Source organism: Pseudophryne corroboree, chromosome 5 (genome assembly GCF_028390025.1).
Source record: "Pseudophryne corroboree isolate aPseCor3 chromosome 5, aPseCor3.hap2, whole genome shotgun sequence".
NCBI lineage: Eukaryota > Metazoa > Chordata > Amphibia > Anura > Myobatrachidae > Pseudophryne > Pseudophryne corroboree.
In genome coordinates, this window is record NC_086448.1 from 588,602,757 (window position 1) to 588,746,935 (window position 144,179).

General features: G+C 46.4%; 1 protein-coding gene across 2 annotated transcripts; it reads right to left on the reverse strand.

Annotated features, from left to right (window-relative positions):
• Positions 1-27,763: 27,763 nt before the first annotated feature.
• SOCS6 (suppressor of cytokine signaling 6) lies at positions 27,764-114,231 on the reverse strand. Of its 2 annotated transcripts, none has more exons than XM_063923383.1 (2): positions 114,029-114,231; positions 27,764-30,364 (listed from the first exon to the last, which is right to left on the reverse strand). In XM_063923383.1, the coding sequence occupies exon 2, from the start codon at positions 30,238-30,240 to the stop codon at positions 28,636-28,638; it is 1,605 nt and encodes a 534-aa protein (XP_063779453.1). In that variant the 5' UTR covers positions 30,241-30,364; positions 114,029-114,231; the 3' UTR covers positions 27,764-28,635. The 2 variants fall into 2 exon arrangements, with proteins under 2 accessions (XP_063779453.1, XP_063779454.1); XM_063923384.1 differs by lacking the exon at positions 114,029-114,231 and adding an exon at positions 113,150-113,239.
• Between the last annotated feature and the right edge of the window lie 29,948 nt (positions 114,232-144,179).

The window sequence follows — 144,179 nt, forward strand, 5'->3', positions numbered from 1 at the left end:
GATGTGGCTGCAGCACCAACTGTACCAAAGCTTGAATTACATGGAACTTGTCCAGGGGAAGGAAAACTCATTGAGATACAGTGTCGAGTATCATTCCAAGGAACCGTAGCCTTTCTGTGGGTTCCTGCTGAGACTTTTGAAAATTGAGAATATACCCATGTTGGATGAGCAGATTCTGAGTGAGTGTGATGCTTGCTAAGCCTGGCATGCTGAAACTGCCACAGCAGATATTCTGTAAAGTCAGCAGACCTATCTCTCTGAAAGCCTCACACAGATACACCACAAATTCCTGGATGTACTGTGATAAAGTGATTAATTCCTCCTGGGGCATATATCCCTGAATGCCAGATGCAATCTATTGTGCCCAGGCTTTTATGGCCCTATTAACCCAGCAGCCTACTATTGTCAGACATAGAGAAACCCCAGCTGCTGTATATATATATTTAAGGCTGTGTTCCAACTTACAGTCTGATGGATCATTAAGTGAGGTAGCTCCTGGGACCAGAAACACAATGGGGCAGAGATATTAACCTGGAGAAGGCATAAGGAAGTGATAAACTAGTAATAAGTGCAAGATGATAAACACAGCAGCCTATCAGCTCCAATATGTAAATTGACAGTTAGGAGCTGACAGGCTGGTGCGTTTATCACCTTGCACTTATCACTGGTTAATCACTTCTTTATGCCTTCTCCAGGTTAATACATCTGCCCCTATCATCTTTGATAACCTGGATACTGACGGATTCACGGGAGGAGGCTTTTCCCAACACTTTCTGGTTTCTGTTGGAAGGGAAAAGAAGTAAGAATATGTTTAGGTACCTGAAACTTCTTGTCCTGGTGTACCCAGGCCTCCTGAAATTGGCTAAATCCTCTAATACAGGAAAAGTTGCCAAGGATTACTGTTTTTTAACGTAAAAAAAGAAGGCTGTACAGGTTAAACTTCTTTATCGGAGAGATGCAAGACATCCCTCACAGCCTGTATTACCATTAATACCCCCTGAGAGGAAGCATCTGAGTCTTCAACCTGTGTTTCTAACTCAGTCTCCTTGTATTCACCTTCCTCCAGGGCCGGCATATCATCATTTGACGCATCAGATTGCAATTCCGTAGGGAGTAAGTGCTTTTTTGATACAGGCTAAGCAGGGTAAGGTGAATTATGTTGTGCTGTGCAAATTGTAGAGGTTAAAGTGTCCACAGACTTTTTAAGTGCCAGAGCCCATCCAGAATCAGGGGCTTGTATGGGCTGAGCCTGAAGGGCCTGTCTGTCACATCTGAAGAGAGATGCATGCTGAGCGACCTATTAGAGACCGCTAAGCACACATCCCTCCCCCGCTCAGCACAGTGCGATGCGCGCTGAGCAAGGGTGGTGGTCGGAGGGGTTGGGGGCTGCACTCATTTCACCCAGCGGTGAAATGAGCGACCTGCTAGACTGTGCCTGCATGCAGGCCAATCTAGCACCCGCGATAGCAACACGCGGGACAGTGCATCACTATCACTGTGGGGCATACACACGGAGAGATCCGTGCTTAAGTTCTAAGCAATCTATTCAGATTGCTTAGAATTTAAGCACTGATCTCTCTGTGTGTACCCATCTTAACTCAGAGGACAGATCAGACATAACACCAGTAAGTGTTGACAGCCAGGCCGGTGCAGAGTCCTGAGCCATGCGGGCTGTTTGTGAATCTCACTGCTCTGTACATTTTTCACAGAATAAGGAAATGTCAGCAGATGTTTGAGTAAACTTGGCTGAACATCCCTTACAAGTGAACAGTTTATGTGATCCCTTTGATGCAGTACCTTTCCCTGTCATTCTCACAGTAATCAGGCACACAGAATGAAACACAAAAAGGTATCAGACACAGGGGCTAATTCAGACCTGACCACTAGCAGGCGATTTTTGCACTGCTGCGAACAGATAGTCGCTGCCTATAGGGGGAGTGTATTTTAGCTGTGCAAGTGTGCGAATGCATGTGTAGCAGAACTGTACAGATTTTGTGCAGTGTCTGCACAGCCCAAGACTTACTCAACTGCTGCGATCGCTTCAGCATGTTCAGGACAGGAATTGACATCAGACACCCACCCTGCAAATGCTTGGACACACCTGCGTTTTTCAAAACACCGGGCTACTCAGAAACTGCAAAAGATCTTTTTGTACTGCTCGGCTGCACATGCGATCGCACACTTGCCAAGCTAAAATACACTCCCATGTAGGCAGCGACTATCTGATTGCAGCGCTGCAAAAAACTGTTAACGAACGATCAAGTCTGAATTATGCCCTAAGATGTCAAGTATCGGGAAGAAAACAATTTTAATAGTGTGAGCTGGGAGCTGTGTTATTTCCCCTGATATATCATGGGGGGTAATTCAGATCTGATTGCTGCTGTGCGTTTTCGTACAGTGGGCGATCAGATCTGAACTGCGCATGCACCACCACAATGCGCCGGCGTGTCGCACAACAGCGTCTATCGTCGGGATGGTGTGAAAAATCTAAACGCACGGGCGTTCACAAGGAGATTGACGGGCAGAGGCCATTTGTGGGTGGCAACTGACCGTTATCCAGGAGTGTCCGGAAAAATGCAGGCGTTTTCAGGGAAGGTGTCTGACGTCAGCTCCGGCCCCACTCAGCAGGATTCAATCGCACTGGATAAGTAAGTCCTGGGCTGTGCAGAGACTGAACAAGCTGATTTTTGTGCAGCTCTGCAACACATAGGAACACACACTTGCACAGAGCTTTCCCCCTTCCCCCTGTAAGCGGCGACTATCTGATCGCAGGTCAGCAAAAAATAGGAATTTAATACCTACCGGTAATTGCTTTTCTCGTAGTCCGTAGTGGATACTGGGGATCTGTACTTTAGTACCATGGGGAAGTCCCAAAGCTCCCAAACGGGCGGGAGAGTGCTGAGACCCCTGCAAAACCGCCTGATCAAACTGAAGGTCATCCTTGGCCAGAGGCGTAACTAGGGTTTTCGGAGCCCAGGGAAAGAGGAAGAGTGCCCCCCCCCCCCCCCGCCGCAAAAAAACCCACAACAAAACCACAAAATCAAGTATGTCTGCGCGCCGCAGAAAAAATGCCCGTGGCCATGCACCATAAGGGGCGTGATCACATACCATAAGGGGCATGGTCACTGAAAATGGGGCATGTCAAAATGACTATTTTCGTCTCTCAGCACACTATCACCTCCCCCTTGTGTCGTCTCTCCGCACACTATCACCTCCCCCTTGTGTCGTCTCTCTGCACCCTATCACCTCCCCTTGTGTCTTCTCTCCGCACACTATCACCTCCCCTGCCAGCCGCGGGTATCTTGGAGCCGGTTCGTTAGCCAATCAGAGCTCGTGGACCGGCAGCCAATCAGGAGCCGGTCTGCAAGCTCTGACTGGCTAACAAACCAAATCAAGGAGGCTCGCCCCGCCACCGCCAGACCAGACACTGAGCCAGAGCAGCGGGAGCGAGTGCCCTGGCCGCTGCTGACGCCACTCTCTGCTGGCATGCCAAGGCACCCAGGGCACGTGCCCTGCTCGACCCCCTTTAGTTACACCTCTGTCCTTGGCCAAGGTGTCGAACCAACAGAACTTAACAAAAGTGTTCGAACCAGACCAAGTAGCAGTTCGGCACAACTGTAAGGCCGAGACACCCCGGACAGCCGCCCAGGAAGAGCCCAGAGATCTCGTTGAGTGGGCTTGAATAGACGTCGGCAAAGGTAGAGCCGCTGAAGTATAAGCTTGTTGTTGTCAACCTGAGCCAACGAGCAATTCATTGCTTAGAAGCCGGACGATCAATCTTGGTGGCATCATAAAGGACTAACAGCGAGTCAGATTTCCGATGACAAGCAGTCCGTTTGACATAAATCTTCAGAGCCCTCCCCACATCCAAGGACACTGGACCAACGGAAGCGTCAGACAATACTGGAACCACAATGGGTTCATTCACATGTAAAGCTGACACCACTTTTGCAAAAACTGAGGTCGGGTCCTGAGTTCCGCCCTGTCTTCCTGAAAAATCAAATAAGAGCTCTTACAGGATAAGGCCCCTAAATAAGAGACACGTCTGGCAGATGCCAATGTTAATAACATCACCGTCTTCCACGTGAGAAATTTCAACTCCGCCCTATGTAAGGGTTCAAACCAATAAGATTGAAGAAAGGACAGAACCACACTGTGATCCCACGGAGCTGTGGGAGGAACGAAGGGTGGTTGCATATGAAGAACTCCTTTAAGGAAAGTTTGTACTTCCGGCAACATGGCAAGTTGTTTCTGGAAGGAAATAGCGCCCATATCTAGACTTTGATGGAGCCTAAACGTAGGCCCATATCCACTCCCACTTGCAGGAGAAGTAGAAAATTACCCATTCTAAATTCCATGGGAGAAACCTTTCTACTTTCACACCAGGATACATACTTTTTCCAGATATGATGATAATGTTTTGACGTAACCATCTTCCTGGCCTGGACCATGGTGGAAATAACCGGGGAGGGAAGAACTTTTCTAGCAAGAATCTCCCTCTCAAGTCTCTAGTCCTTGGGATTAGCGAGAGAGGAGTAAACAGGTACACAAACTGGTACGTCCATGGTGTCGTCAGCGTGTCCACTGCTACAGCCTGCGGATCCCTCATTCTGGAAATGTAATGGCCTAGCTTCTTGTTGAGATGAGACGCCATCAGATCTATCTGCGGATGGTCCCACCGGTGAATTAACTGTTGAAACACCTGGGAATGCAGTCCCCATTCCCCTGGATGGAAGTTGCGTCTGCTGAGGAAGTCCGCTTCCCAGTTGTCCACTCCTGGAATGAATATGGCTGATATGGCCCTTGCTTTGGCCTCCGCCCAGACGAGTATTCTTGACACTTTTCGCATCGCCGCTCTGCATTTTGTTTCCCCTTGACGGTTTATGTACGCCACCGCCATGGCGTTGTCCGATTGAACCTGGATTGCCTGATCCTTCAGGAGATGGGAAGCTTGCAGAAGAGCATTTAAATTGCCCTGAGTTCAAGGATGTTTATCGGCAGAGCAGATTCCTGAACTGACCATATCCCCTGGAACTGGGGCCCTTGGGTTACAGCTCCCCAACCCCAGAGGCTGGGATCCATTGCCAGTAGAATCCATGAGTGGAAATAAAATTCCTGCCTTCTACCAGGTGAGGAACTTGTAGCCACCATAACAGAGAAATCCGGGCTTTTGGAGATAAGGTCACTTCCTGATGCATGTGTAGGTGAGACCCCCGACCAGAAATGGCTGGGCATGAAATCTGCCATATTGGATTGCCTCGTAAGCAGCAACCATCCTGCCAGGCAAGCATATGCAAATATGTATGGATTCCTTGTGAGGACGGAACACTGAGCGGACCATAGCCTGGATAGCCAGGGCCTTGTCCATCGGAAGAAACACTGTTTGAGACACCGTATGAAGTATCATTCCCAGGACCTGAAGACGTTAGGTCGGTTCCAGGTGAGATTTCTGGAAATTTAGAATCCACCCATGATCCGTAAGAAGGCAAGTCGTCATATCGATGCTGTGCAAGAGACGCTCCCTGGACATAGCCTTTATCAGGAGATCATCCAAGTAGGGGACTATGTTGACTCCAATCATGCGCAGTTGAAGCATCATCTCCGCCATGACCTTGGTGAAGATCCCCGTAGCTGTGGACAGGCCAAAGGGCAAGGCCTGAAACTGGAAATGGTCATCCAAGATGGCGAACCTGAGGTAAGCCTGATGAGGGGGCCACATTGGAATATGTAGGTAAGCATCCTTGACATCTAGGGATACCAGGAATTCCGCCTCCTCCAGACCGGACACCACTGCCCGCAGGGATTCCATCTTGAATTTGAACACCCGCAGATACGGGTTTAGAGACTTCAGATTTAAGATGGGTCGCACCGAACCATCTGGTTTTGGAATGACAAAAAGACTGGAGTAAAAACCCCTGTTGTGTAACGGAGGAGGTACCGGAACCACCACCCCGTTCACAAAAGTTTTTGAATAGCATCTTACAAGGTAACTTTTGCTGCGGGCAAATCTGGTAAGACCGATTTGGAAAATCTATGAGGAGAAAGTGCTTGAAATTCCAGCTGGTATCCCTGGAAAATGAGGTCCCTCACTCAAGGATCCCGGCAGGACTTCGCCCACACTTCAGCAAAGTGTTGAAGGCAAGCACCCACCTGAAAGTCGCCTTGCTGCTGGGGCCAACCATCATGCGGAAGGCTTAGCGGCAGGGGATCCGGTGGTCTGGTCCAGAGTGGCAGCAGCTGCAGGTTTACGGAACTTGCCACGAGATCCTCTGGGAGTGGTGGAGACCCCTCGGCACCTGCCTCTGAACCTTGCCACACAAAAGGACTGCAAGGAGGGTCCTGTATAAGAATTTCTAGCAGGTGGCGCAGCCGACGGCAGATAGGTAGACATACCCGCCGTAGCCTAGGAGATCCATTTATTTAATTTATCACAAAACAAGGCATCACCTGTAAAGGGAAGATTTTATACACCCTTTTCGGAATCAGCGTCCGCTGACCATTGACGCAACCACAGAGCTCTCCATGGCAAAACAGCCTTAGCAGTAGGGCAGCCATTTATCTTACACAATTCTTTTATAGCCTCGCTCATAAAATTTGCAGCATCCTCTATATGTTGCAGCAGAGTAATTACCTCATCCCGGGGAAGAGAGTCTAAACCATCAATAACAGTGTCAGACCACTTGACTACCACCCTGAAAATCCACCCACAAACAATTATGTGGCGCTGTGCTATGCCTGCTGCCATATATATTGCTTTGAGAGTGGTCTCAATTTTTACGGTGAGACAGCTCTTTTAGGGATATAGCCCCTGGCACCGGCAGTACCAATTTCTTAGACAGTCTCGATACAGACGGATCGACTGACGGGGGGTTTTCCCATACCTTCTTGTCCACTGTTGGGAGGGGAAAAGTAGCTAAAAACCTCTGAGAAATTTTACATTTCTTATCAGGGTTTAACCATGTCTCCCTGGCCAGCGAAATTAATTCTTTAGACACAGGAAAGGTGACTGAGGTCTTTGGTCTAACATTAAGGTACAGCTCCTCATCAAATTCTGCGTCCTGATCCAGTATGCGAAGACCTCTCTTACAGTATAAATGAGGGCATCCACCCCAGGGGACAGAGAGCTGTCCTCATCCATATCATCATCATCATCCACATCAGGCTGATCAGAATCAGACTGGAGCACCTGTAGCAGTAAGCGTTTAAAGGGGGGTACACGCGGAGAGATCCTTATTTAAATTCTAAGCAATCTGACTAGATTGCTTAGATTTTAAGCACGGATCTGTCGTGTGTATGTCCCCCAGCGATAGCGATGCGTGGCCATAGGCGTACGCATAGTGATTATTGTCGCGGCCCGCTACCGAGCACCACTTGCTGAACATTCCTGACTATGTGAATCTCCCCTCTGCTGCGCCGGCCGCTGCCAGATGTATGCTGAGCACTCCCGCACTCAGAGGCGTAAGGAGACTGGGGTGAGCAGGGTAATGCAGTGGGGGGAGGGAACCGTTATGAAAATGCTCGCCTGGTACCTTGTGGACGCAAACTAGCCCGGGGTCAGGAGGAGGAGCATTGGGGGCTTCCTCTCTCATCTCTCTCCGACCCTGGCTCCTCCTCTCTGCCTCTGAGTGACAGCGGTGCCTGGCTGACAGGGGCGATCTGTGCTGCTGGCTGAAAGAGACACAGGATGGAGTCAGAATTTCAGGAAGGCCAGCCCATCACCGTTACACCCCTGCGTGCAGCCGCCTGCAGGGCCAACATCCCACCGCATGCAAAGGAAAGGCTGGAAAGGGGAACAGCGTCTGCAGGCATGTATGTCAGTATTTGAGGAGGGCAATATTCAGAGTAGACATTGATGTTAGTATGGGGGAATGTTGTGTGTAGTCATGGATGTCAGTATTTCAGGGCAGGGGGGATGGATGCAGACATGATGTCAGTATGGGGGGGGTCATGCACACACCTCTACTGTATATGTATTTGTCTCATACCATGTGTGGCTCATACTGTGTGGCATAATGTGGATTTTGGCTCATACTGTGTGCCCTAATGTGAATTTGGCTCACACTGTGTGGCATAATGTGGATTTTTGGCTCATTCCGTGTGGCATAATGTGGATTTCGTCTCATACCGTGTGGCATAATGTGAATTTGGCTCATACTGTGTGGCATAATGTGGATTTTGGCTCATTCCATGTGGTGTAATGTGAATTTGGTTCATACTGTGTGGCATAATGTGACTTTTGGCTCATACTGTGTGGCATAATGTGGATTTCGTCTCATACCGGATGGAGTAATGTGAATTTTGGATCATGCTGTGTGGCATAATTTGGCTCATACTGTTTGGCATAATGTGGATTTTGGTTCATTCCATGTGGCATAATGTAAATTTCATCTCATACCGTGTGGCATAATGTGGATTTCGTCTCATACCGTGTGGCGTAATGTGAATTTTGGATCATACTGTGTGGCATAATGTGAATGTCGGCTCATACTCTGTGGCATAATGTGGATTTTGTCTCATACCATGTGGCGGAATGTGAATTTTGGATCATAATGTGTGGCATAATGTGAATTTTGTCTCATACCGTGTGGCATAATGTGGATTTCGGCTCATTCCGTGTGGCATAATGTGGATTTTGTCTCATACCATGTGGCATAATGTGAATTTGGTTCATACCGTGTAACTTAATGTGAATTTGGCTCACGCTGTGTGGCATAATGTGAATTTTGTCTCATACCGTGTGGCATAATGTGGATTTCGGCTCATTCCGTGTGGCATAATGTGGATTTTGTCTCATACCATGTGGCATAATGTGAATTTGGTTCATACCGTGTAACTTAATGTGAATTTGGCTCACGCTGTGTGGCATAATGTGAATTTGGCTCATGCTGTGTGGGGTAATGTGAATAAGGGGCACCACTGTCATTAGTTGGTGAGCATGGGAACATATGTGACAGATGCTGGTGTCTTACAGAGAAGGAGTCTAATGGCATAGAAAGAGGCAAATGTGTTTGTGATGGCATATGTGTACATTTTAAACTGTACTTGTGTTATATTAAAACTCAAATGTTCGATCCCCTAAATCTCCCTTACTTTACAGAATGTCCCACTCAAAATTACTTGTGTAAGGGGTGGGGTGTGGGGGGTACATGTGCATTTAGGGCCACCACTCTCTACTTCTGCTGCTGGATCAGGGATAGGTTGGGGAAGTGTAAGCAGCAATAGGGTGCAGTGGCATCAAGGACCAAGGGTTATGCCACAGCAGACAGTTTCGGACGGTGGTCGCACAATTATGTTTTATTTTATTTCTCTGGGGTGTATTATATCTACGTTATTATTAGGAACTAGGGAGACATTAGATTAAGCCACGTGATTTTACTGAAAGAATGTAAAATAGTGCTAGACACGCCCCTCCTGAGGTGCACCCTCTAATAAAATTAGCTGCGCACGCCTATGTGCGTGGCCCCGTGTGTCGCTATCGCTGGTGCTAGATTAGCATGCATGCAGGCTCAATCTAGCGGGTCGCTCACTTCAGCACTGTGTGAAGTGAGCGGCCCCCCGTCATCCCCCCCTTGCTCAGCTGTGCTGAGCGGGAGGAGAGATGTGTGCTGAGCGGTCTGTGTTAAGATTGCTCAGCACACATCTCTCCCATCAGTACTGGCCTTTAGTGAAACCAACAGATGGGGCTGAGAAGCCTTTCTGGTATCTGCTGCTTTAGCCATACAATCAATAGACTGTTTCAACACCTGTCTCTCCTTTTTAGCTGCAGCTAATTCTGAACTTACATTCTTAATCGTGCTTTTAAAATTATCTAACCAGTCAAGTGCCTGTGAACTGTGTCCCTGTGGAGATAAGCATTGTTCACACATGAGGGACCCCGCTGATGAGTATAGTTACAAGCAGCACACATAACCATGTGTATAGACATATTTACACAACACTAATACAGCACAGCTCACTGAAACACCTCCACACAGACCCTAGAGAGACCCTGGAGTGACACTGAGGAACGGAGACCAGCACACAAACACAGCAGCACAGTGTATTTAATTATATGTACAATGATAGAAGTACAGCGGTGCTACCGCAGCAGCAGGAAATGGTGTGCCTTCCTGTCTGTGGTCCCGCTCCGGAAAGCCCCGCCCCTTGCAATGGCACAGGGCCCCTGTAGTTTTATACTGGCCATGTTAACAAACATCAAATATACATAACAGTACACACAAAGCCTTGATTGACAGTCAGCACTGCGGGGCATGAGCACTGAGCCGCGTGACATGCCACCAAAATCGCACCAGGGACCCGCTAACTATGACCTGGTGTTAACACTCACCACACCTATCGATCTTCGGCATCTGTTAGAGGGTGGCTGCTAGCTGCTGGCATGGGCACATACACTAATGGTGTGTGAACAGCACCTCAGGAGCTCAGTGTACTGTCAGCTGGGATTAACCCTGAGAAGTCCCACGAAGCAGGTAGACTGGTTGCCAAACAGTACTACCTGAAAATAATAAACTAAAATAAAAAATAAAGGAAACTCTCTGGAGCTCCAGAGAAATGCACCCGGCTCCTTGGGCACATTTTTCTAATCGGAGTCTGGTAGGAAGGGCATAGAGAGGAAGAGCCAGCACACACATACACACACTAAAGATGTTTAAAGTGCCAGGCTCAAATGGACCCGATCTATAACCCATGGTATTAAAGTACAGATACCCAGTATCCACTAGGACGTAAGAGAAAAACGCAGCACAGCGATCACATCTGAATTACCCCCATGGGGCGGACCCCTCTCCTGTATAAAACATCAGTGTGTTAGTAAAAGCTGTCACTTCCAGGTCCCCTCTGTCCCTCCAGTTCAGCCACATGCTCTCTGGTATCCCCTATATTTCCTTGTGTCCCCTCCAGCCACAAGCCCTCTGTGCCTCCTGTGCTATTCCCCTCCAATTTACCTTCTTCAGTGAGAGATGTTTTTCTATCCAGATTCCAGAAGAATACTCCTGCAATTAAGGCAGCTGGGTACACAGGGCAGTCAGGCGCGCGCACGCACGCACGCACACACACACACACACACACGGCCTGACGGCTTCAGTACTAATGGCGCTGAACAGGCGGATGTGGCAGGAGCAGAGGTTTGCAAAGCTGGCACAGCAGTTCCCCCCATGGACATTTCCCCATCTCTATAACTATCTTCTCGCACATGTGCAGAATGGTGAATGCTGCCCGATTGGAGCTACGCTTCCAATCATGACAGACGTGCCAACAGTAACTTGTCCGGTGGTGGCAGGCCGCATTCCATTGTTTTTCAAAAAGTAAAATTGGGGCGAAAAAGTATGCACTGTGGGCCGCATGCGGCCTGCGAGTTTGACACGTCTGAGGTAGTGTATGTATGTTTTGTCTAACCAGCACTGTTCCGCTATGCTAGCCCCCTCTGTGTGTCTACACCTGGAGACATCTGGGAGAGTCCGCGCAGGCTTTCCTCCAGTCTGTGTCCTGAGTGAAGATGGTTCCTACTTCTCTGGGATGCCTGCTTTAAGCTCCTCCCCCCCACGCCATTTTAGTCAACAGTTGTGCCTCTGAGCGGGCTGTGTCCTCAACACGCCCCTTTCCTAGCCATGCTGAGGCTACGGAGCGGTGTTACCAGCACTACAGGGAGGTAGCACCTGTCGCTATGCTGCCGCTAACCCCAGAAATCCCGCTAACTTGTCTCCGGGTGCTACTCACCACTCAGCCTGCAAATGTAATGCGCCAGGTTGCAGGGGGCTCCAGCGCTCGCACTCTCATGGCTGTGTGTGTGACTGACCCCGGGACCAGCAACCGTGGACCCGGCCCCAACCACTGAAGGTGAGACCCACCCCCCAAAGCTCCCACGCTGCAGGTAGACAGCTGCCATATGTCTACCTGTGAAGAAAAAAAATAAAATTAAAATAAAAGGAAAAATCTGTGAAGTCATCTTTCTAAAACTGGGTCTGATGGGAGGAGCATAAAGGGAAGAGCAAACACACACACCCACTTTAAAGTGCACTGGCTCTCGGACCACATCCATACACCACTGTAAACGGCAACTCCAGGAACCCCTTATGGATGACTGAGAAAGCTTAATTATTACAAATAAAGCATGTGTCAGCACCTGCTCTGGGATGGTAGAGGTAGTGGACAGAGAACTGCAGGTGATAAGGGAGCCCAGCCACTATGCTTGGACTCACCAACACTAGCAAGGGAGATACGGGGGGTCGTCCAGGCACAGACCAGCGAGTGACTGCTGTGCCACAGTAGCCAAAGTGGAGCTCAGGTGAGTGGCAGCTGAGAATGTAGATGTAAGAAGCAGGAAGCCATCAATGCCTGTTCTGGCCTGGCTGGGCGCAAAGGAGATTGCAGCTGTGTCCGGCGCAGGAGGCAGGCGTCCAGGTTCTCACCGCTTCTTCAGAGGCCGCAGAAGGACCAACGGACACGGGCAGACCGGATGGCGTGGTCCCACTTGCGAAAGGTGCAGGCTCTGGCCCGGTCCCAGATATCGAGGACCTGAATCCAGAGGGAGATGGCCGCAGCCCGCCGAGGTATAAAGGACACCTCCCAACTCCACGAACCTTACTCTGCAGTTGGATGTCCCTGAGATTTTTGCATTTTATTTTATACTTAATTTTTTAGGAATATCAATTATGTCCTATTTTTAAAAAGATTTAAAAACAAATTTAAAACAGCATGTTTTATTACTATTGTCTGCGCTAGAGAAAATGTGTTATTTGCTTATCTAGTACAGTCGTTTGTTTTATGATGCCATTAATAAATTATTATTTTTTTTTACATTTTAACTTCATCACTGTCATTTGGTCATTCTTACTTTATAACTTCGCGCACTGTGAGTAAAAAGTTGATCATAATATTGGTTGAAGTTGAGACAATTATCAACAGTCACAGAACACTGTATAAAGCTTTTCTTTTAGGAGAGTAAGGGGCAGACCTATAACATACCGTACATGGATTCAGTATGATATTCCAGCGGCTGGGATGCCGGGCAGCAGTATACCGGCAGCACTGCTTGTCGGGATTCCAGCGTCTGTATTGCGATCACTGGGATCCGGTCTGGCGGTACGTTAACAGCTTCTCCTGTACATGACTCTGCACAATATTTTTTCCCCCCCAGATTATTTGGTGTAGATTACAAAATCCATTTTTGTGTGCAAAAGCAATTCACTTTGGCTTAGCTCAAAAAGTAAATAATCAAAAAATTATTTTATTTAGTATCAGAATTTATAATGGTCACATAAGCAACATTGTGGTTAGGTGTGTGTTACAAGAAAGTCATGTATGTGACACTGATATTATTTTGTATATTTTTTTCCTGGTGAACAAATTTTGTATTATTATTATTTAAAATTCTTATATGAGGTAATTTTTTACAATTCTAGCTAGTCTGCCTGATGTTTTCATGTGTCAATAATTTAAAAGACAAAGCCAATCAAATTTCAAACTATTGCTACTTTAAAACATTGGGCCAACTTGCCAGAGTCGCACAGATGTCGGCATCTCACAGGCTATTACAGTACATCCCCCCCCAAGGTGTTTAGAAGTTTAAAGGTGAGTAATTGTTTTCAAACTAGAACATACATGATTATTCTACAATCTAACATCAAATATGGACAGTGAACAGAAAGAAAAAAAGGCTGATAATCACAAGAAAGTACCCGGGAAAAAAAGCAAGGGAAAAAAAAAGAAAATGACAAGGAAAATTACAGAAAAGGTTAAGTCAGACACAGGGTGTAACTATAACAAGAAGATAAAGACTCTTTGTAATGGGCCCTGCACACTGGCCGACATGACTGCACGACATGAACGATCTCGTTCATTAATGAACGAGATAACGTTCATATCGTGCAGTGTGGAGGCTCCAGCGATGAACGATGCGCGGCCCCGCGCTCGATCATCGCTGGTGTCCCGTCGGCTGTGCATGCAGGCCAATATGGACAATCTCGTCCATATTTGCCTGCAGTTCTATGGAGCCGTGTGACGGGGGTAGTGAAGTAACTTCACTCCCCCCATCACTGCCCCCCCGCCGCCGGGTCGCCCGTATCTGCCGTCGGGTAGCTCGGTGGCGGATCGGCCAGTGTGTAGGGCCTATAAGGCAGTACAATAATCGTTGAAAGCCTTGCTAATACCAACATGTAAACAATTAATAGCCGTACTGGTTTAACACTAAATAAAGATAAGGAAAATTAACTCTGTGGTACAAACAATGGGGCAAATGTATTAACCTGAAGAAGGCATAAGGAAATGATAAACCAGTGATAAGTGCAAGGTGATAAACGCACCAGCCAATCGGCTCCTAACTCTTAATTTACATATTGGAGCTGATTGTCTGGTGCGTTTATCACCTTGCTCTTATCACTGGTTTACCACTTCCTTATTCCCCATTAGGCCTAATGAAGAGATAAATGGTGGTAACATTAACATAACATTTATTGAATATATACTCCAGGTATGCATGATGAAATCAGTATATGGGAAAATAGTATTAGAAAGCATGTTCACAAATACTATCTTACAGCGCACATGAAAGAGGTACATGCTTTGAACCAATTGGAAATTAAAAGTTTTGTAGTCTAATTCCCCTTTCAGATATACGCTAAAATACCGTGTTTTTGTGCGTGAATGCGCATCAACCCAGGATTTCTGTATTGCTTGTACCCAGTTCGGCGGCCCTGCTACTCCAAGGTTGCACTAAGATTGTTTGGGGCTTGTAGAATGCCAGGGCAGATAAGGTTTATGTTTGAAAGGGGACAACCTAAGAATTTCCCTGGTCTCAGGTGTATTGTGAAAGGGGTTCTCGAGTAAAAACTAAGTTTAGACTAATAGACAGCAGACTGGGCAGATGCAGTACTTACAGGAAGTTCACACAAGAAGGGCAGATCTGAAACGGAGGAATGGAAATACTGGCTGATAGCTGGATGTAGGAAGGGGGATGTGAGTAGGAGCACCATATACCCCTTTCACACCGTACAAATAACCCAGTATCGACCCGGTATATTGCCGGGTCGACACGGGTCAATGTGCGGTGCAAAGCACCATGTCGGATTTCCCGAGTCGGCTGATCCGGTTTTTCAATCCGGGTTATAAACAGTGTTATTCCTGGGTTGAATACCTGGTCAGTGGCTCTGTAAACGGATTCCCAGGTCGAGACAATCCGGGACCAGTTTACAAGATAGGGAGAGGTGGCACTGAGATGAGCTCATCTCCCAGATCCGCCTCCTGCCGCTATGGCAATATTCAGAGTCTGGAAGCCAGCAGAAAAAGTAGGAGAGTCTCCGATGCCAGATCCCACCCGGGAGGGACCCATTTCTAATTCCCAGGTGGGAACCGGCATTGGAGATGTGAAAGGGGTATTAGTAAGAAAAAAAAAAAATAATTACCTGCTACGTAGCACAGATTTAAAGCAAAATGTAGGAAACAAAACCACATTTGCCATTAACAAATAGCAAAGGCTTAATAATATACATGATAGCGTCACCCTTTAAAGGCACCAAATTCCAGGGCAGACCCAGGTTCAGTATGAAAGCATCTAACCTGGGAATTTCCCGGGTTATTGATGTAGTGTGAATGGGGATCTCAGACTGAGACCCAGGACTCTGGTTGATAGACCTGGGGTATCTGGAGCCTATTCATGATGCTTAAAGGGCTCTTTACACACGCTCTTTTAAGTAACAAGTAGTTTCAATATTAGGGGCCTGATGGAGCGCCCAGTATTCAGCAAACTTTCAGTTTTCGGAGTTACCTTGATGGAAACAACATCATCTTTAGAACTCGGGGCCGAATTCAGATCTTATCGCTGGGCTGCGTTTTTTGCTGACCTGCGATCAGATAGTCACCGCCTACAGGGGGAGCGTATTTTAGCTGTGCAAGTGTGCAATCACATGTGTAGCTGAGCTGCTTGTGCAGTCTTTGCGCAGCCCAGGACTTATTCTTCCAGTGCGATTGAATACTGCTGATCGGGGCCGGAGCGGACGTCAGCCACCCTCCCTGAAAACGGTCAGTTGCCACCTATAAACGGCCTCTTCCTGTCAATCACCTTGCGAACGCCCGTGCAAATGACCGTCAATGCCCACTGTAACCGTCCGATGCACCTGCGCATTGTGGTTCAGACGCATGCGTAGTTAGGATTTGAGTTGATATGAAATGCCGACACAACCTTTCGGAAGAAACTGCTGACGTGTCCGGAGCTCAGCTCTATCTTCGTGGATGATCAAGTATGGACTTTTACAGGACAAAGCCCCCAACTCTGACACACGTCTAGCAGAAGCTAAGGACAACAACTTGACAGCCTTCCATGTAAGAAATTTGACCTCAACCTCCTGTAGAGGCTCGAACCAGTCTGATTGGAGGAACTGCAACACTATGTTAAGGTCCCAAGGCGCTGCAGACGGTACAAAGGGAGGTTGGATGTGCAGAACTCCCTTCGAAAAGGTCTGAACCTCAGGGAGGACAGCCAATTGTTTCTGGAAGAAAATGGATAGGGACGAAATCTGGACCTTCACAGATCCCAACCTCAGGCCCATAACTACACTGGCTTGTAGGAAGAGGAGAAACTGTTCCAGTTGAAACTCCACCGCAGGAAATTTCTTGGACTCACACCAAGACACACATTTTTTCCAAATTAGATGGTAATGTTTAGACGTTACTCCTTTCCTAGCCTGTATCAGGGTAGGAATAACCTTATTCGGAATGCCCTTTCGAGCTAGTATCAGGCGTTCAACCTCCATGCCGTCAAACGTAGCCGCGTTGTCTTGATAGGCGAACGGCCCCTGCTGCAGCAGGTCCTTCTGAAGAGGAAGAGGCCTCGGCTCTTCTTGCAGTAGATCCAGAAGATCCGCGTACCAAGCCCTTCTTGGCCAGTCCGGAGCAATGAGGATCGCTTGAACCCTTGTTCTCCTTCTGAGCTTTAGAATTCTTGGGATAAGTGGAAGTGGAGGAAACACGTACACAGACTGGAACACTCACGGAGTCACTAGGGCGTCCATCGCCACTGCTTGTGGGTCCCTCGACCTGGAACAATACCGCCGAAGCTTCTTGTTGAGACAAGAGGCCATCATGTCGATCTGGGGTACGCCCCAAAGATCTGTTACCTCCTTGAACACCTCCGGATGGAGACCCCACTCCCCTGGATGGAGATCATGTCTGCTGAGGAAGTCCGCTTCCCAGTTGTCTACTCCCGGAATGAAGATTGCCGAGAGCGCCAACGCGTGCTTTTCTGCCCAGAGGATGATTCTTGTTACTTCTGACATTGCAGCTCTGCTCCTCGTTCCACCCTGTCGGCTTATTTAAGCCACTGTTGTCACATTGTCCGACTGCACTTGAACGACCCGATTTCTCAGAAGGTGGGCCGCTTGAAGAAGACCCTTGTAGACGGCTCTTAGTTCCAGAATGTTTATCAGCAGGCCAACTTCCAGACTCGACCACCTTCCTTGGAAGGTTTCCCCTTGAGTGACTGCGTCCCAGCCCCGGAGACTTGCATCTGTGGTTAGAAGGATCCAGTCCTGAATCCCGAACCTGCGGCCCTCCAGAAGGTGAGGTAATTGTAGGCACCAGAGGAGTGAAATCCTGGCCTTTGGTGAGACGTATTCTCTGGTGCACGTGTAGATGGGATCCCGACCACTTGTCCAGGAGATCCAGTTGGAAGGACCGAGCGTGAAACCTTCCGTACTGCAGGGCCTCGTAAGAGGCCACCAGCTTTCCCAGAAGGTGAATGCACTGATGAACAGACACCCGGGTTGGCTTCAGGACATTCCGGACCATTGTTTGTATCACCAACGCTTTTTCCTCCTGAAGAAACACCCTCTGCACTTCCGTGTCAAGGATCATTCCCAGAAAGGACAACCTCCTGGTTGGTTCCAAATGTGATTTTGGAAGATTCAAGATCCAGCCATATTCCCCGAGAAGCTGGGTCGTGAGAGCTATGGACCGTAACAGCTTCTCCTTGGATGATGCTTTTATCAGCAGATCGTCCAGATATGGAATTATGTTCAACCCCTGTCTGCGGAGAATCATCATTTCCGCTATCACCTTAGTGAATACCCTCGGTGCGATGGAGAGGCCAAATGGCAGGGCCTGGAACTGAAAATGACAGTCCCAACAGTGCGAATCGAAAATAAGCTTGTTGCGGCAGCCATATCGGAAGGTGGAGGTACGCATCCTTGATATCCAGGGATACCAGGAATTCCCCCTCCTCCAGACCTGATATCACTGCCCTCAGTTACTCCATTTTGAACTTGAACTCCCTCAGAAAGGGGCTTACTGATTTTAAGTTCAGAATGGGCCTGACCGAACCATCCGGTTTCGGTACCACGAAAAGGTTTGAATAATAATCTTTGTTTTGCATATGAGGTGGTACTGGCACAATGACCTGTGCCTCCACCAACTTCTGGACGGCTTCTTGCAGAACAGTGCTGGCAAGCCTGATTTGAAAATTTGAAAAATCGGTGAGGAGGGAGATTTTTAAATTCCAGCCTGTACCCCTGAGACACAATATCTTGCACCCAGGGGTCCAGGCCGGAAGACACCCAGACGTGACTGAAATGCCTGAGTCTCGCTCCCAGCAGCCCCACCTCCGGGGCATGTAGTCCACCGTCATATGGACTTTGGTGTACCTGAAGCAGGTTTCTGTTCCTGGGAACCTGTAGCCGCAGGTTTCTTGGACTTAGGTCTACCTCCCCGAAAGAAGGTGTTGGACGGCTTGGCCTTTCTGGGCTTGGGAAACCGAAAGGGCTGTGATGTAGCTGAAGAAAAGGGTTTCTTCAGAGCAGGTGTAGCTGAGGCAAGAAAAGGTGACAAACCAGCCGTAGCCATGGAGATCCACGCATCTAACGCTTCCCCAAAGAGAGCCTGACCTGTGTAGGGTAGGGTCTCCACACTTCTCCTGGATTCCTTGTCGGCAGACCACTGGCACAACCGCAGTCCTCGACGAGCTGATACAGACATGGAAGAAATTCCCGCAGCCATGGAACCCAGGTCTTTCATGGATTCTACCAGAAATCCTGCCGAATCCTGAATGTTACGTAAAAACAATTCAACATCACATTTCTCCATAGTATCCCAAGTCTTCAAGTAACGTGCCTGACCACTTTACTATAGTTTTGGCAATCCAATCACTGGCAATAGTGGGACGTAGTATTGCCCCAGAAGCCGTGTACATGGATTTGAGCATATTATCAATTTTACAATCAGCCGGCTCTTTCAAGGCGTTAGATCCTGAAACCGGTAAAACCACCTTTTTTGAGAGTCTGGATACTGACGCGTCAACAATAGGCGGGTTTTCCCATTTTTTCCTATCCTCTACCAGGAAAGGAAACGCTACCAGAACCCTTTTAGGTATCTGGAATTTTTTATCCGGGTTTTCCCAAGCCTTTTCAAAAATAGCATTTAATTTCTTTGACGCAGGGAAGGTTAGCGAGGCTTTATTATTTTCAGTGAAGTAAGCCTCCTCAACCTGCTTGGGTGTTGTATCAGCAATATCCAACACATCCCTAATAGCCTCTATCAACTGCACCCCTTTTGCAAGAGATGCTGCCCCCTGCAACACATCCCCATCACCGTCTGTAGTACCAGAATCAGTATCGGCATTATCCTGCATGATCTGTGCAAGAGCACATTTATGTGAATTTACAGCAGGGAGCCCTGATGTACCAGAACTGGGCCAGAATGCCAGAGTTCTGTAAAGCCTGAGTTGCAGATTCATTTTGTGCAACCCTATTTGAAATCTGAGAACTCATAGATTTGATAGAGAATAACCACTCAGGCTCCCTTGCTGGAATCTGTGCTAAAGCAGTGCAAACCTGATTACATGGAATGGGATCATCCTGAAAGCACATATCCTCTGCAGCATATGACAGAGTCCCTTGACATTGCTTAATGGAGACCAGACACTCCACACACACACAGGGGAGGACAGAGTTTCACCCCCAAGAATGGCAAGAGAGAGACACAGATTGGAGCCAACCCACACACAGTGCTTTTAATATAAAGGGAGACCCCCTATCAGTGCTGACTGTGCACCTTAGCAGGTTACACAGTCGTTTTGCAGCCCCCCCCCCCCCCTTCTACAACCCCCTGGTACAGTGAGAGATACCTGGAGTTGCTTCGGAGGGACTTGCTCTTCCTGGACAGTGCTGTGCAGGCAGGAAAATGGCGCTGAACGCTGCTGGGTCTGCTCTGAGAAGCTCCGCCCCCAAAATGGAGCTGTCTTCCCGCTCTTCCTAGGATTATATTGGCCTGAGGATTTATGCTGGCTGAGATCCTGGGACCCCGACAGACTGTGTGACCAGTGCAGGCGCTAGCTCAGGGTGCCCCTCACAGTGCCACACTATGTACAGCTGAGCCTCCGGTGCGCAGTTAATACTGCGCTCCTACCCTGATGCCGCCATCTTCACATTGGCCCCCCGCTTGCTAGGGGGGGGGGGGGGGGGGGGGGCGGTGACTAACTCGCCACTGATCTGCAGCTCTGTAAGGGGGTGGTGGCATGCTGCTGGGGTGAGCAATCCCCTGTAGTGGGGAACGATCTATCCCCTCAGGAGCTCAGTGTCCTGTCAGCGGAGACAGTGGCTCAGACCCCGCAGGGCGGAAACTACTCCCTCCCCTTACTCCCACGGAGCAGGGAGGCTGTTGCCAGCAGCCTCCGTGTAAAATAATAAACTCTAAAATAAACTTTGCTAGAGAAACTCTGGAGAGCTCCCCTAGCTCCCCTAGCTGTGACCGGCTCCTCCGGGCACATTTTCTAAACCGAGTCTGGTAGGAGGGGCATAGAGGGAGGAGCCAGCCCACACTCTCAAACTCTTGCAGTGCCAATGGCTCCTGGTGTACCAGTCTATACCGCCATGGTACTAATGTGGACCCCAGCATCCTCTAGGACGTAAGAGAAACCATGTGCACTGCAGGTGGGTCAGATATAACATGTGCAGAGAGTTAGATTTGGGTGGGTAATTTTGTTTCTGTGCAGGGTAAATACTGGCTGCTTTATTTTTACACTGCAATTAGATTTCAGTTTGAACACACCCCACCCAAATCTAACTCTCTCTGCACGTTATCTCTGCCGCCCCTGCAGGGCACATGGTTTTGGCCAACTGCTAACAAATTTGCTGCTGCAATCAACTCTGAATGAGGCACTTAATCATATAGGCCCACAATGGTGAACAGGACCATAAAGATGTGCCCAGTAATGAATGCAGCATTGATACGGATGTTGAAGGGTCTAGGATTTCCATATAACAATGCTATTTGGATAAATATTTTGTGTAACTTAAAATCAGACTGGATACTGACACTAAAGGTGTGTATGCACGGTGAGATAAATCTGTAAGATTTTGACTATATAGTCAAAATTATATGAAAAGTTAGTACATATCTCAATATGTTAGGTAGCTTGCGACACAAATTCGATCCCGATGCGCGCTCCCATGGGGTTGGTATTGTACAGCTAGACATACTGTGCAGGTAAGTCAGTCAATCTTGACTATCTAGTACAAAGTATAGTAAAAATTGACAATAATTTAAAATCGTACATAAGACAAAACCTCAAGCACAGATAGTGAAAATCTACGCTCTGGGGGAGTTCAAAGTAAATCGTATAGTCAAAATCGGGCATAGCAAGGATCTCACCGTGTGTACACACCTAAAGATCACCTAAGCTACTCAAATATCCATAGATTATCACACGATGTCACATACATGACTGGAATAATCTGATAACATTAACATATTATGACACCACATTAGTAAAAAAGGATTTTAATACCTACAGGTAAATCCTTTTCTCTTAGTCCGTAGAGTATGCTGGGGATGCTTCAAGAACCATGGGGTATAGCCCGGATCCGCAGGAGACATGGGCACTTTAAGACTTTAAAAGGGGTGTGAACTGGCTCCTCCCTCTATGCCCCTCTTCCAGACTCCAGTTATATGAACTGTGCCCAGGGAGACGGACATTTCGAGGAAAAGGATTTATTTAATTTTTAAAACTAAGGTGAGATACATACCAGCTCACACGTCAAACACGCCGTACAACATGGCATTCAACATCAACGCATGCAACGGCATGACTAACATCAGCCACAGACTGACTGAACTCAACACAACATGTGTGTAATCATAACCAATAACTGCAGATACAGCCCGCACTGGGACGGGCGCTCAGCATACTCTACGAATTAAGAGAAAAGTATTTACCGGTAGGTATTAAAATCCTATTTTCTCATACGTCCTAGAGGATGCTTCAAGAACCATTAGGTTTATACCAAAGCTATAGAACGGGCAGGAGAGTGCGGATGACTCTGCAGCACCGATTGACCAAACAAGTGGTCCTCCTCAGCCAGGGTATCAAACTTGTAAAACTTTGCAAAGGTGTTTGATCCTGACCAAGTAGCAGCTCGGCAAAGCTGTAATGCCGAGACACCTTGGGCAGCCACACAGGATGAGCCCACCTTTCTGGTAGAATGGGCCTTCACTGATTTCGGTAACGGCAATCCTGCCATAGAATGAGCTTGTTGAATCGTATTACAGATCCAGGGTGCAATAGTCTGCTTGGAAGCAGGAGCCCCAATCTTGTTGGGAGCACACAGGACAAACAGAGCCTCTGTTTTCCTAATTTTAGCCATTCTGGCGACATAGATTGTCAAAGCTCTGACCACATCGAGAGACTTCGATTCCGCCAAGGCGTCAGTAGCCACTGGCACCACAATAGGTTGGTTTACGTGAAACAATGAAACCACCTTAGGCAGAAATTGCTGATGAGTTCTTAACTCCGCCCTATCAGCATGGAAGATTAAATAGGGGCTTTTGTGAGACAAAGCCGTCAATTCAGATACCCGCCTTGCTGATGCCAAGGCTAACAACATGAGTACTTTCCAAGTAAGGAATTTCAACTTAACCCTATGCAAAGGTTCAAACCATTGAGATTGCAGGAACTGCAACACCACATTAAGATCCCATGGTGCCACTGGAGTCACAAAGTGAGGTTGGATGTGTAGCACGCCTTTCACGAAGGTCTGAACTTATGGAAGGGAGGCCAATTCTTTCTGAAAGAAAATTGATAAAGCCGAAACTTGTACTTTAATGAAGCCTAACTTTAGGCCCGCATCCACACCTGCTTGCAAAAAATGGAGCAAACGCCCCGGCTGAAATTCTTCCATGGGAGCCTTCTTGGATTCACACCAAGACACACATTTTCTCCAAAATACGGTGGTAATTCTTCGCCGTTACTGCTTTTCTAGCCTGAAGTAGTGTGGGAATGACTTCAATGGGAATACCCTTTCGGGCTAGGATTTGGCGTTCAACCGCCATGCCGTCAAACGCAGCCGCGGTAAGTCTTGATACACGCACGGTCCCTGCTGTAACAAGTCCTCTCGTAGTGGAAGAGGCCAGGGATCTTCTATGAGTAATTCTTGAAGATCGGGATACCAGGCCCTCCTTGCCCAGTCTGGAACAATGAGTATCGCCTTAACCCTTGTTCTTCTTATGATCCTTATCACCTTTGGAATGAGTGGAAGTGGAGGGAACACATAGACCGACTTGAAACACCCACGGTGTCACCAGGGCGTTTAAAGTCGGTTTATGTGTTCCCTCCACTTCCACTCATTGCTTGAGGGTCCCTCGACCTGGAACAATATCTCTGAAGTTTCTTGTTGAGGCGAGACGCCATCATGTCTATTTGAGGATTTCCCCAACAACTTGTCACTTCTGCAAAGACCTCTTGCTGAAGACCCCACTCTCCTGGATGGAGATCGTGTCTGCTGAGGAAGTTTGCTTCCCAGTTGTCCACTCCTGGAATGAAGACTGCTGACAGAGCGCTTGCATGTTTTTCCGCCCAGCGAAGAACTTTTGTGGCCTACGTCATCGCCGCTCTGCTCCTTGTTCCGCCCTGGCAGTTTATGTACGCCACTGTTGGCAGACCGCGAAGATGATGTTCCGCTTGCAGAAGGCCGTTGTAAATGGCCCTTAATTCCAGAATGTTTATGTGCAGACAAGCTTCCTGGCTTGACCATTTTCCCTGGAAATATTTCCCCTGTGTGACTGCTCCCCAGCCTCGGAGACTTGCATCTGTGGTCACCAGGATCCAATCCTGAATCCCGAACCTGCATCCCTCTAGGAGGTGAGAACTGTGCAGCCACCACAGGAGAGAGATTCTGGTCCTGGAAGATAGGATTATTTTCCGGTGCATGTGCAGGTGAGACCCAGACCACTTGTCCAACAGGTCCCACTGAAAAACTCTGGCATGGAATCTGCCAAACTGAATGGCCTTGTAGGCCGCCACCATCTTCCCCAGCAACCGAGTGCATTGAAGAATCGACACTCTTGCCGATTTCAGAATCTGTTTTACCATGTTCTGTATTTCCAGAGCCTTTTCCACTGGAAGAAAAACGCTCTGTAATTCTGTATCCAGAATCATACCCAAGAATGACAGCAGTGTTGTCGGAACCAACTGTGATTTTGGCAAGTTTAGAAGCCAACCATGTTGTCGCAGAATTGTCAGGGAGAGCGTAACGTTCTTCAGTAATTGCTCCTTGAATCTCGCCTTTATCAGGAGATTGTCCAAGTACGGGATAATTGTGATTCACTGCTTGCGCAGGAGAACCATCATTTCCGCCATAACCTTGGTGAAAATCCTCAGAGCCGTGAACAGACCAAACGGCAATGTCTGAAATTGGTAATGACAATCCTGAACAGCGAACCTCAGATAAACCTGATGTGGAGGATATATGGGGACGTGTAAGTAGGCATCCTTTACGTCGACCGACACCATAAAATACCCCTCCTCCTCCAGACTGGAGATCACTGCTCGGAGAGATTCCATCTTGAATTTGAATTTTTTTAGATAAAAATTGAGGGATTTTAGGTTCAGAATCGGTCTGACTGAGCCATCCGACTTCGGGACCACGAACAGGCTCGAATAAAAGCCTTCCCCCCTGTTGTGACGGGGGTACCGTGACAATGACTTGATTTTGACACAGCTTTAGTACTGCAGCGCATACTACCTCCCTTTCTGGAAGAGAAGCTGGTAAGGCCGATTTGAAAAATCGGTGAGGGGGCAAGTCTAGAAACACCAATTTGGATCCTTGGGCTACTGTTTCTAATACTCAAGGATCCAGGGCCGAGCGAACCCAGACCTGACTGAAGAGTTGGAGACATGCCCCCACCGGTGCGGACTCCCGCAGAGGAGCCCCGGCGTCATGCGGTGGATTTAGTAGAAGCCTGGGAGGACTTCTGCTCTTGGGAACTTGCCACAGCATGTGACCTTTTTCCCCTTTCTCTTCCTCTCGTAGGAAGGAAGGAAGACACTCGTCCTTTTTTGTATTTATTGGGCCGAAAAGACTGCATTTGATAGTGGGGTGTTTTCTTCTGATGTGCAGGGACATAAGATAGAAACGATGACTTACCCGCGGTAGCCGTAGATACCAGGTCAGCAAGGCCGTCACCAAACAAGACACCACCTTTAAACGGCAGAGACTCCATCGCCTTCTTAGAGTTAGCATCAGCATTCGTTTGATGAATCCACAATGCCCTCCTAGCCGAGACTGCCATGGCATTGGCCCTTGCTCCCAAAAGGCCAATATCCCTCGCAGCTTCCTTTAGATAGGCTGCAGCGTCCCTGATATGACCCAGTGTCAAAAGAACGCTATCCCTGTCCAGGGAATCTATATCAGATGACAAGTTATCTGCCCACTTTTCAATAGCGCTACTCATCCATGCCGATGCAACGGCAGGCCTGAGCAGCGTACCTGTAGTGACAAAAATGGATTTTAGTGTATTTTCCGGCTTACGATCCGCAGGATCCTTTAGGGCTGCCGTGTCAGGAGACGGAAGCGCCACCTTTTTGGACAGACGCGATAGAGCTTTGTCTGCCGTGGGAGTTGACTCCCACTTTTCCCTGTCCCCAGAGGATAACGGATATGCAACCGGAATTCTCTTGGGAACCTGTAACTTCTTGTCAGGATTTTCCCAAGCTTTTTCAAAAAGAGCGTTCAGTTCATGAGAGGAAACGTCACCTCAGGTTTCTTTCCCTTAAACATACAGACCCTAGTATCAGGAACAACAGGGTTTTCCGTGATATGTAATACGTGTTTAAACGCCACAATCATGTACTGAATGCTCTTAGCCAGTTTAGGATTCAATCTGGCATCACTATAGTCGACACTGGAATCAGAGTCCGCGTCGGTATCTGTATCCGCTATCTGGGTAAATGAACGCTTCTGTGACCCCGAGGGGGTCTGAACTTGTGATAATGCATCCTCCATGGATTTTCTCCATGTCTGGTTCTGAGACTCAGATTTATTCAATCTTGTATTCAATCGAGCCACATTAGCATTCAAAACACTCAAAACATTTACCCAATCAGCCGTCAGCGGTGCCGACACGGCCACTCCCACAGCGTTTTCTGTCCCCACTCCAGCCTCCTCCTGGGAAGAGTACTCAGCCTCAGACATATCGACACACGCGTACAGACACTCACAACACACTGGGGCTATAGGGGACAGACCCACAGCAAAGCCTGTTAGAGAAACACAGAGGGAGTTTTGCCAGCTCACAACCCAGCGCCTATCCCGGTTCTGAAGCGTGTAATATACTGCCCAGACCTGTTAGCGCTTTTAATAAAAGAGCACCAAATCAACTGTGCGCCCCCCCGTTTTGCACCGTTACTTGTACAGCAGTGTGGCAGGCCAGGCTCAGCGTCTCTGCAGCTGTGCAAAAATGGCGCTGGTTAGAGTTGTGAGGGCTAAGCCACGCCCCCTTAATGGCACGCTTCAGTCCCGCTTATTTTTAAATATTTATACTGGCGGGGTCTGTATTTAGTGCCCAGGCACTGTATACTGTTATGCCAGTTGCTATTGAGGTTTTATGCTGCCCAGGGCGCCACCCCTGCGCCCTGCACCCTGTAGTGCCGCTGTGTATGTGGGAGCATGGCACGCAGCGCAGCCGCTGCGTGGTACCTCAAAGCAGTCACTGAAATCTTCTGCCGTCACTGAAGTCTTCTGATCTTCTTCTACTCACCCGGCTTCTGACTTCAGTCTCACTGGGCACAGAATCTAACTGGAGTCTGGAGGAGGGGCATAGAGGGAGGAGCCAGTTCACACCCCTTTTAAAGTCTTAAAGTGCCCGTGTCTCCTGCGGATCCCGTCTATACCCCATGGTTCTTGAAGCATCCCCAGCATCCTTTAGGACGTATGAGAAACTGTGTTTAGTGATTTTTGTTAGTCCTTCATTTACTTGTACATAACTTAGTTCTCCAAACTTTAAAGAATAATATGTCTGATGTGACTTCTATGTTTGGCCACATACATAATCATGCAAAAGAAAATAAGCTACATGATCAGATGATACAAACATGTTGTATTCTCTGCTAATATTTGTAGTACCCGTCTATTGTACTTCATAAAGTAGTTTGGAGTCTCTTATAGTACCCTTACATCCTAGACTAATTGTAAAGCGCAACGGGATATGCTGTACTATATAAGAAACTGTTTATAATAATAATAGACTGCCATAATTATATATGTATGTAAAGTATATTTGTTACATACGAGATTTGTCTATGTAGCTATCCATATGCCACGTAACTCTAATTTGTTTAGCAGTGCTCCTCATAGCCTTTCATAAGTGGGGGGGGAAAAATGCGTTTACTAGATTGTGAAGTATTTCCACTTTGTTAAAAAAAAAAAAAAAAGTTTCATTTTAGTTCCTTAAACAAGTTTACAGACAAAAACTTAGAAAAATAACCTTCTTTGAAAAACCACAAACACAAGTTTCCAAATTTTAATCTTAGGCTTACATTTGTTTTTTTTAAATAAAATAGATGAACAAACTATTTTAAGTAACTATATGAAAAGTGTGCTTACTTTAATGATATACATTAACAATAAAATACAAGCACTGTATGTATTTGTTTTGTTTTTGTTAGCCCTTTGTTACTTTCTACCTTAATGTGCCAAAATACATTTAAAATGGGCTGCAAATCTGTCATTTGCTACATTATAACAATACGTTTGGAGTCATTTAGAAATATAGGTACACATTTTCAATTTAAAAGGCCATAGCAATTACCTACATTTATACCTTTCATTAACCGATCAAGATATGTAGTAAAAAGTTGCTATGGGTTACAGCACTGAAAGTCTGCAACTACATTAGAAAATAGCTCATTGACTTAAAAATGGATGTTTAAAAAAAAAAAAAAAGTACCTCTTAAGGAATATATGCATTTTTTCTATAAAAATATAAGTAACCTTTAGAGTTTTTACTGTAAAAACAAACAGGTAACAAAAAAAATCAAATCTACAGGTTTAATTTAATGTCAGCGATGGTAAGGAACACAAAATGTGTGCTTTTAATGCATAATAGTCACAGTGGATAGCAGCTAAGAACATGAAAAAAAAAATGAGAATCTAGTATTTTCACATTGTGATATTGAATGTTGATAAAAGATGGTGATTTCACAAGTCAAATGTTTTATGGTTTTACTATTAAAACAAAAAATAATAATGCATTACACTCATTTATAAAAAAAAAAAAAATCAGTATGGCAGCAAAATATTCAGATAGCTATGAAAGATTGTAAACTGTATTTAAATCTCTTTTTGATCCCAAAGTGCAAATTGCAAAATACCCACAAGTTCAGTAGTGCTTTTCCTGTAAATAATCCTTCATTTTGTTTGGCAAAGGCAGTTTTTGAATCAGGTCTATTCTGGTGTACTGACGTATGACAAAACGACATAGGTACTGTAATGACCGCACCTGCATAAACCGGGACACTGGGTTTGTCAATCTAACTGGATAAGTGGCAGATCCTGGCACTCGAGACCTGGAGTAGCAAAATGCTCCATTTTCAGAATCTCTGATGGAATGTTCTATGAGGTCCACTATAGAGGTATGTCCTTCTACATCTGGTTGTTCGTAAAAGCTAAATCTACCATTTGAATGTTCAATTCTAGTGTGAAGTGTTTTGCTATGAGAACGAAAACTTAGGCTTAACAGATAACGATCATCAGAACTGTCTCGAACCAAAAAGGAGCCATCTGGTACATTAGCCAATTTTTCTTCTGCCTCCCAGCGCGTGATAGGTCCCCAGTACCAACCCTGTTTAGCAAGTTTTTTCAGCTCCTCAGTAAGACTGGTAACTACCATAGGACCATTGTTTTGTACAGAGTCATAAACTCGTCCAACACCAGGAGCACTATTGGGATCAAAATTCAAATGGCAACGCATATTTTCAGCCATATGTGCATCTGTGCTATTAAGTCCTGCAAAGTTCCTTTGGATTTGACTGTTCTGGACTGGAGGTAGTAATGGTGAAAGTGGGGGGACGTCAATGTGACTTACCATGGAGTTTTCAAACAGAACACCATTGGTACTATGCAACAGACCATTGACAGTCTGGTCCACAAAGATGTCCGGGGCCACTACTACATCCGGGGCCAACTGACTTTCCTCTTCATGAAAGCTATTACTTCCAATCTGGGAAGGTACAGCAGAAACTTCCATCGGGGATGAAGTGTCCAAACAGAAAGCACGTGATCCTTCCAAAGGATACATTCCCTCATCTAAAGGCACAGTATACTGAATATAGTCCTGAGGCATAAGACCTATAACTACAGGCACATGTTCATTAATATGTAGATGGAGATCACCATTATGAGATTCTGTACTTTTCAAAGCATTACTTTGTTCCTGAAAAACATTATCTGACTGCAACTCATGAAAGTCCTTTCGAACCCCATTAAGTGCAGGACTTGGGCTGGAGGAGTGGACCAAAGCTTTCACTTTCACTTCCATTTTTATGCACGTCTCTTCAGAATTTGTTGGTCTTAAGGGCCATGGAGTTGGACTGTAGTGGTGATTTCGAAGGGATGTTGATCTTAATGGTCTCTGAGATCTCACATCTTTAAAAGTAATAGGAGCAGAAGAAGAAGAAAATGTGTCCTCTTCTGCAGAATTAGCAGATGTGCTTCCCTTTCCTTTTTGTTTCTGCTTTGCTGAAAGGCGTCTTTTTAATGTTCCCATTAAGCTCTCACTTTTTGGCCTATTTTTGCAACCTTTCTCATCCTCACTGTTAATATCACATCCTGTCAAGTCTTTGCCATAGCAGCTGCCAAACAAAGAGTCATCTTTCACAAAGTTATTGGTCATTGAAGGCTGCTGTACCATTACAAAATCATTTTCCTCTTTGCTTTTGTTCAAGTTGAAAGACTTGCGAAATGTTTTCAGACTGATTTTCTTCATTATGGCTAGTGACCAAGTCCTATTGCTTTTGGACTGTTCCAATGGATTAGCCCTAGTACACTGCCATTAATCACTGCTTCACCTCCTTGTTTAAATGGCGACATTTAGCTTCTCTAATCATTACCTGTAAGCATAAGATAAAGAATGCCGTGTAAGAAAAACAGTTGAATGCAACAGATTTAATTTGATACATGTGCATAAGTTTTGGATAACATGCAATTACATTGGCAATGACCCACAGGAACCTCGAGAAATAATTTTACATTTGATCAGAGCAATGTCTGTGACAGCAAGTAGCAAGTTCCAAAAGCTGCTGCTAGCCCTGCCAGCTGACCTGACTTCTAACTTAAAAAAATATATATTTTATATTTAAAAATAAAAAAGAAATTTATAATAACAATAATATATAATATATATGTATATATATATGCAGAGAAAGGGGTGGTGTCTAAGGGAGCTAAACACATAGATATCATCCAGAATTTGACCACAAATCACTTTAAAATAATTTTTTTATATATTTATATAAAAGTATTCGACAATAACAGTGAATAAAAAATGGCTGACATGATCAAAATGCAGACATCAGATATGGACACCATATAATGCGGATAATTGGTAAGTCCAAAGTGGTTTTCTTAATTAGTACATATCCGATGTTCTTATATCCGAACCAGAAACCCGACGCGTTTCGTCCAACTGGACTTCATCAGGGGCTCAATATAAAAAAAAAGTCGGAAGAACATAAAAGAATAGATGACCAATTAGTGATCGTATTAGTCCCACATCAGTAAAACAGGATTTGCAATAACAGATGTAATAAAAAGTGCATCTGTTATTGCAAATCCTGTTTATATATTTATATTTTTAGGACCAGTTACATGAATGTCAGAGGCACTGCAACTTCATAAGTAAATACGGATATTCAGCTGTACCAACAGTTGGCCACACTGCTCCAACAGGTTGTTAAAGAACCTGTTAGCACTTTCTGTATACAAAATGTACTGCCACATACATGGTGCAAGAGAAGCCACCCAGGTACGCCCAATCATCTACGTTAGACTTTGCATCACCATAAGTTGAATATGCTCGGCTGTATGTACAGTGTAGGGGAAAAAAAAGCAATTAGCAATAGATACGTTTCTAAAAACCTGCACCAGGACCTTAAGGCTACTTTATAGGCAATGGGGGTCATTCCGAGTTGATCCCTCGCTAGCAGTTTTTAGCAGGCGTACAAACGCAAAACAAGAGTAACCCTGTAGTTACTCTTCGTGTGCGTTGAATTTAACGACGGTGGGGCGGCTTTTGACGTCACACACCCGCCCAGCCACGCCTGCGTTTTTTCTGCTACGCCTGCGTTTTTCTAAGCACTCCCTGAAAACGGTCAGATGACACCCAGAAACGCCCTCTGTCAATCTCCTTGCGGCCGCCTGTGCGATTGGAAGAGTCGCTAGAACCAGTGCAAAACCACAATGGACTTTGTACCCGTACGACGCACACGCGCATTGCGGAGCATACGCATGCGCAGATTAGCCGTTTCTTTCACTGATCGCTATGCAGCAAACGGTAGCTAGCGATCAACTCGGAATGACCCCCAATATGTACACCTGCTCACTAATGCAAAGATTTAATCAGCCAATGTGTGGTAACAACTCAAGTCATAAAAGCATGCAGACATGATCAAGAGGATCAGCGGGTTTCCAGACCTAAGAAATATTTAGTCTAAAACATAGGTTACATACAGTATATATAAAAAGAAGGGGTCATACACAGCTCAATGTTAAACCAAAATGGAAGAATAAGTTGACTCACAAAAACTAATCTATGCCCATGAAGCTCTCCAAAATTCATTTCTTCTATCACACACAAGTTGATAGATCTTTAAGATCAAAATACAGGAAAACCCTCAATGTCTTTAATATGGATCTCAATTATTCTAAACCTTGCTATTCCAAAAATCTTCAGCAACTTCTCTATCTATTTTTTGACAGTATACAATGAAGTCCTAAGTCATGGCAAGCTCTGTATGCCTCATTATCATATGTTCCCACCTCGGGTAGTCTGGATGGCATGCAGTGTTTTTGGATACTTTTCCACCACTCCAGCAGAATGTTTGTTTCCATTAACTTACTACAGCACTGGGGACTCCCGATATTCATTCTAGGTTCCCCTACAAAGCTAACCAGTCTTGAAAAAATGGTTGCTACACAATACCATTCACAACAGATATAAAAAATATATAAAAAACTTTTAAAATACTGTATACCAATTTGCAGCCTATTACAAGCAGCTCTATGACGGAGAAGGATTCCAATACTCTCCAATGGGATGTAGTTATGTGACTGGAGGTCGGGAGACTGCCGGTCACAATATCGACGCCGGGATCCCAAATGCTGAATAGCCCGCCGGTCAGCATGCCAATCAAAAGGGATTATTCATACTTGTGGGTGTAAACGACACCCACAGAGTGGGAATACAACCTGTGGCAAGTGCAGCGAGCCACTGAGCCCCACTGCGTGAGCACAGCGAGCCCGCAAGAAGCTACGTTGCGCTCTCTCCCCCCGCCAGCAATTTAACAACCGGTATCCCGGCGTCAGTATGGTGACCGGTGGTCACAAAAACCCAACACTCTCCAACCTACTGTGACAACCACAAATGCTTTCTTCTATCAATAGTTTTTTATTGAAATTTTTTGCATTGCAAACAGGGGGTACAAAAAGGAAGGGAGGGGGGAAGTAGGTACATACGCATATGAGAAAACGCTTTAACAGACATATGCAGACAATTCAAAATCGATCACACCAATACATTGTAAGGCAAACAAAAAAATAATTAATGGAGGTGGTAGGGCGGCAATGAGCTTGAAGTAAATATAACACAAATACAAATACAAATAAAAATAGTGGGTCCTTGCTGTTTTAGGGGGGGGGGGGATGGGGCCACATCAGCCGATGTGCTGGGGGGTGATTGTACAGGGGTTCGGGGAGGTAGTATCAATGCAGCGCCCTCACCCTCCGTGGTAAATAGATGCCAAGGCATCCAGCGCACAAATGGAGATTTAGCAGTGAAGGAGTATGGGATGTGTTCAGTCTCCATCAAGAAATGCAGCTGTATTTTGTGTATTACCTTCATCACTGGGGGCGGTGTGGGTTGTTTCCAGTTTTGGGCTAAAGCCGCACGTGCGGCGAGGCAGATGTGGCCTAGGACATAGTGTAGATGTACCCCCATGCTTCGCGGGTATATATTCAATAGAGCTATAAGCGGGGAGGGGGAGAGGTCGAGGTTCAGGACTTTGTTGATAAGGCCGAATATCTCTGTCCAGTACCCTTGGATATGGGGGCAAGACCAAAAAATATGGAAGAGGTGGCCAACCTCTCCGCATAGGCGCCAACAAAACTTCGAACATGCCGGCCAGATCGTATGTAGCCTTTCCGGTGTGAGGTACAGTCTATGGAGTAGCTTAACGTGCATTTCGGAGTGATTCAGGCATTTAGACATAGTGAAGGATGACCTAAAAATGTGTTGCCACTGAGAATCTTGGAGAACACATCCCACATCCGCCTCCCACCTGACTTGGGCTCTAGATTTAGAAACAGGGAGTAGTGAGAGTAATGTTTTATACCAGAAGGAAATCTCCCCTCTGGAAGTAGCGTTAGAAAATCGGCCTGTGACTTGCAGGATATCATGTGATGGTAGGGAGGGGGAGAGGTGGAGGCTAGTCCACCAGTGCTGTATTTGATAATATCGAAGCCTCTCAGTGTCTGGTAGAGAGAAGCGTCTCTGGATATCAGCAAAGGAGGCGAATACGGACCCATTAAACAAGTCCCCCAGGACCTCTATCCCTCTGGACCTCCAGCCCGCCAGGCCAAGATTAGGGACTAGAGCGGCTACCGTTCGTAGTGAAATCAGAGAGAGATTATGATAGGAAGGGGATATGACCGCAGTCAGTTTGTCCCAAATCTGGAGTGTGGCACGGGTAGAGGGGAGGATATTTAAGCACTGTGGGCGTAGGGGCCTAGGGATTCAAAAAAGATCCTTCAAGGGAAAACGGGGGCAGGCTACCTCCTCCAGACACGTCCACTCCGGACATACATCTTTGTAAAATTCTTTAATCTGGGCAAGAAGGGAGGCCTCTTGGTACAGTGATAAATTGGGCATATCTAGGCCACCGGCTCTCCTTGGTAGAGACATCCTTGCGCGAGCAAGTTTAGGCGGGCGAGAAGACCATATATAGTTAGTGAGGATTGTAGTGGCCTTATCTAGGTACTTTTTAGGGAAGATAAAAGGGATAGTTCGGAACAAAAACATTAACTTAGGGAGCAGCGACATTTTAAAGGCGGCCAGACGGCCCAACCAAGAAACTTCATAGTTGAGCCATGATTTGGTGAACATCTGGAGGGAGGACAGCAGAGGAGGGAGATTGACATCAAATACAGAGGAGGTAGATGGGGGAATCAGAATACCCAGGTATCGTATCGAGGATGTTTTCCAGTTATACGGATACTTAGTGCGTAATAGGGGCAAGGAGTTAGAGAGGTTAATGGGCAGAGCATCCGTCTTAGAGGCATTTAGTTTATAATACGATGCTGCAGAGTAGCTATCCAAAACAGTATGCAGATGGGGTAGAGTTGTGGCTGGGTCTGTTACGAATAGGAGAACATCGTCTGCGAACAGACATAGTTTATGTGATGTGGTGCCTAATCGCAGTCCAGGGAACTGTGGGTCTGCTCGTAGTCTAGCTGCCAGTGGTTCAATGGCTAGCACGAATATGAGAGGGGAGAGGGGGCAGCCTTGGCGGGTGCCATTGTAGATTGGAAAAGGGTGGGATAAAAAACCATTACTGAATACCCGGGCCGTCGGGGAGCTATACAGGGCTAGTATCGAGGAGAGAATGCGATCGCGCAGGCCGAATTTGGCTAGGACTTCTCGCATATAAGACCAGTTTAAACGATCAAAGGCCTTCTCTGCATCCAAAGATAGCAGAAGGAGACCTTGCTCGGAGTTTAGGGAATCAAGAAGATTAAAGACCCGGCGTGTATTATCGGACGCCTGTCTTCCCGGGATAAAACCAACTTGGTCCGGATATATCAGGGAGGGAAGGAGGGTGTTCAGCCGAGAGGCTATTAATTTAGCGTATATTTTAATATCCCCATTCAGTAACGCAATGGGACGATAATTTTGGCAAGAGGTCACATCTTTGCCCGGTTTAGGGATCGTGACAATACGTGCCTCGAGCATCTCCTGAGGGAGGGTGCCCTGCGAGGTAATATCAGTGTAAACCGCCACTAAATAGGGAGCTAGAAGGTCCTGGAACGAAACATAAAAGTCATTGATAAAGCCATCTGGGCCGGGTGCCTTACCCTGAGGGAGGGACTTGATCACTTGGAGGGTTTCTGATAAGGACCATGGGGCATTCAGTAATGCTAATTGATCATCTGAAATTTTTGGGAGGGTTAAATCCGCTAAGAAGGAGTTGATAGAGGAAGGGGTAGGTTGTGGGGTGTCAGGATCTGCCGATAGGTTATAGAGATGGGAGTAGAAGTTAGCAAACTGATTCGCTATCTCCCTTGGGTTAGAAATTTTGGTGCCTGTGGGGGATATAATGAGCTTGATTCTATTCCTAGCTTGCTGAGCCCTAAGCTTCCGGGCAAGCATTTTCCCCGGCCTGTTCCCCGCTAGATAAAACTTCTGACGTATCCTATTTAGTGAAGCCTGGGTGCGCGCCATTAGCATTGTCTGAAGTTGGGACCTAATATCTACTAACTGCTTCTGTAAAGATTTCGTAGGTCTAGATTGGTTTTCGTCCTCTAAGTCCTTTAGTTTGAGTTCCAAATCGGTCTGGCGTTGTAAATTAAGTTTCTTGAGCTGTGCTCCCGCCTGAATCGCCGCTCCCCGGATGACAGCTTTAAGTGCGCACCAGAAGTTCAGGGTGGACGTGTCTGAAGGAGAATTAAGCTCCAAATAGGATGATATACTATCAGCTATGATTTTTTTTGAAACTGGGTTGGACAACAAATGGGGAGAGAGTCTCCAAGGACGGGGGGGGGGGCAGTGTTGGCTGGCTAGACTCCATTTAAGAATCAGCGGAGCGTGGTCTGACCAAGTTATAGGGAGAATATCTAAAGATCTGGCGAACTGGAGAGTCCATTTGTCCGAAAATATAAAATCAATACGGGAGTAAGAGTTGTGGACAGGGGAATAATAAGTGTACTCCCGTCCTGTGGGGTTTTGCCCTCGCCAAATGTCATAAAGATCAAATTCAGCCAAGAGGTTACGAAAGGCTAAGGAAGGGGCGTTGGGGGGGGGCTGAAGTGGCGGGGGAGGTCCTGGGAGACCTGTCCAGCTTAGGGTCAAGGACTAAATTAAAATCCCCCATGAGCAAAAGGGAGCCCTTACGAATCTTATGGATAGTTACACATAACTTTCGGATAAAGGCAACTTGGTGTGAGTTCGGGGCATATGCAGAGACCAGAGTTACCAGTTTTTCATTTAAAAGGCCGCTCAGTATAAGATACCGGCCGTTTTTATCCGCTATCTGAGAGTGTAGAGTGAAGGAGATGGGAGTCTCTAAATAATATGGCCACACCGTTCCTCTTAAAAGGGCCATTGGCGAAATAACCTAGAGGGAATTTGCGATCCTTGAAAATAGGGGGTGCAATAGATGAAAAGTGTGTTTCCTGCAGGGCAACAATATCAGCTTTATTCTTAGTAAAATAACCCAGAGCCAGTCTACGCTTATTGGGGGAATTCAGCCCCTTAACATTCATGGATAATACCCGAACCATCGGAGCAAGCTAATGTACGTTGTGAGAGGTGAAGGGTCTTGACGCCTACCCAAGTAGAATTGTTTCGAGCAGCGAGTACCTACATCATAAAACTGGGGGTGGGTGGGGGGAGGGGGGGTACAGGGAGGTGGGGGGGAAGGAAAAAACCAAAACGGCCCAGTATATCGGGTCGGCATAACCACTGCAAGGGAGGTAAAAAAGTGCAGTAGTATATTACCAGGGGGGAACATGTGGCCTAGCGCCACCACCCATGTAACTGAACAGAGAAAAAAAAAAAAAAAAAAAAAGAACAAGAATAAGCAGAAGTAAATATGCTTACCAACAGTACACATGAGAGCACATGGAAAATTATATATAATAGAAAAAAAAAAACAGATATACATAAACTCAGATATAAAATGAGAGGCTGGTACACCATTATCACGACATCACATAGGACAACTCACGTGACCTTATCATGAACAATGGCGCAGTCAATTCTGTAGTAACGGTATCATAAACAGTTCAACTTGAGAACCGAAGCTGGATATATCCACGTCATGCGGTGACCCATTCTGAGCGGATGGTGGGTTGTTTCTTGGATCCAGGGGGTAGTGTAACAGAGATATCCCACTCCGCCAATAATTTGACTCCCGTCTCCAATGAAGTCACTGTGTAAGACTTGTTTTCATGCGAGATGACAAGCTTCACTGGAAAGCCCCATCTGTACGTGATGTCTTGGTCGCGAAGTGCTAAAGTGACGGGGAGGAATGCTCGTCGTTTGGCCAGGGTTAGGGCGGAGAAGTCCGGGAACAGTTGTAAACCGCCGAGGGCATTCGGATCGGAGTCGCCCGCCTCTCTGGCTGCTTTCAAGATGCGTTCCTTGATTGTGAAAAAATGCACCCTCAGGAGTGTATCTCTCGGGAGCGAGGGGGCAACTGAGCGTGGTTTAGGCAGTCTATGGATCCGGTCAATAAGCAGCTCTGTAGCATCAGCTCTGGGTAGCAGCTTCTGGAACAGGACAGTAGCGTAATTTTCCAACTCGGAGTTCTGCACGGAGTCGGGGATGCCTCGGATCTTAATATTATTCCGCCGGGATCTGTCCTCTATATCTGCAATCTTGAGTTTAAACGCCTCAAGGTCACTTTGCTGCTGGTCGTGCGCCGTTATGAGGTCATTATGAGACGAGACCAATTCCTCTACTTTCCTCTCTAGATGGTCCGTACGGTCTCCTATAGCGTGCAGCTCCGTCTTAACCTCCCGAAGGGCTGCGGTGAGGTCTTGCGTCAACTCAGATTTGAATGTTGAGAGGGCCTGGTACAGGGTTTTAACTGTGAGAGGTGCATCAGAATCAGGGTCAAACCCCGGCGGGGAGGTAGGGCTGCTGGGGGTAGCTTGCGGAGAGGCGGCAGCCGGGGACTTCCGTAGAGAAGAGGCAGCAGATGACGACTTCTGAGGCGGGAAAGATACTCTCGGGGGCAGCACCCCTTTGACCTTTTTAGAAGGCATTCCAGTGGAGTGAAGTTCCGCAGACGGGATGCAGATAATAATGAAGAAGCTCAGGATCTCGCAGAATATAACGAAGATTTAGGTAAGCATAAAAGACACGGGTGGTGGCGGGCAGGTGATCTGCGCTACATCAGAAGACCGATATCACACATGGCGAAGCAGAGGGTAATCTCCATCTTGCGGGGCCCAGATGGAAGGTGAGAGGTTCCCAGCCGGGAGAGGGGGTTGGGGAGCCAGGCACACACCTCTGGTCCAGCGGGTCTGTTAAATAAATGCTGTGGGATAGAGGTGGATAGACGTGATACCCTTCTCCCCAGGTACCTCTCTGTCGCAGGGTCCAGGAACTTCAGTGTTGTCTGCAGCTTGCAGCAGCTTCACTTGTAAAATCCAAGATGGCCGCCGCAGCTCTCTCAGCTTGTGTGAATCTCACACTCTTCCTCCACTTTCAGGGGTCCCCACAGCTTATAGCCCACAAGGTAGCCTCCCTAGAGGTCAGGGGGGTAATCTGAGAGGATCCAGAGGCTCCGGGGGGGTCCGCGACTGTTTCCGGCGCCGCGGCTCCGCCGTGGAGCTCAAAACGCGGGCGCCGGGAGTACGCGAGTCCCCGGCTTCTGGCTAGTCCTAGGCCGCAACCTGCGGGAGCCGTAAAAACAGCTCCCCGGCTCCGCGGCGGACACTGCCAGGTATAGGAGGGTGCAGGTGGACTGGGGAGCCTCCGGAGGTGGGTTGGGATGGCCCAGGGGGATCTTTTAATGGTGTTTCAAAGGCCAGGAGAGAGGAGTGCAGCAGAAGCACGTCTTCTCTCTTCTCCTGCTAGGCCACGCCCCCCCACAAATGCTTTCTTAAAAACCTGAATCTTCCCAAATTGCTCCTTGTGGCAGCGCTTTTCTCTCTCTGGTCAGAGGAAGAGTTTAAACGGGACATTAAGTATTTGTAGAAAGATAAATCTCCATACTATGCTGCCTTTCAGGCTTAACAGTCACCCATGGTGTCTAATTTATTTAACAATTCTACAAGACAACTTCTAAAGAGGACAAGTGTAGGTGCTGCCCATAGCAGCCAATAAGAATCCAGGTATCATTTTATTGAGATCACTACATAAATGATCTTATTGGTTGCTATAAGCAAGTTTACCACCTGTCCTATTCAGAAGGTATGATCACCCCCCCCCCCCCCCCCCCAAATCACTTTACCAAAGAAATGCTAATGACTCAAAATACTAGAATCTTCAAGCCAGATGAAGAGCCCTCACAATTATCATCCCCACACATTGTTCAACTCGGACATAAAGATATTTTCCCAGCCCTCGTCAATAAGATAAACGTGACTTTACCCAGTTATTTATTCAAGACCAAGCGGTATCTGTGTTGAGCAACCAAGCCTCTGATTATACCAGAAGGGTGCTCAACTTTACTCATTATGCTGTCTGTTCTGTCCCCTTGATACTGCTTTAACTGGATGCAGAGAAAAGTTTGACAGACTTCACTGGGACTACATTACTGCAGTACTTACTAACATAAGCAATACGGATGGTGTAATGGTTAGCATTACTGGCTCGCAGCACTGAGATCATGGATTTGATTTCCACCATTTACTGTGTAGAGTATGTATTTTCCCCCCGTGCTTGTATGGGGTTTCCTCCATGTAGTCCGGTTTCCTCCCACAATCCAAAAATACTGTACACTGGTAGGTTAATTAGCTTCCACCAAAAATGAACCCTAGGGTGTAAGTGTGTGTATAAACATGGGCAGACTAGATGGGCCAAGTGGTTCTTATCTACTGTCAAATTCTTTGTTTCTAACTTTGGATTTAAGAACATCTTCTTGTGGGCAAATCTTACACTGTATAATAGCCCCTTTTACAATAATTTTAGCAATGGGTTCTTGTTTTCTAGGTTCTCCATCAGCACTAGACTGGGATGCCCACTGAAATATTGCAATTTCTAGAAACATGAGTTTTTAAAAAAAACAACAAAAATGCACGTTTGCAATCGCCGTGTAATAGTATTCGAGAACATATAAATTCTCAACAACCATTATCATAGTGGGAATATATGACATCCTGATGTTGCCCATTTAAAACCTAGAACTCTCCAGATGTAATAGGCTCTGAGTTATAAACTTGCACAGAATTCGCAGAATAAACTTGTGAAATAATAGATGGTCAGTTTAATGCGCAAGTTTACTGTAAATCAGCATCAAAGGCTGTTTGTGTGCTGTAAATTCTGTGCATGCAGTGCAGGAGTTATTACAGCCAACATATGCTATACACAGTATCACAATCATGGACCTAAATAAGCCTTCAATAGTTATTTAGAAAAAGGCTGACTTTTGAGTTGTACACTTTCAGAAAATTAAACGTTAATCCAGTCCAGCAACTATACTCTGTTAAATTTGCAATCGTGAGTCAAGTACATAAAAGTTTCTACCCCAGTGGATCTATGTTCCCCACAAACGTGTACTATGGTTCATTATGTCACATAGCCTAAAAGTGTGTTTGATTGATAATTGTGGGATAATTGTGACACTGAAAAGGGAAGAGTTTAGGAAAAAAAGAAAAGGGCACAGAGTAGGATGGAGTAAAGAGGTAAGAAAGTAAGAACAGTGTTGTCTTGCTGTGAGAGAACAAAGTGAAGTCGATAGCCATGCAGACATGGTGAAATATTATTATTATTACTAGTTACTTATATAGCGCACACATATTCTGCAGCACTTTACAGTGAATATTTGCCCATTCACATCAGTCCCTGCCCCAGTGGAGCTTACAATCTATATTCCCAAAAGACAAAAAAAACAGTGGGTGTACTGGACACCCAAAACCCCAGGTGCAAGATTCTGAAATTAATTATTTCACTTGTGTTAAGTAATCACTAGCTGCACCAACTGAGGCTTTGCTAAAGCCTAGAAACAAACTGGAATACAATCGGAGGTGACGGTGCGCTTCAGTGACTCTAAACACAGTGATAATTTAATGGGTGTTTGCTTTTTCTAAAAAACCAAGTGACTTGTTATAAAAATAAGATTTTACTCACCGGTAAATCTATTTCTCGTAGTCCGTAGTGGATGCTGGGGACTCCGTAAGGACCATGGGGAATAGACGGCTCCGCAGGAGACTGGGCACATCTAAAGAAAGCTTTAGGACCATCTGGTGTGCACTGGCTCCTCCCCCTATGACCCTCCTCCAAGCCTCAGTTAGGACACTGTGCCCGGAAGAGCTGACACAATAAGGAAGGATTTTGAATCCCGGGTAAGACTCATACCAGCCACACCAATCACACCATATAACTCATGATAGGAACCCCGGTTAACAGTATGATAACAATGGAACCTCTGAATAGATGGTTCGCAATAACAACCCGATTTGTGTAACAATAACTATTTACAAGTATTGCAGACAATCCGCACTTGGGATGGGCGCCCAGCATCCACTACGGACTACGAGAAATAGATTTACCGGTGAGTAAAATCTTATTTTCTCTGACGTCCTAGTGGATGCTGGGGACTCCGTAAGGACCATGGGGATTATACCAAAGCTCCCAAACGGGCGGGAGAGTGCGGATGACTCTGCAGCACCGAATGAGAGAACTCCTGGTCCTCCTCAGCCAGGGTATCAAATTTATAAAATTTTGCAAACGTGTTTGCCCCTGACCAAGTAGCAGCTCGGCCAAGTCGTAAAGCCGAGACCCTCGGGCAGCCGCCCAAGATGAGCCCACCTTCCTTGTGAAATGGGCTTCTAGAGATTTAGGCTGCGGTAGTCCCACCGCAGAATGCGCAAGCTGAATAGTGCTACAAATCCAGCGCGCTATAGTCTGCTTAGAAGCAGGAGCACCCAGCTTGTTGGGTGCATCTAGGATAAACAGCGAGTCAGTTTTCCTGACTCCAGCCGTCCTGGAAACATAATTTTTCAGGGCCCTGACTACGTCCAGTAACTTGGAATCCTCCAGGTCCCTAGTAGCCGCAGGCACCAATAATAGGTTGGTACAAGTGAAAACCTAAAACCACCTTCGGGAGAAAGTGAGGACGAGTCCTCAACTCTGCCCTATCCCTATGGAAAGTCAGGTAAGGGCTTTTTTATGACAAAGCCGCCAATTCTGACACATGCCTGGCCGAAGCCAGAGCCAACACATGACCACTTTTCATGTGAGATATTTCAAATCTACGGTTTTAAGTGGCTCAAACCAATGTGATTCCAGGAACTCCAAAACCACATTGAGATCCCAAGGTGCCACTGGGGCACAAAGAAGGGGCTGAATATGCAGCACTCCCTTACAACGTCTGAACTTCAGGCTGACATCCTTCCTGGCTTTGATCAGGATAAGAATGACTACCTCCGGAATGCCTTTTTCACTCAGGATCCGGTGTTCAACCGCCATGCCGTCAACGCAGCCGCGGTAAGTCTTTGAACAGACAGGGCCCCTGCTGCAGCAGATCCTGTCTGAGTGGCAGAGGCCATGGGTCCTCTGAGATCATCTCTTGAAGTTCCGGGTACCAAGCCCTTCTTGGCCAATCCGAAACAATGAGTATAGTTCTTACTCCTCTTTTTCTTATTATCCTCAGTACCTTGGGTATGAGAGGGAGAGGAGGGAACACATAAACCGACTGGTACACCCGCGGTGTCACTAGAGCGTCCACAGCGATCGCCTGAGGTTCCCTTGACCTGGCGCAATAACTTTTTTATTGAGGCGGGACGCCATCATGTCCACCTGTGGTCTTTCCCAACGGTTTACTAGCATTTGGAAGACTTCTGGATGAAGTCCCTATTCTCCCGGGTGGAGTCTGCTGCGGAAGTCTGCTTCCCAGTTGTCCACTCCCGGAATGAACACTGCTGCCAGTGCTACCACATGATTTTCAGCCCAACGGGGAATCCTTGTGGCTTCTGCCATTGCCCTCCTGCTTCTTGTGCCGCCCTGCCTGTTTACATGGGCGAGCGCCATGATGTTGTCTGATTGGAACCGTACGGCTAGTGAAGCAGGAGCCTTGTTTTGCTTAGGGCCTTGTAAATGGCTCCTATCTCCAGAAAATTTATGTTAAGTGAAAACTCCTGTTTGGACCATAGTCCTTGGAATTTTATTCCCTGTGTGACTGCACCCCAGCCCCGAAGGCTGGCATCCGTGGTCACCAGGACCCCCTCTAGTAGATGAGCCCTCTGCAGCCACCACCGCAGCGACACCCTGGTTCTTGCCGACAGGGTTATCCGCTGCTGTATCTGGAGATGGGACCCGGACTATTTGTCCAACAGGTCCCACTGGAAAATCCTTGCGTGGAACTTTCCGAATGGAATTGCTTCGTACGAAGCTACCATTTTTTCCCAGGACTCGTGTGCATTGATGTACCGACACCTGTCCCGGTCTTAGTAGGTTTCTGACTAGAGATGACAACTCCTCGGCTTTTTCCATTGGAAGAAACACTTTTTTCTGGTCTGTTTCCAGAATCATTCCCAGGAACAGAAGACGTGTCGTCGGGACCAGCTGTGACTTTGGAATTGAGAATCCAGTCCTGCTGTTGCAGCACTTCCCGAGAAAGTGCTACCCCCTTTACCAACTGTTCCTTGGACCTCGCCTTTATCAGGAGATCGTCCAAGTACGGGATAATTAAAACCCCCTTCTTGCGAAGGAATATCATAATTTCGGTCATTACCCTGGTAAAGACCCTCGGTGCCGTGGATAATCCAAACGGCAGCGTCTGGAACTGATAGAGACAGTCCTGTACCACAACCTTGAGGTACTCCTGTTGAGGAGGGTAAATGGGGACATGCAGGTAAGTATCCTTGATGTCCAGAGAGACCCTGTAATCCCCCTCGTCCAGGTTCGCAATAATCGCCCTGAGCGATTCCATCTTGCACTTGAATCTTTTGTTATATGTGTTCAAGGATTTTTTATATTTAAGATGGGTCTCACCGAACCGTCCGGTTTCGGTACCACAAACATTGTGGAAAAGTAACCCTTTTCCTGTTGAAGGAGGGGTACCTTGATAATCACTTGCTGTGAATACAGTTTTTTGGATTGTCACCAACACTGCCTCCCTGGTAGAGGGAGTTGCCGGTAAGGCAGATTTTAGGAAACGGCGGGGGGGAGACGTCTCGAATTCCAGCCTGTACCTCTGAGATACTGTTTGAAGAACCCAGGGATCCACCTGTGAGAGAGCCCACTGTGCGCTGAAATTTCTGAGACGGGCCCCCACCGTACCCGGGTCCGCCTGAGCAGCCCCAGCGTCATGCTGTGGACTTACCGGATGCAGGGGAGGACTTCTGCTCCCGGGAACTAGCTGTGTGCTGCAGCTTTTTCCCTCTACCTTTTCCTCTTGGTAGAAAAGATGAGCCTCTAGCTCTCTACTTTTCTGGGGCCGAAGGGACTGTACCTGATAATACAGTGCTTACTTTTGCTGTGGGGTAGCTTGTGGCAAAAGTTTTGATTTCCCAGCCGTAGCTGTGGAAACGAGGTCTGAAGAGACCATCCCCAAACAGTTCCACCCCCTTCTAGGGCAAACTTCCATGTGCCGTTTTAAATCGGCATCGCCCGACCATTGCCGAGTCCATAACCCCCGTCTGGCGGCAATGGTCTTACATAGCGCTTATTAGTGATGCCAGTCGGCAAATATCCCTCTGTGCATCACGCATGTATAAAGACAGCGTCTTTTATATGCTCTATTTTCAGCAAAATATTGTCCCTAACTATAGTATAAATATTATCCGACAGGGAATCTGACCACGCAGCTGCCGCACTGCACATCCATGCCGAGGCAATAGCAGGTCTCAATATAATGCCCGTGTGTGTGTATATAGCTTTAAGGGTAGTTTTCTGCTTTCTATCAGCAGGTCCATCAGGGCGGCCGTATCCGTGATGGTAGTGCCACCTTTTTTAATAAGCGTGTAACCGCTTTTTCTACCCTAGGGGTTATTTCCCAACGTGACCTATCCTCTGGCGGAAAAGGGTACGCTGCTTTAGAAATTATCAATTTCTTATCGGGGGAAGTCCACGCTTCCTCACACACCTCATATCAATTCCTCAGATGCAGGAAAAATAAGATTTTACTTACCGATAAATCTATTTCTCGTAGTCCGTAGTGGATGCTGGGACTCCGTAAGGACCATGGGGAATAGCGGCTCCGCAGGAGACAGGGCACAAGAATAAAAGCTTTAGGATCAGGTGGTGTGCACTGGCTCCTCCCCCTATGACCCTCCTCCAAGCCTCAGTTAGGATACTGTGCCCGGACGAGCGTACATAATAAGGAAGGATATTGAATCCCGGGTAAGACTCATACCAGCCACACCAATCACACCGTACAACTTGTGATCTGAACCCAGTTAACAGTATGATAAAACGAAAAGGAGCCTCTGAAAAGATGGCTCACAGCAATAATAACCCGAATTTTTGTAACAATAACTATATACAAGTATTGCAGACAATCCGCACTTGGGATGGGCGCCCAGCATCCACTACGGACTACGAGAAATAGATTTATCGGTAAGTAAATTCTTATTTTCTCTGACGTCCTAGTGGATGCTGGGACTCCGTAAGGACCATGGGGATTATACCAAAGCTCCCAAACGGGCGGGAGAGTGCGGATGACTCTGCATCACCGAATGAGAGAACTCCAGGTCCTCCTCAGCCAGGGTATCAAATTTGTAGAATTTTGCAAACGTGTTTGCCCCTGACCAAGTAGCTGCTCGGCAAAGTTGTAAAGCCGAGACCCCTCGGGCAGCCGCCCAAGATGAGCCCACTTTCCTTGTGGAATGGGCTTTTACCGATTTTGGCTGTGGCAGGCCTGCCACAGAATGTGCAAGCTGAATTGTACTACAAATCCAACGAGCAATCGTCTGCTTAGAAGCAGGAGCACCCAGCTTGTTGGGTGCATACAGGATAAACAGCGAGTCAGATTTTCTGACTCCAGCCGTCCTGGAAACATATATTTTCAGGGCCCTGACAACGTCAAGCAACTTGGAGTCCTCCAAGTCCCTAGTAGCCGCAGGTACCACAATAGGTTGGTTCATGTGAAATGCAGAAACCACCTTAGGTAGAAATTGAGGACGAGTCCTCAATTCTGCCCGGTCAGAGTGAAAAATTAAGTAAGGGATTTTATATGATAAAGCCGCCAATTCTGACACACGCCTGGCTGAAGCCAGGGCTAACAGCATCGTCACCTTCCATGTGAGATATTTGAAGTCCACAGTGGTGAGTGGTTCAAACCAATGTGACTTTAGAAAACTCAACACAACATTGAGATCCCAAGGTGCCACTGGAGGCACAAAAGGAGGCTGTATATGCAGTACCCCTTTTACAAATGTCTGAACTTCAGGCACCGAAGCCAGTTCTTTCTGGAAGAAAATCGACAGGGCCGAAATTTGAACCTTAATGGACCCTAATTTTAGGCCCATAGATAGTCCTGTTTGCAGGAAATGGAGGAAACGACCCAGTTGAAATTCCTCTGTAGGGGCCTTCTTGGCCTCACACCACGCAACATATTTTCGCCAAATGCGGTGATAATGTTTTGCGGTTACGTCCTTCCTGGCCTTGACCAGGGTAGGGATGACTTCATCTGGAATGCCTTTTTTCCCTCAGGATCCGGCGTTCAACCGCCATGCCGTCAAACGCAGCCGCGGTAAGTCTTGGAACAGACAAGGCCCCTGCTGGAGCAGGTCCTCTCTCAGAGGTAGAGGCCACGGTTCGTCCGTGAGCATCTCTTGAAGTTCCGGGTACCAAGTCCTTCTTGGCCAATCCGGAACCACGAGTATAGTTCTTACTCCTCTCCTTCTTATGATTCTCAGTACTTTTGGTATGAGAGGCAGAGGAGGGAACACATACACTGACTGGTACACCCACGGCGTTACCAGGGCGTCCACCGCTATTGCCTGAGGGTCCCTTGACCTGGCGCAATATCTGTCTAGATTTTTGTTTAGACGGGACGCCATCATGTCCACCTTTGGTTCTTCCCAACGGTTTACTATCAGGTGGAAGACTTCTGGGTGAAGTCCCCACTCTCCCGGGTGGAGGTCGTGTCTGCTGAGGAAGTCTGCTTCCCAGTTGTCCACTCCCGGAATGAACACTGCTGACAGTGCTATCACATGATTTTCCGCCCAGCGAAAATCCTTGCAGCTTCTGCCATTGCCCTCCTGCTTCTCGTGCCGCCCTGTCTGTTTAAGTGGGCGACTGACGTGATGTTGTCCGATTGGATCAATACCGCCTGACCCTGAAGCAGGGGTTTCGCTTGACTTAGGGCATTGTAAATGGCCCTTAGTTCCAGAATGTTTATATGAAGAGATGCTTCCATGCTTGACCACAAGCCCTGGAAATTTCTTCCCTGTGTGACTGCTCCCCAGCCTCTCAGGCTTGCATCCGTGGTCACCAGGATCCAATCCTGAATGCCAAATCTGCGGCCCTCTAGTAGATGAGCACTCTGCAGCCACCACAGAAGAGACACCCTTGTCCTTGGCGACAGGGTTATCCGCTGATGCATCTGAAGATGCGATCCGGACCATTTGTCCAGTAGATCCCACTGAAACTTTCTTGCATGGAATCTTCCGAATGGAATCGCTTCGTAAGAAGCCACCATTTTTCCCAGGACCCTCGTGCACTGATGCACTGACACCTGGCCTGGTTTTAGGAGGTTCCTGACTAGCTCGGATAACTCCCTGGCCTTCTCCTCCGGGAGAAACACCTTTTTCTGGACTGTGTCCAGAATCATTCCTAGGAACAGTAGACGTGTCGTTGGAATCAGCTGCGATTTTGGAATATTTAGGATCCACCCGTGCTGACGTAACACTACCTGAGATAGTGCTACTCCGACTTCTAACTGTTCCCTGGACCTTGCCCTTATCAGGAGATCGTCCAAGTAAGGGATAATTAAGATGCCTTTTCTTCGAAGAAGAATCATCATTTCGGCCATTACCTTGGTAAAGACCCGAGGTGCCGTGGACAACCCAAACGGCAGCGTCTGAAACTGATAATGACAGTTTTGTACTACAAACCTGAGGTACCCTTGGTGAGACGGGTAGATTGGGACGTGGAGATAAGCATCTTTGATGTCCAGAGACACCATATAGTCCCCTTCTTCCAGGTTTGCTATCACCGCTCTGAGTGATTCCATCTTGAATTTGAACCTCTTTATGTAAGTGTTCAAGGATTTCAGATTTAAAATTGGTCTCACCGAGCCGTCCGGCTTCGGTACCACAAACAGCGTGGAATAATACCCCTTTCCCTGTTGTAGGAGGGGTACCTTGATTATCACCTGCTGGGAATACAGCTTGTGAATGGCTTCCAATACCGCCTCCCTGCCGGAGGGAGACTTTGGTAGAGCAGACTTCAGGAACCGGCGAGGGGGAAACGCCTCGAATTCCAGTTTGTACCCCTGCGATACTACCTGTAGAATCCAGGGGTCCACTTGCGAGTGAGCCCACTGCGCGTTGAAATTCTTGAGACGGGCCCCCACCATGTCTGAGTCTGCTTGTAAAGCCCCAGCGTCATGCTGAAGACTTGGCAGAAGCAGGGGAGGGCTTCTGCTCCTGGGAAGCGGCTGCATGGTGCAGTCTTTTTCCCCTTCCTCTGCCCCGGGGCAGAAAGGAATGGCCTTTAGCTCGCTTGTACTTATGGGAACGAAAGGACTGAGTTTGAAAAGACGGTGTCTTTTTCTGCTGATGTGGAGTGACCTGGGGTAAAAAGGTGGATTTTCCAGCCGTTGCCGTGGCCACCAGGTCCGATAGACCAGCCCCAAATAACTCCTCCCCTTTATACGGCAATACTTCCATATGTCGTTTGGAATCCGCATCGCCTGACCACTGTCGCGTCCATAACGCTCTTCTGGCAGAAATGGACATAGCACTTACTCTTGATGCCAGGGTGCAAATATCCCTCTGTGCATCACGCATATATAGTAATGCATCCTTCAGATGCTCTATAGTTAACAGTATATTGTCCCTATCCAGGGTATCAATATTTTCAGTCAGGGAATCCGACCACGCAACTCCAGCACTGCACATCCAGGCTGAAGCGATTGCTGGTCGCAGTATAACACCAGTATGTGTGTATATACTTTTAAGGATATTTTCCAGCCTTCTATCTGCTGGTTCTTTGAGGGTGGCCGTATCAGGAGACGGTAACGCTACTTGTTTAGATAAACGTGTGAGCGCCTTATCTACCCTAGGGGGTGTTTCCCAACGCGTCCTAACCTCTGACGGGAAAGGATATAGTGCCAATAATTTTTTAGAAATTAGCAGTTTTTTGTCGGGGGAAACCCACGCTTTATCACACACCTAATTTAACTCATCTGACTCAGGAAAAACTATTGGTAGTTTTTTCACACCCCACATAATAAACTTCTTTGTGGTACTTGTAGTGTCAGAAATGTTCAATGCCTCCTTCATTGCCGTGATCATGTAACGTGTGGCCCTGCTGGACATTACGTTTGTCTCCTCACCGTCGACACTAGACTCAGTATCTGTGTCTGGGTCTGTGTCGACCCACTGAGGTAACGGGCGTTTTAGGGCCCCTGACGGTGTCTGAGACGCCTGGACAGGCACTAATTGATTTGCCGGCTGTCTCATGTCATCAACCGTTCTTTGCAAAGTGCTGACATTATCACTTAATTCTTTAAATACGATCATCCAGTCAGGTGTCGACTCCCTAGGGGGTGACATCACTAACCCAGGCAATTGCTCCGCCTCCACATCATTTTCCTCCTCATACATGTCGACACACACGTACCGACACACAGCACACACACACCGGGAATGCTCTGATAGAGGACAGGACCCCACTAGCCCTTTGGAGAGACAGAGGGAGAGTCTGCCAGCACACACCAAGCGCTATATATATATATATATATATATATATATATATATATATACACACACAGGGATAACCTTATATAAGTGTTATTCCCTTATAGCTGCTGTTTATATAATTTTTAGCTGCCAATAGTGCCCCCCCTTCTCTTTTTTACCCTGATTCTGTAGCAAGTCTGCAGGGGAGAGTCAGGGAGCCGTCCTTCCAGCGGAGCTGTGAGGGAAAATGGCGCTTGTGTGCTGAGGAGATAGGCTCCGCCCCTTCACGACGTCCTTATCTCCCGCTTTTTCTGTAAAAATGGCAGGGGTTAAAATACATCCATATAGCCCAAGAGCTATATGTGATGTATTCTTTTGCCAACCTAAGGTATTATTTATATTGCGTCTCAGGGCGCTCCCCCCCAGCGCCCTGCACCCTCAGTGACCGGAGTGTGAAGTGTGCTGAGAGCAATGGCGCACAGCTGCGGTGCTGTGCGCTACCTTAGTCTGAAGACAGGATCGTCTTCTGCCGCCGATTTCACCGGACCTCTTCGCTCTTCTGGCTCTGTAAGGGGGCCGGCGGCGCGGCTCCGGGACCCATCCAGGCTGAACCTGTGATCGTCCCTCTGGAGCTAATGTCCAGTAGCCTAAGAAACCCAATCCACTCTGCACGCAGGTGAGTCCGTTTCTTCTCCCCTTAGTCCCACGATGCAGTGAGCCTGTTGCCAGCAGGACTCACTGAAAATAAAAAACCTAAAATACACTTTTATTCTAAGCAGCTCAGGAGAGCCACCTAGCCCGCACCCTTCTCGTTCGGGCACAAAAATCTAACTGAGGCTTGGAGGAGGGTCATAGGGGGAGGAGCCAGTGCACACCACCTGATCCTAAAGCTTTTATTCTTGTGCCCTGTCTCCAGCGGAGCCGCTATTCCCCATGGTCCTTACGGAGTCCCAGCATCCACTAGGACGTCAGAGAAACTACTGGTAGTTTTCTGTCACCAACATAATACCCTTTTTTGTGGTATCTGGGGTATTATCAGAAATGTGTAATACATTTTTCATTGCCTCAATCATGTAACGGGTGGCCCTATTGGAAGGTACACTAGTCTCATAGTCGTCGACACTGGAGTCGGTATCCATGTTAACATCTGTGTCTGCCATCTGAGGTAGCGGGCGTTTTAGAGCCCCTGATGACATGTGAGACGCTTGGACAGGCACAAGCTGAGCAGCCGGCTGTCCTATGTCATCAAACCTTTTATGTAAGGAGTTGACACTGTCACGTAATTCCTTCCATAAGTCCATCCACACCGGTGTCGACCCCGCAGGGGGGTGACATCCCATACACAGGCATTTGCTCCGCCTCCACATCATTATCCTCATCATACATGTCGACACAGCAGTACCGACACACAGCACACACACAGGGAATGCTCTGACAGAGGACAGGACCCCACAAAGCCCTTTGGGGAGACAGAGGGAGAGTATGCCAGCACAAACCAGAGCGCTATATATCACAAGGATATCACCTATAGTGTTTTCCCTTATAGCTGCATAATATATATATACTGCGCCTAATTTGTGCCCCCCCTCTCTTTTTAACCCTTTTCTGTAGTGCAGGACTGCAGGGGAGAGCCAGGGAGCGATCCCTCCAGCAGAGCTGTGAGGGAAAATGGCGCCAGTGTGCTGAGGGAGATGGCTCCGCCCCTTTTTCGGCGGGCTTTCTCCCGCTATTTTATCGTTTCTGGCAGGGGTTAATATACACCTATATAGCCTCTGGGGCTATATATGGTGTTAGTTTTGCCAGCCAAGGTGTTATTATTGCTGCTCGGGGCGCCCCCCCCCAGCGCCCTGCACCCATCAGCGACCGCAGTGTGTGGTGTGCATGAGGAGCAATGGCGCACAGCTGCAGTGCTGTGCGCTACCTTGGAGAAGACAGAAGTCTTCAGCCGCCGATTTTCCGGACCACCTTCTTGTTTCTGGCTCTGTAAGGGGGACGGCGGCGCGGCTCCGGGAACGGACGACGAGGTCGGGTCCTGTGTTCGATCCCTCTGGAGCTAATGGTGTCCAGTAGCCTAAGAAGCCCAAGCTACCACCACTTAGGTAGGTTCGCTTCTTCTCCCCTTAGTCCCTCGTTGCAGTGAGCCTGTTGCCAGCAGGTCTCACTGAAAATAAAAAACCTAAACTATACTTTCTTCTAGGAGCTCAGGAGAGCCCCTAGTGTGCATCCAGCTCAGCCGGGCACAGAAATATAACTGAGGCTTGGAGGAGGGTCATAGGGGGAGGAGCCAGTGCACACCAGATAGTCCTAAAGCTTTCTTTAGATGTGCCCAGTCTCCTGCGAAGCAGTCTATTCCCCATGGTCCTTACGGAGTCCCCAGCATCCACTAGGACGTCAGAGAACGAACCATTTACTAAGAACAAATAATAATATCACACTTTATAATGTTACACTTGTTAAAAATACAAGATAAAATGTATCAGCTCAATGTTAACATATATCAACCAGTGTGCATTCTTTGTTAATAAAATATTGCAATATAGAGCCACTTTTACTTGTGATTAATTCAACCAATAATTGTTGCAAAGATAGCCAATTAATATAAGAGCTTTAAATAACTTGGTTCATTTGCCGTTAATGCCACATATTTCTCATTTCTAAATAGCAGTTGAAAATAAATAAATGAATGTCTCCAATTAACCTGTCACTGACGTCCCAGTGCAGGATTAGTTCTCCATACGTGTTTTACCCGATCAAGCGGGATTAATAGTTACCCTTTTCTGGAAGTGTCCTCCACTAAAGCACTGTAGCACAAGTGCGGGAATTAATTTTCCAAGTGGATACCTCAGATAGTTTCAGGCTGGCGGGCAGCGTTTGTAAGCACACAATTGGAGGCGATGGAGATCGTAGCAAGCCGTCAATGCTGCACCGAGCACCGTCCAAAGAGCCACAGTATTCAGTGAGCCGTAGGTGTAAGTGTCCGCGGTGTACGACACACACTGCGAGCGGCAGCAGAACGGCACAGACGAATGCAGCAGGAGCGGGCGGCAGCAGACCGGCACAAATGAGAGCGGCAGAAGCGGCCAGAGACACAGTGACACATGCAGCGGTTGAAAATTCAAACGGGTGATGACGTCAACGCGTTTTGTCCCGTTAATTCTCGGGACTTCCTCAAGACTGGCTTCTCAATGAGGTGTTTCCTTTTTATTTACCTCATAATGAGAAGCTGGGATCACCAGTGTTTGTTCAATTAAATCCTTAATAGCATGATGCACAGAAACAATCTAACTTTATATCTATACAGATGCTATATTAATTTAACTTCTTTACGTAAATTAAATATCACTTAATAAACATAAAAATGGACATTATATAATATATAATAAACCTAAATACAAGTCTCCTGGTTTTGGTGGAACGGTTTTACATAAACAAATATACCAATGTAATATTAATATAACATACTTAGATGCTAAAAAATATTAAAAAAAAAAAAAAAAAATATATATATATATATATATATATATATATATATATATATATATATATATATCTAATCTAATATACTCTCGATCTTCCTATTATTCTATTTGCCACAGACCCCTAACTACATTATTCCCTAGTCTACCATGAATATATGATTATTTTAACCACCCTATTCTAATGAACATGATATGCCCACACTAATTTAATTCTAAAAATAAGTTTATTCTGATGGTATATATTCTAAAGCTTCATTTAATTATATTCATTGTGGACTACATTAGTCCCTAGTCCACAATGAATACATCCATCCTGCATAAACACACTATTCTAATGAACACGAGCAGCCCACACTATTCATGCTCTAAATAAAGGTTTATTCTAATGGTGTATAATCTAAAGCTTTGTTTAATCCATTTGGACTCGGAGTGTCCAATTTGAAAATCCATGATGACTCCCCCAGACGAACATGACGAAATCTATTCCCCCCTCTTTTTGTGTTGAGAAATTGTTCAACCACTATTATGGACAATCCCTTCGGATCACTGTTATGTGTTTTTACAAAATGTCTAGACACACTATGCTTAAGGGATTTATTAATAATATTCCTTCGATGTTCCCTAAATCTAGATTTTATTGATCTTGTAGTTCTGCCTACATACTGCAGTGAACATGGACACTGCAGTACGTATACACTATATGTTGATTCACAGCTTAAATATTGTTTTATGGGAAAGCTCTTCACATTTACACTACAGGTTGAGTATCCCTTATCCAAAATGCTTGGGACCAGAGGTATTTTGGATATCGGATTTTTCCGTATTTTGGAATAATTAGATACCATAATGAGATCTTATGATGATGGGACCTAAGTCTAAGCACAGAATGCATTTATGTTACATATACACCCTAAACACACAGCCTGAAGGTAATTTTAGCCAATATTTTTTTATAACTTTGTGCATTAAACAAAGTGTGTGGTCATTCACACATTTCATTTATGTTTCATATACACCTTATATACACAGCCTGAAGGTCATTTAATACAATATTATTAATAACTTTGTGTATTAAACAAAGTTTGTGTACATTGAGCCATCAAAAAACAAAGGTTTCACTATCTCACTCAAAAAAGTCCGTATTTCGGAATATTTGGATATGGGATACTCAACCTGTAGATGTAACTGAAAGAGCCTTATTAGTCATATGTTTACACGTCAGACAAATAGGCTTATTACATTTATTATTACCGATGGGTTTCACCGGCAACCACGTATCCACTGTAGCTTTATCTTTTTGTGTTCTTAATTGGCTTGGTGCCAAAATATTTTTAATATTAATGTTCTTTTTAAAAATTACTCGTGGTTTCTCTCCCATAGATTCACCCAAAATAGGATCCTGTTTTAAAATTCCAAAATTGGTCATAACAATCTTTTTAATTTCATTAGATCTAGAGTTAAATTTTGATAGAAACATCACTGTATCTGATGACTTCTGACATTGAAAACCTTGTTGTCCTGTTGTTAACCCTATATTATCCATTAGCTCTTTTTGATCACTACTAATCTCTTTACCTTTCTTTTTCTTTTTGTTTAAAAGATCTAACCTAACAAGGGATCTTGCATATAATTTAGATTCAACTAATAGTTTTTTTGGGTAGCCTCTACGTTGAAAATTATTCATCATAGTCTCCACTTGATCGTAAAAATCTTCATCTCTAGTACAATTACGTCTTAATCTCATTATTTGATTTTTTGGTATATTAGTAATCCATGGTTTATAATGAGCGCTATTATAATGCAAATAATTATTAGCTCCCACAGGTTTAACATAATTTGAAGATATAATCATATCATTTTGTATTGAGAATGCCACATCTAGGAAATTAACAGTGTCAAAATTAAATGTGTGAGTGAATGTGAGATTAAACGTGTTGCAATTAAGATAATTAACAAATTCTTGTGCACGTGCAGAACCTCCTTCCCAAATAATGAACAAATCGTCAATAAAACAGCCATAGAGAACCAGATTTTCTCTAAATGGGCCGCCCCATATATACTCTCTCTCGAAGCGGCCCATATAGAGATTCGCGAAACTTGGTGCAAATCTGGTCCCCATGGCCGTCCCCAGTGCTTGTAAATAATAAACATCGTGAAATAAAAAATAATTGTGAGTTAAAATGTACCAAATAGACTGCAGAATAAATTCACGTCGATTATCCAACAGATTCTCATCTTTCATAAGATAATATTTAACGGCATCGATTCCACTTTGATGTGGTATATTCGTATAGAGTGCCTGGACATCAAGGGTGAGAAAACCCCACCCCCTTGTCCAGTGCATCCCCATTGTTTTTTGTAAAATATGTGTAGTATCTTTAATATGTGATTCCAGATTACCGACGTGCTTCTGTAGGTGAGTATCAACAAAATAAGATAAATTGGATGTGAGGGACCATATACCTGAAATAATAGGACGCGCGGGAGGTGAAACCAGTGTTTTGTGAATTTTAGGTAAGTGATAAAAAAACAGGAGTGACGGGGTGAGTGCATAACAAAAAATAAAATTCATCCTCAGAAATGGCATTCTCCATTTTAGCTGTATCTAGCATCATTTTATATTCCAGCAGAAAAGGGGAGGTGGGATCACCCTTCAGAGGCATATAATATTTAGTATCCTGTAGTTGTCTATTTACCTCCAAAATATAATCTTCACGATTTTGAATGATGATCCCACCCCCCTTATCCGCTGGTTTGACGATCAAGGAGAGAGTATCTTTAAGCTCTTTGAGAGCTAATCTCTCTGCTTTAGATAAATTTTGATGACCTAAAGAGTTCTTAGGTGTCCTTTGACAAATATTTTTGAAATCACCAAGAGTTTTGTTATAAAAAAATATTAAATCGCAGGGCTCTTATGTTCAAGCGCAAAAAATTGAGACTTCTTTTTGAATTTAGCGATAGCCGAAGATAGTCCACAATGAATATAATTAAATGAAGCTTTAGAATATATACCATCAGAATAAACTTATTTTTAGAATTAAATTAGTGTGGGCATATCATGTTCATTAGAATAGGGTGGTTAAAATAATCATATATTCATGGTAGACTAGGGAATAATGTAGTTAGGGGTCTGTGGCAAATAGAATAATAGGAAGATCGAGAGTATATTAGATATGATATATATATATATATATATATATATATATATATATATATATATATATATATATTTTTTTTTATATATTTTTAGCACCCAAGTATATTATATTAATAATACATTGTTATATATGTTTATGTAAAACCGTTCCACCAAAACCAGGAGACTTATATTTAGATTTATTATATATTATATAATGTCCATTTTTATGTTTATTAAGTGATATTTAATCTACGTAAAGAAGTTAAATTAATATAGCATCTGTATAGATATAGTTAGATTGTTTCTGTGCATCATGCTATTAAGGATTTAATTGAACAAACACTGGTGATCCCAGCTTCTCATTAGGAGGTAAATAAAAAGGAAACACCTCATTGAGAAGCCAGTCTTGAGGAAGTGCGAGAATTAACGGGACGAAACGCGTTCACGTCATCACCCGTTTGAATTTTCAACCGCTGCATGTGTCACTGTGTCTCTGGCCACTTCTGCCGCTCTCATTTGTGCCGGTCTGCTGCCGCCCGCTCCTGCCGCATTCGTCTGTGCCGTTCTGCTGCTGCTCGCAGTGTGTGTCGTACACAGAGGAGACTTACACCTACAGCTCACTGAATACTGTGGCTCTTTGGACGGTGCTCGATGCAGCATTGACGGCTTGCTACGATCTCCATCGCCACCAATTGTGTGCTTACAAACGCTGCCCGCCAGCCTGGAACTATCTGAGGTATCCACTTGGAAAATTAATTCCCGCACTTGTGCTACAGTGCTTTAGTGGAGGACACTTCCAGAAAAGGGTACCTATTAATCCCGCTTGATCGGGTAAAACACGTATGGAGAACTAATCCTGCACTGGGACGCCAGTGACAGGTTAATTGGAGACATTCATTTATTTATTTTCAACTGCTATTTAGAAATGAGAAATATGTGGCATTAACGGCAAATGAACCAAGTTATTTAAAGCTCTTATATTAATTGGCTATCTTTGCAACAATTATTGGTTGAATTAATCACAAGTAAAAGTGGCTCTATATTGCAATATTTTATTAACAAAGAATGCACACTGGTTGATATATGTTAACATTGAGCTGATACATTTTATCTTGTATTTTTAACAAGTGTAACATTATAAAGTGTAATATTATTTGTTCTTAGTAAATGGTTATATTATAACAAGTCTCTTGGTTTTTTAGTAAAAGCAAACACCCATTAAATTATCAGTGTTGAGAGTCACTGAAGCGCACCGACACCTCCGATTGTAATCTATATTCCCTATCACATGTACACACATACATTCACGCTAGGATTAATTTTTTTTGTTGGAAGCCAATTAACCTACCAGTATATTTTTGGATTGTGGGAGGAAACCGGAGTACCCGGAGGAAAATAGATTACAGAGGAAAAATAAGAATTTACTCACCGGTAATTCTATTTCTCGTAGTCCGTAGTGGATGCTGGGTACTCCGTAAGGACCATGGGGAATAGACGGCTCCGCAGGAGACTGGGCACATCTAAAGAAAGATTTAGGACTATCTGGTGTGCACTGGCTCCTCCCCCTATGACCCTCCTCCAAGCCTCAGTTAGGACACAGTGCCCGGAAGAGCGTACACAATAAGGAAGGATTTTGAATCCCGGGTAAGACTAATACCAGCCACACCAATCACACCGTATAACTCGTGATAGGAACTCCGGTTAACAGTATGATAACAACGGAGCCTCTGAACAGATGGCTCGCAATAACAACCCGATTTGTGTAACAATAACTATTTACAAGTATTGCAGACAATCCGCACTTGGGATGGGCGCCCAGCATCCACTACGGACTACGAGAAATAGAATTACCGGTGAGTAAATTCTTATTTTCTCTGACGTCCTAGTGGATGCTGGGGACTCCGTAAGGACCATGGGGATTATACCAAAGCTCCCAAACGGGCGGGAGAGTGCGGATGACTCTGCAACACCGAATGAGAGAACTCCAGGACCTCCTCAGCCAGGGTATCAAATTTGTAGAATTTTGCAAACGTTTTTGCCCCTGACCAAGTAGCAGCTCGGCAAAGTTGTAAAGCCGAGACCCCTCGGGCAGCCGCCCAAGATGAGCCCACCTTCCTTATGGAATGGGCTTTTACAGATTTAGGCTGCGGTAGTCCCACCGCAGAATGCGCCAGCTGAATAGTGCTACAAATCCAGCGCGCGATAGTCTGCTTAGAAGCAGGAGCACCCAGTTTGTTGGGTGCATACAGGATAAACAGCGAGTCAGTTTTCCTGACTCCATCCGTCCTGGAAACATAAATTTTCAGGGCCCTGACTACGTCCAGTAACTTGGAATCCTCCAAGTTCCTAGTAGCCGCAGGCACCACAATAGGCTGGTTCAAGTGAAACGCTGATACCACCTTCGGAAGAAACTGAGGACGAGTCCTCAACTCTGCCCTATCCATATGGAAAATCAGATAAGGGCTTTTATATGACAAAGCCGCCAATTCTGACACACGCCTAGCCGAAGCCAGGGCCAACAGCATGACCACTTTCCACGTGAGATATTTCAAATCCACAGTCTTAAGTGGTTCAAACCAATGTGATTTCAGGAACTCCAAAACCACATTGAGATCCCAAGGTGCCACTGGGGGCACAAAAGGAGGCTGAATATGCAGAACTCCTTTGACAAAAGTCTGAACTTCAGGCAGTGAAGCCTGTTCTTTCTGGAAGAAAATCGACAGGGCCGAAATCTGGACCTTAATGGACCCCAATTTGAGGCCCAATGTCACCCCTGCTTGCAGGAAATGCAGGAATCGACCCAGTTGAAATTCCTCCGTTGGGGCCTTCCTGGCCTCACACCAAGCAACATATTTCCGCCAAATGCGGTGATAATGTTTTGCGATGACATCCTTCCTGGCTTTGATCAGGGTAGGGATGACTTCCTCCGGAATGCCCTTTTCCTTCAGGATCCGGTGTTCAACCGCCATGCCGTCAAACGTAGCCGTGGTAAGTCTTGGAACAGACAGGGCCCCTGCTGCAGCAGGTCTTGTCTGAGCGGCAGAGGCCAAGGGTCCTCTGAAAGCATCTCTTGAAGTTCCGGGTACCAAGCTCTTCTTGGCCAGTCCGGAACCACGAGTATAGTTTTCACTCCTCGCCTTCGTATTATTCTCAGTACCTTGGGAATGAGAGGCAGAGGAGGAAACACATAAACCGACTGGTACACCCACGGTGTTACTAGAGCGTCCACAGCGATCGCCTGAGGGTCCCTTGACCTGGCGCAATATCTTTTTAGCTTTTTGTTGAGGCGGGACGCCATCATGTCCACCTGTGGTCTTTCCCAACGGTTTACCAGCATTTGGAAGACTTGTGGATGAAGTCCCCATTCTCCCGGGTGGAGGTCGTGCCTGCTGAGGAAGTCTGCTTCCCAGTTGTCCACTCCCGGAATGAACACTGCTGTCAGTGCTAACACATGACTTTCCGCCCATCGGAGAATCCTTGTGGCTTCTGCCATTGCCCTCCTGCTTCTTGTGCCGCCCTGTCTGTTTACATGGGCGACCGCCGTGATGTTGTCTGATTGGATCAGTACCGGTTGGTTTTGAAGCAGGGGCCTTGCTTGGCTTAGGGCATTGTAAATGCCCCTTAGCTCCAGAATATTTATGTGAAGCGAAATCTCCTGCTTTGACCACAGTCCTTGGAAATTTCTTCCCTGTGTGACTGCACCCCAGCCCCGAAGGCTGGCATCCGTGGTCACCAGGACCCAGTCCTGTATTCCGAATCTGCGGCCCTCTAGTAGATGAGCCCTCTGCAGCCACCACAGCAGCGACACCCTGGTCCTTGCCGACAGGGTTATCCGCTGTTGCATGTGGAGATGGGACCCGGACCATTTGTCCAACAGGTCCCACTGGAAAGTGGAACCTTCCGAATGGAATTGCTTCGTACGAAGCTACCATTTTCCCCAGGACTCGTGTGCATTGATGTACCGACACCTGTCCCGGTTTTAGGAGGTCTCTGACTAGAGATGACAACTCCTCGGCTTTTTCCACTGGAAGAAACACTTTTTTCTGGTCTGAGTCCAGAATCATTCCCAGGAACAGAAGACGTGTCGTCGGGACCAGCTGTGACTTTGGAATATTGAGAATCCAGCCGTGCTGTTGCAGCACTTCCCGAGAAAGTGCTACCCCCACTACCAACTGTTCCTTGGACCTCGCCTTTATCAGGAGATCGTCCAAGTACGGGATAATTAAAACTCCCTTCTTGCGAAGGAGTATCATCATTTCGGCCATTACCTTGGTAAAGACCCTCGGTGCCGTGGATAACCCAAACGGCAGCGTCTGGAACTGATAGTGACAGTCCTGTACCACAAATCTGAGGTACTCCTGGTGAGGAGGGTAAATGGGGACATGCAGGTAGGCATCCTTGATGTCCAGAGAGACCATGTAATCCCCCTCGTCCAGGCTCGCAATAACCGCCCTGAGCGATTCCATCTTGAACTTTCTGATATACGTGTTCAAGGATTTTAAATTTAAGATGGGTCTCACCGAACCGTCCGGTTTCGGTACCACAAACATTGTGGAATAGTAACCCTTTCCTTGCTGAAGTAGGGGTACCTTGACAATCACTTGCTGTGAATACAGTTTTTGGATAGCCACCAACACTGCCTCACTGGCAGAGGGAGTTGCTGGTAAGGCAGATTTTAGAAAACGGCGGGGGGGGGGGGGGGGGGACGTCTCGAATTCCAGCCTGTACCCCTGAGATACTACTTGAAAGATCCAGGGATCCACCTGTGAGAGAGCCCACTGTGTGCTGAAATTTCTGAGACGGGCCCCCACCGTACCCGGGTCCGCCTGTGAAGCCCCAGCGTCATGCTGTGGACTTACCGGACGCGGGGGAGGACTTTTGCTCTTGGGAACTGGCTGTATGCTGCAGCTTTTTCCCTCTACCTTTGCCTCTCGGCAGAAAGGATGCACCTCGAGCCCTCTTGTGTTTTTGGGGCCGAAAGGACTGTACTTGATAATACGGTGCTTTCTTTTGCTGTGGGGTAGCCTGTGGCAAAAATGTCGATTTCCCAGCCGTAGCTGTGGAAACGAGGTCTGAAAGACCATCCCCAAACAGTTCCACCCCCTTATAAGGCAAAACTTTCATGTGCCTTTTTGAATCGGCATCACCTGACCACTGCCGAGTCCATAACCCCCTTCTGGCGGCAATGGACATTGCGCTTATTTTTGATGCCAGCCGGCAAATATCCCTCTGTGCATCGCGCATGTATAAGACAGCGTCTTTTATATGCTCTACTATCAGCAAAATATTGTCCCTATCCAGGGTATCAATATTATCCGACAGGGAATCTGACCACGCAGCAGCAGCACTGCACATCCATGCTGATGCAATCGCTGGTCGCAATATAATGCCAGTGTGTGTATATTTAGCTTTTAGGGTAGCCTCCTGCTTTCTATCAGCAGGATCCTTTAGGGCGGCCGTATCCTGAGACGGTAGTGCCACCTGTTTTGATAAACGTGTAAGCGCTTTATCTACCCTAGGGGATGTTTCCCAACGTGACCTATCCTCTGGCGGGAAAGGGTACGCTGCCAATAACCGTTTAGAAATTATCAATTTCTTATCGGGGGAAGTCCAGGCTTCCTCACACACCTCATTCAATTCCTCCGATGCAGGAAAAACTACTGGTGTACCTATTGGAGGGTACACTATTGGAGGGTACCTATTGGAGGGTACACTAGTCTCATCGTCGTCGACACTGGAGTCGGTATCCGTGTCGACATCTGTGCCTGCCATCTGAGGTAGCGGGCGTTTTAAAGCCCCTGATGACATTTGAGACGCTGGAACAGTCACAAGCTGAGTAGCCGGCTGTCCTATGTCGTCAAACCTTTTATGTAAGGAGCTGACACTGTCACGTAATTCCTTCCATAAGTCCATCCACACAGGTGTCGACCCCTCAGGGGGTGACAACACATTTACAGGCATTTGCTCTGCCTCCACATCATTTTCCTCATCATACATGTCGACACAGCGGTACCGACACACAGCACACACACAGGGAATGATCTGACAGAGGACAGGACCCCACAAAGCCCTTTGGGGAGACAGAGGGAGAGTATGCCAGCACACACCAGAGCGCTATATAACAGAGGGATATCACTATACAGAGTGTTTTCCCCTATAGCTGCTTGTATTATATATATATACTGCGCCTAAATTTAGTGCCCCCCCTCTCTTTTTTACCCTTTCTGTAGTGCAGGACTGCAGGGGAGAGCCAGGGAGCGATTCTTCCAGCGGAGCTGTGAGGGAAAATGGCGCCAGTGTGCTGAGGGAGATGGCTCCGCCCCTTTTTCGGCGGGCTTTCTCCCGCTTTTTGTGTTATTCTGGCAGGGGTAATTTACACCTATATAGCCTCTGGGGCTATATATGGTGTCAGTTTTGCCAGCCAAGGTGTTAATATTGCTGCTCAGGGCGCCCCCCCCCCAGCGCCCTGCACCCATCAGTGACCGAAGTGTGTGGTGTGCATGAGGAGCAATGGCGCACAGCTGCAGTGCTGTGCGCTATCTTGGAGAAGACAGAAGTCTTCAGCCGACGATTTTCCGGACCTTCTTGCTTCTGGCTCTGTAAGGGGGACGGCGGCGCGGCTCCGGGAACGGACGACGAGGTCGGGTCCTGTGTGCGATCCCTCTGGAGCTCATGGTGTCCAGTAGCCTAAGAAGCCCAAGCTACCACCACTTAGGTAGGTTCGCTTCTTCTCCCCTTAGTCCCTCGCTGCAGTGAGCCTGTTGCCAGCAGGTCTCACTGTAAAATAAAAAACCTAAACTATACTTTCTTTATAGGAGCTCAGGAGAGCCCCTAGTGTGCATTCAGCTCGGCCGGGCACAGAAATCTAACTGAGGCTTGGAGGAGGGTCATAGGGGGAGGAGCCAGTGCACACCAGATAGTCCTAAATCTTTCTTTAGATGTGCCCAGTCTCCTGCGGAGCCGTCTATTCCCCATGGTCCTTACGGAGTCCCCAGCATCAACTAGGACGTCAGAGAAAGTAACGATACAAATAATTGGAAATAACTGAGCAATGCATATAGAAGTAAGAAATAAGAGGTTGAATTTGAAAAATGAACGAGGTAGGGTAGACTTTCTAAAAAGAGACATTGGCCGTTATTCAGGCTGGATTGCTTGTGCAATACCCCGCACCTGTGCAGAGCAGGTCCTGAGTGAGACTCGCATTTTTAAAACAGCATCTGCCTGATTGACAGGCAGCGGCGTTCGGGGGGCAGACAGCCGGGATTTCCGAAAACAGGAGCGTATCTCCCCCATTTTCTGGGAGTGGCGAGGCCAAGGTCTGCGTCTCAGATGCTCAGCTGGCAGTTTAAGGGGAACATTTGAGGGCAGTCTGAGGGAGATCACCCCTCCATGTGTGCTCATCTTATTTTATTATTCCTAAACACTAAGAACTTTCATGAAGTAAAGCTATTTCACTTAAGAAAACATTTACAATGACAAGACTCAAGGGGGCTGATTCAATTATTTTTAATCAGGCATTCCCAACCGTGGTCCTCAAGGCACACCAACAGTGCAGGTTTTAGTGATATCCAGGCTTCAGCACAGATGGTTAAAATAAGATTTTACTTACCGGTAAATCTATATCCCGTAGTCCGTAGAGGATGCTGGGACTCCGTAAGGACCATGGGGAATAGACGGGCTCCGCAGGAGATAGGGCACTTTAAGAAAGCTTTGGATTCTGGGTGTGCACTGGCTCCTCCCTCTATGACCCTCCTCCAGACCTCAGTTAGGAAAACAGTGCCCAGAGGAGATGGACAGTACGAGGAAGGATTTTTGTAAATCTAAGAGCGAGATTCATACCAGCCACACCAATCACACCGTATAACTTGTGATAAACTTACCCAGTTAACAGTATGAACAACAACATAGCCACGGTATCACCGAAAACTATAACATAACCCTTATGTAAGCAATAACTATATACAAGTCTTGCAGAAGAAGTCCGCACTTGGGACGGGCGCCCAGCATCCTCTACGGACTACGAGAAATAGATTTACCGGTAAGTAAAATCTTATTTTCTCTAACGTCCTTGAGGATGCTGGGACTCCTTAAGGACCGGGGATTATACCAAAGCTCCCAAACGGGCGGGAGAGTGCAGATGACTCTGCAGTACCGATTGAGCAAACAGGAGGTCCTCCTCAGCCAGGGTATCAAACTTATAGAACTTTGCATAGGTGTTTGTCCCCGACCAAGTAGCTGCTCGGCACAACTGTAATGCAGAGACCCCTCGGGCAGCCGCCCAAGAAGAGCCAACTTTCCTAGTGGAGTGGGCCTTAACAGATTTCGGTAACGGCAATCCTGCCGTAGAATGCGCCTGCTGAATCGTGTTACAGATCCAGCGAGCAATAGTCTGCTTTGAAGCAGGGGCGCCAACCTTGTTGGCCGCATACAGAACAAACAAAGCTTCAGTCTTCCTGATCCGAGCCGTTCTGGTCACATAAATCTTCAACGCCCTGACTACATCCAGGGACTCAGAATCCTCCAAGTCCCTTGTAGCCACAGGCACGACAATAGGTTGGTTCACATGAAAAGATGAGACCACTTTTGGCAGAAAGTGAGGACGAGTCCTCAACTCTGCCCTATCCACGTGAAAAACCAAGTATGGGCTTTTATGCGATAAAGCCGCCAATTCTGAAACACGTCTCGCCGAAGCTAACGCCAACAACATGACTACTTTCCATGTGAGGTATTTCACCTCCACAGTTTTAAGTGGTTCAAACCAAGGTGACTTGAGGAAACGTAACACCACGTTAAAATCCCAAGGTGCCACCGGAGGCACAAAGGGAGGCTGAATATGCAGCACCCCCTTCACAAAAGTCTGTACCTCAGGAAGAGAGGCTAATTCTCTTTGAAAGAAAATGGATAAGGCCGAAATCTGGACCTTTATGGACCCTAATTTTAGGCCCAAGGTCACTCCTGTTTGAAGGATGTGAAGTAGACGGCCCAAATGGAACTCCTCCATAGGAGCAGCTCTGGCCACACACAGAGAAACATATTTCCGCCATATACGGTGATAATGTCTTAACGTCACGTCTTTCCTAGCCTTGATCAGGGTAGGAATGACTTCCTCCGGAATTCCTTTTTCCGCTAGGATCCGGCGCTCAACCGCCATGCCGTCAAACGCAGCCGCGGTAAGTCTTGGAACAGACAGGGCCCCTGCTGCAGCAGGTCCTGCCTTAGAGGAAGAGGCCACGGATCTTCTGTGAGCAACTCTTGTAGTTCCGGATACCAAGTCATCCGTGGCCAATCTGGAACAATGAGGATTGTTCTGACCCTGCTTATTCTTACAATTCTCAACACCTTGGGTATGAGAGGAAGAGGAGGAAACACATAGACCGATCTGAACACCCAAGGTGTCACCAGAGCGTCTACCGCTACCGCCTGAGGGTCCCTTGACCTGGCGCAATACCGCTTTAGCTTTTTGTTGAGACGGGATGCCATCATGTCTATTTGAGGCAGGCCCCACCGATCCGTGATCTGTGCAAAGACTTCTTGATGAAGTCCCCACTCCCCCGGATACAGGTCGTGCCTGCTGAGGAAGTCCGCCTCCCAGTTGTCCACCCCCGGGATGAACACCGCGGACAGCGCGCTTACATGGCCTTCCGCCCAGCATAGAATCCTGGTCGCTTCTGCCATGGCCACTCTGCTCCTTGTTCCACCTTGGCGGTTTATATGAGCCACTGCCGTGACATTGTCTGACCGAATCAGAACCGGTCTTCTCTGAAGTAAGTTCTCCACTTGGCGCAGGGCGTTGTATATGGCCCTCAACTCCAGGACGTTGATGTGGAGACAAGTCTCCAGGCTTGACTAGAGACCTTGGAAATTTCTTCCCAGTGCCACTGCTCCCCAGCCTCGGAGGCTTGCGTCCGTGGTTACCAGGACCCAGTCCTGAATGCCGAACCAGCGACCCTCTAGAAGGTGAGCACTGTTCAGCCACCACAGGAGAGATACCCTGGTCCTGGGAGACAGGGTGATCCTTTGATGCATTTGTAAATGGGACCCAGACCACTTGTCCAAGAGGTCCCATTGAAAAGTCCTCGCATGGAATCTGCCGAAAGGGATGGCCTCGTATGAAGCCACCATCTTCCCCAGGACCCGCGTGCACTGATGCACTGAAACCTTCTTTGGTTTCAATAGGTTCCTGACCATGGTCATGAGTTCCTGAACCTTTTCGATCGGAAGAAAAACCTTTTTCTGGTCTGTGTCTAGGATCAGGCCCAGAAAGCTCAGACGCGTTGTAGGAACTAGCTGGGACTTCGTATATTGAGAATCCAGCAGTGTAGCTGCAACGTCTTCATGGAAAGACACGCTGTCCAGCAACTTCTCCCGAGATCTCGCCTTTATTAGGAGATCGTCCAAGTATGGGATAATTGTGACCCCCTGCCTGCGCAGGAGCACCATAATTTCCGCCATTACCTTGGTGAAAATCCTCGGGGCCGTGGAAAGCCCAAACGGCAACGTCTGAAATTGGTAGTGACAGTCCTGCACTGCAAATCTCAGGAATGCCTGATAAGGGGGAAATATTGGAACATGAAGGTATGCATCCTTTATGTCCGGGGACACCATCCAATCCCCCCCCTCCAGGCTGGCGATGACCGCCCGGAGTGATTCCATTTTGAACTTGGACCTTTTCAAGTACAAGTTCAGAGATTTCAGGTTTAAAATGGGCCTGACCGAACCGTCCGGTTTCGGGACCACAAACAGGTTTGAATAATATCCCTCTCCCTGCTGGAGATGAGGAACTGTGACAATCACCTGTTGAACATACAATTTTTGGATTGCTGTCAACACTGACTCCCTCTCTGACGGGGAAGTCGGTAGAGCCGATTTGAAAACCGGCGAGGAGGCAAGTCTTCGAATTCCAGCCTGTATCCCTGAGCAACAATCTCTATTGCCCAGGGATCCACCTGCGATTAAACCCAGACGTGGCTGAAAAACCGAAGACGAGACCCCACCAGATCTGGCTCCCCCCGGGAAGCCCCAGCGTCATGCGGTGGACTTTGCAGACGCAAGGGAGGACTTCTGCTCTTGGGAACTAGCTGTGTGCAGCTTCTTTCCCCTGCCTTTTCCTCTGGTAACAAAGGACGATCCCCGCACCTTCTTGTTTTTATTGGAACAAAAGGACTGCATTTGATAATGAGGTGCCTTCTTAGTATGCTGCGGGGGGGACATAAGGTAAGAAATTCGACTTACCAGCCGTAGCGACTAGGTCCGAGAGGCCGTCTCCAAACAACTCCTCCCCCTTGTACGGCAAGGACTCCATGTGCCGCTTAGAATCGGCATCTCCCGACCACTGCCGAGTCCACAGGAGTCGCCTAGCAGAAATAGACATAGCATTTATTCTGGAGCTTAATAAACAAATGTCTCTCTGAGCATCTCTCATATACAAGGCAGCATCTCTGATATGCTCTATGGTCATTTGAATGGCATCCCTATCTAAGGCGTCAATCTCCGCAGATAAGGAATCTGCCCATGCCACAACTGCACTACAAACCCAGGCCGACGCCATAGCCGGTCTAGCAATAGTACCGGAGTGAGTGTAAATGTGCTTCAAGGTAATTTCATGCCTGTGATCGGCCGGTTCCTTGAGGGAAGCCGTATCCTGAGAAGGCAGTGCCACCTTTTTGGACAAGCGTGTCAGCGCCTTGTCCACTTTTGGTGAAGATTCCCAGCGTATCCTATCAGTTTGTGGAAAAGGATACGCCATAAGAATCCTTTTGGGAACTTGTGGTCTCCTATCTGGAGAGTCCCAAGCCTTTTCGCACAATTCACTTAACTCAAATGATGATGGAAAAGTGACATCAGGCCTTTTCTCTTTATACATGTGTACCCTCGTGTCAGGGACAGGGGGTTCCTCAGTAATATGCAAAACCTCTTTAATGGCCATAATCATGTATCGTAAACCCTTAGCCACCTTCGGCTGTAATTTTGCATCTTCATAGTCGACACTAGAGTCAGAATCTGTGTCGGTATCTGTGTCATCGATCTGGGATATGGTGCGCTTCTGAAACCCCAACGGGCCTGGCGCTATAGGGACAGGCATGGACTGGGTACCTGACTGATCCCTAGCTTCTGCCTTGTCTAACCTTTTATGCAATAGATTTACATTTGCATTCAAGAGATTCAGCATATCCACCCATTCCGGTGTCGGCGTTGCCGACGGCAACCTGACATTCAAACGCTCCCCCTCCACCGTAAGCGAGCCTTCCTCGTCAAACATGTCGACACACGCGTACCGACACACTTCACACACACAGGGAACCCCTTTTCTGAAGACAATATCCCTGTCAAGGCCCTTTGGAGAGAGAGAGAGAGAGAGAGAGAGAGAGAGAGAGAGAGAGAGAGAGAGAGAGAGAGAGAGAGAGAGAGAGAGAGAGAGTGTATGCCAGCACAATAACCCTGGAGACCAACACAAAATGTTTTTCTCCAGCAGCGCTGTGTAATATGTAAACCGCCAATTATGTGCCCCCCCCCCCTCTCTTTTAAGCACCCTTTCACCGAGTGTGAGCAGGGGAGAGTCCGGGGAGCTTCCTCTCAGCAGTGCTGTGGAGAGAAAATGGCGCTGGTGAGTGCTGAGGAAGAAGCCCCGCCCCCTCGGCGGCAGGCTTCTGTCCCGCTCAAACTTAGTAAAATATGGCGGGGGCTCTTTTATATACATGTACAGAGCCCACCTGTACATGTATATAGTCTTTTTGCCATGTAGAGGTTATATTGCTGCCCAGGGCGCCCCCCCTACGCCCTGCACCCTTACAGTGACCGGAGTGTGTGAGGTGTATGGGAGCAATGACGCACAGCTGCAGTGCTGTGCGTTACCTCAGTGAAGCTGAAGGCTTCTGCCGCCTGAGACATCTTCCGACTTCTGTACTTCTGGCTCTGTGAGGAGAACGGCAGCGCGGCTCCGGGGGTGGACGCCCAGTAAGAACCTGCGTTCACCCCCTCTGGAGCTAATGGTGTCCAGTAGCCGAGGAAGCAGAGCCTATCTTTGACAAGAAGGTCTGCTCCTCTCTCCTCAGTCCCTCGATGCAGGGAGCCTGTTGCCAGCAGTGCTCCCTGTGAAAAAGTAGTAAAAAGTAGAAGAAAAATCCAAACAAAAATGCTTTCAGGCAGAGAACTCTGGAGAGCTCTCTACAGTGCACCCATCTTGCTCTGGGCACAGTGTAAAACTGAGGTCTGGAGGATGGTCATAGGGGGAGGAGCCAGTGCACACCCAGAATCCAAAGCTTTCTTAAATTGCCCTATCTCCTGCGGAGCCCGTCTATTCCCCATGGTCCTTACGGAGTCCCAGCATCCTCAAGGACGTTAGAGAAATCAAAATAACTGAGGTACTAATTAAGTCACCTGTGTTCAAGACTGGCTATCACTAAAACCATGACTGTTCGTGTGCCTTGAGGACAGCGGTTGGGAAACACTGTTTTAAATGGTGGTGCCTTACGGCAGCAACTGAATTTCCAGTAGCCACGGAAGTCATCGGCAGGGGGAGGGGCAAGGTCGATGGGCTACCACTTTTACTATCCACTTGGACATATATTGTGAATAGTAACCTTTGGCGAGCGAAAAGAACCTGTGAGGGCACAACTTGAGATGATCTTGCTCCGCCCCTGCCGTCGCAAGTCACATGGTTGTGATGTCAGTGGTTCTTTAGATCACTTGAATTTATACAATGTCAATGAAGCTGTTCTGAAAGGAAATTTGTGATTAGCCAAACAATCCCTTCTACAATGTGAAAAACAAAATGGTGACTGATCTTAACAGTTTGTCCAATATGCTTTTTGATGAAAATTTCTGCCAATGATGTGGGGTCAATTTTGCTTTTGAAAACAACTGGCATAAAACAGTGTTTGATGGTGTATTCTAAGGCACAAGGCCAATAAAATGTTCAATGATTTTCCAATGTGGCTTCTACTGGAGAAAAACAACAAAGAAGTGAATCAATTATGAGTAATTGTGATGGTTTCCTACAACATAAACCAATGGATCCAAAAACTCACCTTCTACAGAGCCTATATTTTTAAGCCAAAGGCAGACTCCACATCATTTATGTCAGCTGTCACTATATATCTACTAGCTACCCACTTTACAATACCTCTGATCAGCAAAGTTATCATACAGGGGTGGATTCAATAGTTTTGGGTATCTACTTTTCCTGTCTAAACAGGATTGTTTAGACGCAGAAACAATTGTCACAATTCAATTGTTGTTTGGGCACACATGAATAATGTGCATGACGCGTCCAAACAGACCAAGTTTGGCTAAAGTTTTGGTGTAGGCGTCCAGAGTGCCAAGTTTGCACACATTTTTTCTCGCACCTCAGGAGGCTGCGGAAAAAAATGCGTCCTCCGAACGGCAGAACAATTGAATTGCTGCCATGGGACACCAGCTAGTGGCAGCCACGATTAAAACAACTGAATTGGTCACATAATATTCTATTGGAGCAGTCACAGCTGCTTGATCAGTGAGAAACTAATACCAGCGTTTGCCAACCTCGGTCCTCTAGGCACACTGACAGTCCTGATATTAAGGCAAGCCATATTTGAGCACAGCTGACAATCACTTCCTTGGTTATTTTGAGTTAAGCATCTGAGCTCAAGCGAACCGCTCAGCACACATCTCTCCCGCCGCTCAGCACAGCGCAATGTGTGCTGAGGGGGGCGCTCATTTCACCCAGCCGGGTGAAATGAGCGACCTGCTAGATTGGCAATCTAGCACCAGCGATAGCGATTGCGCGGGGCTGCGCATCGCTATGGGGACTACACACGGAGCGATCCTGCTTAAAATCAAAGCAATCTAGTCAGATTGCTTAGATTTTAAGCAGCGATCGCTCCGCGAGTACCCCCCTTAAGTATGTCTTGAGGATCGAGGTTGGAAAGCACTGCCTTAGGATGTAAACGGCAAACACCACCTGTGATAGTACACCATACCTTAACTATGTACCACCTGTGCTTCCAAAACCTAATTAATAGGAAAAAGCTACAAGTGAGAAAAAGAAAAACGGCAGCAACATATCACTCATATCTATGTAATCATACACACATAGCTGAACATGTCACAGATTATTCACTCCCTGCACCTACTATCCCATTTGTGGGACAAGTTAGATTCTCCCCCAAAGTAAACAGACTATCCAATAAAATATCTTTCTTGCACTATTTGTATGTGTTAACATAAGTCAGTTCATGTAGTGAAACAGTGGTGAAGACATGTGGCTCCACCAAACTAACACTGCCACATTAAGCAGAGAGACGGAACTCACTGTGATAGCTGTATTAAGAGCTGTGCAAAGATCTGTAAGATATAGAGGAAGATGCCTGACAGTGGGCTCTCACAGATGAAATCTTGAGTCACATTCAGAGCCACGCTGGTTCTCGTTCATGTTTTCAATATAAAATTACAAGAATAAATCTAGAATTCAGAATACTATAAGAAAATAAGATTATACTTACCGGTAAATCTATTTCTCGTAGTCCGTAGTGGATGCTGGGGACTCCGTAAGGACCATGGGGAATAGACGGGCTCCGCAGGAGACATTGGCACTTTAAGAAAGAATTTAGATTTTGGTGTGCTCTGGCTCCTCCCTCTATGTCCCTCCTCCAGACCTCAGTTAGAGAAACTGTGCCCGGAAGAGCTGACAGTACAAGGAAAGGATTTTGGAAATCCAGGGCAAGATTCATACCAGCCACACCAATCACACCGTATAACTTGTGATAAACTTACCCAGTCAACAGTATGAACAACAACAGAGCATCAGTTCAACCCTGATGCAACAATAACATAGCCCTTATTTAAGCAATAACTATATACAAGTATTGCAGAAGAAGTCCGCACTTGGGACGGGCGCCCAGCATCCACTACGGACTACGAGAAATAGATTTACCGGTAAGTAAAATCTTATTTTCTCTAACGTCCTAGTGGATGCTGGGGACTCTGTAAGGACCATGGGGATTATACCAAAGCTCCCAAACGGGCGGGAGAGTGCGGATGACTCTGCAGCATTGAATGAGCAAACACAAGGTCCTCCTCAGCCAGGGTATCAAACTTGTAGAACTTTGCAAAAGTGTTTGAACCTGACCAAGTAGCCGCTCGGCACACCTGTAGTGCCGAGACCCCTCGGGCAGCCGCCCAAGAAGAGCCCACCTTCCTAGTGGAATGGGCCTTAACTGATTTTGGCAGCGGCAATCCAGCCGCAGAATGAGCCTGCTGAATCGTGTTACAGAGCAATAGTTTGCTTTGAAGCAGGCGCACCAAGCTTGTTGGAAGCATACAGGATAAACAAAGAGTCTGTTTTCCTGACTCTAGCTGTTCTGGCTACATAAACCTTCAAAGCCCTGACCACATCAAGCCACTGGGAATCCTCCAAGTCAGTAGTAGCCACAGGCACCACAATAGGTTGGTTTATATGAAAAGATGAAACCACTTTTTGGCAGGAATTGTGGACGGGTCCGCAACTCTGCTCTATCCGCATGGTTCAAACCAGTGGGATTTCAGGAAACTCTACACCACGTTAAGATCCCAAGGTGCCACTGGAGGCACAAAAGGGGGCTGAATATGCAGCACTCCCTTCACAAACGTCTGAACTTCAGGTAGAGAAGTCAACTCCTTTTGAAAGAAAATGGATAGGGTCGAAATCTGGACCTTAATGGAACCCAATTTTAGGCCCAAAGTCACTCCTGACTGTAGGAAGTGAAGGAAACGGCCCAGCTGGAATTCCTCATAGGGGCATTCCTGGCCTCACACCAAGCAACATAATTTCACCATATACGGTGATAATGTTGAGCTGTCACGTCCTTCCTAGCCTTTATCAGCGTAGGAATGACCTCATCCGGAATGCCTTTCTCCGCTAGGATCCGGCGTTCAACCGCCATGCCGTCAAACGCAGCCGCGGTAAGTCTTGGAACAGACAGGGCGCTTGTTGCAACAAGTCCTGTCTTAGAGGAAGAGGCCACGGGTCCTCTGTGAGCATTTCTTGCAGATCTGGATACCATGTCCTTCGTGGCCAATCTGGAACAATGAGTATCGTTCTCACTAATCTTTTTCTTATTATTCTCAGCACCTTGGGTATGAGAGGAAGAGGAGGAAATACATAGACCGACTGGAACACCCACGGTGTCACCAGGGCGTCTACAGCTATCGCCTGAGGGTCTCTTGACCTGGCGCAATACCTCTGTAGCTTTTTTGTTGAGGCGGGATGCCATCATGTCCACCTGTGGCAGTACCCACCGACTTGCAGTCTGTGCGAAGACTTCCTGATGAAGTCCCCACTCTCCCGAGTGGAGGTCGTGTCTGCTGAGGAAGTCTGCTTCCCAGTTGTCCACTCCCGGGATGAACACTGCTGACAGTGCGCTTACGTGATTTTCCGCCCAGCGAAGAATTCTGGCGGCTTCCGCCATCGCTACCCTGCTCCTTGTGCCGCTTTGTCGGTTTACATGAGCCACTGCGGTGATGGTGTCTGACTGAATCAGAACTGGTTGGTCGCGAAGCAGGGTCTCCGCTTGACGTAGGGCGTTGTATACGGCCCTTAGTTCCAGGATGTTGATGTGAAGGCAAGTCTCCTGACTTGACCACAGACCTTGGAAATTTCTTCCGTGTGACTGCTCCCCACCATCGGAGGCTTGCATCCGTGGTCACCAGGACCCAGTCCTGAATGCCGAATCTGCGGCCCTCGAGAAGGTGAGCACTCTGCAGCCACCACAGGAGAGACACCCTGGCCCTGGGGGATAGGGTGATTAACCGATGCATCTGAAGATGTGATCCGGACCACTTGTCCAGTAAGTCCCATTGAAAGGTCCTCGCATGGAACCTGCCTAAGGGAATGGCCTCGTATGATGCCACCATCCTTCCCAGGACTCGAGTGCAGTGATGCACTGACACCTGTTTTGGTTTTAATAGGTTCCTGACCAGTGTCATGAGCTTCTTCTATCGGGAGATAAACCCTTTTCTGGTCTGTGTCTAGAATCATGCCTAGGAAAGGCAGACGAGCCATAGGAACCAACTGCGACTTTGGAATATTTAGAATCCAGCTGTGTTGCCGTTACACTTCCGGAGAAAGTGCTAGGCTGATCAGCAACTGCTCTCTTGATCCCGCTTTTATGAGGAGATCGTCCAAGTATGGGATAATTGCGACCCCTTGCTTCCGCAGGAGTACCATCATTTCCGCCATTACCTTGGTAAATATTCTCGGTGCCGTGGAGAGACCAACGGCAACGTCTGAAATTGGTAATGACAATCCTGTACCCCCAATCTGAGGTACGCCTGATGAGGTGGATAAATGGGGACATGAAGGTATGCATCCTTTATGTCCAGAGGCACCATAAAATCCCCCCCTTCCAGGCTTGCGACGACCGCTCTCAGCGATTCCATCTTGAACTTGAACCTTTTCAGGTATATGTTCAGGGATTTTAAATTCAATATTGGTCTGACCGAACCGTCCGGTTTCGGGACTACATCATGGTCGAATAATAACCCCCTCCTTGTTGAAGGAGGGGAAACTTGACCACCACTTGTTGAAGATACAATTTGTGAATTGCAGTTAACACTGTTTCCCTCTCGTGGGGGGAAGCCGGCAGGGCCGACGGTGAGGGGGCATCTCCTCGAAGTCCAGCTTGTATCCCTGAGACACAATATCTATTGCCCAGGGATCCAACAGGGAGTGAACCCACTTGTGGCTGAAATTTCGAAGACGTGCCCCCACCGGGCCTGGCTCCGCCTGTGGAGCCCCAGCGACATTGGTGGATTTTGTAGAGGCCGGGGAGGACTTATGTTCCTGGGAACTAGCTGTGTTGTGCAGCTTCTTTCCTCTGCCCCTGCCTCTGGCAAGAAAGGACGCACCTCGGACTTTGTTTCTTTGTGATCGAAAGGACTGCATTTGATAATGTCGTGCTTTCCTAGGCTGTGCGGGAATATAAGGCAAAAGATCAGAATTACCAGCCCTAGCTGTGGAGACCAGGTCCGAGATCCCCTCTCTACATAATCCTCAGCCTTGTAAGGTAAACCTTCCATATGCCTCTTAAGTCGGCATCACCTGTCCATTGCATGTTCCACAGGACACGTCAAGCAGAAAATCGACATAGCGTTGACTCTAGAACCCAGTAGACTAATGTCTCTTTGGGCATGTTTTATATATATATATATATATATATATACACATACACACACACACACACACACATATATATATACATACTAGTGTCTCAATCTCTGCTGATAAGGTATCTGTCCACGCTGCTATAGCGCTATAAACCCATGCCGACACAATCGCCGGTCTGAGTAGTGTACCAGAATGTGTGTAAATGGACTTCAAAGTACTTTTACTGCATGCTATCTGCAGGATCCCTGAGGATAGCTGTTAGGTCAGCGCTACCTTTTGGGCAAACGTGACACCCTAGGGGAAGATTCCCATCGTATCCTGGCCCTAGTAGGGAAACGATACTCCCTGAGAATTCTTTGTGGGAAACTGCAGTCTCTTATCTGGAGATTCCCGCTCTTTTTCTTTCTGAGGGGAGGGAAATTTACCTCAGCTTTCTTCCCCTTAAACATGTGTACCCTTGTGTCAGGGACAGATGAGTCATCAGTGATATGCAAAACATTTTTTATTACAATAATCATATATTGAATACTTTCCTGCCATTTTGGCTGTAACTTTGCATTATCGTAGTCGACACTGGAGTCAGACTCTGTGTCGATATCAGAGTCTATTATTTTGGGTAGTGAGCATTGAGAGACTCTGAAGGTCTCTGCAACATAGGGACAGACATGGGTAGATTCCCTGTCTGTTCTCTAATCTTTTGTGCAATAAATTTACCTTAGCACTTAATTTCACATATCCAAACAGGTGTCGGCGTTGTCGACGGAGACACCACTCACACACACACATTTGCTCCATCTCCTCCTTAGGGGAGCCTTTTACCTCAGACATGTCGACACACACGTACCGACACACCACACACTCAGGGAATGCTCATCTGAAGACAATTCCCCCACAAGGCCCTTTGGAGAGACAGACAGAGAGTATGCCAGCACACACCCCAGCACTATAAACCCAGGAATAACACAGTAACTTAATGTTAACCCAGTAGCTGCTGGTTATATTGATTTTTGCGCCTAATTATGTGCCTCCCCTCTCTTTTACCCTCTTCTACCGTGTATCTGCAGGGGAGAGCATGGGGAGCTTCCTCTCAGCGGAGCTGTGGAGAAAAAATGGCGCAGGTGAGTGCTGAGGAAGAAGCCCCGCCCCCTCGACGGCGGGCTTCTGTCCCGTTTAAATATATATTTTCTTGGCGGGGGCTCATACATATATACAGTGCCCAACTGTATATATGAGTACTTTTGCCAACAGAGGTCCATATGCTGCCCAGGGCGTCCCCCCCCCCCCCCCCCCCTGCGCCCTGCACCCTTACAGTGACCGGAGTATGTGAGGTGTGTTTGGAGCAATGGCGCACAGCTGCAGTGCTGTGCGTTACCTCATGTGAAGAACGGAGTCTTCTGCCGCCGATTTCGAAGTCTTCTTGCTTCTCATACTCACCCGGCTTCTGTCTTCCGGCTCTGCGAGGGGGACGGCGGCGCAGCTCTGGGATCGGACGACGAGGGTGAGATCCTGTGTACGATCCCTCTGGAGCTAATGGTGTCCAGTAGCCTAAGAAGCAGGACCTAGCTTCAGAGAGTAGGGCTGCTTCTCTCCCCTCTGTCCCACGATGCAGGGAGTCTGTTGCCAGCAGAGCTCCCTGAAAATAAAAAACCTAACAAAATACTTTCTTACAGCAAGCTCAGGAGAGCTCACTGAACAGCACCCAGCTCGTCCGGGCACAGATTCAAACTGAGGTCTGGAGGAGGGACATAGAGAGAGGAGCCAGAGCACACCAGAATCTAAATTCTTTCTTAAAGTGCCCATGTCTCCTGCAGAGCCCGTCTATTCCCCATGGTCCTTACGGAGTCCCCAGCATACACTAGGACGTTAGAGAAATAATAATGGAGTCAGATGTCAATATTAAGACACAACGTCTTTAAATAAGTAATTGGTTAGAATACAATGTAAATGACCAAAGCTAACTTACCTACATAGATACTTGGATAGAATGGTATCCACAGCATCACAATCTTATCAGTAAGCATGCAAATTAAACAGTTCAATATTTTTCTCTTTCTTTACAATGCCTTGTTTTTGCTTCCTGTGATTCTAAACGACAACAAATTGGATGAATCACAGAGTATTTTCAAGTGTCAACAACAGTTGCTAGGAACAGTTATCACAACTGAAGCATGGTATGCAATTACCGTGGGTTTATTCTTAGATGGCAAGCAAATTTGTTGTCCATGAAAATATATAAAAACTGTTAAGAAAGGGGGGCGCGGGGGAGTGAAGGGTTGGTAATAGAAATAAAATATGTGTATTTTATACAAGCAGATAATTAAATACAAAAAGCAGTATATTCGAGTACTTATACTCAGTGATATGCAAGGGTCTACATATTACATGTTAACTAGATCAATGTATCTTTTTTTGTATTACAAAGATTCTTTATTTCACAAGGTTTGCTCAGGGTTAAGATAGAAAAAAATCTCACTTACAACTGTATATTAATGCAGATTTTTGCATAAAATAAATAGTATCATAGAAATGCCTGAACAAGTTATATAGAGTGTGTTCTCACCTTTACAGATTGAAATCTCTACAGAGGGAAACTAAAGCATACAGTTGTTGAGCTTCTTTGGGGGGAATTTACCGGTAATAATTTTTTGCATGCCCATAAGTAGTGGGCATCCGATTGAGCTATTTAATTGTTCAACAGATAAGCGGCGCTCATTACCTATAGCACTTGCCATGGTAAAATGCTCCGATTTTAGCCGCATAAAGCAGCTAAACCCATGAAATTATTGGGTATGCTACCCAAATGCAGTCGGGCATTTGGGTAGCATGCCCTGATCTGGCTCACTCTATAATTTTAGTGTGACTCGGGATATTTTTCAAAGACACTTTTCCACCAAGCGTATTGTCCCAGCAATAACCTGGTACTGCGACTGTGGAAAAGGTGTATTACATGTCATGTGAGAAAAAATAAGATTTTACTTACCGATAAATCTATTTCTCGGAGTCCGTAGTGGATGCTGGGGTTCCTGAAAGGACCATGGGGAATAGCGGCTCCGCAGGAGACAGGGCACAAAAAGTAAAGCTTTTCCGATCAGGTGGTGTGCACTGGCTCCTCCCCCCATGACCCTCCTCCAGACTCCAGTTAGGTACTGTGCCCGGACGAGCGTACACAATAAGGGAGGATTTTGAATCCCGGGTAAGACTCATACCAGCCACACCAATCACACCGTACAACTTGTGATCTAAACCCAGTTAACAGTATGATAACAGCGGAGCCTCTGAAAGATGGCTTCCTTTAACAATAACCCGAATTAGTTAACAATAACTATGTACAACTTATGCAGATAATCCGCACTTGGGATGGGCGCCCAGCATCCACTACGGACTCCGAGAAATAGATTTATCGGTAAGTAAAATCTTATTTTCTCTATCGTCCTAGTGGATGCTGGGGTTCCTGAAAGGACCATGGGGATTATACCAAAGCTCCCAAACGGGCGGGAGAGTGCGGATGACTCTGCAGCACCGAATGAGAGAACTCCAGGTCCTCCTTAGCCAGAGTATCAAATTTGTAAAATTTTACAAACGTGTTCTCCCCTGACCACGTAGCTGCTCGGCAAAGTTGTAATGCCGAGACCCCTCGGGCAGCCGCCCAAGATGAGCCCACCTTCCTTGTGGAGTGGGCCTTTACAGATTTAGGCTGTGGCAAGCCTGCCACAGAATGTGCAAGTTGGATTGTGCTACAGATCCAACGAGCAATCGTCTGCTTAGACGCAGGAGCACCCATCTTGTTGGGTGCATACAATATAAACAACGAGTCAGATTTTCTGACTCCAGCTGTCCTTGCAATATATATTTTTAATGCTCTGACAACGTCCAGTAACTTGGAGTCCTCCAAGTCACTTGTAGCCGCAGGCACTACAATAGGCTGGTTCAGATGAAATGCTGACACCACCTTAGGGAGAAAATGCGGACGAGTCCGCAGTTCTGCCCTGTCCGAATGGAAAATCAGATATGGGCTTTTGTAAGATAAAGCTGCCAATTCTGACACTCTCCTGGCAGAAGCCAGGGCTAGAAGCATGGTCACTTTCCATGTGAGATATTTCAAATCCACCTTTTTTAGTGGTTCAAACCAATGAGATTTTAGGAAGTCCAAAACCACATTTAGATCCCACGGTGCCACTGGAGGCACCACAGGAGGCTGTATATGCAGCACTCCCTTAACAAAGGTCTGGACTTCAGGGACTGAAGCCAATTCTTTTTGAAAGAAAATCGACAGGGCCGAAATTTGAACCTTAATAGATCCCAATTTGAGACCCATTGACAATCCTGATTGCAGGAAATGTAGGAATCGACCCAGTTGAAATTCCTCCGTCGGAGCACTCCGATCTTCGCACCACGCAACATATTTTCGCCAAATTCGGTGATAATGTTGCACGGTTACTTCCTTCCTTGCTTTAATCAAAGTAGGAATGACTTCTTCCGGCATGCCTCTTTCCTTTAGGATCCGGCGTTCAACCGCCATGCCGTCAAACGCAGCCGCGGTAAGTCTTGAAACAGACAGGGACCCTGCTGAAGCAAGTCCCTCCTTAGAGGTAGAGGCCACGGATCTTCCGTGATCATCTCTTGAAGTTCCGGGTACCAAGTCCTCCTTGGCCAATCCGGAACCACTAGTATCGTTCTTACGCCTCTTTGCCGTATAATTCTCAATACTTTTGGTATGAGAGGCAGAGGAGGAAACACATACACCGACTGGTACACCCAAGGCGTTACCAGCGCGTCCACAGCTATTGCCTGCGGATCTCTTGACCTGGCGCAATACCTGTCCAGTTTTTTGTTGAGGCGAGACGCCATCATGTCCACCATTGGTCTTTCCCAACGGGTTACCAGCATGTGGAAGACTTCTGGATGAAGTCCCCACTCTCCCGGGTGAAGATCGTGTCTGCTGAGGAAGTCTGCTTCCCAGTTGTCCACTCCCGGGATGAACACTGCTGACAGTGCTATCACATGATTCTCTGCCCAGCGAAGAATCCTTGCAGCTTCTGCCATTGCCCTCCTGCTTCTTGTGCCGCCCTGTCTGTTCACATGGGCGACTGCCGTGATGTTGTCCGACTGGATCAATACCGGTTTTCCCTGAAGCAGAGGTTCTGCCTGGTTTAGAGCATTGTATATTGCTCTTAGTTCCAGAATGTTTATGTGAAGAGACGTTTCCAGGCTCGTCCATACTCCCTGGAAGTTTCTTCCTTGTGTGACTGCTCCCCAGCCTCTCAGGCTGGCGTCCGTGGTCACCAGGATCCAATCCTGTATGCCGAATCTGCGGCCCTCCAATAGATGAGCACTCTGCAACCACCACAGAAGAGACACCCTTGTCCTTGGAGACAGGGTTATCCGTAGGTGCATCTGAAGATGCGACCCTGACCATTTGTCCAACAGATCCCTTTGGAAAATTCTTGCGTGGAATCTGCCGAATGGAATCGCTTCGTAAGAAGCCACCATTTTTCCCAGGACTCTTGTGCATTGATGTACAGACACCTTTCCTGGTTTTAGGAGGTTCCTGACAAGCTCGGATAACTCCTTGGCTTTTTCCTCCGGGAGAAAAACCTTTTTCTGAACCGTGTCCAGAATCATCCCTAGGAACAGCAGACGAGTTGTCGGCATTAACTGGGATTTTGGAATATTCAGAATCCACCCGTGCTGTTTTAGCACTTCTTGAGACAGTGCTAATCCCATCTCTAGCTGTTCTCTGGACCTCGCCCTTATTAGGAGATCGTCCAAGTATGGGATAATTAATACGCCTTTTCTTCGAAGAAGAATCATCATCTCGGCCATTACCTTTGTAAAGATCCGAGGTGCCGTGGACAATCCGAACGGCAGCGTCTGAAACTGATAGTGACAGTTTTGTACAACGAACCTGAGGTACCCCTGGTGTGAGGGGTAAATTGGAACGTGGAGATACGCATCCTTGATGTCCAAGGATACCATAAAGTCCCCCTCTTCCAGGTTCGCTATCACTGCTCTGAGTGACTCCATTTTGAACTTGAACTTCTTTATGTACAGGTTCAAGGACTTCAGATTTAGAATAGGCCTTACCGAGCCATCCGGCTTCGGTACCACAAAAAGAGTGGAATAATACCCCTTCCCTTGTTGCAGAAGAGGTACCTTGACTATCACCTGCTGAGAGTACAGCTTGTGAATGGCTTCCAACACCGTCTCCCTTTCGGAGGGGGACGTTGGTAAAGCAGACCTCAGGAAACGGCGAGGTGGATCTGTCTCTAATTCCAACCTGTATCCCTGAGATATTATCTGCAGGATCCAGGGATCTACTTGCGAGTGAGCCCACTGCGCGCTGTAATTTTTGAGACGACCGCCCACCGTCCCCGAGTCCGCTTGAGAAGCCCCAGCGTCATGCTGAGGCTTTTGTAGAAGCCGGGGAGGGCTTCTGATCCTGGGAAGGAGCTGCGTGTTGCTGTCTCTTCCCTCGACCTTTGCCTCGTGGCAAATATGAATAGCCCTTTGCTCTCTTATTTTTAAAGGAACGAAAGGGCTGCGGTTGAAAAGTCGGTGCCTTTTTCTGTTGGGGAGTGACTTGAGGTAGAAAGGTGGATTTCCCGGCTGTAGCCGTGGCCACCAAATCTGATAGACCGACTCCAAATAACTCCTCCCCCTTATACGGCAAAACTTCCATATGCCGTTTTGAATCCGCATCGCCTGTCCACTGTCGCGTCCATAAAGCTCTTCTGGCTGAAATGGACATAGCACTTACCCGTGATGCCAGTGTGCATATATCCCTCTGTGCATCACGCATATAAAGAAATGCATCCTTTATTTGTTCTAACGACAGTAAAATATTGTCCCTGTCCAGGGTATCAATATTTTCAATCAGGGATTCTGACCAAACTACCCCCGCACTGCCCATCCAGGCAGTTGCTACAGCTGGTCGTAGTATAACACCTGCATGTGTGTATATACTTTTTTGGATATTTTCCATCCTCCTATCTGATGGATCTTTAAGTGCGGCCGTCTCAGGAGAGGGTAACGCCACTTGTTTAGATAAGCGTGTTAGCGCCTTGTCCACCCTAGGAGGTGTTTCCCAGCGCTCCCTAACCTCTGGCGGGAAAGGGTATAATGCCAATAATTTCTTTGAAATTATCAGCTTTTTATCAGGGGCAACCCACGCTTCATTACACACGTCATTTAGTTCTTCTGATTCAGGAAAAACTATAGGTAGTTTTTTCATACCCCACATAATACCCTGTTTAGTGGTACCTGTAGTATCAGCTAAATGTAACGCCTCCTTCATTGCCAAAATCATATAACGTGTGGCCCTACTGGAAAATACGGTTGATTCGTCACCGTCACCACTGGAGTCATCGCCTGTGTCTGGGTCTGTGTCGACCGACTGAGGCAAAGGGCGTTTCACAGCCCCTGACGGTGTTTGAGTCGCCTGGACAGGCACTAATTGATTGTCCGGCCGTCTCATGTCGTCAAACGACTGCTTTAGCGTGTTGACACTATCCCGTAGTTCCATAAATAAAGGCATCCATTCTGGTGTCGACCCCCTAGGAGGTGACATCCCCATATTTGGCAATTGCTCCGCCTCCACACCAATATCGTCCTCATACATGTCGACACACACGTACCGACACACAGCAGACACACAGGGAATGCTCCAAATGAAGACAGGACCCACTAGCCCTTTGGGGAGACAGAGGGAGAGTTTGCCAGCACACACCAAAAGCGCTATATATATATCAGGGATAGCCTTATAATAAGTGCTCCCCTATAGCTGCTTTGTTATATAAAAATATCGCCATAAATTTGCCCCCCCTCTCTGTTTTACCCTGTTTCTGTAGTGCAGTGCAGGGGAGAGACCTGGGAGCCGTCCTGACCAGCGGAGCTGTGAGAGGAAATGGCGCCGTGTGCTGAGGAGATAGGCCCCGCCCCTTTTCCGGCGGGCTCGTCTCCCGCTATTTTGAGAAATCAGGCAGGGGTTAAATATCTCCATATAGCCTCTAGGGCTATATGTGAGGTATTTTTAGCCTTTATAGGTACTCATTTTGCCTCCCAGGGCGCCCCCCTCCCAGCGCCCTGCACCCTCAGTGACTGCCGTGTGAAGTGTGCTGAGAGGAAAATGGCGCACAGCTGCAGTGCTGTGCGCTACCTTTAGAAGACTGCAGGAGTCTTCAGCCGCCGATTCTGGACCTCTTCTGTCTTCAGCATCTGCAAGGGGGCCGGCGGCGCGGCTCCGGTGACCATCCAGGCTGTACCTGTGATCGTCCCTCTGGAGCTTGATGTCCAGTAGCCAAGAAGCCAATCCATCCTGCACGCAGGTGAGTTGACTCCTTCTCCCCTCAGTCCCTCGCTGCAGTGATCCTGTTGCCAGCAGGAATCACTGTAACATAAAAAACCTAGCTAAACTTTCTCTAAGCAGCTCTTTAGGAGAGCCACCTAGATTGCACCCTTCTCGGCCGGGCACAAAAATCTAACTGGAGTCTGGAGGAGGGTCATGGGGGGAGGAGCCAGTGCACACCACCTGATCGGAAAAGCTTTACTTTTTGTGCCCTGTCTCCTGCGGAGCCGCTATTCCCCATGGTCCTTTCAGGAACCCCAGCATCCACTAGGACGATAGAGAAAAAGTTTTATTTTCTGTTGTTTTTATTTGGCATGAAAAGGAACATTTAATAATGGAATACGTGTATATGATTGCTATATATATATATATATATATATCAATTAGATAGGAGGGCGCTAGGCACGGCCTAGTGTTTGTGCAGTGTAACCAGGTGGATGCCGTATAAGAAGGTGGATGCAGCTACAGAGACCGGTAAAGCACCTTGGGGATACACATTAAAGCTGTTACTACTTACGGCGGTCTGACCGCCACCTGCAGTACGTGATTTATGACCTGTTTTAATTTTTAACTGTGTGAATACATTTTATAATGGACATATGCACTATGGAGAGCGCCCTTTTATCTCATTGCTTCTAGATTTCTAACCAACCCTTGGAACCAGGATTATTTTGAGGAGACGCAGATCAAATATATATGGTCTAGTGCAATCAGCAGTAGAAGAACTCTGGCTGACAAGATTTGGGTCCACACAATTGAGTATATGTGGAACTTGCAGTTCAACGGAAAAGACTACATATTGGATTTGCGCACTGACCTGTATTATAATGTATTAATATAATTTTTATTGCTTTAATTGTCCTAGCAGCCATCTTACATATTGTATATCATTTAGATTTTAGGTATAAACTATCTGAAGAATCAGGCAGCGGTCCCATGAAACGCATTAACAAAAGTTAATGTAGAATGTATGTTGTATTAGATTGGCACTTTTTAAGACACAGATGTGATTAAATTAATGATCTAGATCACAGGTTCTCAAACTCTGTCCTCAGGACGGGTTCACTACGATATGCCGGCGGTCGGGCTCCCGGCGACCAGCATACCGGCACCGGGAGCCCGACCGCCGGCTTACAGACAGTGTGGCGAGCGCAAATGAGCCCCTTGCGGGCTCGCTGCGCTCACCACGCTACGGGCACGGTGGCTCGCTATGCGCGCCACACTATTTTATTCTCCCTCCAGGGGGGTCGTGGACCCCCACGAGGGAGAATAAGTGTCGGTATGCCGGCTGTCGGGATCCCGGCGCCGGTATACTGTGCGCCGGGATCCCGTCAGTCGGCATACAGAAGACCACCCCTCAGGACCCCACACAGTTCACATTTTTCAGATCACTTGTGGATTTTTAAAATGTGGCAGCTGGTGATACACAGAGCAGCTGCCGGGTGACCCGGAAAACGTGAACTGTGTGGGGTCCTGAGGACCGAGTTAAAGAACCACTGATCTAGCTGAATCCTTAATAAACTGTTTCCTTCAAAGACTTTTCAAATGGGGGCTCCAGAAAGGACTTAATCTACATTGGACCCTGATGAAGAGGATCTTGATTCCTCTTCTCCTTTCAAGGCAGCAAACACCACCAATTGGCCAGATTTAATTTCCCAAAAGATTAGGCAGCTAGTCCTTAACTCCTGACCTATAGATTTTAAACTCCAATAGAAAATAAGAATTTACTCACCGGTAATTCTATTTCTCGTAGTCCGTAGTGGATGCTGGGTACTCCGTAAGGACCATGGGGTATAGACGGGCTCCGCAGGAGACTGGGCACTCTTAAAAGAAAGATTAGGTACTATATCGGGTGTGAACTTGCTCCTCCCTCTATGCCCCTCCTCCAGACCTCAGTTAGGGAAACTGTGCCCGGAAGAGCTGACATTACTAGGAAAGGATTTGGAATCCAGGGTAAGACTCATACCAGCCACACTGTACAACTTGTGATAACTATACCCAGTTAACAGTATGAACAACAACTGAGCCTCAGTCAACAGATGGCTCATAACAATAACCCTTTAGTTAAGCAATAACGATATACATGTATTGCAGAGAGTCCGCACTTTGGGACGGGCTCCCAGCATCCACTACGGACTACGAGAAATAGAATTACCGGTGAGTAAATTCTTATTTTCTCTGACGTCCTAGTGGATGCAGGGTACTCCGTAAGGACCATGGGGATTATACCAAAGCTCCCAAACGGGCGGGAGAGTGCGGATGACTCTGCAGCACCGAATGAGCAAACTCAAGGTCCTCCTCAGCCAGGGTATCAAACTTGTAGAATTTTGCAAAAGTGTTTGAACCCGACCAAGTAGCAGCTCGGCAAAGTTGTAAAGCCGAGACCCCTCGGGCAGCCGCCCAAGAAGAGCCCACCTTCCTCGTGGAATGGGCTTTTACTGATTTAGGATGCGGCAGTCCAGCCGCAGAATGTGCAAGCTGAATGGTGCTACAGATCCAGCGAGCAATAGTCTGCTTTGAAGCAGGAGCACCCAGCTTGTTGGGTGCATGCAGGATAAATAGCGAGTCAGTTTTTCTGACTCTAGCCGTCCTGGAAACAAAGTTTCAGGGCCCGGACTACGTCCAGCAACTTGGAATCCTCCAAGTCCCTAGTAGCCGCAGGCACCACAATAGGTTGGTTCAAATGAAACGATGATACCACCTTAGGGAGAAATTGGGGACGAGTCCTCCATTCTGCCCTTTCCATATGGAAGATCAGATATGGGCTTTTACATGACAAAGCCGCCAATTTTGACACACGCCTAGTCCAAGCTAAGGCCAAAAGCATGACCACTTTCCACGTGAGATATTTTAGCTCCACGGTCTTAAGTGGCTCAAACCAGTGGGATTTTAGGAATCCAACACAAGTTAAGATCCCAAAGTGCCACTGGAGGTACAAAAGGGCTGAATATGCAGTACCCCTGTAACAACGTCCGAACTTCAGGCAGTGAAGCCAGTTCTTTTTGAGAGAAAAAGGGATAGGGCCGAAATCTTGGCCTTTATGGATCCTAATTTTTAGGCCCATAGGTCACTCCTGACTGTAGGAAGTGCAGGAATCGACCCCCCTGGAATTCCTCTGTAGGGCCTTCCCGGCCACACACCAAGCAACCTATTTTCGCCATATACAGTGAAAAAGTCTTGCTGTCACGTCTTTCCTAGCCTTTATCAGCGTAGGAATAACTGCATCCGGAATGCCCTTTTCCGCTAGGATCCGGCGTTCAACCGCCATGCTGTCCAACGCAGCCGCGGTAAGTCTTGGATCAGACAGGGTCCCTGTTGCAACATGTCCTGACTGAGAGGCAGAGGTCATGGGTCCTCTGAGAGCATTTCTTGCAGTTCCGGGTACAGAGTCCTTCTTGACCAATCCGGAGCAAAGAATATTGTTCACACTCCTCCGTTTATTACAATTCTCAGCCCTTGGGTCTGAGAGGAAGAGGAGGGAATATATAGACCGACTGGAACACCCACGGTGTTACTAGTGCGACCACAGCTATCGCCTGAGAGTCCCTTGACCCAGCGTAAAACCTTTTTTATATTTTCATTGAGGTGGGACGCCATGTAGTCCACCTGAGGCAGTTTCCATCAATTTGCAAAACTGCGTGAAGACTTCCCGATGAAGTCACCACTTTCCCGGGTGGAGGTCGTGTCCACTCCCGGAATGAACACTACTGACAGTGCGCTTACTTGATTCTCCGCCCAGCGAAGAATTCTGGTGGCTTCTACCCTCGCCACCTTGCTCCTTGTGCCGCCCTGGCGGTTTACATGAGCCCCTGCGGTCTGACTGGATCAGAACCGGTTGGTCGCGAAGCAGGAACTCCGCTTGACTTAGGGCGTTGTATATGGCCCTTAGTTCCAGGATATTGATGTGAAGGCAAGTCTGTTGGCTTTATTAAAAATAGATAAAAAGTAACTTGCGCCCTAGCTTCAACTCGGCAGATCTCCAAAAAGGAACACAACTCCTTTATAGACACAAATTTGTAAAAAAGAGGCGATCTCCCAGCGATGCTATGTATATGTTCCAAATGGATATGACTCTTGTTCCTCAAACGAAAAACATATTATACAGCATGTTTATTAGTTGTTCTAAATATGTCCACCAATGATTTCCAAGGTCGTCACTCCCGGCAACTGACCTGAGTTTAATATGATGCGTTCACTTAAAGGTTTCTTTAGTACTTTACACAATCCTCTACTCCACGACTTATCTACACCAGGCTTACCTTGAATATAAGCCCTATGTGCAATAAAAGGTATCTTTCTCCACTTCTGTTATGGGTATACGGCCATTCCGTTTTCTCCACACGAAAAGTTCCCAATGACAGCAAATATGGTGCAAAAATGTCTTTTTTTATTCAAAAAGTTATTTCCCCAAACAATCGGGATAAAAACAGTTCATAAAACAATTTAAAAGGGGTACCCTGTTTAAAAGAACAAAAGGCCACTTCCAATGGTACCGGTAGGATGGATAAGGTAAATTTCACCAATTTGGAGGGATTCCTAAGGGAAAAATTACCCAAAAAATGATGCCTACCACCATGGAAAATGGCTACACAGGGTCCTCCTCTCAGTAAACCAACGCGTTTCGGATTAAAAATCCTTCCTCAGGGTATACAGTGGAAGTGACCCCCTGGTCCTTTTATACCTGTCTGACTAAAACACATATTCGCTGCAGCCAATCAGGTTCCACTATTCCTAAAAAAAGCTTAAACTTTCCACATTTGAATCTACAAATGTTGTGAAACGTTTCCATGTATATACATCACCATATTCAGCTGTCTATTATTCTTAAATAACTAACGTAAATCCATAAAAAACATAATTTCATATAATTGGTTAAAAGAGAAATCTGATACAGATCACTGCAAACGTATTTCATTATGGGGAAACGACCCTCCTCCCGGGTAAAAGCAACCACAATTTCCAGAGAGTCCATATATCACGTGGCACCACGTGTGTCCAGCCGGAAACCCGTCGCCGCCTTGTGTATACCGGTTTCCTTGGAAACCGCACGTCCCATGTTCCCGTCATCTGCAGCGGCCGGAAACCCATCACCGTCTTGTGTATACTGGTTTCCTTGGAGATCGCACGTCCCATGTTCCCGTCATTCACAGCGGCTGATAGCCGGAAGTGTCTCTCTCTCGTAGCGTCATACTTCCGGTTAATGAACCGCAAATGCGGAAGTCCAGTGCTCTCCATTGAACCGCAACATCACGGCCGTGTATAATAGAAACAAAGGCAAATGTTAATATTGTATACTACGCCTCTTGTCTTATATAACCATAAAAAACATTATATCATCGCGGAATATCATTAGTATAATGAGATATTGCTCCATACTATTATTTCTACTAATAATGAATTTATTTATTTTTCCTTATATGGGTGTTTATATAATTTGCATATGTATTTTAATAAAATTATTATTAATCTGTAAATAACAATTCTCTTCTCATTACTTCCGATAAAATGGGTTGGTAATGTTCTACAGATATAAGGACATTCTTTCAGATCCTAGAAAGATCTACAAGAACCACTTGGTCTCAAAATCTAAATTGAGACCCTTTGGATATAATGTTTTAAGTTCGTAGATCTTCCTCATTTCCGCTTTCGCTAGTCTTTCTTCATCGTTGTTCTGGCGCCAATTGGAATGAATACTCATAATGGCACAGAAGTTAACAAGATGGCTGATATTACAACCATGTGTATTTTTAAAGTGTTGAGACACACTGTGCGTCTCAAGGCCTTTTTTGATATTACGGACGTGCTCCGCCATCCTGACCTTTAATGCCCTGGTCGTACGTCCTATATACTGTGTGCCACAATCACACTCTAAAAAGGTACACACAATTCTTGGTGGAACAGGTCAAGAATTGTCTAATGGGATATGTCGAATTGGTTTGTGTAGACCTATATTCAGTTATATTATTTCCACTACCTTTACAACTTCGGCACATAATGCACATGCCGCATCTGTAGAACCCTTTTGATCTAACCCTGGTTTGCATTTTTGGGGCCACCACCACGCTGCTCACGACATTTTCTTTAAGATTTTTTGCTTTTCTATACACAAAATTAGGGTGGACCGATACATGTTCTTTCAATATAGGGTCCCTACTCAAAATATCCCAATGTTGTCTCAGAATTTTTTCAATCTGTTTATGTTGGCTATTATAATCTGTTATAAAAGGTATCACCCTACTCTTGATGGGATCTTTTTGTTTATCTTTATTCTCTATTAAACATGTATTTCTGTCTAAATTCGTACCATGATCTCTAGCTATTCTTATAACTTCTAGATCGTATCCTTTTTGCTGAAATTGATCTTGTAAAATGTCTGCATGTCTCTCATATTCCCCAATATCCGTACAGTTGCGTCGAATACGATGGAATTGACTCTTGGGGATACTCTGTAACCAATTTTGATGGTGATTGCTGGTGAAGTTAATAAAAGAATTGCAATCAGTACTCTTCATATGATTGCTGGTTTTAATTACCCCATCCTCTACATAAATCCTCAAATCAAGAAAATTTACCTCCACATCGCTAATCTCAAAAGATAATTTTATATTTGAAATTGGTTATTAAGATGTGTACAGAAAGTGTCAAGGGAGCTACGGTCACCCCCCCACACAAAGACAACGTCATCAATATATCTGTGCCAGGACACCAGACTGGCACCCAGCTGATGGCCACTCCATACTGCCTGTTCTTCCCAATATGCCATGAAAAGATTGGCATAACTGGGTGCCAGTCTGGTGCCCATCGCTGTTCCCGTAAGTTGCAAATAGAAACTGTCCTGAAACCAGAAAAAATTATTTCTAAGAATGAGAGAAATGCCATCAAGGATAAATCCCTTCTCATCTTCCTTTGTACCTATTTGGTTAAGAAAAAATTCGGTAGCTGCCAACCCATGTTCATGCTCAATGACAGTGTACAGTGACTGTACATCAGCTGTCACAATCAAAAAGCCAGGTTGCCAGTTTACCTTCATAAGTCTATTAATGGTACTTATAGTGTCTCTAAGATAAGACTTGGTAGATTGTACAATGGGCTGTAATAATTTATCAACCCATTTTATCGGAAGTAATGAGAAGAGAATTGTTATTTACAGATTAATAATAAATTTTTATTAAAATACATATGCAAATTATATAAACACCCATATAAGGAAAAATAAATAAATTCATTATTAGTAGAAATAATAGTATGGAGCAATATCTCATTATACTAATGATATTCCGCGATGATATAATGTTTTTTATGGTTATATAAGACAAGAGGCGTAGTATACAATATTAACATTTGCCTTTGTTTCTATTATACACGGCCGTGATGTTGCGGTTCAATGGAGAGCACTGGACTTCCGCATTTGCGGTTCATTAACCGGAAGTATGACGCTACGAGAGAGAGACACTTCCGGCTATCAGCCGCTGTGAATGACGGGAACATGGGACGTGCGATCTCCAAGGAAACCAGTATACACAAGACGGTGATGGGTTTCCGGCCGCTGCAGATGACGGGAACATGGGACGTGCGGTTTCCAAGGAAACCGGTATACACAAGGCGGCGACGGGTTTCCGGCTGGACACACGTGGTGCCACGTGATATATGGACTCTCTGGAAATTGTGGTTGCTTTTACCCGGGAGGAGGGTCATTTCCCCATAATGAAATACGTTTGCAGTGATCTGTATCAGATTTCTCTTTTAACCAATTATATGAAATTATGTTTTTTATGGATTTACGTTAGTTATTTAAGAATAATAGACAGCTGAATATGGTGATGTATATACATGGAAACGTTTCACAACATTTGTAGATTCAAATGTGGAAAGTTTAAGCTTTTTTTAGGAATAGTGGAACCTGATTGGCTGCAGCGAATATGTGTTTTAGTCAGACAGGTATAAAAGGACCAGGGGGTCACTTCCACTGTATACCCTGAGGAAGGATTTTTAATCCGAAACGCGTTGGTTTACTGAGAGGAGGACCCTGTGTAGCCATTTTCCATGGTGGTAGGCATCATTTTTTGGGTAATTTTTCCCTTAGGAATCCCTCCAAATTGGTGAAATTTACCTTATCCATCCTACCGGTACCATTGGAAGTGGCCTTTTGTTCTTTTAAACAGGGTACCCCTTTTAAATTGTTTTATGAACTGTTTTTATCCCGATTGTTTGGGGAAATAACTTTTGGAATAAAAAAAAAGACATTTTTGCACCATATTTGCTGTCATTGGGAACTTTTCGTGTGGAGAAAACGGAATGGCCGTATACCCATAACAGAAGTGGAGAAAGATACCTTTTATTGCACATAGGGCTTATATTCAAGGTAAGCCTGGTGTAGATAAGTCGTGGAGTAGAGGATTGTGTAAAGTACTAAAGAAACCTTTAAGTGAACGCATCATATTAAACTCAGGTCAGTTGCCGGGAGTGACGACCTTGGAAATCATTGGTGGACATATTTAGAACAACTAATAAACATGCTGTATAATATGTTTTTCGTTTGAGGAACAAGAGTCATATTCATTTGGAACATATACATAGCATCGCTGGGAGATCGCCTCTTTTTTACAAATTTAAGTCTGTTGGCTTGACCACAAACCTTGGAATTTTCTTCCGTGTAACTGCCCCCCACCCTCGGAGGCTTGCATCCGTGGTCACCAGGACCCAGTCCTGAATGCCGAATCTGCGGCCCTCGAGAAGGTGAGCACTCCGCAGCCACCACAGGAGAGACACCCTGGCCCTGGGGTATAGGGTGATTAACCGATGCATCTGAAGATGTGATCCGGACCACTTGTCCAGTAAGTTCCATTGTCCTTGCATGGAACCAGCCGAAGGGGATGGCCTCGTATGATGCCATCATCCTTCCCAGGACTCGAGTGCAGTGATGCACTGACACCTGTTTTGGTTTTCAATGGATTCCTGACCAGTGTCATGAGACCCTCTTCTGGTCTGTGTCTAGGATTATGCCTAGGCGAGGCAGATGAGCTGTAGGAACCAACTGCGACTTTGGAATATATAGAATCCAGTCGTGTTGCCGTTTCACTTCCAGAGAAGATGATACGCTGTCCAGCAACTGCTCTCTTGATCTCGCTTTTATGAGGAGATCATCCAAGTATGTGATAATAGTGACACCTTGCTTCCGCAGGAGCACCATCATATCCGCCATTACCTTGGTGAAATTGGTAATGACAATCCCGTACCGCAATTCTGAGGTACGCCTGATGAGGTGGATAAATGGGGACACGAAGGTATGCATCCCTTATGTCCCGATTCATTTCAGGCATGCAATGACCGCTCTTAGCGATTCCATCTTGAACCTGAACCTTTTCAGGTATATGTTCAGGGATTTTAATTCAATATGGGTCTAACCGAACCGTCTGGTTTCGGGATTATAACATGGTCGAATAAAAACACCCTCTTGTTGAAGGAGGGGACCCTTGACCACCACCTGTTGAAGATACAATTTACGAATTGCAGTTAACACTGGCTCCCTCTCTTGGGGGGAAGCCCGCCGGGTCCTCGGTGAGGGGGCATCTTCTCACAGTCCAGCCTGTATCCCTGCGATACAATTTCTATTGCCCAGGGATCTAACAGGGAGTGAACCCACTTGTGGCTGAACTTACGAAGGCGTGTCCCCACCGGGCCTAGCTCCGCCTGTGGAGCCCCAGCGACATGCGGTGGATTTTTGTAGAGGCCGGGGAGGACTTCTGTTCCTGGGGACTAGCTGTGTTGAACAGCTTCTTTCCTCTGCCCCCAGCTCTGACAAGAAAGGACGCACCTCAGACTATCTTGTTTCTTTATTCGAAAAGCTGCATTTAATAATGTCGTGCTTTCCTAGGCTGTGCAGGAATATAAGGCAAAAGATCAGAATTACCAGCTATAACTGTGGAGACCAGGCCCGAGAACCTTTCTCCACACAATCCTCAGCCTTCCATATGCCTCTTAAGTCAGCATCATCTGTCCAATGTATATTCTACAGGACACGTCAAGCAGAAATCGACATAGCTTTTGTCTCTAGGACCCAGTATACTCATGTCCCTTTGGGCATGCTTTATACAGGTTGAGTATCCCATATCCAAATATTCCGAAATACGGAATATTCCGAAATACGGACTTTTTTGACTGAGAGTGAGATAGTGAAAACTTTGTTTTTTGATGGCTCAATGTACACAAACTTTGTTTAATACACAAAGTTATTAACGTTATTGTATTAAATGACCTTCAGGCTGTGTGTATAAGGTGTATATGAAACATAAATGAATTGTGTGAATGTACACACACTTTGTTTAATGCACAAAGTTACAAAAAATATTGTCTAAAATTACCTTCAGGCTGTGTGTATAAGGTGTATAATGTAACATAAATGCAATCTGTGCTTAGATTTAGGTCCCATCGCCAAGATATCTCATTATGGTATGCAATTATTCCAAAATACGGAAAAATCCCATATCCAAAATACCTCTGGTCCCAAGCATTTTGGATAAGGGATACTCAACCTGTAATTATATATCTATCACTTAAGACAGCATCTTAAAATATTTATATGCATACTAGGGTCTCAATCTCTGCTGATAAGGTACCTGTCCACGCTGCCACAGCGCTATAAACCCATGCCGACACAATCGCCGGACTTGGGTAGTATACTAGAATGTGCACGCTATCTGCAGGATCCCTGAGAATAGCTAGTGCAAACAGGACACCCAAGGGGAAGATTCTCAACACATCCTGGCCCTAGTGGGGAAAGGATACAGCCTGAGAATTCTCTTGTGGGAAGCTGCCGTCTCTTGTCTGGAGATTCCCACTCTTTTTCCTCATGAGAGGAGGGAAATTTACCTCAGCATTCTTCCCCTTAACATGTGTACTCTCGTGTCAGGGACAGATGAGTCATCAGTGATATGCAAATCATCTTTTATTCCAATAATCATATATTGAATATCTTTTAGCCCTCTTGGCTGTAACTTTGCATTATCGTAGTCGACAGTGGAGTTAAACTCCGTGTCGATACTTTGTTATTTTGGATAGTGAACATAGAGAGACTCTGAAGGACTCTGTGACATAGGGACAGACCAGGGTAGATTTCCTTTCTGTTCCCTAACCTTTTGTGCAATAATTTTACCTCAGCACTTACACATATCCAAACAGGTGTCGGCGTTGTTGACGGAGACACCCTCCCACACACTTATCCACTCTATCACCTCCTTAGAGGAGCCTTTTACCTCAGACATGTCGACACACGCGTACCGACACACCACACACACAGGGGATGCTCTATTTGAAGACAGTTCCCCCACCAGGCCCTTTGGAGAGACAGAGAGAGAGTATGCCAGCACACACCACAGCGCTATATAATACAGGGATGTACACTATACTGAGTGATTTTTCCCTTATAGCAGCTTATATACACAGTTTTGCGCCTAAATTTATGTGCCCCCCCTCTCTTTTTTACCCTTTGTGTACCAGGATACTGCAGGGGAGAGCCTGGGGAGCTTCCTTCCAGCTGAGCTGTGAAGAGAAAATGGCGCCGGTGTGCTGAGGAAGAAGGCACGGCCCCCTCAGCGGCGGGCTTCTGTCCTTTTATGTACTTTAATGGCGGGGGTTAATGCACATATACAGTTTATCAGACTGTATTATGTGCTTTTCGCCAAGTAAGGTAATCTAATTGCTGCCCAGGGCGCCCCTTCCCCCAGCGCCCTGCACCCATCAGTGACCGGAGTGTGTGGTGTGCTTAGGGAGCAATGGCGCACTGCTGCAGTGCTGTGCACTACCTTAATGAAGACCGGAGTCTTCAGCCGCCGATTTTCAACTTCTCTTCGTTCTTCTGGCTCTGCAAGGGGGACGGCGGCGCGGCTCCGGGACCGGACGACCGAGGACTGGGCCTGTGTTCGATTCCTCTGGAGCTAATGGTGTCCAGTAGCCTTAGAAGCCCAAGCTAGCTGCAAGCAGGAAGGTTCGCTTCTCTCCCCTCAGTCCCACGTAGCAGTGAGTCTGTTGCCAGCAGATCTCACTGAAAATAAAAAACCTAACAAATACTTTCTTTTCTAGGAAGCTCAGGAGAGCCCGTAGGGTGCATCCAGCTCTGGCCGGGCACAGATACTAACTGAGGTCTGGAGGAGGGGCATAGAGGGAGGAGCCAGTGCACACCAGATATAGTACCTAATCTTTCTTTTAAGAGTGCCCAGTCTCCTGCGGAGCCCGTCTATACCCCATGGTCCTTACGGAGTACCCAGCATCCACTAGGACGTCAGAGAAATAAATGTTGAATCACACTTGCTTAGCGGTTATTTCTATTTTATAGTGGGGCATACTTCTAACTTAAAATAAAACATAATAGTTCATATGGCCAATTCAATGTTTCAACCCACGGGGGTGAAAAACAGAGCACTAGGGGGTGAAAAACAGAGCAAATCAATTGTTGCTCTGTTTAGACACCCAGTAGCCGCAGGGGTGACACTTCTTGCAGTCTCCTGAGGTGCGAGAAGAAATGCGCTCTGAGTCTATACTTGTGGCATCCAAACAGGCCATTTTACATGCTAAATCCTGTGTGTTTGCACACAACATGTGCGATGTGCATAGGCATCCAAACACAATTGAATCCTGACAATTGTTTGGGCATCTATAATTTCCCATTTACACAGGAAAAACGGACACCCAAAACAATCGCCAAAAGTTAAAGTAGTGGTGAACAGACAGTTCACACAGGAGAATCTTTTCATGTACTTTATCTTTAATCTCCTCAGATGTTCTCTCATTAGCATTTTAACCACTAGACAGCCCTACGTTGCATAAGGCATCAGGGGTCTCATAGTGGACAGAAGTGCTGACAGCAGAAACAGACCTGCACTTATTCCTCTGTACCGTTAGGGAGGATTCTCATTTTCTGTTCAATGCTCTAGTATGACAGGAGAAAGCAGATCCACAATCTATATTTTCTGTTACTATTTAAATAGAGGAGTACAGTTTTGAAACATCCACTCTCCACAGATTTATGCTGCTTTCACATCGCAAAACCTGCTTTTGAAATGGTATTTGAAACGGTTCTTAAAACGGGTCTGAGCAGTTAAACCCCTTTCACATCTCATGTTGTAACCAGTAAAATTACCATTTCATTCCCGTTTTGGTACCTTTCACACTGAACCCGTTTCACCCATAGAAAACAGTGGTTGTCATTATAAATGGACTTTTCTGGCCCACACATTATTATTAATCACTAATTAATTCATTATTAATAATTTGGATAGTCGTACGATGGAACCCAGCAGCTTGAAGCATATCTATTTTTATTAGATGGGATTAGGTACTTGGTTTGTCTTTTTTGGAGGCACAAGTATTATTTATATATTTTTTAAAAATTTTTTTTTTTTTTTTTTAAGACGGAATGGTTAAAAACACGGAAAAAAATGGCGTGGGGTCCCCCCTCCAAAGCATAACCAGCCTCGGGCTCTTTGAGCTGGTCCTGGTTCTAAAAATGCGGGGGGAAAATTGACAGGGGATCCCCCGTATTTTTAAAACCAGCACCGGGCTCTGCGCCTGGTGCAAAAAATACGGGGGACAAAACGAGTAGGGGTCCCCCGTATTTTTCACACCAGCATCGGGCTCCACTAGCTGGACAGATAATGCCACAGCCGGGGGTCACTTTTATGCCGTGCCCTGCGGCCGTGGCATTAAATATCCAACTAGTCACCCCTGGCCGGGGTACCCTGGGGGAGTGGGGACCCCTTCAATCAAGGGGTCCCCCCCCCCAGCCACCCAAGGGCCAGGGGTGAAGCCCGAGGCTGTCCCCCCACATCCAATGGGCTGCGGATGGGGGGGCTGACCGGCGGGTGACCCCACCGCTAGCCGCAAACTTCCCACCATTGAAAGTAATGGAGCGGCTTTGCGATGCGCTGTCTGACAGCTCAGACAGTGCACAGCCAATCAGGTGAGCGCCACGGAAGTAGCGCTTCCTGATTGGCTGAAGGGACTTCAGTGACAGGAGTCACGTGATGTCCCGGCATTCGGGGAGAGGGGTCTCATATGTTAGCATGGGACCCCTTTCGGTCCGCAGGTCCGGGTGTTCGTTTTCTTTTTTTGCCAAGTCCGTGGATTTATCTCTGGACCATGGCTGAGGTGAGTATATTGAACTTTTATTTTCAGGTACCCCTGGATTCTACATGGAGAAGAGGACCGATGTCGGCGTGTGAACATAGGTAAGTATGTGTGTGTCGGCAGTGTGTAATAAAGTTTTACTGTCGACGGTGTCTGTGTCCTGTTTTTATTTGGGTATTTTTTTTCCATTAGAACTACAGGTACCAGCGGGCCAGTTTTTCTCCCGCATGCTGGTACTTGTGGTTCTCCAAGTACCAGCTTGCGGGGGAGGCTTGCTGGGACTTGTAGTACTACTGGAAAAAACAATATCTTTTCATTTACAACAAAGGCTATCAGCCCCCCCATCCGCAGCCCATTGGATGGGGGGGGACAGCCTCGGGCTTCACCCCTGGCCCTTGGGTGGCTGGGGGGGGGGGGGACCCCTTGATTGAAGGGGTCCCCACTCCCCCAGGGTACCCCGGCCAGGGGTGACTAGTTGGATATTTAATGCCACGGCCGCAGGGCACGGCATAAAAGTGACCCCCGGCTGTGGCATTATCTGTCCAGCTAGTGGAGCCCGATGCTGGTGTGAAAAATACGGGGGACCCCTACTCGTTTTGTCCCCCGTATTTTTTGCACCAGCACCTGGCACAGAGCCCGGTGCTGGTTTTAAAAATACGGGGGATCCCCTGTCAATTTTTTCCCCGCATTTTTAGAACCAGGACCAGCTCGAAGAGCCCGAGGCTGGTTATGCTTTGGAGGGGGGACCCCACGCCATTTTTTTCCGTGTTTTTCACATTTAAACGTTTATAAAGCCACTCTCTCATGTGTCTCCTGTGTTTTCCAAGCTGTTTCCTGGTTGTGGCTGGTGACATCACACATGGAGACAGCCTATCATCTTCTGGGGCTTGCAAATACCGTTTCAGACCCTTTCACACTGCACAGTGAAATGGGACTGAAACGGGTAGGACCCTGCTTTTTTACCGTTTCAAAATACCGGTATTTTGAAAACGGTAAATTGAAGGGGACCCTTTCACATCGCAGCTTGACCCGTTTAGGAAGCCAGTTAAAACGGCAAAATACCGGGTATAAGCTGCGGTGTGAAAGGGGTATTAGGGACGGTAGATGCTAGAATCTAATTGTAGAAAGGACCTCTGATGTCAGGGGGAGGAGCCAAGACCAGTGGGAGGAGCTAGATCAGCGGTATAGTCCTTCTACTATCCACACTACCAACTACTCATTTTAGTAATACGAGCCACCATGCCCTAAGTTTGGCGAGGGTACATTCCGAGTACCCTATTCGGGCATGGCTCCTCCCCCTGGTGACGTCCCCAACTTGGTTTTAGACCTAACCATTTAGGGACACCTCAGTTGCTCATTACAAAAAGTGGTTGAATTACTACAGTGTGGTTTGTGGTGAAGTTTTAATCCGTGTTTAAACATTGTCTATTTTCATACTTTCACATTTATCTTCTCCATACACATCACTTTAAGTTGACAGAAGGATAACCCTCACACCTCATTTCACATATCTTTCTTTATTACACACTTTCCTGCTTTTATTGGATTTAACACAATAAACTACAGTGTGAGGTGGTGTAAAAGTGTAACATTGGCAACATTGTTATTTACATTGTAAAAAAATACACAAGAATCAGAAACATCACCAGCAATGTCTGTATAATAATTTTGTTCTGCTATGGTATGTGTACATACTGTATAGTTAATGCTATCTGTACCCTACAATTTTAACTTTATTATCTATTAAACGTTATATTCATTGGAGGTGTGCCCCACTATGAAGTAGAACGTCAGTGGCGTAAAGCTCGTAGTTCAAGTGACTTTCTCACATATAAGACCTTTCAGCACTGTTATCGTAATTCTCTGGACACTGCCAAACAAACATATTTCCAATCTCTCATCTCCGCTCAAGAATCTAACCCCAAACGACTTTTTAATACATTTCAATCACTTCTTAACCTTCCCTCACCAATCCCACCAGCCACTATCAGTTCGCAAGATCTTGCTTACTAGTTCGAGGACAAGATTGATAAGAACTGAAATGAATTAGTATGCTCTTCCACAGCCAGTGGCCTGATGAATTCCATTCCTGAACCCTCTAACACCTTGGGGTACATTTACTAAGATTCGTATTTTCCAGAATCATGTCCAAGTTCAATCACGAATGACATCGACAGTGTAAAATTGCAACTTTTTGAATTGATTACGATGGATTTACTAAGCTGTCGTATTCGGGTTTTTCTTTTGTTCCGATGTCGATGTCATTCGTGGTTTTTTACCTATTTTTACGGCAGTGATTAGCAAAACACTGCCGACTTTTTTTACAATCAATCTCGGCCGGATCTGTGTGATCCGTGCTGGGGTTTTTTTTTTTTTTTTAATTAAACACTGTAAAATAATAAAAAAAAATGCGTGGGGTCCCCCCTCCTAAGCATAACCAGCCTCGGGCTCTTTGAGCCGATCCTGGTTGCAAAAATATGGGGAAAAAAATGACAGGGGTTCCCCCATATTTAAGCAACCAGCATCGGGCTCTGCGCCTGGTCCTGGTCCCAAAAATACGGGGGACAAAAAGAGTAGGGGTCCCCCGTATTTTTAAAACCAGCACCGGGCTCCACTAGCTGGACAGATAATGCCACAGCCGGGGGTCACTTTTATATAGTGCCCTGCGGCCGTGGCATCAAAAATCCAACTAGTCACTCCTGGCCGGGGTACCCTGGGGGAGTGGGGACCCCTTCAATCAAGGGGTCCCCCCCCCCAGCCACCCAAGGGCCAGGGGTGAAGCCCGAGGCTGTCCCCCCCCATCCAATGGGCTGCGGATGGGGAGGCTGATAGCCTTTGTTGTAAAAGAAAAGATATTGTTTTTAGTAGCAGTACTACAAGGCCCAGCAAGCCTCCCCCGCATGCTGGTACTTGGAGAACCACAAGTACCAGCATGCGACGGAAAAACAGGCCCGCTGGTACCTGTAGTACTACTACTAAAAAAATACCCAAAAAAAGACAAGACACACACACCGTGAAAGTATAATTTTATTACATACATACACACATACATACATACTTACCTTAAGTTCCCACGCAGGTCGGTCCTCTTCTCCAGTAGAATCCAAGGGGTACCTGTTGAAGAAATTATACTCACGAGATCCAGGGGTCCAGGCTCCTCGGGAAATCCAGGGGTAATCCACGTACTTGCATAAAATAAGAAAACGGAAAGCCGAGCCACGAACTGAAAGGAGCCCCATGTTTTCACATGGGACTCCTTTCCACGAATGCCAGAAACCCACTCTGACTGATGTCTAAGTGGGTTTCTTCAGCCAATCAGGGAGTGCCACGTTGTAGCACTCTCCTGATCAGCTGTGTGGTCCTGTCCTCACTGACAGGCAGCACACGGCAGTGTTACAATGTAGCGCCTATGCGCTACATTGTAACCAATGATGGGAACTTTCTGCTCAGCGGTGACGTCACTTTAGGTCAACCACAGGGCAGAAAGTTCCCATCATTGGTTACAATGTAGCGCATAGGCGCTACATTGTAACACTGCCGTGTGCTGCCTGTCAGTGAGGACAGGAGCACACAGCCGATCAGGAGAGTGCTACAACGTGGCACTCCCTGATTGGCTGAAGAAACCCACTTAGACATCAGTCAGAGTGGGTTTCTGGCATATGTGGAAAGGAGTCCCATGTGAAAACATGGGGCCCCTTTCAGTTCGTGGCTCGGCTTTCCGTTTTCTTATTTTATGCAAGTACGTGGATTACCCCTGGATTTCCCGAGGAGCCTGGACCCCTGGATCTCGTGAGTATAATTTCTTCAACAGGTACCCCTTGGATTCTACTGGAGAAGAGGACCGACCTGCGTGGGAACTTAAGGTAAGTATGTATGTATGTGTGTATGTATGTAATAAAATTATACTTTCACGGTGTGTGTGTCTTGTCTTTTTTTGGGTATTTTTTTAGTAGTAGTACTACAGGTACCAGCGGGCCCGTTTTTCCATCGCATGCTGGTACTTGTGGTTCTCCAAGTACCAGCATGCGGGGGAGGCTTGCTGGGCCTTGTAGTACTGCTACTAAAAACAATATCTTTTCTTTTACAACAAAGGCTATCAGCCTCCCCATCCGCAGCCCATTGGATGGGGGGGGACAGCCTCGGGCTTCACCCCTGGCCCTTGGGTGGCTGGGGGGGGGGGACCCCTTGATTGAAGGGGTCCCCACTCCCCCAGGGTACCCCGGCCAGGAGTGACTAGTTGGATTTTTGATGCCACGGCCGCAGGGCACTATATAAAAGTGACCCCCGGCTGTGGCATTATCTGTCCAGCTAGTGGAGCCCGGTGCTGGTTGTAAAAATACGGGGGACCCCTACTCTTTTTGTCCCCCGTATTTTTGGGACCAGGACCAGGCGCAGAGCCCGATGCTGGTTGCTTAAATATGGGGGAACCCCTGTCATTTTTTTCCCCATATTTTTGTAACCAGGATCGGCTCATAGAGCCCGAGGCTGGTTATACTTAGGAGGGGGGACCCCACGCAATTTTTTTTGAACAAATAAGCACTTTCCCACCCCTTCCCACTGATATACATGCACGGATCTCATGGATCCGTGCATGCCTATCCAATCACGAATAAAAAAAAAGGTCTGTTTTTTTTTAGCACTTTTTTACGAGTTGTAATTTTTCACGGCAGTGTTTGTTTGTTTTTTGCTTTGCACTTCTTAGTAAATGACCGAGATTCATACTTAAACAGCCGCGTTTTGACCGATGGTGTATTCATTCGTAATTTTTTACCTGAACTTGCAAAAAATTACGAATGCCCTCATCACTGCCGTGATTAGTGCTTAGTAAATTACCGAGATGACACTTTGATGAAAAAACGGCATCTCGGTCAAAATCGGGAGCTTAGTAAATTTCCCCCCTTGTCTTCATTTGATCCCGCAAATGAAGATGAAGTATCTGCACTCTTCTCATCTGCCTATTCTACTACCTCTTCTCGTGATTCTATACCCTCACAAATTAGTAAATATCTGACTCCTGTGCTCATCCTAGCCTTAACGGAGGGCCTAATTCAGACCTGATCGCAGCAGCAAATTTGCTAGCTAATGGACAAAACCATGTGCACTGCAGGGGGGGCAGATATAACATGTGCAGAGAGTTAGATTTGGGTGGGGTGTGTTCAAACTGAATTCTAAATTGCAGTGTAAAAATAAAGCAGCCAGTATTTACCCTGCACAGAAACAATATAACCCACCCAAATCTAACTCTCTCTGCATATGTTATATCTGTCCCCCACCCCCCCTGCAGTGCACATGGTTTTGCCCATTAGCCAACAAATCTTCTGCTGCGATCAGATCTGAGCTAACTGAAAACTGAAAAATTAACTGAAATCTTCTGCTGCGATCAGATCTGAAAACTCTGTAATCGCTCTGTCTACTGGTATCTTTCCTACTCTGTACAAGCATTCAGGGATTACTCCAATTCTCTAAAAAAATTAAATTAAATTCTGACCCTTTCTCTGTAATTACCGTACCATTTCTCTGCTCCTATGCCCTCCAAGCTACTTGAGAGACTTGCCTACACTCGCTTCACACACTTTCTTAACTCACATAGCTTACTGGACCCACTTTAGTCAGGATTTCGTGCCCAACACTCCTGAGACAGCACTGACTAAGGTAATGACTGATCTGGTCACTGCAAAGTCCAAAGGCCATTACTCACTACTTATATCCCTTTTCCACCAAAACACGGGTAAATGCGCGGGGGCGCGCATTTATCCGTGTTTTTCCCTAGTGGAAAAGGATCCCCTGCAAATTCCCGGATCAAGTGATCCGGGAATCCTACCCGGGTAGCTTGCCGGGTTGAACACGTGTTGAATTCGGTAAGCTGTGTAGTGTGAACGGGAGCCGTGTCGAGGCGACACGGCTCCCGTTCACAGTGTATGGGAGGGCGGCTCTGGAGATCATGTGATCTCCCAGCGCCGCCCCTGCCGCGTCACTAGCAGCGTCACCAACCCGGCAATATGCCGGGTTGGTGAGCGCTGTGGGAAAGGGGGCTGTAGCAGTGGAAAAGGGGTATTATTCTCCCTGATCTTTCTGCTGCTTGACCACTCTCTTCTCAAAATAAACACCAAAATCCCTAGGTCTTCAGGACACAGCCCTTTCTTGGTTCTCAGCCTACCTATCTAATTGTTCCTTCAGTGTTCGTTTCTCCGATTCTACCGCCTCTTCACTACCTCTCTCAGTTGGAGTACCGCAAGCCTCAGTCTTAGGTCCTCTGCTTTTCTCAATCTATACCACATCTCTTTACAAATTAATCAGCTCTTTTGGATTTCAGTATCATCTAAATGCGGATGATACACAAATCTACCCATCCTCTCCAGATTTGTCACCATCTGTATTGGGCTGTGTCACTGGATGCCTTTCTGCCATTTCATCTTTGAGGACATCTCACCACCTCAAACTTAATAGTTCCAAAACAGAATTAATTATATTTCCACCAGCCAATAGTAATTAGCAACCTGATATCTCTATCACTGTTGATAACTCAGCAATCAACCCTACCCCACAAGCTTACTGACTGCCTTGGTTTCATTCTTGACTCTGAACTCTCCTTTGTTCCCCACATTCAATCTGTCTCAAAATCGTGTTACATACATCTAAAGGGCCCTACACACTTAAAGATTATCTGTCCAATCTGTCTGATTGGAAAGAAAATCTGGCAATGTCTGGGAGCAAATGACAATCAACCATTTGCTCCCAAAATCCAGAAAATGGACAGAAAATAAGAATTTACTTACCGATAATTCTATTTCTCATAGTCCGTAGTGGATGCTGGGGACTCCGAAAGGACCATGGGGAATAGCGGCTCAGCAGGAGACTGGGCACAAAAGTAAAAAGCTTTAGGACTACCTGGTGTGCACTGGCTCCTCCCCCTATGACCCTCCTCCAAGCCTCAGTTAGGATACTGTGCCCGGACGAGCGTACACAATAAGGAAGGATTTTGAATCCCGGGTAAGACTCATACCAGCCACACCAATCACACCGTACAACTTGTAATCTGAACCTAGTTAACAGCATGATAACAGAAGGAGCCTCTGAAAAGATGGCTCACAACAACAATAACCCGATTTTGTAACAATAACTATGTACAAGTAATGCAGACAATCCGCACTTGGGATGGGCGCCCAGCATCCACTACGGACTATGAGAAATAGAATTATCGGTAAGTAAATTCTTATTTTCTCTAACGTCCTAGTGGATGCTGGGGACTCCGAAAGGACCATGGGGATTATACCAAAGCTCCCAAACGGGCGGGAGAGTGCGGATGACTCTGCAGTACCGAATGAGAGAACTCCAGGTCCTCCTCAGCCAGGGTATCAAATTTGTAGAATTTAGCAAACGTGTTTGCCCCTGACCAAGTAGCTGCTCGGCAAAGTTGTAAAGCCGAGACCCCTCGGGCAGCCGCCCAAGATGAGCCCACTTTCCGTGTGGAATGGGCTTTAACAGATTTTGGCTGTGGCAGGCCTGCCACAGAATGTGCAAGCTGAATTGTACTACAAATCCAACGAGCAATCGTCTGCTTAGAAGCAGGAGCACCCAGCTTGTTGGGTGCATACAGGATAAACAGCGAATCAGATTTTCTGACTCCAGCCGTCCTGGAAACATACATTTTCAGGGCCCTGACTACGTCCAGCAACTTGGAATCCTCCAAGTCCCTAGTAGCCGCAGGCACCACAATAGGCTGGTTCAAGTGAAAAGCTGAAACCACCTTAGGGAGAAATTGAGGACGAGTCCTCAATTCTGCCCTGTCCGTATGAAAAATTAGGTAAGGGCTTTTATAGGATAAAGCCGCCAATTCTGAGACACGCCTGGCTGAAGCCAGGGCCAACAGCATTACCACTTTCCATGTGAGATATTTTAAGTCCACAGTGGTGAGTGGTTCAAACCAATGTGATTTTAGGAATCCCAAAACTACATTGAGATCCCAAGGTGCCACTGGAGGCACAAAAGGAGGCTGTATATGCAGTACTCCCTTGACAAACGTCTGAACTTCAGGAACAGAAGCCAGTTCTTTTTGGAAGAATATTGACAGGGCCGAAATTTGAACCTAAATGGACCCTAATTTGAGGCCCATAGACAGTCCTGTTTGCAGGAAATGCAGGAAACGACCCAGTTGAAATTCCTCTGTAGGGGCCTTCCTGGCCTCGCACCATGCAACATATTTACGCCAAATACGGTGATAATGTTGTACGGTTACATCCTTCCTGGCTTTGATCAGGGTAGGGATGACTTCATCCGGAATGCCTTTTTCCTCCAGGATCCGGCGTTCAACCGCCATGCCGTCAAACGCAGCCGCGGTAAGTCTTGGAACAGACATGGTCCCTGCTGGAGCAGGTCCTTTCTTAGAGGTAGAGGCCACGGGTCTTCCGTGAGCATCTCTTGAATTTCCGGGTACCAAGTCCTTCTTGGCCAATCCGGAGCCACGAGTATAGTCTTTACTCCTCTCCTTCTTATGATTCTCAGTACTTTTGGTATGAGAGAAAGAGGAGGGAACACATACACTGACTGGTACACCCACGGTGTTACCAGAGCGTCCACAGCTATTGCCTGAGGGTCCCTTGACCTGGCGCAATATCTGTCCAGTTTTTTGTTGAGGCGGGACGCCATCATGTCCACCTTTGGTTTTTCCCAACGGTTCACAATCATGTGGAAGACTTCTGGGTGAAGTCCCCACTCCCCCGGGTGAAGATCGTGTCTGCTGAGGAAGTCTGCTTCCCAGTTGTCCACTCCCGGAATGAACACTGCTGACAGTGCTATCACATGATTCTCCGCCCAGCGAAGAATCCTTGCCACTTCCATCATTGCCCTCCTGCTTCTTGTGCCGCCCTGTCTGTTTACGTGGGCGACTGCCGTGATGTTGTCCGACTGGATCAACACCGGCTGACCCTGAAGCAGAGGTCTTGCCTGACTTAGGGCATTGTAAATGGCCCTTAGTTCCAGGATATTTATGTGAAGTGACGTTTCCATGCTTGACCACAAGCCCTGGAAATTTCTTCCCTGTGTGACTGCTCCCCAGCCTCTCAGGCTGGCATCCGTGGTCACCAGGACCCAATCCTGAATGCCGAATCTGCGGCCCTCTAGGAGATGAGCACTCTGTAACCACCACAGGAGAGACACCCTTGTCCTTGGAGACAGGGTTATCCGCTGATGCATTTGAAGATGCGATCCGGACCATTTGTCCAGCAGATCCCACTGAAAAGTTCTTGCGTGGAATCTGCCGAATGGAATCGCTTCGTAAGAAGCCACCATCTTTCCCAGGACCCTTGTGCATTGGTGTACTGACACTTGGCCTGGTCTTAGGAGGTTCCTGACTAGGTCGGATAACTCCTTGGCTTTCTCCTCCGGGAGAAACACCTTTTTCTGTACTGTGTCCAGAATCATCCCTAGTAACAGCAGACGTGTCGTCGGAATCAGCTGCGATTTTGGAATATTTAGAATCCATCCGTGCTGTCGTAGTACTACTTGAGATAGTGCTACTCCGACCTCTAACTGTTCTCTGGACCTTGCCCTTATCAGGAGATCGTCCAAGTAAGGGATAATTAAGACGCCTTTTCTTCGAAGAAGAATCATCATTTCGGCCATTACCTTGGTAAAGACCCGGGGTGCCGTGGACAATCCAAACGGCAGCGTCTGAAACTGATAGTGACAGTTCTGTACCACAAACCTGAGGTACCCTTGGTGAGAAGGGCAAATTGGGACATGGAGGTAAGCATCCTTGATGTCCAGAGACACCATATAGTCCCCTTCTTCCAGGTTCGCTATCACTGCTCTGAGTGACTCCATCTTGAACTTGAACCTTTTTATGTAAGTGTTCAAGGATTTCAGATTTAAAATGGGTCTCACCGAGCCGTCCGGCTTCGGTACCACAAACAGCGTGGAATAATACCCCTTTCCCTGTTGTAGGAGGGGTACCTTGATTATCACCTGCTGGGAATACAGCTTGTGAATGGCTTCCAATACCGCCTCTCTGTCGGGGGGAGACATTGGTAAAGCAGACTTCAGGAACCGGCGAGGGGGAGACATCTCGAATTCCAATTTGTACCCCTGAGATACTACCTGCAGGATCCAGGGGTCCACTTGCGAGTGAGCCCACTGCGCGCTGAAATTCTTGAGACGGGCCCCCACCGTGCCTGAGTCCGCTTGTAAGGCCCCAGCGTCATGCTGAGGACTTGGCAGAAGCGGGGGAGGGCTTCTGTTCGTGGGAAGAGGCTGTCTGCTGCAGTCTTTTTCCCCTTCCTCTGCCCCGGGGCAGATATGAGTGGCCTTTTGCCCGCTTGCCCTTATGGGGACGAAAGGACTGAGCCTGAAAAGACGGTATCTCTTTCTGCTGCGAGGTGACTTGGGGTAAAAAGGTGGATTTTCCAGCCGTTGCCGTGGCCACCAGGTCCGATAGACCGACCCCAAATAACTCCTCCCCTTTATACGGCAATACTTCCATATGCCGTTTGGAATCCGCATCACCTGACCACTGTCGTGTCCATAATCCTCTTCTGGCAGAAATGGACATCGCACTTACTCTTGATGCCAGTGTGCAAATATCCCTCTGTGCATCTCGCATATATAGAAATGCATCCTTTAAATGCTCTATAGTCAATAATATATTGTCCTTGTCTAGGGTATCAATATTTTCAGTCAGGGAATCCGACCAAGCCACCCCAGCACTGCACATCCAGGCTGAGGCGATTGCTGGTCGCAGTATAATACCAGTATGTGTGTATATACTTTTAAGGATATTTTCCAGCTTTCTGTCAGCTGGTTCCTTGAGGGCGGCCGTATCTGGGGACGGTAACGCCACTTGTTTTGATAAGCGTGTGAGCGCCTTATCTACGCTAGGGGGTGTTTCCCAACGCGCCCTAACCTCTGGCGGGAAAGGGTATAATGCCAATAACTTTTTAGAAATTAGCAGTTTTTTATCGGGGGAAACCCACGCTTCATCACACACCTCATTTAATTCATCTGATTCAGGAAAAACTACGGGTAGTTTTTTCACACCCCACATAATACCCTTTTTTGTGGTACTTGTAGTATCAGAAATGTTCAAAACCTCCTTCATTGCCGTGATCATGTAACGTGTGGCCCTACTGGAAAATACGTTTGTTTCCTCACCGTCGACACTGGAGTCAGTGTCCGTGTCTGGGTCTGTGTCGACCACCTGAGGTAACGGGCGCTTTAGAGCCCCTGACGGTGTTTGAGACGCCTGTACAGGTATTAACTGATTTGCCAGCTGTCTCATGTCGTCAACAGTCTTTTGTAAAGTGCTGACACTATCACGTAATTCTTTCCATAAGACCATCCAGTCAGGTGTCGACTCCCTAGGGGGTGACATCACTAACACAGGCAATTGCTCCGCCTCCACATCATTTTCCTCCTCATACATGTCGACACAACGTACCGACACAGCACACACACAGGGAATGCTCTGATAGAGGACAGGACCCCACTAGCCCTTTGGGGAGACAGAGGGAGAGTTTGCCAGCACACACCAGAGCGCTATATATATACAGGGATAACCTTATATAAGTGTTTTTCCCTAATATAGCTGCTGTATATTTATATGCCAAATTAGTGCCCCCCCTCTCTTGTTTTAGTGTGCTGAGGAGATAGGCCCCGCCCCTTTTTCGGCGGCCTTTCTCCCGCTTTTTTATGTAAAAATTGGCAGGGGTTAAATACATCCATATAGCCCAGGAGCTATATGTGATGTATTTTTTGCCAAAAAAGGTGTTTTTATTGCGTCTCAGGGCGCCCCCCCCCCCAGCGCCCTGCACCCTCAGTGACCGGAGTGTGAAGTGTGCTGAGAGCAATGGCGCACAGCTGCAGTGCTGTGCGCTACCTTATAGAAGACAGGACGTCTTCTGCCGCCGATTTTCCGGACCTCTTCCGTCTTCTGGCTCTGTAAGGGGGACGGCGGCGCGGCTCTGGGACCCATCCATGGCTGGGCCTGTGATCGTCCCTCTGGAGCTAATGTCCAGTAGCCTAAGAAGCCCAATCCACTCTGCACGCAGGTGAGTTCGCTTCTTCTCCCCTTAGTCCCTCGGTGCAGTGAGCCTGTTGCCAGCAGGTCTCACTGAAAATAAAAAACCTACTTTAAACTTTTACACTAAGCAGCTCAGGAGAGCCCCTTAGCCTGCACCCGTCTCGTTCGGGCACAAAAATCTAACTGAGGCTTGGAGGAGGGTCATAGGGGGAGGAGCCAGTGCACACCAGGTAGTCCTAAAGCTTTTCACTTTTGTGCCCAGTCTCCTGCGGAGCCGCTATTCCCCATGGTCCTTTCGGAGTCCCCAGCATCCACTAGGACGTTAGAGAAATGGTTGTTAAGATCAATTGTTTTAACGAAACAAACTTAACCAATTTGTTTGAAAGTCCATTTTTGTCTGTTGTCCAGTGTTTGAGAGCAAATGGTCAATTGTCATTTGCTCCCATACATTACCAGATTTTTGTTCCAACCAGAAAGATTGGACAGATAATCTTTAAGTGTGTAGGGCACTTTAGAAACATACCCAAAACACAACCATATCTTACACAAGACACAGCAAAAACTCTGATCCATGCTCTCATTATCTCCTACATACATAATTCTCCTGACTGGTCTTCCCAAACATAGGCTCTCACCACTACAATCCATTTTGAATGCAGCTGCAAGGCTAATCTTCCTCGCTAGACGTTCATCATCTGCAGATACGCTTTGTCAGTCCCTCAATTGGTTACTGGTATTCTACCGTATTAAATATAAAATACTTTTACTTACATACAAGGCTAGTAACCAAAATGCACCAACGTACATCTTTTCACTCATCTCAAAATATCTCCCTACCCGACCTCTCCGCTCTGCATCTCTCATCCACACGTATTACTTGTTCCTACTCAAAATTACAGGACTTTATCCGGGCTTCACCCTCCCATGCACAATAAGACTCACCTCTAGTCTGCAAACCTTTAAACGTTCCCTGAAAATCCAACTCTTCAGACAAACCTATCAAATTCCAGACCAACCCATATAATCTTCAATGCTTCCCTATCTAATTACATCCTCTCCATACAGTACACATAACCTCAAATATTTTGCCTTTTCTCACTCTCCTGACGCTTGGCGAACATTGCTGGGTGATCATATCATACAACCCATTAAGAACCTAGTAATCTGGTGGACCATTATGCAATAGGTAGCATTTATCCTTGTGTACAAAGGCCTATTTCCCTATAGATTGTAAGCTTGCGAGCAGAGCCTTCCTACCTCTATATCTGTCTGTTTTTTGCCCAGTTTTAATCTAATTGTAAAGCGCAACGGAATATCCTGCGCTATTTAAGAAACTGTAAATAAATAAATAATAAATAAGATAGTTGGCTGATTATGGGGTCTATTCACGTAGCAGTGAAAAGCCCTGTTTTGCGTTAAACAGGGCTTTTCTCTGCCTACTGCAATTCACAGAGCGGGTTACCGTGGAGAAGTCTCTGACTTCTCCAGCGGTACCCCCACTCTGTGCCTGAATCGCATCACCATACCTTTGTATGGTGAGTGCGATTCATGAAGGTGCAGAAAGCTCAGCTTTCCGCTTCTCCATGGAGTTCAGGTTCGCCATCTCAGGACGGCGTAACCTGAACTGTGGTGCAGAGACGGCAGGGAAGCTCAATCCTTCCCTCGCTCTGCTCGGCACCTGGCGCAGGCTCCGCCCCCTGACCTCCCAACAACCACTGCAGCCTGCCGGGAGGTCAACAAGCTACACATGCGCAAAGGGACCTGCCGCTGGACTCCGCGCATCGCAGGGAGGGACCGCTGGAGATGACCTCACCGCAGGAGCCCCAGACACCGCAGCGTCGGAAGGGTAAGTATACATGAATTGCTACTTATTACAGCTATACATCGCATCGAAGCGATGCGATGTATAGTGATAAGTAGCAATTCTGTTTTCGTTTTCTACATGAATAGACCCCTATATGGCAATACTATACTCCATTTGATCTCATGTACGCTTACTACATTCAAATCACTCCATGCTAACAAGGCAAAGAAAAAACACCTGTCACATGCAAGTGTTAATACTACACATGACAGGAGAGATGTAGTTTCACTTTAGTGTGCCAGAATTTGGGTGCAATAAGAGATATTGATTTTTAACTGAAAGTGTGATAATGTATAAAGTACATGGCTTAAAGACAAGGCAGAAATGCTCTACTTTACAGAAGGCTATTCAGATTTAGTCTCCTAGTTAATATAAGTACCTTGCACATATTTAAAAGGCATTCCCACAGCAACTTTATATGCATGTCACATGTATATATGTAACTTTGGTCCCAATGTATCATGCCTTGGAGAGTGATAAACAGTACAGTGATAAAGTACCAGCCAATCAACTCCTGTAATTTTTCATGCACAGCCTGTAACATGGCAGTTAGGCACTGGTTGGTGCTTTATTACCGTGCTATTTACCTCTCCAAGCAGTGTCGGACTGGGGCATGAAGGGCCCACCGGGGTAATGCAGTAATAGGGGCCCATACTTAGGGGCGTGGCCAGCCTCCACAGAGGATCGAAATACAATAGTCTAGTGCAGTGTAATGCAACATATCTACCATGTATAATACAAATGCACAGTCTGGAACCTGATCCCTAGAGGAAGGAGTGCACCCTCAGGCAGTGGGGCCTACCGGTGGTTTCCCTGGTACCCCTGTGGGCCAGTCCGACCCGGTCTCCAAGGCTTGATAAATTTGGGTCTTTGTTACCGAATCCAAAACTGAAGAAGCACATTGTTTCACTGCAACGTGAAATGTGACAAAACATAAATAGTGGCACAAAGTGGTCAGAAACAATTTTAAATCTATTTAAACAAACATGTTGTAGTAGTAACCTCACTAGGAGAGCGAATCTCAGAACTTACCAATGAACAATTGGGCCTGTATAAATATTGGAGCACTTTGCACCACACAAACAAAGGCAAGCATGGAACACTACTACTGCACACACAGAACTATATCATTGCACACACAGAACTATAGCACAGTGACAGGACACGACACATAGGACTGATGTGATGAGAAGGCACAGCAGGCCGGGGCACGGTACCGGGCTGGGCTGCCTCTTTGTCCCCACGTTGTCTCCAGCGTACCGAAGTAACTGTCCGTAACACATGCCAACACACGTGTAACGTACAGGTGTGCGCAGACACAGGTGGACATATTAGGTAGGTGCTGGAACATCCCGGGCAGGTAGGTGCCCCTGCATGCATCTCAGGGTACACACATCCTCCCAGCCTCCCCCGATAGCACTCTCACTGCTGACTCCGCCTGGACCCGCTCATCACAAAGCCTCCGCATAGCGCCTGACCAGCACCCAAGCTGCGGCGGCGGCGCCTCCTCCCCGGGCCTGACCCGTACCCTCCTCACCGGGCCTGACCCGCACCCTCCCTGCGGCGCCTCCTCCCCGGGCCTGACCCGTACCCTCCTCACCGGGCCTGACCCGCACCCTCCCTGCGGCGCCTCCCCACGCAAGACACACAAAGCTTCTCCGGGACGGAGCCATGTCCTCACCTTATTCCGCACCGCAAGGCCTCTTGTCCCTTTCCGTGCCAGGCCACATGCAGCCCTCTACTCGGCCCAATCCGCTGCTCGGTGCGGCCCCACAGACAGAGCCGGCCATGAGAGGAGGAGCAGGACTAGGAGGTAAGACTACAACTCCCAGCGACCCCCGCGGCAACACGGACGGAGTTCTGGTAAATAAACGCAACTTTATTTGTATTAGCACACGGCTGCAGAAAGGAGCGCTGTAGGTTCCTGGTTCCCTTGACCCTAACTTTCACACAGAGCATGTGACGTTCCCCAGCACAGTGCCAGGCGTGCAGCATAGTGACAGTGTTAGTGGGTTGTTCTGTCAGTTTAGGGGCTTTGGAGAGAAAGTGGATAAGCCCGAAATTTGGCCCAAGATTGTGCTAGATACCTTGATTTGATTGCAAAATTTATTACAATTCTAATTTGCAATGTTTGGATAGTGCTTCTGGCCTTCTGCATGACTTTTCTTTGTGACACTACAGATCTCAGCAAATTAGCAACTCTCATTACTTGTAGTTCAGATGTGCAGTCTAGGGCCCCTTTCCCTTTATATGTGATATTGGAGTCTGTCATAACATTTTACATATAAATACTGGTACAAATTAGAAAATTCGGAGCGTCAAAAATCGGTACAAAGCCCCTTTTGGCAGGTACAAACCATTATAAAAGGTACTGTACCTGCCAAAAAGGTACAGTTGGAGAGTATGGTCTGTTTATGAAGCAGTGAAAAGCGTGGAGACGTAGCCCATGGCAACCAATCAGATGCTACGTATCATTTTTTGGAATTCACTTTATAAATGTTACCTCAACACTGATTGGTTGCCATGGGCACCTACTCTACTGGCTCACTTCTCCACTCTTTTCACTGCTTCATGAATAAACCCCATTGTGTATTTATATATACACTCTCGGGCGGACTGGTCATAGGGCTCGCCATGAAGATTTCTGGTAGGCTGGCGTGTCTGAGGGGCCTGTTTTGTGTGTTGTTAAGATGCAAGGAAGGCCACACTTGCATACAACAGACCCCATCCCTCAGACCGCACCTCCATTAGTGCTGCTTCCATACATTTACCGGGCTGTTTTTCCATCCTAAGCACTTGAAGGTTTGAGCCTCCTTCAGCCTAGAGCAGCGGTTCCCAACCGGAGGTACACGTACCGGTGGGGATACACGCCGGACTGCACAGGGATACTCATAGTCAAAGCCGGTAATGGCGGCTCTGTTTTAACCAGCGCATGCGCTGTTGCGGCCACACTTAGAGGCCGCCAGACGCCGGGTCACACCGCCGCTGCTGAATGTAGGAGCCCCCGTCTCCTGCACCCGCAGTGCTGCTTGTTCCTCTCTGGCCGCCTCGGCCCACCGCCGCCACCAGCCAGCATAGTCGTCACGGCTGCAGCTGGGTGCGCGCTGTGTGTGTATCTCTCTCCCTCTCTCGTGAGATTAGAGAGAGCAGGCCGGGCGTAAGATTGTGGCACTCGTGCTGAGTGTGTCCGTGCTGCAGTGGGTGAGCGGGACCCGGTGCGTGGTCTACGTCATCGGCATTGTTCTGTCTCTCTACACCTTCCACGTGGAGAAGGAGAAGGAAAGGGACCCCGGATTCCAGACCATGCGCAACCTCTACCACTGGGTCCGCTGCTCCACAGTCCTCGTCTACAGGTAGGTAGGTAGGTGTGCAGGGAGAGGGCTAGCTGTGTGCTGTGGGCACAGTAAGGTGGGAGATGTGTGATTGATTTATTGCCCCCGTCACAGTGATGCCACCTCAGGGGTGTGTGCCAGTGATGGGGGCTCCAGGGAGCTATATGCCCTGTCACGGTGCAGGGACTGTACCATTGCATTGGGGCAGAGTGGAGGCTGGGAGGTGTCTGTCACACACCCTGATCCTGTACACATGCTCATACCGAAGTGAGGTGTAAGCACTGTGGGCCACGTCGCCAATCACTTGGATTGCTGACTGTCGTGTCACCAGGATATAGGCATGTGTGTGACTGTATTCTACATGCTGGTGCAAAGGTTGCCTATAGATGTGGAGCTGCATGCTACAGTACAGGATCCTCTGCGGTATACTCTCAGTGTGATTGCTGTGTGACAGCTCACTGCCTATCATTTCTGATGTTTAATTACTTCTTTTGTCAAAAGGGGGGATTTATGAGACGAGGGGGTACTCAAAAATAAAAAAGCTTAATCAAGGGATACAGGAGAGAAAAAAGGTTGGGAACAGCTGGCCTAGAGTAACACCCCTCCCCACCTGTCATTGATTGCTTTTAAGTAGGAAACCTTGCATTATCTGACTGCACATTTGAACAAGGCACAATTAAGGTAAGACCTATACATTTTATAAAATGTCTGTTGTGGGGTGAGTTTTGAGGAGTGGGGCCTCCCATTTGACTGGGCTGCTCCAGGGCATCTTAATATAATAATTTTTTTATTACTCCGTAGTACTTTTATTGTAAATTGTATCTACTCCCGAAAGCCTTACACACTGTCATTTATTTGTGTGAGAAAAATATCACTTTCACCATCACTTAGGTGCTAGGCTGACAACATGTCTTCTCAGCCTGATATCCCTGGGTGCCACATTATGGGTACCATAGCCCCGGTTGAAATTTTGGGTTTTACACAGGAACAAGTTGACAGAATTCTATCTAAAGAAAGCATCCCAGCAACAGATTCAGTGATGAGAGCAGATGATTGCCTATTCCAGCTGATGAAGTACAAACGTCGGGAAATCTATTTTCTATTACATGGAATATCACTCACGGAGTACTACAAAGAACATAAGATCCCACGTGGGTTCCGTGTTCGGAATGTGCCCACAATAGGGCGGCACAAACCCGACTTTGTAAGGAAATGGATTGGCATACTGAATCGCTGTGCTTTTGACCTCATGGTTCTTGTGATAGAGGAAACCAACAGAGAACTGGAGATCACTAGACACAAGATCACCGCATTTGAAAAGGACAATTTAAAATTTTTACAACAAGATGAATCACAGGATTGGATGGGGAAACTTAAGACCCAATGTGACCAGTATCGCCGTGAGTTATTAAAGTTCAAACGCAATAAAAAAATGACGGTAGACCAAGATTATGAGGACAATAAGGTCTACCGATGGCTGGCTGGCATGGATACTCAAGACAAAAGTAGGCCGCCTCAAAGACGTCGCCCCTGGCAGAGACAGAAACAAAGTAATAAAAACACGAAGTCCAGCAGTGACAGCGACTTTATCTTCTCTGATACCGATGAAACGTCTGGAGGTACCCCTTTAGGACGGGGCCCACGAGATGGTGGGGCGCAGACCGACGCACTGCCACCCGTCGGGGTGGCCAGAACAAAAGGGGTCAGAAGGGCGGCACAAGGGAAGACTTACAATTAGTCTTCAATTTGTCTAAAAGAGTGCTTACATCTGAAGAAATTGGTGTCCTTAGCAAAGGACTGAGTTTCGTGCCTACCAACTTGCATGACTCATTTGCCTGGTCCAGGGATCTCCACAGATTTACCAGGAAATTCCGATTGAAGGAGTTTTTTCAGAATAATCCACAGGAACAGAGCACCATCTCCATCTTTGATTCTTTTTTACAGAAGAAATCCAGGTCGAACTTTGACCCAGTGTCACTGAATTCGTCCATCAATACCTTTGGCAGGTTGATGGATGATTCCATTAATAAATATGTGGCGGCTCCGGCTAAAATTAAAAGGAACCTGTCTTTGGTGGAGAGACAAGCACTCTCTCAATTACGATCGTATGATGACATTGTGATTCGGCCCGCCGATAAGGGCGGGGCCATCGTTATCTTAGATATCGAATACTATCGCCAAGAGGCTCTGACACAACTGGGGGAGGAAGGAGTTTATTGTAAACTACGGGGTAATCCTGTTTTGGAATATCAACAGGAACTTTTTTCCATTCTAGACAAAGCGAGAGATGAGGGACAGTTACCAGCTAAAGTCCACAAGGCCCTTTGTGTGATGCATCCAAAAAGCCCGTTGTTATACACAATACCTAAGCTCCACAAAAATCAAACCAGCCCCCCGGGGAGGCCGATCATATCGGCTAGAGACTCATTGTATCAACCAGTGTCACAACTTTTGGACAGCATCCTTCAGCCGTTGTTACCTGCACAGAGAACATTTCTTAAGGACACCAACTTATTTATCCTTAAATTACATGAAATACAGAGCTTGGCCCCAGGCACTCTTATGTGTTGTTTAGATGTTCGTAGCCTTTACACATCCATTCCCCATGCTGAGGGGATGAGGGCTATGCAGAGTTTCCTTGAGAAACACTTAGCCACAACTGCATTTGACCATAGTTTGTTTCTGACTCTTTTGGAGCTCACGTTGTACAGGAATTATTTCCTGTTCGACGGTGAGTTCTATTTACAGCTACGAGGGTGCGCGATGGGATCATCGGTCGCACCCTCGTATGCTAATGTGTTTATGTTCGCGGAAGAACACAAAATGTTCTTCCTGGACCCGGGGGTATCCACAAATATCCTAATGTATACTAGGTACATCGACGATGTCTTCCTGTTGTGGGATGGTGGGAAAGAGGCCTTCGTGGATTTGATGGCGGAGATCAACGCCTTGCCATCATCGATCAAATTCACCTACACATGCAATGAAAAGGAAGTTACGTTCCTCGATGTGAAAATCATGGTGAATGATGGGGTGATTTCCACGGAGATCTTTTCCAAACCCACGGACCGGAACACATTGCTGATGGCCTCCAGTCATCACCCTGAACCCTTGAAGAAGGGGCTTCCACTGTCACAAATGATGCGGGTGGCACGCATCACAAGTGACAGAGATAAAGTCCCTGAATTATTAAATAATATGATTTTGAAATTTCTTGCCAGGGGATACAATGGGTCTTTGTTACAGAAGCAGAAGGATAGGGTACTGCTAATGTCCAGGAATGATCTATTACATCCAAAATCGAAAGCATCTAGGAATCTGTTGCCGTGGCCGAGTGATTTCTCAACTGCTAGCCCTATTGTTCGTAGGGCCACACATGCCCTCTGGCCAATTGTGGCGTCAGACCCGGATTTGCCATCCTTTAAAGGATTAAAACCTATCACAGCATTTAGGAGGGGGGCCAATCTCCGTGATCTTGTTGTAAGAACAGATATTTCAGGAATGAAGAGGTTGGATGAAGTAGTCATCCATAAAAAATCCCCTGGCTGCTATCGGTGTCCTAAATGTGCTACGTGTAAACACATGATTGCCTGTAAAGATTTTAAACATCCAACACGTAACGTAACATTTAATATCAGACAGGTGATTACATGTAGCACATCGTATGTTGTCTATGCTATAGTCTGCCCATGTGGCTTGTTCTACATTGGGCAGACCATAAGAAAACTCAGTGAACGCATGGCGGCTCATCGTTCAGCCATTAAATTGATATTGGAGGGCAAACCGGTAGATCAGCCGGTGGCCCGACATTTTTTATCAGCTCAGCATACCATCAATTCTTTAAAATATTTTGGCATAGAACATGTCCCACCGACTCTGAGAGGTGGGGATAGGGCTAGGATCCTTTTGGAGAAAGAGACCCGGTGGATCATGAGGTTGGATACCTTTTGGCCACGGGGCCTCAATGAAAAAGTTAATTGGAACGTGTTCATTTAGAAACACGTGACTGGGGGTTGCTTTAGTTTCCACCTACACCCTTTTTTATTCATCTTCCTCTGACCCAGTGGTGTCCCTGGGTCATTGTATTACTCCACAACACTACCTAGAGGTCTCTCTGGGTGAAGGTTGTGGCATTGTTATAGCTAGTCGGTGCTCTTCTGTACTATGTAGATTTGTATCAGCCAGTACCGATGTGGTTTCATTATATATGGATTTGTATATCTTAGAAAGTGCCACGTAAATAATGCATGCTTTTACTGTTTTTATTTTGCACTTTGGTTTAATGTCTGTGTATGTATCTTTAACATAGGGAGCACCCTTGAAGTCTGCATCCATCCAGTGCCTGATTACGAGGGGGAGCGGTCTGTGGCTTTCCGAGACAGAGCGGCTGCGCCTGAGTGACTAGCAAGCGCCGGGTTACCATGGCGACGAGCTACGTGCTGGGCGGAAATGACCTGGCGGCTCTATACCCGGAAGCAGGACGGCGTGGAGGAGACGCGGCGGCGGGTGTGCTCCGGTGGGTATTTAACGGGGTAAGTGTTCTATGTGTGTTTGTCTCTTTATGTTTTTGGCCTGAGGAAAGGGCAGAAGCCCTGAAACAGCTGTAGCCTGTTTAAAATACATCTTTTTTCACTGCATGTGACCGTCTCCAGTGCCGTTCTTTTCTGGACTTATATATATATATATATATATATATATATATATATATATACACAATTTTCCCACATTTATTTTTCTATTTTTCACGCCTGTAACATTCCTAAAGGGCCATACTGATGGCAAGATTTCCCCAAAGATATGTGCTGAGCGGTCTAGCACAGACCGATCAGCACACATCTCTCCCCCCGCTCAGTACAGCGCAACGTGTGCTGAGCGAGGGGGGCGTACGGGGGGTGAAATGAGCGACCTGCTAGATTGAGCCTGCATGTAGGCTAATCTAGCACCGGCGATAGCGACGCGCAGGACCGCGGCACTCCTACACACGGAGCAATGTTTTAAGCAATCTAGTCAGATTGCTTAGAAATGAGCTAAATTGCTCCGTGTATACCCCCTTTAACACATGCAGTAGCTGCTCTTATCTATCTGACTTTCTTAAATACTTCACCTTTCTCAATAGTTTGATGCCTTGGCATTGTTTTGGCTGGACTGGTTTTGGGGCTGTCCCACGCCCTAGACTTGAACCCTTAGAATATTAGGGACTTAACCCCGACTGTGCGGTTACTTGGACGTGGTGTCGACTATGGATGTGGGGATAATGGACACCGCAATATGAGATCTGCCAGCCGTGTGGCTAGTGCTAGAGCCCCCTGAAAGTGGCTCAAGTGGGATAGATATGTAAGAAAGGTGCACTCTCCTACTAGGGCGCTGATCTCTCTTGGGTATCTCCTCAATTGGCAGATAAGTGAATGTATGGTATGTATGAATGTATGTATCAGTATACACTGATGTATTGTTAAAATAAAGTAAATATTTTAATACAATGAATACAATACTAACATGAAACATTAAAATCAAGTGGACTAAGCCTGGCAGGGAGAATAAAGTCCTACCAGTGTAGGAGGAGGAGCCGCAGGTGTTAGAAAAGCAGAGTACCCCAGGAAAATACCCTGCTGATGGCTTCTCAGATCGAATTTCTTCAAAAGCATGCAGGAAAATGTCCAAAGAAGTCCGGCGGCATGCAGCACGCCCCGAGCATCACTGTTCTTATTTCCTCAGTGCGCAGATCATCCACGTCTGTTTCATTGTATTCATTGTTCCATATCTGCTGCAAGAGGTATTCCTCGCATTCATATGGGTCTTCTATACAACCAACAAGATAGGGAACTTAGAGCCCATATACATTTTTCACAATTTAGTGACATCCCTACCAATTTACCAAACACCATCAATTTCTTTAACCAATTTATCCAGCTAGAGAAATTAATCACTAAAGAGAACAAGTTATGGTGGGATGTGCAAACATTAAACTGGTATCAGGCAAATAAAATCATACCGAAGGGACTCAAGTTAAAAAAAATCACCAGCACTATGCAATCCAGATTCAACGTTCACCAGTAGATGGAACACTATATTAAACAATTGCTCACATCAGCTGATACAGCTCCTGATAGACACACAAACCGGAGAATTGGCGAAACTAGAGGCAAACTGAACACATATCTTGAGCCATTTGAACATGATCAGGAATTCCACACACTAACTGAACTTACTCTAAAAAGGGTCAGGCAAGGAGAGGAGAAAATCATATCTGTTAAGAGAAACAAGATACTCAGGGATAAGTTTGGAGTACACAAAAACATTCGACCAAAGAACAAAACTAAAGAGACACTGAAACAGCATCATACCGACACTCATAACAAAGGCTCCTTAACTAAACGCATCAATTATAAAAAAGCAGGACAGCCCAGGACACCAGTTTACAAAAGACTGAAGTTGACATATCAACAGTACAGGACCAAGTTACATTCACAAACCCCCAGAAAAACGTATACAAGTACACAGCATAAGATAATTGACACATCATTAGATTCCACCACAAGCACAGGCTACGACACTTCTTTCTCTGTTTATGATAGAGAGGAGGATCTCCCACATGACTTAGCCAGACAATCCCTAGAACAAGGGTGGCTTGACACTGAACTGTCGGCACTAAATACAGTACCCTTACAGTTAGACTTAACGGATCGGAGCTCAGTCACTGCCACAGCAAACATTGAAACATCAGAAGTTGACACACAACCATTATGTGTAGATCTGAACTTTTTAGGACAAATGACAGACCGCATTCATCAGAAAGGGTCTGTCAGAACACACAACCAACCGATAAAGAGAAAACTGTCAGAACCAGACGAGGATGCAGGGGAGGACAAAAAAGTCAAACACGGGCTTTAAGCAACACTGACAAGAAAGGTCAAGGAGTATTCAATCTGAGCAGCTTCACATTAGTGTCAAAGTCAGAAAAATGTCTCTATGCACGTTGCCATATTTGCACCGCACACTGGTCCGCGCTGCGCGTGCGTGCGCTCTCCCGTGGAGGCGCATACCCGCAATAGCGTGCACTCACAGGCGCGGTATGCGTATTTACGGTAGAGTTTACGTAGTCGTAGCGTGCGACTCATTCGTTACATATTTTCACAATTAATGTAGTTTATAGATTATGGTCCCTTTGATAGATTCTGAAAGTTTGGTTAATATAGAATGTCCCTGAACGGAGGAATCCCTCTTTGTATTGTGCGAAGGGTCTAACAGGAGTCAGACAGTGGTGTTTGGTACCTATCGGAAGAGTATTTAAATAGCAATATTCCGGTGTTGGTTTGGAGCAGATTAATTGCTCGTGCGAATAGTTATGGACATAAGAAGTTATGTCCATTTATTTATTATTATTTGTCCTTACTTAGTCATGCATCTGAACAGTTGGAGACAGGCATCAGTAGGTCTCAAATGTCTCTTTGACCTCAGAGATCCCCCAAACAATAGTTTGCATGTTAAGAGGGCCTCATATCTATACATGCATAAGGTATACACAGGAATAGTAATTGAAGATCAATTGTACTCCAAATCAGTATCTTTCCCGCAGACGGAGTACAATAGTCTTTAATTACACTGAGCTTTTGAGACTCAATGAGGAGGGTCAACACCTGTGTTTACAAATGGGGCTGGATTTGTATACAGGAGAATGAGGGCTGAGATGTCATTGTCTCAACTGAAAGTGGACATCATGAATATAGAACAGAACCCAGACAGGATTCTGTTTTGTATTCGCCAAACAATACCCCCTCCAGAAGACAGGAATGTGTTAGTTATCACCCATTGTTTTGCATAACCAGGGCCACTGATATGAATCAACTTGTGACCTTTGTTATAATGCGAAGCCGAGTTCCTGCGTCCAATGGACAGTGAGACTGTAGGGACCAATAGATTGCATTGTGTGTGGGGCATAAATAGGCAGGCCGACCACATCCAGCTCTCACTCTCTCATCAACGGTTATCTGCTGATAGCCGGGAGCTGGATATCGAGGCGCAGGCGATCATACCCTTTGTGCGTAAGTTTCTCTCCGTTATCATTGTCTTTCTGTGAGCCAATATCTCTCTCTCTCTCTCTCTCTGTTCTGTTCTCTCATATCTCCCCTAGACTAGGCTAGTATTGTATTGTATTAGATAGTATTGTATTGTATTGCATTTAGGTCAGTGTAGTATTGTCTTTTTTGTATTTATTGTTTAGTTCTGTGGTTAGGAAGTCTCTGTTATATTGTAGTGTATCATATGTACTGTTATCCCATTTTACAAGTATATTAGACATAATACAGTTAATAGGCCTTGGAACCTAAACCAGTATCTGTGTATTTTCTATAGTGATAAGTGTTCACTTGAGCGTCGGTGACGCTCAAGCAGCTTTGTAGTTAGTCAGGTTACACAAGGTTGCACTCACACCCTGTACTCACATTAAGGTATTCAGTGTATTTCATTGGTATAAGGTTTTATCATAAAGGTATAGTGTTGTGAGCGTCTGCATCGCTGGTGACCTCCTCGTGGTCTCGAGCGTAAGCTACGCCATAGCGAATCATTCCCCTAGACATAACCAATAACGTGTCCTGTGATCCCTGGGCCGTGAGCGAACGTGACGCCTGAGCGTCTCGCCTACGGCTGAGCGATCGTTACGCAACTAGCGTACCATTACGGTACTTCTTAAGTAAACAGCGTACAGTGTTCTTAGCTTCATAAAGGGTTGTTTATACGACAAAGGAATTTAGCATTGTCAATTGCGGGCTCGTCCTATACTTCTCACATCTGCACTAGGTAGATCAGCAGACATTATCCCTCCAGCAAAGGGTGGGAGGTTGTCTCACAGTGCTGACGGGATAAGCGTCTGCTTCGCTTAGATAAAGAGTGCTGAAGGAACCCGGTAACCGGAAGTAAGAACAAAACGCTTGTGTCTTTTTAAAACTGTTTATTTTTCTTTTGTCTTGCGTACGCATACATACCTGCATTTCTTTTCACTTGTGTATTTCATTTTTCGTATATCACTATTCCTGTTTGCCAAATTTTATAGTTGATAGAAAGTGCTAAAAGGAGATTTGCTGTTATTTAATAGTAGAGGTAATAGTTAAAGTATAGAACAACACACGGTTTGTCTGAAGATACAAGGCAGTCAGTGTGGATTGCGGTAGATGATCAGGGATCACCTACATTGATAAATAAATATATTGTGTTACGGTGGATCCTTTGCATGGCGTACACGTGTCGCTAACAAAGACTAGCGTACGCAATCCAAAAGGCAGACGCACGCAGCGTTCATTACGCAACGTAGCGTCCGGTTACGCCCACGTAGCTCAAGTTGTGATAAAGTGAAGTAACGCAAAGGCGATAATTAACGCACAGCGGTAGATAACGCGACGCGGTAAATAACGCAAATCTATTTTTAGAAAATCTGAAATTTAGTTTAACAGATCCTGCTCCTAATTGGTAACACTCTTGGCCTGAAGACAATTTCTGCGCAGAAATAGACATAGAAACAAAGTGTACATGTGTTGAGTGAGTGTGTTTATACAATTTAAAAGGTGGAACCAAAAGGAAAAGCCGAGTACTCGTCGAGGGACATACGTGTAAGTGACATATACGGTGGCTAGGGAGGCATCTCTGGTTAAATAATATTTGAGCATTAGAGTATAGCGGACCATAAGGTAACGAGACCAGGAGGTCATAAGGTAACAAGACCAGGAGGTCGTAAGGTAAAAGGTCCGCTATAAAAGTCCAGTGGCACAACGCCTGGGGTGTTGGTGCAGAACCCATATAGGCCATACAAGCTCTGGCTGAAGGAATCGCAGCCGGAAACATAGATTCCATTGATCTTTCAGTACATGACAAGTAGTGCTCGTATACTGAACGATTGGACCGCACGTTATTGTGTGCAGTAGTTAGTAATCTGACCTAATACCATTAGAGTAAAGTGGTCACAAACGCTATCTGTACATTCTGACGTGATTTGTGTAATTTTTTATTTTTGGAAGGGAAGTTCGCTGGTCACTCAGGAACTATCTAACAACCCCAACTTTACTGGAAAGAGTAAGTGTCCTGCGGGTAACCCTCATATGTTCCAGTAAACTAAAGGTTCACAGGGGCCCTAGGTTGGGTCCAGCAGCTCTGGCTACAGTGATTGCAGCACAGGCCAACGTGGGCGAGAAGTAAGTGGGGTACTTGATAAACCACCACCGCCGGCCTGCCCAAGGACATCTTGGTTTGTTTGTAAGGGTTCGCTGAAAGCCTTGATATTCAAGGAGGAATAGGCAACGCCTGCAGATTATGGGGGCCATTTGTTCAGGTAGGGGGCGATCAACCTCGGTTCGGGTTGATTCAGAGAACCGATCCATCGGGTCGGCACGATATGTGATGTGTAAGAAATATGGAAATCACGCTGAAGTTTTATGTGATGAATGGGAGAGAATGACTGTACAAGACAGGGACAAATTCCCAAGAATAGGTAGCTTCAGTCCAGTAGTGTTACAAAAATTTAAGGAGGAGGATAAGTCTCGTTGAACCAACGAAGAGACAAAATAAACATTATGAATATTTACAGTTATGGCACCAGGAAGGTGAGATACAGAGAGGTTTGGCTCTGGCAGCAGGATCTGGGGCAGTCAGGAAGTTGATTGCCACAGCTCCTCCTCCACCATACATTGCAGGAGAGGAGTTGATTGCGGAGAGAAATGGCACAATGTTGTACGATAAAAATGCACTTAGTAACTGTATTAAGAATGAAAGTGTTAAATGTAATAATGTTTATGAAAATGAAAGTGTAAAAATTACAAATGTTAACCTGTGCAAGTCGCACCCCATGTTAAACTTCCCTCAGGATTACCAACAAGAAAGTGAGCCCAGAACGATGTTGGCACCTCTTCCAGAAGCCATCCTACAAGACATCCAGGTGGACGCGACCAAATTGGTAAAGGCAATAATCAAACCCCCTAACGGAGGGTCAGGTGAGGTCGTGTCCACAGGTACGTACAATGTTTTATATCACGCACAAACAAATGTACCCCATATTGTAAGACCAAAACAAGGTGATGTGATTGAGTTTAGTCCTGTCAGGGTGATCACAGTCCCCAATGGGAAGACTGATGATCAGGGAACCATTCCCGTCAAGGACAGTGCAATGCGCCATCCCTGGTCCCGGACAGAATTGAGATCAATCATGTCTGATTACCCAGATCCTAGGAAAGATCTAACTGTATGATCAAAGATTCACAGAAGGCATATCAACTCCCTAGACAACGACATAATCATGGTATCCAAGGAATCAGGTAGGTACAGGGAAAGCGGTTGATGGTGATGAGCATCCAAGCGTTTGAGGAGGCATCAAATCAACCAAAACCCCAGGCCATTGGCACATGGAGGAACTTAAGGATTTGTGATCTGTGCAAAAGAGAAGGGCATTGTGCTAGCAACTGTAATAACCCACATAAAGTTAGACCCCCTAGACCAAGAAATGAGCAAAATTACAATACACACCATTATAATCAAGGATCACATAGGCAGGAAAGGTGATTATTAGGAATGGAGGCAAGCCTGAAGTAACGGTTAATGAAGTGGGAGGTCATTCACTAAAGACACAGGAATGACCAGGTGAAAAGTTGTAAATGTATTTGTGAAAAATGTTTTTCTCTCCCTCTCTCTATCCCCATCTCTGACGATTATTGGTAAGAATTCAAACATTGCATATTCGCTTGGTCCTTGCAGAAGTCTACCAAACCCCAGCATGACCTATCCACCACAATATATTCTGGCCAGATACAGACAGTGGAATAATGCAAGTGCTGGTGGGGAGGGACTGCTCAAGGAAACCATTAGACACGTAGATACGACAGCCTAATAGTCTGACAATGTTTTCTTAATGTTGACAATGTTTAAAAATGCTTTGTTTCTCTTCTCTTATTGGTGGTTATTGTCGGGTTATGTAATGTATATATGCACATGAATTGTTCTCTATCTCTTTTGTTTTTTATTTTCTCTCTCTCCTCACTCATGTTTCCATGATTTAAAGATGGTATGTCACCCCTAAGTGTTAACCAATGGTAATGCCAGATTTTTGCTCCACACAGAAAGATCGCTAGTTAGGAAGAAAGATTACATCACCAGAAGGTTCATTCGGAAGACTGAAGAGACAGCACCTTTTGAGAGGACAGCAGAACAAAAAGAACAACAAAACGAGAGAACTTATTATCGTAACGAGTTCTCTCCCCCCTCAAACTGATTTTCTTATACCCCCTTTACAGATTTCTTCCTTTCTCCTCCTGTAAGATGGACTTGCCCCAAGAGACTGTGACATGGATTTTCCCGTTAACCATGATGTTGACCAGAGCAGTCTGTTTCGGTGAGAGTACCAGTGAGGTCGAGAAAGGATCCAGAAAGGTCCTGATGACTGAGACGGAGGTGTAAATTTCCAATAGCAACCCAATCACCAAGCAAAGGCGAGTACCGGGCACGATCTAACAACCATGTTATTTGTAAACAACTGTGAAGGAATGTTAGTTCAAAAAGAAAGTTGTATCTGTAGGCTCTGTAACAAAGAAATGCCAATCCAGTTTTAATATCCATATGGACCGGCATCCATTGAGTGACTATCACTCCTTAGTGGGTAATGTGTTAAATAAGACCGATTGTTGGGTATGCTCTCAAGTACCTCAGGGACACAGCAAATCAGGGCTAGTACCATTTCCTTTAACGTTAGGGGAGGTACTTGAGCTAAGTGGTGGGAGACTGGTGGACCGGAGGTTTAATATCTCCAGCCCTCCTAGTTTGAAGCTCCACCAATACCATGTGGATAGGTCCCTCTTATGTTTTAACATCTCCAATCCCAGAAAACCGGGAAATTGGGAAGTGTCATGGAGCAACCTTACCATGACCTTTTCACACAGAGCAGATAGAATGCCTACAGATACAGAGCTCGTACGCCACATAGCCAGTAGAGGAAAATCTTTTCGGTATCGATATACCTTAGGAAATAGGATTACTAGAGTTGGAGAGGTATCACCAGGATACTGTGCACATATCGTACAAACCGATACGTGCATTAGGCAGATGGAAGAATTAGGGTCAGGAGATTTCACCTGGAAGGTTTGTAACATGGTCATGTCCTTCTCCGTCCCATATGTTCTCCCCGATGATGCATATTTCATATGCGGGAGAAAGGCGTACAAATGGCTTGCCCCAAACTCTGAAGGATTGTGTTATATTGGAAAAGTATTGCCCGAAGTGATGACTGTTACACATGACAAAATGAAGGACATACATCGTGGTGCCCAAGCTCCTTATACTCACACTCATTACGAGCACCGAGTTGAAAGACAACTGTCAGAAAGGTTAGAGCATCCGGCCTCTGATCTTATCCATGAATCCACCGGGATTCAGGTTCTGGTAGCGTTAGATTTCACTCGCACCGCTCGAGGTGTGATGAATTATAGATACATTTCCGCACTCGCCAATTTGTTAGATAATATCACTGAAATGTATGATGACACGTTTAGATACACTGGAAGAGAACTTCAAGCTTACAAAACAGAACTAGTTCAGCATAGGATGGTTCTTAATTATCTTACAGCAGTAACAGGCGGATATTGTGTTACATTGGCAACGCAGTACGGCATAAAGTGTTGCACGTATATCACAAATAGCACCGAGGATCCGGTAGAGGTCATAGACCAAAAGATGGATGATATTCTGCAATTAAAGTGGGAATTTCGTCGAAAACACAATCTCACCCTTGCTGCTGTAGGTAATGAGCTGACTGGTTGGGTGTCATGGTTGAACCCGCGAAATTGGTTCTCCGGTTTAGGAGACTGGGCTCAAGGAGTCATAATGGATGTTGGAAAGTTTCTACTATGTATCTTAGGTGTCGTTATATCGATTGGATTGATATTTAGATGCGGGCAGGCTTTAATGAGGTGCAAACAAAGTACAAAAGTAATGAGTCTAAGGAGTGAGGAAACCGTAATTAACCTGGATTTGATTTATGACCCAATGATAGAAACCAGAATGTGATGAAAATGCGATTATACGGTCCGTTTCTTTCACCTGTTTTTCTGCTTTTCTCCAAGATACAAAGACCCCCTTGGACGAGGAAGCTGACGAGACGAGATGTATACAGACAACGGATTGACCAAAGAAGAAGATTTGACAACTTTAAATATGGACACTTGATGAACTTTGCCATGGATCCCCAGTTTCCCTAGTATTTTTAAACTCACGCTAGCCCAACATTTTTGTAAATCTAATGGCACTGACAAAGCTTGTTGCTCATGCCTAAGGAGCAAAACAGCGCAAAGAAGACGACTCTCAACAGATACCGAACACAACTTCAACAACAGATGTACATTTCCCTGACATAGAATATCATTGCATTTTTCGTAAGTGTTCTTTATCTTCATCTCTACAACCCTCAGGTAACGACACACATAGACGATAGGGAATACAGGCACAGATATCAGCAACCACATACCTCCCCCATTCATGTATCATCAACTAAAATGTGCATCCCCATTTTGTTACAACCACAGCCGAAATGAGCTCGGTAAAGTTTGACAGCCCATCCACAGACCTGTACCACAGGATAAGAAGGAATTCAAATGTATACTTCGCAATACCTCGAAGCTTGATTTACCACACGTACGGCACGATGATACATGACCCCCCCAAACATGGACTCATACACACATGCTTCTACTTTCTCACTAGGTCATACCCTTTTCACACCTACTCCTCTCTTCTTCCTTACCCAACCATGGAAATCAATTAACCCCTGACTTACATTTTTCTCCTTAAATGTTTTGTGGCAGTTATTATTGACTGCCAAAGGGTGGACTGTCAAAGTCAGAAAAATGTCTCTATGCACGTTGCCATATTTGCACCGCACACTGGTCCGCGCTGCGCGTGCGTGCGCTCTCCCGTGGAGGCGCATACCCGCAATAGCGTGCACTCACAGGCGCGGTATGCGTATTTACGGTAGAGTTTACGTAGTCGTAGCGTGCGACTCATTCGTTACATATTTTCACAATTAATGTAGTTTATAGATTATGGTCCCTTTGATAGATTCTGAAAGTTTGGTTAATATAGAATGTCCCTGAACGGAGGAATCCCTCTTTGTATTGTGCGAAGGGTCTAACAGGAGTCAGACAGTGGTGTTTGGTACCTATCGGAAGAGTATTTAAATAGCAATATTCCGGTGTTGGTTTGGAGCAGATTAATTGCTCGTGCGAATAGTTATGGACATAAGAAGTTATGTCCATTTATTTATTATTATTTGTCCTTACTTAGTCATGCATCTGAACAGTTGGAGACAGGCATCAGTAGGTCTCAAATGTCTCTTTGACCTCAGAGATCCCCCAAACAATAGTTTGCATGTTAAGAGGGCCTCATATCTATACATGCATAAGGTATACACAGGAATAGTAATTGAAGATCAATTGTACTCCAAATCAGTATCTTTCCCGCAGACGGAGTACAATAGTCTTTAATTACACTGAGCTTTTGAGACTCAATGAGGAGGGTCAACACCTGTGTTTACAAATGGGGCTGGATTTGTATACAGGAGAATGAGGGCTGAGATGTCATTGTCTCAACTGAAAGTGGACATCATGAATATAGAACAGAACCCAGACAGGATTCTGTTTTGTATTCGCCAAACAATACCCCCTCCAGAAGACAGGAATGTGTTAGTTATCACCCATTGTTTTGCATAACCAGGGCCACTGATATGAATCAACTTGTGACCTTTGTTATAATGCGAAGCCGAGTTCCTGCGTCCAATGGACAGTGAGACTGTAGGGACCAATAGATTGCATTGTGTGTGGGGCATAAATAGGCAGGCCGACCACATCCAGCTCTCACTCTCTCATCAACGGTTATCTGCTGATAGCCGGGAGCTGGATATCGAGGCGCAGGCGATCATACCCTTTGTGCGTAAGTTTCTCTCCGTTATCATTGTCTTTCTGTGAGCCAATATCTCTCTCTCTCTCTCTCTCTCTGTTCTGTTCTCTCATATCTCCCCTAGACTAGGCTAGTATTGTATTGTATTAGATAGTATTGTATTGTATTGCATTTAGGTCAGTGTAGTATTGTCTTTTTTGTATTTATTGTTTAGTTCTGTGGTTAGGAAGTCTCTGTTATATTGTAGTGTATCATATGTACTGTTATCCCCTTTTACAAGTATATTAGACATAATACAGTTAATAGGCCTTGGAACCTAAACCAGTATCTGTGTATTTTCTATAGTGATAAGTGTTCACTTGAGCGTCGGTGACGCTCAAGCAGCTTTGTAGTTAGTCAGGTTACACAAGGTTGCACTCACACCCTGTACTCACATTAAGGTATTCAGTGTATTTCATTGGTATAAGGTTTTATCATAAAGGTATAGTGTTGTGAGCGTCTGCATCGCTGGTGACCTCCTCGTGGTCTCGAGCGTAAGCTACGCCATAGCGAATCATTCCCCTAGACATAACCAATAACGTGTCCTGTGATCCCTGGGCCGTGAGCGAACGTGACGCCTGAGCGTCTCGCCTACGGCTGAGCGATCGTTACGCAACTAGCGTACCATTACGGTACTTCTTAAGTAAACAGCGTACAGTGTTCTTAGCTTCATAAAGGGTTGTTTATACGACAAAGGAATTTAGCATTGTCATTAGATACCCACCAAGTCAGCGCCTTAGACAATGGACTTAAATTTGCACCCACTACATCACTGAACAAATTCGAAACATACATGGATATCCAAAAATTCACTTGCAAACAAACATTGAAAAAGTACTTTCAAAAGACACCGATACCAGCAATAATGACCCATTTTTACACACCAATCTAAAACCTAAATCACAATTCTACACCAGTTACATGATGGGCAACCACATAGCTACCTTCACCAGCATGGTAGAAAGGGATATCTTGAAATTGGATAATCAAAACACAAAACCCAGACTACCAAACATAACTAATAAGGAGAGGAGAGCCCTATCTGATCTAAGCAAAAACACTGATCTAATCATCAAGCCAGCTGACAAAGACAAAGATGACTACATGTAGGAGGCTAATAGGATTTTGAATGACACAAACATGTATAAAAAACTGAAAGTAGATCCTACAAGCTCATTTAAACAACAATTACAAACTTTGCTCAAGGACTGGACACAGGCATTCTATCAACACAAGAACACACTTGGACACGCAACACCCTATAATACCAGTATTTTACTATCTACCAAAAGTACATAAACATCCGACTAAACCACCAGAGAGACTAATAATTTCCGGTATAGGTTCCATCAGCTCCAATCTATTGCAATACATCAACATTTTCTTACAGCCATATGTTAAACAACAAAGATCACACCTCAAGGACACCACAGATATCCTACAGAAATTGCAATCCATTTCATGGGAGGACAACTTTTGGCTAGTTACCAGTGATGTCACATCCTTGTACCATATCATAGATCACACACACGGATTGTGCAGTATACAACACTTCTTAGAAAATGATCCAAACATGACGGCAGAGCAACGGAACTTAGTCTTGGGATGTATAGGGTACATACTAACCCATAACTATGGCCCTCATTCCGAGTTGATCGCTCGCTAGCTGCTTTTAGGAGCAGTGCACACGCTAGGCCGCCGCCCTCTGGGAGTGTATCTTAGCTTAGCAGATGTGCGAACGAAAGGCTAGCAATTCTGCTTCTAAAAAATTTCATGCAGTTTCAGAGTGGCTCAAGACTTACTCCTAGCTTGCGATGACTGCAGTCTGTTTAGTTCCTGGTTTGACGTCACAAACACGCCCTGCGTTCGGCCAGCCACTCCTGCGTTTTTACCTGGCACGTCTGCGTTTTTTAGCACACTCCCTGAAAACGCTGAGTTGCCACCCAGAAACACCCACTTCCTGTCAAACAATGAACACTCGAGCGACTGAAAAGCGTTGCTCGAGCTTGTGTAAAACTACAAAGTTTTGTGTGAAAGTACTTAACGCATGCGCGCTGCATACCTTGCGGCAGCGAGCGATCAACTTGGAATGAGGGCCTGGTTTAATAACAACTTCTTTCTTCAGATCACGGGGACCGCCATGGGGATGAGATTTGCGCCAAACTATGCCAACCTCTTTATGTGTAAATGGGAAGACGACATTATATGGTCGGGCCCAGAGCTTGACGCAAATCTCGTCCTCTGGACCAGGTATATAGATGATATATTTTTCATTTGGCAAGGCAATGAGCAATCACTCAAGAATTTCATTTTACACCTCAACCATAACATCAGAATTTGTAATTCACCACAAACTACAGTCGAAATAAGGTGGAATTTCTAGATCTTAACATCTTTATTCATGAAGGAGAAATATGTACGAACACGTTTAATAAAGCAGTTGATGTAAACAGCTTTATTCTACCCTCAAGTGGGCATCATCCCACCTGGCTCAACGGTATACCGATGGGCCAGTTCAAGCTGGGTACACACTGTTAGATGTATCTGCAGTTCAATCGATCTGCAGATATATCTGCAGATGGTGATTGTTCATACACACAGAAAGATGCGCCAATTTATCTTAAAGATATATCTGCTGTTAAATCTATCTGCAGCTATATATGCAGATGGGGATTGTTCATACACACTGAAAGATGCACTAATATATCTGCAGAAATATTGGTCATCTGCTGTGTTGCACAGCAGATGCAATATATCTGTGAAAGACGTCTTTCACAGACATATTGCTTGTACACACCTGCAGATCAGCAAAAGATATATTGGACAACCAACTGATTGGCCAATATATCTGCCAGTGTGTACCCAGCATTAAGGTGGTTACACACCAGTAGATCTATCTGCAGATCAATTGATCTGCAGATATATCTATGTACGGATCGGGCAGTGTGCTGTGCATACACACTGCCCGATCCGTCGGGGGACTGACGTCATGAACTGGGCGGGCGGGCAGGCGCCCGCCCAGTTCACCTGTCGATCACCGCCGGCCGCCGCAGCATGTGTACGGGCGGTCGGACGACCGCCCCGTACACACACAGTGACGCGCCAATATATCGTTAGATATATTGGCCGTCGGCTGTGCTGCGCAGCCGACGCGATAGGTCTGTGAACGACGGAGTTCACAGACGTATCGCCCGTACACACTGGCCGACGGTCCCGCGATGTATCGGCCGTTCAAGAGAACGGCCGATATATCGACCAGTGTGTACGGGCCTTTCGACGCAACTGCTCTAGGATTAACGATTATGACACACAGGGAATCATTCTTAGTGAAAGATTTAAAGAAAAAAACTATCATCCTGAGCTGGTGCAAAGAGCTTTTGATACAGTAAGAGAAAATGACAGAGCAACACTTTTAGAGTACAGAGATAAGTCCAAACGGAACAAGTACTGAAGAACCCCTATTTATCACACAATACTCAGACCAAGCACACAATGTTAAAAAGATCCTAAAAAAATATTGGTCAATACTGTTACAAGATGATACCTTGACAGAAATTCTACCACAGAATCCGAAGGTGGTGTACAAGAAAGCTCCCAACATCAAACAGAAATTAATACATAGCTGTATACCACCAACAAACCTAATACAGACGACAATTGATGGCACACATAACAAAGGAGGTTTTTTCCATTGTGGAACATGTTTAGGATGCACAGTGACTAATGCAAGGAGTACTGCACCCACATGTAGCATAAGCTCTGTGAGTAATACATATGAGTATAAAATCAAAGATAGGTTAACATGTCACAGCAAGGACATTATATACATCCTTCAGTGCCCATGTATTAAACATTATGTAGGAAGAACAATAAGACCATTGAAAGTTAGAATTGGCGAACATGTACGTAACATCAGGAAAGGCACAGAGGAGCACCCGCTATCCCTACACCTCAAATAATTCCATAACTTAAACCCTGCATTACTCAAATTTACCGGATTGAAAGAGGTTAATAGGAACTGGAGAGGAGGTGATTTCATTCATAGAATAAACAAGGAAGAACTATGATCATTAGTTTTGGGACACTGGCCCCTAAATGACTCAATATTGACAATGAGATCAGGTCTGTTATCTGTAAATAAAATCATTTTCATCTGAAATCAGCTATATTCACTCCAAATATTAGGTGACATTTCATGATTCTTCCACTAGTCTAGTTCATGTAATACCCCATTTTTAATTATCCGTTAGACATAACAGAGGGATTAAGAGGTAGCGTTATAATTTACATACACCTTTAAATATATTCCTTTTCAAACACAGGATATATGTTATTATGCTAGTACTAGGTTTCACTGCCATTCTGCCACTACGATATAAGCTAGTTTCTCTGACGTCCTAGTGGATGCTGGGAACTCCGAAAGGACCATGGGGAATAGCGGCTCCGCAGGAGACTGGGCACAACTAAAGAAAGCTTTTAGGTCACCTGGTGTGCACTGGCTCCTCCCACTATGACCCTCCTCCAAGCCTCAGTTAGATTTTGTGCCCGGCCGAGGTTGGATGCACACTAGGGGCTCTCCTGAGCTTCTAAAAAGAAAGTATATAATTAGGTTTTTTATTTTACAGTGAGACCTGCTGGCAACAGGCTCACTGCAGCGAGGGACTAAGGGGAGACGAAGCGAACCTACCTGCTTGCAGCTAGCTTGGGCTTCTTAGGCTACTGGACACCATTAGCTCCAGAGGGATCGACCGCATGGAACTGGCCTTGGTGTTCGGTCCCGGAGCCGCGCCGCCGTCCCCCTTACAGAGCCAGAAGCAAGAAGAGGTCCGGAAAATCGGCGGCAGAAGACATCAGTCTTCACCAAGGTAGCGCACAGCACTGCAGCTGTGCGCCATTGCTCCTCATACACACTTCACACTCCGGTCACTGAGGGTGCAGGGCGCTAGGGGGGGGCGCCCTGAGCAGCAATAAAAACACCTTGGCTGGCAAAAATACCACAATATATAGCCCCAGAGGCTATATATGTGATAATTACCCCTGCCAGAATCCATAAAAAAGCGGGAGAATAGTCCGTGGAAAAGGGGCGGAGCTATCTCCTTCAGCACACTGGCGCCATTTCTCCCTCACAGCTCCGCTGGAAGGAAGCACCCTGGCTCTCCCCTGCAGTCTACACTACAGAAAAGGGTAAAAAAGAGAGGGGGGGCACTAAATTTAGGCGCAGTATATATAACAGCAGCTATAGGGGACATAATTCAGTTAGTCCCTGCATTATATAGCGCTCTGGTGTGTGCTGGCATACTCTCACTCTGTCTCCCCAAAGGGCTTTTGTGGGTCCTGTCCTCTGTTAGAGCATTCCCTGTGTGTGTGCGGTGTGTCGGTACGGCTGTGTCGACATGTTTGATGAGGATAATGATGTGGAGGCGGAGCAGATGCCTATAGAAGGGATGTCACCCCCTGCGGGGCAGACACCTGAGTGGATGGACTTATGGAAGGAATTGCGTGCAAAAAATTTGACGACATGCCAAATGCGGGACAGCCGGCTTCTCAGCTCGTGCCTGTCCAGGCGTCTCAAAGGCCATTGGGGGCTCTAAAACGCCCGCTACCTCAGATGGCAGACGCGGATGTCGACACGGATACTGACACCAGTGTCGACGACGATGAGTCTAGTCTAATATCCACTAAGGCCATTCGTTGCATGATTGAAGCAATGAAAGAGGTGTTACAAATTTCTGATATAAACCCAGGTACCACTAAAAAGGGTATTATGTTTGGGGAGAAAAAAACTACCCGTAGTTTTTCCCCCATCAGAAGAATTAAATGAAGTGTGTGAAAAAGCGTGGGCTTTCCCTGATAAAAGATTGGTAATCTCTAAGAAGTTACTAATGGCGTTCCCTTTCCCGCCAGAGGATAGGTCACGTTGGGAGACGCCCCCTAGGGTGGATAAAGCGCTCACACGTTTGTCTAAAAAGGTGGCACTTCCGTCTCCGGATACGGCCGCCCTCAAGGAACCTGCTGATAGAAAGCAGGAGGCGATCCTGAAGTCTGTATATACACACTCAGGCATTATACTTAGACCAGCTATTGCGTCAGCATGGATGTGCAGTGCTGCCGCTGCGTGGTCAGATTCCCTGTCAGAAAATATTGACACCCTAGACAGGGACACTATTCTGCTAACCATAGAGCATATAAAAGACTCAGTCTTATACATGAGAGATGCACAGAGGGAGATCTGCCGGCTGGCATCTAAAATAAGTGCATTGTCCATTTCTGCTAGGAGAGGCTTATGGACTCGCCAGTGGACAGGGGATGCAGATTCAAAAAGGCACATGGAAGTTTTGCCTTATAAGGGTGAGGAGTTATTTGGGGATGGTCTCTCGGACCTAGTTTCCACAGCAACTGCTGGGAAGTCAGCATTTTTACCCCATGTTCCCTCACAGCCTAAAAAGGCGCCGTTTTATCAGGTACAGTCCTTTCGGACTCAGAAAAACAGGCGTGGAAAAGGCGGGTCCTTTCTGTCCAGAGGCAGCGGTAGGGGAAAAAGGCTGCAACAAACAGCAGGTTCCCAGGAGCAAAAGTCCTCCCCCGCTTCTTCCAAGTCCGCCGCATGACGGTGGGACTCCACAGGCGGAGCCAGGTACGGTGGGGGGCCGCCTCAAAAATGTCAGCGATCAGTGGGCTCGCTCACAGGTGGATCCCTGGATCCTGCAAATAGTATCTCAAGGGTACAAACTGGAATTCGAGGCGTCTCCACCCCACCGGTTCCTAAAATTTGCCTTGCCGATTACTCCTTCAGACAGGGAGGCTGTGCTAGCGGCAATTCACAAGCTGTATTCCCAGCAGGTGATAATCAAGGTGCCCCTACTTCAACAAGGACGGGGTTACTATTCCACACTGTTTGTGGTACCGAAACCGGACGGTTCGGTGAGACCCATTTTAAATTTGAAACCAAGGTAATGGCGGAAATGATGATACTCCTTCGAAGAAAGGGAGTTTTAATTATCCCGTACTTGAACGATCTCCTAATAAAGGCGAGGTCCAAGGAGCAGTTATTGGTGGGAGTAGCACTATCTCAGGAGGTGCTACACCAGCACGGTTGGATTCTGAATATTCCAAAATCACAGCTGGTTCCGACGACACGTCTACTGTTCCTGGGTATGATTCTGGATACAGTCCAGAAAAAAGTGTTTCTCCCGGAGGAGAAATCCAAGGAGCTGTCATCTCTAGTCAGAGACCTCCTGAAACCAAAACAGGTATCGGTGCATCACTGCACGCGGGTCCTGGGAAAGATGGTGGCTTCTTACGAAGCAATTCCTTTCGGCAGGTTCCATGCCAGAATCTTTCAGTGGGACCTGTTGGACCAATGGTCCGGATCGCATCTTCAGATGCATCGCCTAATAACCCTGTCTCCAAGAACCAGGGTGTCTCTGCTGTGGTGGCTGCAGAGTGCTCATCTTCTAGAGGGCCACAGATTCGGCATACAGGACTGGGTCCTGGTGACCACGGATGCCAGCCTTCGAGGCTGGGGGGCAGTCACACAGGGAAGAAACTTCCAAGGACTATGGTCGAGTCAGGAGACTTCCCTACACATAAATATTCTGGAACTAAGGGCCATTTACAATGCCCTAAGTCAGGCAAAATCCCTGCTTCTACACCAGCCGGTACTGATCCAGTCAGACAACATCACGGCAGTCGCCCATGTAAATCGACAGGGCGGCACAAGAAGCAGGATGGCAATGGCAGAAGCCACAAGGATTCTCCGATGGGCGGAAAATCACGTACTAGCACTGTCAGCAGTGTTCATTCCGGGAGTGGACAACTGGGAAGCAGACTTTCTCAGCAGGCACGACCTCCACCCGGGAGAGTGGGGACTTCATCCAGAAGTCTTCACGCTGATTGTAAATCGATGGGAACGGCCACAGGTGGACATGATGGCGTCCCGCCTAAACAAAAAACTAGAGAGATATTGCGCCAGGTCAAGGGACCCTCAGGCGATAGCTGTGGACGCTCTAGTGACACCGTGGGTGTACCAGTCAGTTTGTGTTCCCTCCTCTGCCTCTCATACCAAGGGTACTGAGAATAATAAGAAAACGAGGAGTAAGAACAATACTCGTGGTTCCGGATTGGCCAAGACGAGCGTGGTACCCGGAACTTCAAGAGATGATCTCAGAGGACCCATGGCCTCTGCCGCTCAGACAGGACCTGCTGCTGCAGGGGCCCTGTCTGTTCCAAGACTTACCGCGGCTGCGTTTGACGGCATGGCGGTTGAACGCCGGATCCTGAAGGAAAAGGGCATTCCGGAGGAAGTCATTCCTACGCTGATTAAAGCCAGGAAAGATGTAACTGCAAAGCATTATCACCGCATATGGCGGAAATATGTTGCTTGGTGTGAGGCCAAAAAGGCCCCAACAGAGGAATTTCAACTAGGTCGATTTCTGCATTTCCTACAAGCAGTAGTGACTATGGGCCTGAAATTAGGCTCCATTAAGGTACAGATCTCGGCTCTGTCGATTTTCTTCCAGAAAGAACTAGCTTCACTACCTGAAGTTCAGACGTTGTGAAAGGAGTGCTGCATATTCAGCCCCCGTTTGTGCCTCCAGTGGCACCTTGGGATCTCAACGTGGTGTTGAGTTTCTTAAAATCACATTGGTTTGAGCCACTTAAAACCGTGGATCTACAATATCTCTCGTGGAAAGTGGTCATGTTATTGACCTTGGCTTCAGCCAGGCGTGTGTCAGAATTGGCAGCTTTGTCATGTAAAAGCCCTTATCTGATTTTCCATATGGATAGGGCGGAATTGAGGACTCGTCCTCAGTTTCTCCCTAAGGTGGTATCAGCTTTTCACTTGAACCAACCTATTGTGGTGCCTGCGGCTACTAGGGACTTGGAGGATTCCAAGTTACTGGACATAGTCAGGGCCTTGAAAATTTATGTTTCCAGGACGGCTAGAGTCAGGAAAACTGACTCGCTATTTATCCTGTATGCACCCAACAAACTGGGTGCTCCTGCTTCTAAGCAGACTATTGCTCGCTGGATTTGTAGCACAATTCAGCTGGCGCATTCTGCGGCTGGACTGCCGCATCCTAAATCAGTAAAAGCCCATTCCACAAGGAAGGTGGGCTCATCTTGGGCGGCTGCCCGAGGGGTCTCGGCTTTACAACTTTGCCGAGCTGCTACTTGGTCAGGGGCAAACACGTTTGCAAAATTCTACAAATTTGATACCCTGGCTGAGGAGGACCTTGAGTTCTCTCATTCGGTGCTGCAGAGTCATCCGCACTCTCCCGCCCGTTTGGGAGCTTTGGTATAATCCCCATGGTCCTTTCGGAGTTCCCAGCATCCACTAGGACGTCCGAGAAAATAAGATTTTACTCACCGGTAAATCTATTTCTCGTAGTCCGTAGTGGATGCTGGGCGCCCATCCCAAGTGCGGATTGTCTGCAATACTTGTACATAGTTATTGTTAACTAAAGGGTTATTGTTGAGCCATCTGTTGAGAGGCTCAGTTGTTTTCATACTGTTAAACTGGGTATAGTATCACGAGTTATACGGTGTGATTGGTGTGGCTGGTAGGAGTCTTACCCGGGATTCAAAATCCTTCCTTATTATGTCAGCTCGTCCGGGCACAGTGTCCTAACTGAGGCTTGGAGGAGGGTCATAGTGGGAGGAGCCAGTGCACACCAGGTGACCTAAAAGCTTTCTTTAGTTGTGCCCAGTCTCCTGCGGAGCCGCTATTCCCCATGGTCCTTTCGGAGTTCCCAGCATCCACTACGGACTACGAGAAATAGATTTACCGGTGAGTAAAATCTTATTTTTTTTCACAGTAACATGTATCGTGAGGATATAGGACCATCTACCTATCAAACTCCCTACTAATTCTGATTGGCAGCCCGGGAGCCAATCGAAAGCCTGATCTTATGACCAATAGGAAATGGTCCCGCCTTATTAAAACACTTAAAATCCTACAATCCAGATACCCTAATGACTGCCAGTCAGGAAGACCATGATAGGTCGAAACGCGTTGTGGCATTACACTGAACTATATTGGATTCGGGACGGACATCCATTGCAAAGAGGAACAGTGCGGCACATCTCTTCTACGCTAACCCAGTCACGTGACCCGGAATCCCGGAAACACGACATGTTGCCAAGCGACGGGAGGAGAAAGAAGCCGGGGACAGCACGAGCTGGATGGCGGAGGGGAAAGGAAAAGGTAAGTGTCCGCAGGAGGTTGAGAAGCACGGCCAGCTGCTCTGAGAGCTCCGGACGCCTCACCTCCAAGACAGGCGCGCACCATAAGCTGGAAGCCCCACAGAGTTTGTCCGAACCAGACACACTGCTGGGGGTGGGAGGCGGAAGGGAGCGCGTTAGTCCGGAGGACTTTTCATTCCATTTCAGACCGAAGCATGCACTGCACTCTGCCCACCGTGAATTCTGAGCAACTCCTGTATGGGAAAGACAAACATTGCAGCACAGACTAGCAGGACGCCGCAGTCTGTACTGTTTTAAGATTTTTGGACTATATCACTTTTTCTTTTTTCTTTTCATTTTTCTTATTGCACGAACTGTTTTGTAAGCTTAAAAGAATTGAGACCTCTTATATCTGCCCCATAGTGCATTGAGGCCACGCTAGTGCCCAAGGCACCCAGTAGCTGCATGAACTTATTAACATTGACTAGAAAAGGAAACCTTTTCAGTGGACTTAGCATTTTCAATAAAAATCTTGTAACGTTTATTTTGCCTAATCATTATAGCACACACAGTTCTGACCATCAGTGCATGTACTTCACTTCAAATTACAATCCCCTAACTAAACAACCAACACTAGGGGCTGAGCGTGGTTCCCTGTGGATTTATCCACATTTGTATATGTCTAGAATTTAAGTGGGTTCGGACACCCCTTAGAACGAGCAGCACGCCCCCAGCATCACTGTTCTTATTTCCTCAGTGTGCAGATCATCCACGTCAGACAGATGCATCTGCTCCGCATGAAGTAGTAGTTTGAAAGTAAACCTCCCAAATGTCATGGCTTAAGAGGGAACTGTCCCTTTGCCCTAATTTGAATACTGTTTATCCTAAAAGGGTTTATTATGAAATATGTCTGTTCAGATTGCTTGAAAAGTATATTTATTTTCCAATAATTGGTGTTTATTATTGTAATTATTATTTATTTTTATGACACCACAAAAGTGTCTCAGTGTCATACAGAAGTTAGGACGAGTTAATAAACAAAACATGGAGGACGTAATATAACATGAAATATACGTTATGGTAAGAACTTACCGTTGATAACGGTATTTCTCCTAAGTCCACAGGATCCACAAGATAACATTGGGATATGATGAAGCGACAGCGGATTTGCACCAATCGGCCAAAGCTTTTCGGCCTCCCAGCATGCAACAGGCCCGTCCATATATCCCCGCCTCCTGGCTCAGGCAAATCAGTTGTATTCCAAAGCTCAAGGCAGGAGCATCATAGATAATAGTGTTCCTTCAGGGCTGTTTCAGCAGGGTGCTGCACCCAGCCCATTTTTAAAATGTGAAAAAGCACCCTGCCCTTTTTCAGTGCACCCTGCAGGACCATAAATTGCCCCCTTGTATACAGAATACAACAGTCAAAGTGCATGTTACAATGTTGTCTACTCCTTGCCCACCTATGAAATTGGAACACAATTTCTGTCCTTTAGCCAACTGGATGGCAGAGGAGGCACTGTAAATAATAGCACTCTGATAAAGAGGGAAAGAAAAGGGTAAACAGTGAGCATGTAATGCTTACAGTATTTCCCTAGTAGAACAGACTTATTTTTTTCCTATACATTTTAACCCATTGTTTAACTTTTCTGCTTTATAACACATAGAAGACTGAACATATACAGTATGTTTCTCAGTACAGATGTTAGGTGTCATATGTATGCATGGGTATATGGTTTACTAAGGGCAGAATGTATGTACAAAAACTATAAACATATGCGCTATGCTTTGCGTGGAAAGCGTCACATCAAAAATGTGCCCTTCAAAATAAAAATGTGCCCTCTTCAGTGCTCAGCACCCTGCCCTAAAAAAATCCTAGAGTGAACACTAGATAGCCCTAATCAGGCCATAAGAACACACATATATACCCTTCCGTACAAGAAGGAAGAAAGTAAAAGGATACTCAAATCAGGTGCGTCAGGGTGGGATCCCTGTGAACTTAGGAGAAATACTGTTATCAACGGTAAGTTCTTACCATAACGTCTATTTCTCTATCGTCCTAAGTGGATGCTGGGGTTCCTGAAAGGACCATGGGGAATAGCGGCTCCGCAGGAGACAGGGCACAAAAGTAAAGCTTTTACAGGTCAGGTGGTGTGTACTGGCTCCTCCCCCCATGACCCTCCTCCAGACTCCAGTTAGATTTTTGTGCCCGGCCGAGAAGGGTGCAATTCTAGGTGGCTCTCATAAAGAGCTGCTTAGAGAGTTTAGCTTAGGTTTTTTATTTTACAGTGATTCCTGCTGGCAACAGGATCACTGCAACGAGGGACAGAGGGGAGAAGAAGTGAACTCACCTGCGTGC

Coding starts and splice junctions, on each gene's coding strand:
- SOCS6 (XM_063923383.1), bottom strand. CDS start 30,240: ATGAAGAAAATCAGTCTGAAAACATTTCGCAAGTCTTTCAACTTGAAC.